Raw genomic sequence first — 141,880 nt, forward strand, 5'->3', positions numbered from 1 at the left:
TCACACACACAGAAATACACACACCATTAGATTGCTGGGGTAGTATCAGAATGCAGTATAATGCGAGGTAGAAACAAATTGGAAAGAAAACATATGGTGGAGAGGTCAGGTGGCAGACCGGTGGGTCTGGAGGACACACTGTGTGTGTGTGTGTGTGTGTGTGTGTGTGTGTGTGTGTGTGTGTGTACACAATACATTAGGCAGGGGGTTGATAATTGACCACTTCCAATTATCTTTAATAATCCCTAAGTAATCTTTGCCAGTGAATGGAAATTGGGCGGAAGCAAAATTCATTAACAGTCAGAGATTACGATAAAAGTAAAAATCAGTTTCCCCGGCCAAAATGTGCTCCTTTGTCACCAGGCAGTTCTCAGAGAATTAGTAGCCTACTAATTTTCAGAGGGGAGGGGAGAGGAGAGGAGAGGAGAGAAGAGGAAGAGAGAGGAGTGGAGGGGAGAAGAGAGCAGAGGAGAGGAGAGGAGAGAGGAGGACATTTTTATGACAGGATTTCATTATTTTAACAGTTTATAGTGAACAGTTTTTGTATGCATTCTTTTGCCAGTTGACATTTTCACAGCCTCCCTTGCTTCTAAGATCAGTTTATTGGTCTCACTCCTGGTGTTCTTGCCTTTGATAGCTATCATATGGCAGCTTCCTCTAGGTGACCTTAGTGACAGACAGCTATATCACGAAAGGAGGGAGCTGGGGAAAACAGCAAGCTTTATTTCTTCACACAATTTGTTGTTTTCATTTATTTAAAATGTGAGAGAGAAAGAAAGGGGGGGGACAGGGAGGTAGAGAGGTGAAACCAGTAGAGATTAGTGACCAGGACTGGTCTGTTCTTAGTGAAGAACAAGTGAAGTGTTAGTTAGTAAAAATACCTAGAATGAATTTTAATAATGCATAATATGGAGATACAGTAACAGGACAAAGAAGCATTAATTGGAGAGAGAGAGATAGACAGAGATAAAGGGGTGAGGACATCTAATGCTTAAGATAACTTGGTCCCTATGGGCTAGGGATGGTCATAAATCTGCCCTCATATCCCACCAGTGACCTCCGCCTCTCTCTCTTTCTCTCCACTCGTCCTCTCTCTCTCTCTCTCTCTCTCTCTGACTGTCTCCTAAAGGTTTAGTGTAATTATGCTTTTTATGAGTCAGCCTGACAGCACTGAGTTCATGGGGTCAGCCTACAGTTCTTACTCACATCGCTAGACAGGGGTTCAATGTCCACACACACACACACACACACACACACACACACACACACACACACACACACACACACTCACCTGCTTGCCATCCCCCTTGCTCTCCCTGCGTTGATTTAGTAAGTCCCGCACCTGTCCACTCAGGCGATGCCCAGAGGGCAGGCCGGTCGTCCCCAGACAACTCGGGTCATCTGTCCCCGCTCCGCTCGCCGATAGAGAATCATAAGAGTTTCTGTTTCATTTTATGATTTTATTAATGCCTCCTGTATTATTTATACGCCCAAGGCTGCCGGACACAGTTATCAGCAGAGCCCTGGTGCATCTGACAAGGGGCCCTGCGGATACAGAGAGGTCCGTCCAAGGCAGGGAGAGAGGGTGATGTACGAGGGCCGAGGAGTCGGCCAGGCACAGCGGGGCCTTGGGGTTGGTGGGTGATGGGAGGGGTGAGGGGCGAGGGAGGGGGACAGTTGTGTTTTGTGGCCTCGGCCTCAGCCCCTGGTCTCTGTCTCGGCACTGGCACAAGTCCTGGCAGCGACCCAGCTTCCCCTGAGGTGACAGAAAGGCATTGCGCCTGCAGCGAGTGAATGGGCGAGAGGGCTGGCGTGGCACGTGTGTGGTGGTGGTGGCGGGGGAGTCCAGGAGGTGATGATGGCTTTTGGGAGCTCCCGAAAAACACAACAAAAAATATACAGTGGACACAGGGACTGAGAATCATGGCATGTGAGAGTGTACAGCAGTGGCTGTGGATCCCACCAAAGCAGTACACAAGATACTGCCTGCGTGTCACTAAAATAGTATAACCACATGGTCATATAAATTGAAACAAACAACCCTACAAACACAGACAAGCACAAAACTAGTCCCCTGCACACTGACAAAGCATAAAATGATCGGGTTGGGGTTGCCATTAATGTGAATAATCCATCAGTTAATGTAATGTTCTGTATCCTCGTATCTGAATCCATCTGAGCAGGATATCTAATATATGATCAGTTTGCAATGATGCCATCCTGGAATGAAGTGTAGACATGGACGTTTTAAGTCACAGATCGACAAAACTGTGTGTGTGTGTGTGTGTGTGTGTGTGTGTGTGTGTGTGTGTGTGTGTATGTGTGTGTGTGTGTGTGTGTGTGTGTGTGTGTGTGTGTGGTGATGTGCTTTGTAGTACACACTATGCGTGAAAGGCTCTCAAGTTTATTTTTGGCCATGGTGCTTTCTCTAATGCCAAAATCAAAACTTCATGTATTTCATTTGTTGTGTAAATGTGGATATCACGTATTCATGATAGCAGATGTGGTGAAAAAAGGAAGGAATTCTTTTCATTTAGTGATAAACAAGACCTCTCTTCTCTGCCTCCTCCACCTCTTCATCTTTTCTCTGCTGTTCTTGGACTGTTTTTCTCTCTCTCTCTCTCTCTGCTCTCTCACTCCCTCGCTCTGCTCCTTTCTGCGGCTCTGTTTTCTACTCTCTCCCACTCGCTTTCGTTCGCTCCTCATCTTTTTCCCCCGCTCTGCACCTTCCTGGAAAGAGCGCCTCTCCCACACTCCCTCTCCCTTAGTCGCGCTCTCTCTCTCCCTTCTTTCTCTCTCTCTCCATCTTTCTCTCTCTCCATCTCTCTCACTCACTAATTGCCACAGTGCTCCTTGATAGAAATCAATGTCCTGTGTTTGAGCCAGAGTAGAGCAAGGTGAAGTAAAGGAGTGGACATTCACACTCACACCACACACACAACATACACACACACACACACACACACACACACACACACACACACACACACACACAATGTGCATGCACAACTACACACACATCCCACACATGTACACACCTGAACTCACTCTCTCTCTCTCTCTCTCTCTCTCTCTCTCTCTCTCTCTCTCTCCACACACACACACACACACACACACACACACACACACACACACACCACACAACACACACACACACTCACACACACACACACACACACACACACACACACACACACAAATACACATCAGCACTTTTTCTCCTGCCCATTGAGGATTAGCGGGGTGTTTACATGCGGCTCGGTGTGCACAGGGGTTCCCATAGTCCTCCCCGCCTCCGCAGTGAGACTCCACGGACATTCCTTGCAACTCAATTACACACTCACACACACAGATGTGTGTGGCAAATCCACACACACACACACACACACACACACACGCATATAGCCTATACACACACACACACACACAAAAGAAACACACACACATTGCATCATCTCTTTGTCCTCTATACCTGAATCACAAAACAGGCTGAGTATCTCCATACCTGGGCTCTATACACACATCAAACACAGCCTCCCACACAGCATCTGAGTCTGATCTGGGGTCAGTTTTTACCCATTTGGTGCCTAATTAACCGGTGGGTGATTTGGAAGGGAACCACTGACACCAGATGAGCTCTCTGGATCCTGATGTGCCTGGGCAGCTCTGATTGGGGTTCTGAATCCATTAGCCGCTGTGTCCTTAGCTCAGACTTGGCACAAGCTGGCGTCCGCATGTTGCCCACATCCTCTTACTGACCTTGGATGACTGGTGCTAGGCTGACTAGTGCTAAACTCAGTGTGTGTATACACTCTGTGAGTGTTTGTAAAGAGTTGTGAGTGTGTGTAAGAGTTGTGAGTGTGTGTGTGTGTGTGTGTGTGCAGAGTGCAAGAGGCAACTTGGTTCAAGTGTCCTCCAGCTCGCTGCATCGGCGCACGCCAGCCAAAATGAATACGCAATTAGAAGATGAGCTTCCCTTTTTGCACTGGTGCTGGAGCGACTCCAGGTCCTCACCAGCTGTGCTCCTCTTGTTTACAAGCCGCCACCTGCTGCTGGCGAGTCCTGGCCCTGGGCCCTGCACTCAAAAGAGCAGCCCTCTGCCTTGCCTGAGAGGAGAGGCCTGGCCTCGGGTGTGCACTCCCAGGCATGGTGAAGCCGCACAGCATGCCCCCCTCCAACCACCACCAATACCCCCACAACCAGCAAACACCAATGCCACAAGTGATAGGCAAGGCCTGCAGCTCTAGAAACATCTCATAGTTCTCCAGCCCTACCGAAACAGTCGCCTCTTGGCTGCAGTTGATAAGCGGAGTCATGTTTGAAGCATTGCCAGTCGTGGTGTCAAGCTGTTTTGTTTTTTGTGTGTGTTGATTTGTGTCCCTTTCGTTACTAACACATTCTCCGTTTTCTTGTGTGTCTCTTCTCTCATGCAGGAAACTTTAAAGGATTGTGTAAACAGATAGATCATTTTCCAGAGGACACAGACCACGAAGCAGATCCCTCAGAGTACTTCTTACGTGAGTGTCTCATTTTTCTTTATGACACTAGTGTGGAAACAGCACCTCTATGTTCACACACACACACACACACACACACACACACACACACACACACACACACACACACACACACACACACACACACACACACACACACACACACACACACACACACACAGAAAAACACCACTGATTACTACACAAGCACAAAGCAGTTCTGAGCATGTGACACTTAACATAACAATTCACAAAGTTAAATCTGCCAGCTAGACAACGCATTTCAACACTATCATGTGTTAGGCTACTACTTGGCTTTCAGGTCATGAGGACACCCCCCCCCCCCCCACCCCCACACACACACACACACACAAATACACACACATGCATACGCAGCGAGACAACCCAGAAAGCTGACCTACAGTAACCCTGCCATGCTAACATGCTGCAAACTAACAGGTGCCAAAGAAGTTGCTTCTAAATAATTCCTCCACTGCCCCAGAAAAACACAGAAGGTTACACAATGTGATTTGCAGACAGACCTATACATCTCGACAAAAAAAAACATCATCAAACATCATCCACATACACACACACACACCAATATAAGAACGGGCCTCCATTTTTAAACTCCATCCTCCAGCCGATCCCACCTCTCCACTCCACCAGTTCGCATCTCTCTCAGGCCGTTCATCACTGCCAGTGTCAGGTTTGTTCTCTCCTGGCATTAGTGCTCAGGCTAAAAGGTCTGTGTGTGTCTGTATATGTGTATGTGTGTGTGTGTGTGTGTGTGTGTGTGGTGTGTGTGTGTGTGTGTGTGTGTGTGTGTTTGTGTGTGTGTGTGCGCGCGTGTGTCTAAGACCTGTCTGTGGGATTGCTCAGTCTGCGCTGGTTTGGCCAAGGTAAGGCCCCCCCCCCCCCCCCAAGTCAGCACCAACACAGATACACACACGGGCACTTTTCCTCGTATACACACAGTATTGATTTCTGCCCTTTTTTTCGCAAGCCAAAGCACACTTGGAAAACTATTGTCCAAACAAGCTGTGCCAGGACAAAACTGCCCATCAAACAACAAACCTGTATCACTGTTACATTAAGCTGCTAACCTAAAGCAAAGCAGAGAGGCATTTTTTTTACTCTTTTTCAATTTTATTTGGTAACACTTTACTTGAAGGTATCTACATAAGAATGACATAACACATAACACATCATGACACATGAACCTTAACCCTAACCTCTAACCCTAACCCTAACTTGTCACAACAAAAACGGAATGACACTCAATGACAGAAGCGTTATGTCATAAATGTTTATGACTTGTTTATAATTGTTTATGACACGTTCATTGACGGTGTCATGTCACTCTTATGTAGATACCGTCAAGTAAAGTGTAACCATTTTTTTTTACATAAAAAAGGAAGTGTCGGTTCTTCTTCATCTAACTGTAGACAAAAAAACAATAACGTGTCCATTTTTCCCCTAACTAAACCCCTCAAACCAATTGTTTTCACATCTGACAGCTTGTCTTTACCACCACTTTTTACCACACAGATATTAAGGACTGATCATCATCAGTTCCTACGTATGGAAAAGAAGTCTGGACGCTCACTATGACTTCATGATGAGGAAACGCGATTACAGTCAGCTCTCCACACAGTCAGTATTAATCCATTAGCCTACATAGCTACTCAGGGGGGCTCCAGAACACTGGGGCTACAGTCAGATGACATCTCCGTCATCCAGTCCAGACGTGGCGCCGCAGCTGATTCATGAGGCTCATATCAGGGGAATGAGATCGCTGCTAGCGCTACATGCTACTCTAGCACTGGACGGGATGGCAGTTGGGTATATAGAGTGTGGTAACTTTACACAGCAATGGCACCTCAATACAGAACGATGACAGAGGCTTGAGCTAAGGGAAGAGAGGTCTCATGCCACTGGAGGTGAAAGGTCAAATCTGTCTGCATGAATATCTAGACCAGACATTGGTGTGTGTGTATTTGTTTGTCTGTAGGTGGGATTTTGAGTGAGAGCTTGAGATCCGCCTTTTTGTGATTGGCCATGAGGCCTACTGCGCCCCCAGTGGCTCGTGAATTAGGACACTCACATCCATAAATATTTCAGCCTCCTTCCTATATAGGTCAGGTTCTCTCTCTTTCTGTCTCTCTCTGTCTGTCTCTCTCTTTCTTCTCCTGCCTGTCTGCGGCTCCATGATATGTGTACTTCCATACTTTTTCGTGGGTCGGGGCGAACATCGAGCGGCAATGGCGTAGAATGTGTGTGTGTGTGTGTGTGTGTGTGAGTGTGTGTGTGTGTGTGGCCGGCAAGGATGCCAGGGGCTCAACGGCATGCCTGGAGTGAGAGAGAAAGCGGTGGTGGTGGCTATCATCTCCGTCACAGCCTTCGACGGCGTCTCAGAGCTCACAGAGTTCACAGTCGCTCAAGAAGCAGGTTGTGAGGCAAAGTGTAGAATGAGAAACAGAGAGAGAGAGGGAGAGAGATAAGAGAGAGACAGAGAAGAGAGAGAGAGAGAGAAAGAGAGAGAGAGAGAGAGAGAGAGAGGGAGAGAGAGAAGAGAGAGACAGAGACAGAGAGAGAGAGAGAACGAAAGCCTCCCAAACTGAGGGGGCATTATGTAAGACCATATGACCAGATCTGCCACAACGAAGCCGGAAGTGATCTTACTCTGGGAAAGCTCAACCACGGCATCAGCAGGCATCATGAGATAGCGCGTGCACACACACACATACACACACACACACACACACACACACACACACACACACACACACACACACACACACACCAAAAATAAATGACTACAGGTACTGTATCTCTTCTCAAAATACATCAGCTAAAATGACAGCATCACCACTGGCTATGAGAAAAGAAAAGACAGCTTTGTGTGATGCTCTGTAGATCTATGCTTTCATACAGACAAACACACTCTCTCATTTGTATAAGAACACAAGCACCCCCCCTCCTCTCTTTCTCTCTCTCTCTCTCTCTCTCTCTCTCTCTCTCTCACACACACACACACACACACACACACACACACACACACACACACACACACACACAAGCACGCACAAGTACCGCGAGCGAGGCGAGCAGGCTGTGCTTTTGATACGGCGCTTTGGCGAGTGTGCAGGCTTCGCAGCTGAGGCAGCCAGTTCACACATCCACACACACACACACACACACACACACAAACACACACACAGTTATATAAGCGCCGAGAGCCGGAGTGGAGCGCAGCACTGAGAAGCACCACTGGGTTTTTAGATCATGCCGTGTCAAAACTGCAATCTTCCAGCGGGCTCGTAGGGCTGAGTAGGGCAGAGTGGGGGAGAGAGAGGGGGGGGAGAGAGAGAGAGAGAGAGAGAGATAGAGGGAGAGAAATGGGGAAGAGAAAAGACAATGAGATGGATAGAGAGCGAAAGAGATGGTGAGAAAAATTAGATGAGAGGAGGAATGAGATGAGAGGAGGAGGGGATAAGAAGAGGAAGAGCAGAAGAAAGGAGAGAGAAAAGAGAGAAAGGTAAAGGGAAGAAGTGTGTGTGTGTGTGTGTGTGTGTGTGTGTGTGTGTGTGTGTGTGTGTGTGTGTGTGTGTGTGTGTGTGTGTGTGTGTGTACGCATACATGTGACTGTCATTGTGAGTGTGTATATGACATTGACAGTGTGGGCTTTGTGAGTGGGTCATGGCTGGAGGTCTGCTAAGGGTCAGAGACTGAAGAGGCACTGGCTAATAAAGACACTCACTCTGGCCTAAACTAAACCCCCCCCCCCCCCCCCCCCCCCCACACACACACACACACACATACATACACACACTCTGGCCACTCTGGCTGAGACTGGAGACCCCCCCCCCCCCCCCACACACACACACACACATAACATACACACACTCTGGCCACTCTGGCTGAGACTGGAGACCCCCCCCCCCCCCCACACACACACACACACACACACTCTGGCCTAAACTGGCTGAGACTGGATACCCCCCACACAGACACACACACACACACAAAGAGACATGGGTCAAAAAAATCAATAGGACTGGGGCAGGCCTCTCTTAATGGACTATGCTGAATGATGGCGGGAGCATTCTAGTCATATTGTTGTGTCTGTGTCTGTGTGTGTGTGTGTGTGTGTGTGTGTGTGTGTGTGTGTGTGTGAGAGAGAGAGAGAGAGAGAGAAGAGATGCAGAGAGAAAGCAAGAGAGAAAGATAGAACAAGATAAATATGGGTGATGAAGACCCTACTTGTAGAAACCCCATTGTGCAATACCCATGAGGAGTCCCTCTTTCCTTCTCTCTCTCTCTCTCTCTCTCTCTCTCTCTCTCTCTTTCCCTCTTTCTCTCTCTCTCTTTCTTTCCCAGCTGCACATGGGGGAGGGGCTAGGCATCCAGTCATCCTGTCAGGCAGCCCGAGGCCTGGGCCAGGGAACACCATCATGTGACGAGGCCATGGCCGCGTCACCTGACCCAGGGTTCCTCTGGTCCGCTGGACCACTGGTTATAATGCACTCGCTGGTACTCACACAGGCGTGAGGACAAGCCTGCGCCGGTGGGAAACACTGCTACTGCACATCAGATCCAGCTGATGGAACACACACACACACACACACACACACACACACACACACACATGAATGTACACAAACAGTATATCTAGCCTATACTGTACTTATACTTAAATATACTTAATATACTTATACTGATGGAAAAGTCAGTATAAGTATATTACTTGTACTTGTAGCCAGAGACAGATCTTTGAGAGGCTGCATGACAGATTCTCATTTAATTTCATTCACTTAGCTGATTATCCTTCCGGTACCCTTATCCGGTACCCTTACCTTCTGGTAAACTTATATTTTACTGAGAATATACCTTAAGTATGCTATCATGAACATGACAAATTGGGCTAGAAATTAATATGTATCAGTAGTGTGCGGCAGTAGCTCAGGAGGTAGAGGAGTTGTCCAGGAACCGCAAGGCTGCAGGTACGAGCTCAACTCCTCTTGACAAAACACTTAACCCCAAAAAGTGCTCCCGATGTGCCAGTTGGCGCCCTGCATGGCAGCATACGCCATTGGTGTGTAATATAAATGCAGTGTATAAATAAGCAATATAAATTGTTTATTGGTAACAGTAGATCTGTTCACTTGTAGTGCACCTAAAAGTTTACTACTTTATACATGAACTAAAAGGTGTGCTAAAAGTATTTAACTAGTATCTTCACTAGTTTACTTTCAGTATAGTTACTCAGTACTTATGAGTTTACTCTTATAAACTGAATGTGGGCCAATTTAGTCCAAAGAAGTATGGAAATTATACTTTAACTGTTTAATTATAGTTTACTTGATAAAATTAATTATTTTTTGGTAAGGATGGTTTACACTACTGTAGAAAATGTGCCTTGTCCATCACCTTTCAACACACTAGGTACCTCTACCTCCTCGGCTATGCAATGACTGGGCAGGAGAGTGAGTGTGTGTATATGAATCGGCATGCAACTGCCAACTGTGCCAACTCAACTGTGGGACTGTGCCGTCGTGCCCATGCCGACCACGTGTGCATGTTTTGGCTGCGGCGGGCCCCTGGCACACAGACTGTCTGGATGGTCAGGACCGCACCAACACTAGAGGGGAGGCAAACAATTGTAACCCTATACGCGCTCTGTCCATCTGAGGGACTAAGTGGTGGTGATGGTGGTGGTGATGGTTTGGTGGTGGGGGTGGAGGTGGTTAATTGTTGCTCTGATGTCATCAGGCCCCTACCTCCCCCCACTCTGCTGCCGTCCTATTGGAGTATTAGGGACAGACTTTTACCTCCAACGTTTGGGTATTTGACACACATTCAGCTGAGCTTCCTGCTCATCCTCACCACCACCAGCACCACCGTTGCCTGTCACCAAATTCAGTCAGTGGGTGAAATCAATACAATGCTGTAAGATCTCACTGAATATTATACAGTGCTCTGTTTAAAAACAAACAGTTAGGAATTTTGGTTTACAACTAGCCAACTAGCCAGGTAAAATATGAACTCCACAGCAACACCAACGATAGCACAGTTGGTAATGATGAATGCTGCACGGCCTGGGTGGCTTGTGGCTCAAATGTCATATACCATCAATAATGAAAGAATGAATTTGGAGATTATACCAAAACTAGATGTCAGGAAAAAATACTTTGAAAAGCTGTTAATTGTATCATAGTGTTTCTTGAAATCGCATTACAGGCACATTTTGGCAAAACAAAAAACACTAATCAAAACAACATAGCAACTCATTTAAACCAAGCTTACAGCAGAGTATTGTCTCTTACCAACTGAAACCTGCAGAAGGTGATGATGGCGCTGTTTAATAATCTCATTCTCTGCAGCCAGAGCACATTTTATGTTTATTAAGTCGTTTGCATGCGTAGTGACCTACCTTATAGGGATGCTATGAGAACTTCATATGGCTACCCAGTAATATAAAGCCATATGTAAAATTTCTGATTTAAATTTCAGGTATGTTAGCTTAAACTAAACAAAGATAATGCAAAATGTCACATATCTGACAGTAAATTGATCTAAAAAGAGATGTGTGCTTTTACTGTAATTGATTTAGACAAATAACTGTATTGTATATGTGATATGCGACAAGTGTAAATGTGTGTGTGTGAGTGTGTGTGTGTGTGTGTATGTGTGTGTATGTGTGTGTGTGTGTGCAGAGGCAGAGAGAGAATCGGAACAATATGAAATAGGTTTATATTATGGCTATGATGGTAAAAAGGAGAATCATAAATGATCAGACAAGTGCTCTCTTTGAGCAAGCACTTTCACTAAAGTCAAGTCAACTGTCAGACTCTGAAGACTTATTTGATCACTTTAATGCAAAAATGGCAAACATTATGGATGACATTGCTCCATTACAATTCAAGAAAGTTAAGGACAAACAGAAAGCACCATGGAGGCAAAATCCAGCAGTTAAACTTCTAAAAAGAGAGTGTAGGAAGACTGAAAGAAAATGGCGTAAATACAAACTTCAGATCCACTATGAAATCCATAAAGAGATGCTCCGCACATATAACTCTGAAATATGCAAAGCAAGACAGTCTTTCTTTTCTAACATTATCAATAGAAGTTCAAATAACACTCGTATTCTATTTTCAACTGTTGATAAGTTAACAAATCCCCCCTCACAATTAGCGCCTGAACTTCTCTCAACTAATAAATGCAATGAGTTTTCATCTTTTTTTAAAGGTAAAATTGACAAAATCAGACTCAACATATCTGCTCAATTACAAATTCAACAACCTGAACTTCCAGCAACAAACAGAGGGAAACTAAACTTGATGTCAGAGTTCAGCTTGATAGACTACGAAACACTTGAAAAAACGGTACAGAATCTCAGCCCTTCCACATGTGTCTTAGACACTCTGCCTACCAATTTCTTCAAAACTGTTTTTCACCTCATAGCGGCGGATGTCCTTCAAATTGTAAATGTATCATTGCTGTCTGGCACTTTTCCTAAGTCACTGAAAACAGCTGTTGTAAAGCCACTTCTCAAGAAGAATAACCTGGATGCCTCCATGCTAAACAATTACAGGCCCATATCCAATCTACCTTTTATTGGCAAAATTATTGAAAAAGTAGTCTTTAATCAATTAACCACCTTCCTAACATCAAATGGGTATTTTGATTACTTTCAGTCTGGTTTTCGGGCAAATCACAGCACTGAAACAGCTCTCATTAAAGTTTCCAATGACATACGCCTCAACACAGATTCAGGTAAAACATCAGTCCTAGTGCTACTGGACCTTAGTGCAGCATTTGACACTGTTGATCACAATATTTTACTACACAGACTAGAACACTGGGTTGGATTTACAGGCATAGTTATCAGCTGGCTAAAATCATATCTACAAGAAAGGAGCTTCTTTGTTGCCATCGGAAACTATACCTCAACACCAACGTCCTTGACCTGTGGTGTTCCCCAGGGGTCGATCTTGGGGCCACTATTATTCAACCTCTATATGCTCCCACTTGGACAAATCATTCAAAATAATTTGATTTCATATCATAGCTATGCAGATGACACACAAATTTACTTAGCTCTATCACCAAACAACTATGGTCCTCTTGAATCTATGTGTCAGTGTATAGAACAAATCAACACCTGGATGTCTCAAAATGTTCTTCAGCTGAACAAAGAAAAAACTGAAGTAATTATATTTGGTAAAAATGAGGAAAGACTTAGGGTTGCCACTCTCTTTGACACAAAAGGGTTGAAGGCAAAGGATACTGTTAAAAACCTTGGTGTATTAATTGACAGTGATCTAAATTTCAACAGCCACATGAAAGCGATAACTAAATCAGCTTTTTACCACCTCAAAAATATTGTCAAACTCAGAGGGCTGATGTCAAAACATGACTTAGAAAAACTCATTCATGCATTTATCTCCAGCAGGGTTGATTACTGCAATGGACTGTTCACAGGCCTTCCTAAAAAGACTATTAAACAGCTTCAGGTGATACAAAATGCAGCAGCTAGGACTCTAACAAAAACTAAAAGAACTGACCACATTACTCCAATTCTTAAGTCCTTGCACTGGCTTCCAGTAAGTCACAGAATTGACTTTAAAGCACTATTGCTTGTTTATAAATCAGTAAATGGAGCAGGACCTAAATACTTGTCAGACATGCTTCAGCAGTACACACCTTCTCGTCCTCTCAGGTCCCAGGTGAAAAACCTGCTAGTAAAACCTACAGTTAGAACTAAACATGGTGAAGCAGCTTTTAGCTGCTATGCGGCTCAGCTGTGGAACCAACTTTCGGATGACATTAAAAAGGCCCCAACTGTAGCCAGTTTTAAATCTAGACTTAAGACCAAACTGTTCTCAGACGCTTTCTGCTAACTGTGCCGAGTTACAAATTCTGAATCTGCCTCGATAATTATTCTACTTTGACTTTTATTACTTTTTTTACTACTTTTGCCTTTGTTTTTGCTTACTAGTTATTCTTTATTTTTAAATGATTTTACCTTGTGTTTTATGTTTTCTTTTTATTATGATCTTTACCTTTTAACTATTCTTTGACTATATTGCCCTTCTATGCTTTTATTTGTTATTATCGTTTGGTTTTGTTTATGTAAAGCACATTGAATGACCTCTGTGTATGAAATGTGCTATATAAATAAACTTGACTTGACTTGACTTGACTTATATTCACAATACATTTGTGCCAATAACACATTATTTGATTTGAGAGAGAGTAAGAAGTGAATTGTGTGCTTGTGTAGAGATGAAGAGATACAGTGTGTGTTATTGTGTATGTGTGTGTATGTGAGAGAGAGAAAAAAAGAGAAAGAGAGAGATTAATTGTATAAGGGAGTAAGAGATAGGTAAAGAGTATGTGTGTGTGTGTGTGTGTGTGTGTGTGTTTTTGTGTGTGTGTGTGTGTGTGTGTTTGTGTGTGTGTGTGTGTGTGTGTGTGTGTGTGTGTGTGTGTGTGTGTGTGTGTGTGTGTTTGTGTTTGTGTGTGTGTTTGTGTTTGTGTGTGTGTGTGTGTGTGTGTTTGTGTTTGTGTGTGTGTGTGTGTTTGTGTGTGTGTGTGTGTGTGTGTGTGTGTGTGTGTGTGTGTTTGTGTTTGTGTGTGTGTGTGTGTGTGTGTGCGTTTGTGTGTGTGTGCGTGCAGGTAGAGCAGTGTTTTGGGGAGCAGAGCAGCAGCATGGCGGCGAGGCAGGCCGGATTAATAAGCGTTTGTAGTATTTAATCAATGCGGCCGCAAGCAGAGGCACCTGATTAGCATGACCCTGTCCTGCGCATCAGCACATTCAAGGTTGTGGGAGGCTGATTACTGACGAATGCTAATTTCCTTTCACATCGCTGTCAATGACGGGGGTGGGGGGAGCGATAAGGGCCCCATCTCATCTTTATTCATATTTCGTGTGTGTGTGTGTGTGTGTGTGTGTGTGTGTGTGTGTGTGTGTGTGTGTGTGTGTGTGGTACGAAGCACATATGTTTATTGCATATATTTGTATAGCTTTACACCATGTGCATTTAATAGGTGTTAGAGCTGCAATCTATACATCATCGTTTGCAGTCAACTAATGTATTTGCTATGAAGAGAATACACGCAGTGTATTTTTGAGAGGTCAGTATGAGATAGCCTTTTATGTCTGTTGGTTACAAGATGGATGTGTCAGTCCATGTGTATAGTACTACTATTGGTTTGTTGACTGCCAAGTTTGAATTTGCATTTTGCATTTTTGTAGTGTTTAGCAGTGATTTGATGTTCCTGGTGACGCTACAGGTTTGGAACACTATGCTTGCACACTGTATAGTCAGTGAATCCATAGCTGTTGGAGGCTGCAGAGTTTGATAGTGAGCATTGCAACCACACATAGATAAGCATGTGTCTGCTGCTATTGGGGTTGCTGGTCAAGCAAGCATGGCGTCGCGCTAGCTGAAAGGGTTGCAGTCCGGTAAGTACCTGCGAACCGGTGCACTGCGGCTGCAATGTTGAGCTGTGTTTGGTGTGGGGGGGGGGGGGGGATAATAGGAGTCAAGAAGAGCCCCCTCTGGAGGGTCAGCGAGTTCACCTGCACCTGCCTGTCTCCCTGCCAAGGCAACCTCTACAGCAGAGGGATTTATCAATGCCCTCCCTCCTCCTTCGTTCTTCTCACACTTTCTCTTCTCACGCTTTCTTTTTCACACACTCTTGTACACACACTCGCTCTCTGTCCCTCTCACACACACACTTTTTTGGTCAAGGACAGTAATAGGGAAAAGAGGACTCTAGAGAGTTGGTAGAAAGGTCATTTGTGAGATAATGTGTATGTATGTGTGTGTGTGTGTGTGTCTGTTCGTCCATGTCTATGTGTGTTCATCTACGTCTGTGTGTGTGTGTGTGTGTGTGTGTACGTGTGTGTACGTATTCAAACGCGGGAGCCTACCGCAGGGCAGGAAAATCATGGTAACCTTAGAAAGATACCACAAGGGGTGTGTCGCATGCTGGCCAACCTCCAGCCTTGTAAAAAAAACCACCATCAAATCGGCGACCTCTTCACTAATCAGGCATCTCCGTACAGCCCGGGGGTGACCCCCACGCACCCCCATTCCTCTTGGCTCCGCCAGGGGGGAGAGGGGTGAGTACCTCCGGCCATCCCCGGCGTTTAGCGTGAGCGCGAGGTCAGTGCTTTAATTTGGGGGGGTCATCGCTCTGTGGCGCTCTGAAGGCGAGATTGACAGCTCGTGATCGCCCAGACTTCATCCCGGACGGACGGCAGGGGGGCCAAGTGCGGGGCTGCGGGCCTCATTTATGCCACGCTGGCCAAACGGGGGGAGGGCTCCTGACGTGGAGGAGGGTTTCAAACAGCAGTTCAGTTCAGTGGAATTAGAAGTTTTTGATAGAAGCAAATGTTGGTTTGTCCGTTGTATGGTAGGTATCTATCTATGAGAATTGTGTGGTAGGAGCAGGCTTCACTCAGTTTTTTATTAATTTTTGAGTGCTTGGCCAAACGTAGTACCAAAGTAATACCAAAGAAGAAAAGGCCGCACTTTGCATACAACCGTGTTTATTGCAATTATGTGCAATAAACACGGTTGTATGCAAAGCACTCGTTTATTGCAATTATGTGCAATAAACACGGTTGTATGCAAAGTGCGGCCTTTTCTTCATAGGTATATATCTATTTATCTATCTATCTTTCTATCTATCTATCTATCTATCTATCTGTCTGTCTATCTATCTATCTATCTATCTATCTATCTGTCTGTCTGTCTGTCTGTCTGTCTGTCCATCTATAAACCAAACATGGTACAGTTACAGTACAGTGTATGTCTTTTTGTCTGCACCATCAGTGGCCACCATGGACTTCATTACGTTGCGCCACACGACACGAGCCAGTCTTTTAGTCGGCCTGTTCAGTGAGCATAAATGATCAGTGTCCCTGTCCCAGACGTTTGTGCCCTCCATCGCTGTCCATACAAACACTGGGGGTGAAACTGGACAGTGGCCTCGCCTCTCTGGTGCCTGGTGCTTGGCTCTGAGGAGGTCTGGGTGAAGTGCATCAGTTGAGCACTGTACACCAACCCCCATCCACAACCTGCAAAAATACTCTCTTCCATTGCTTTGGAACCCAGCCAGCAAACAGTATGCTTCTGATAGATAGATAAATAAATAAATAAAAGCACACACATGCCTTCTCCCTGAATCCCAGCCAACTGGCAGAGCTCTCTTTAGGTGCTATCTCTGAATCTCATACATACATTAAGACAGCATAGTGCTTTGGCTACACTGCAGAAGTGGGTAGTATGTAGCTTTAAGTGCAAAACGCATAGGGGTCCTTCAGGGTGTCTCTCACTCTCTCACTCTCTCACTCTCTCTTTCTCTCTCTCTCTCTCTGTCTCTCTCTCTCTCCTGTGAGGAGGAGGCTAGTGCGGAGTGCCGGGGGGAGACTTGGCACGCTCTTCCCCGGTTGGAGCTGTGCTTCTGCTGGGAGGTCGTTGTGAAGGTCACCGCGCCATGGTGACCGAGCGTACAGCGTTTTAGCACATATGAATGCACACCGCACATCCTTGCGTCTACGCGCACCCACACCACTGATGAAGTGTGTGCGCTACAAACATCCAACTGATTTATGGTGTGTGTGTGTGTGTGTGTGTGTGTGTGTGTGTGTGTGTGTGTGTGTGTGTGTGTGTGTGTGTGTGTGGTTGGGGGCGGGAGTTGTGGCTCAAAAGGGTTTCATTGTGTTTTTTATAAGGAAATGTAAAGAACTAATTTCACGCCAGGCCTAATAAAGTTTATAACTACTTAGACCGTAGATATATCAGCTGTAATAACGCCATCAACATGGCTCAGGCAGAGCTGCTGCAACAGAGAAACTGTGCATGCTGAAAGTAGCATATTTCAGATGGGCTGTGGTTTACACACACCAGCACAAGTATGCAAGTCTAGCACTTCAAAAGTGATATACCGGTAGGTATTTTGAGCAACACAAAATACACCCAGAGGGGCACTTGAAGAAATCACAAGGAATATAAAAACAAAAACGAAAAAACTCAACAACAGCTGCAGCAGCGTGCAGGTTCTCAAAGGCCTGGATGGCCCTGACCTCTCTCTCTCCATCTCTCTCTCTCTCTGTCTCTCTTTCTCTCTCTCTCTGTCCGTCCTTGGAGAGAGGAGCTCAGACCGGCAGCACGCTGTCCCTGGGGAGACCTCCGGGAACATCGCTGTCACCTTGAGCCTTTGCGGTTCAGAGCCCTCTGTGCAAGTCCACAGTCGATACCTCCGTCCGCTTTTTATATCTCTCCCTCTCTCGCTTTTCCTTCGGTGAGAGGGCATGGTGGGAGAACTGAAGAGGGTGGGTGACTGGCTGGTGCTGGGTGGGTGGGGGTTGGTGAGAGAGAGGGAAGGTAATGGCTCTCTCACAGGTAATACTGTGTGACTGGCAGTGTGAAGGACCCCAGCCTCCTGTGGGCAGAGGGTTTAGAGAGGAGGGGAGAGGGCAGGGACAGAGGCAGGGTCATCAACCAGTGCGTGCCTAAATATTTAATCATGGCTCAACACCTGCAACTTAACACCCTGCAGATGGGGGCGAAGAGAAAAGAGAGACCGCGATGGAAAGAGAGGCGGAGAGAGGGATGGAGAAAGGGGATGAGTGGAGAAAGGAGAGTGGGTATTTCATTTCTCCCAAATCTAAAATTGCACCTGATTGACACAGGAGCAGATAGGAAAACAAGTGGAACAAAGATGAGACGTATAGAAAGAAAGAAAGAAAGAAAGAAAGAAAGAAAGAAAGAAAGAAAGTAAGAAAGAGTGAGAGGTAGAAACGGGGAAAGCTGTGCAATGTGCGGTATGGTTTAGGGTAGAAATCATTAGAGACAGACCTGCTCACAGGAAGGTCAAAGAGAAGAAAACAATGAAAATAACATTCATAAATATGACCAGGCCCTGTCATCTAATAGCCCTAATTTGTGTGGCTAGGTGACCGCCCGAGTCACATGCTCTCTCACCTCCTTTCATGATGGCATGTGTTGCGCTCTACGCTACATGAACTCCTCCACCACTTAGAGACTATATATGTAGGCTATATTTATCTTCGAGTGCTCAGTCGCTATGCCAAGGTCACGAGGGAACAAGTGGTAATGAGATGTATGGTTTTCACGGTGCCGGGTCGTAAGTCCCTTTTGATGAAGTATCTGCCACATGACAAGGGAGAGAGAAAGTGTGAATCCAGCGTGGCTGGACGATGCGGTTTCCAGCTTAATTGTGAAGGCAGCCTGCGTTGATTAAGCAACGATTTTTCTCTCCACGCGTGCTTGCCTGCAAAGACACCGCAAGGGCAGCCTGGGAAACGCAGCGTGGCGGTAAGCAAAAGCGGGCATCCTCCGCAGACAAAGCAGCCGAAGCCAAGATTTTAGCCCAGATAGCAGACAGCTATGGACAAGGCCCGGCTTTGGGCCGGATGAGATCCATCCAGGACTCAGCCTTGGTCAAGGATGTCATTATTTATTTCAGATCTGTAGAACCATCCAAGCCTCCAACGGAGCACCTTGGCAAGCAGAGAGCCGCATTATCAGTGAGCGGAACCGGGAAAGGCTGGACGCATTGGGCTGACCTTTTTTTTTTTTGCTGCGGTCCCGTCCCGTTCGGAGCTCGCCCAATCTGCACTGCTGTCCTGTGCTTACAGTCGGTGCCTGTGTGTGATACCACGCAGAGGGGCTTCGGAGTTCACGCAGCACCGCAAGCTCTGCTTCATCAGCAGCAGCAGCACTTCAGAGATGGAGAGAGAGAGAGAGGGGGGGGTGGAGAAACAAAAAGAGATGGGCAAAGACAGGGAGAGATAGGTTGAAAGACAGAAATGGGTAGAGAGAGAGAGGGCGAGATGGGTAGAGCAAGAGAGAGATGGGTGTAGAGAGAGAGAAAAAGAGAGAGAAGGGTAGAAAGAGAGAGAGAGAGAAGTGGGTGGGGGTAGTGCGGGTGGCTGAGGTGGGGGCTGCTGAGTCCGCAGTATGATGGAGATGAGGTGAAAGTAGTGAAAATTTAAGCAGCAGCCTGATGAGAGTCTGAGTTTGCATGTTAAACAGATAGTGAGGAGCCAGAGAAAGTGAGAGAGCACAAGAAGGCATGCATGCATGAGAGAGGGAGAGATTAGATGAGTGAGGAAATGGAGGGGTGAAGAGAGAGGTACAGAGAGGAAAAGTGCACCTGTGGACCAGTCAGGAAAGGAAGGACAAGGTAACGGAGGACAAGGACAGTCACCTAAAGCAGCAGTGAAAAAATGTGCCATGTTTTGAGATAAGGTTTTTAAAGGAATCTAGTTTTGGTATCCATTTTGATGGCATGTGGTCATGTAAAGGACTGTTAAACATACCCTTCAATCCCTCCATCCATATGCCGTAGGTAGTTCATCCATCCGAGCCAGAACACCCTGCAAGAATGTAAGAAAGATTTCACAGCACAGCATTGCCAACTGCATTGCCAAAAGACATGTATGAGCATGCAAGCAAGCTTCATGTCAGTGCCAATTGGCAAGTTAGTGGTGTTTAAGGTTTAGACAGTGCGCTAGTTATAGAAACTCTCTGCTGGTGCAGACTTCAGATAAAATTAGTTCTGTATCTCGCTCAAATCAGATGCATAGCAACTCCAGGATATTGAGTTAACCCTCTGGAGTCAAGGGGCAGATTCAGGCAATTGCGTGACTGTGATGCTGCTCTTTTCTTTACAAATGTTCTATTTTAAATAGCAGTTCCAAACATACAGAAAGGAAAAGGTTTCATGTGAATGAGGGAGTAACATGATAGCTGGAGGTACACTGACTGTTTTGTGGAATGTGGATTCCTTGAACTGAAAGATATAAAGATGGGTCTGTCTTCTTCAGATATAATACATGAATCATGGAATATTTAAACAATAACTCATTAAAATGCCCCTCTTCAAAACATTTCAGCTCTTATACGTTGTGTAAAAAGGTGTAAAAGGCATATGTGACCCAGTATGAGTAGCGTTTGTGGAAGGAAGGCCTCACTGGAGCAGTCTCACACAAAGAGCACACACAAACACAACACACATAGAGAGAGAGAGAGAGAGAGAGAGAGAGAGAGAGAGAGCGACACACACACACACACACACACACACACACACACACACACACACACACACACACACACACATATCACACACACACAAGCACACAGAGATTACATGGTGTTGCTGAAGACATTTGCACTGCTGACAAAGTGTTGATTGTGCTGTGCTGTGAGCGAGGGGAGCAGATGCTAAAACCACTGCGTGTAATTGCTTGTCTTTCCCTCCTCCCTTCATCTTTCTCTCTCTCTCTCTCTCTCTCTCTTTCTCTCTGTCTCTCTGTCCTCCCATCCTCAGGTGCGGTGCGAGCGTCCAGCATCTTCCCCATCCTCAGTGTCATCCTGCTCTTCATGGGTGGGCTTTGCATAGCCGCCAGTGAGTTCTACAAGTCCCGCCACAACATCATCCTCAGTGCCGGAATCCTCTTCGTATCCGCAGGTGAGAACACACCACAAGAGAGAGAGCGAAAGACAGAAAGAGAGGATGGGGGACTGAGTGAAAAAGAAAAGGAGAGAGAATATTGGAGAGGTATAGTGGTTATTGGATATAATCATACAGGTAACATGCTGAAGTGGCATATTTTGAATAGGTCATGTGTTAGCCATAACATGTCTATGAATGCTATTGGATGCACAGCACTGAGGTATTCCAATAGTAAAACATTAACACAAGCCAGGAGTCTGACTACAGTAGAATCAGTGTACAGTACTGAGGCAGGATGACAGCTTGACACCCCTCAGAAAGACGCTCACTACAGAACTCTCTGTTCTTTTTTTCCCTCTTTTTTCCCATTTCTTTTCTTCTGATCCTGTTGCTAGGCTAAGAGAAACCCATTGGGGATTAAACTCTAAAAATATGTTGTCCCTGACACACTTTCCCAATGATCCATCATCATGGCTTTACACTGTCACACACGACTTCTCAGTAGCGCCTTTTGGCTTGGGGGGGAGGGCCAATTCTGGACCAGATATGGGCCTAATCTCCACCAGGTCCGGGCCAGGTCTGTCCTGCTCCACCCGCTCGAGCGTCCGTCTGCTGTCTGAAAAAAGAATGGTGTGGATTTCAGTCCGGGAGGACAGAGAAACGTTTAGCTAACTCATTCCCTTCTCCGTATCACCTCCTGTCCTTGACTTAAACGTCCAAATCCTCCAAAGACACTTTGTTGCTTAAGCTGAAAAGTGTTTAGTGTGTTATTTGGTGCAAATGAATCATCATGAGTGGCAAAGCAATTTGAGAGAAGGACCTCGCAGCGGACATAAGTTTAAAAACTTAAATTTTATGTCCCAATGGCCTTGCAATGCCACTACTTACAGTAAAGAGAGTTTCCACACTATGTAATGCCAATGTAAGGAAACCTACATACAGTACTGATACATTAAATTGGAGAAAATGTTTAAAAAATAGGTCTCTCATTGCAATACATTGATGTCCTTGTTCTCTACTCTCTATCTCCTTTTCACTGTTAACCCCACCAGGTCTCAGCAACATCATAGGCATCATCGTTTACATATCAGCCAACGCGGGGGACCCCTCTAAAAGCGATAGCAAGAAGAACAGCTACTCGTACGGCTGGAGCTTCTACTTCGGCGCGCTCTCCTTCATCATGGCCGAGATGGTGGGCGTGCTGGCCGTGCACATGTTTATCGACCGGCACCGGGAGCTGCGTGTCGGGGCGCGTGCCGCCGACTACCTCCAGGGCTCGGCCATCACCCGCATCCCCAGCTACCGCTACCGCTACCGGCGCCGCTCGCGCTCCTCCTCCCGCTCCACGGACCCGTCGCACTCGCGCGACACCTCACCCGTGGGCCTCAAGGGCTTCGGGGCGCTGCCCTCCACCGAGATCTCCATGTACACGCTGAGCCGAAGCGGCGGCGGCGGGGGCGGAGGGGGAGGCGGAGGCGACACCCTCAAGGCCTCGCACGGGACACCCACGGCCACCTACAACTCGGAGAGGGACCACAACTTCCTGCAGGTCCACAACTGCATCCAGAAGGACCTGAAAGACTCGGCCAACGCCGCCAACCGACGCACCACGCCAGTATGAAGGGGGGGAGGGGGGTAGCCTGGCCGACCCTGACCATCGGGGGAAGAGATGATGGACACAGAGAGAGGGGGGGGGGGGAGGAGGAGAGAGAGGGGGAGTAGATATGCCCAGAAATCTGATTTATGTTCAATAGATATTTTTTGAAAGGTCATAACATGTATGCATGATTTTCCCCCATTTGCCACAGATGAAGACATTTTGTCTGGGTTGTGATACGAGAATCAGAATGTTGGGTGCTTTGGGTGAGGGGAGGGGGTGGGGAGAGTGGGAGGGATGTCATTCTGGGAGGTGGGGGCATGGTGAAGGTGGTGTGTCTTAACAGGGAGGTGATAGCTTGCGAAAAATTCTACCATTTTTGTTTTCTTTTGTCTCCTTTTAAAAATCCCAATTTGGTCAACACAGATGTATATCGATGGGGTGACAAGCTATTCCTCCCTCCCGCCTAAACACTGGCCTCTTTTAATTCATTGACATATTTATTAGTTTATTTATTATTTGCATAAAAAAACTGTGAACCAGTGCAGTAGGGAATTCGGTAATGAATAGCCCAACCTGCATACTCTTACAAAGGTACTATATATAGTATATATATATGTATTAATTTTATAAATAAATTAAGTTAATAATCAAGACTTTCCTGAAGCAAAAAAATCTACAAAAAATACAAAAACAAAAACAAAAGAATCTACAAAAGGAACAACAATTTCAATTTAAGTGCTGTGGGTGATATTTTACGAGAAAAAAAGACTCATTTTCATGAACTATGGCAAGAGGAAAAGAAGGAAGCTTCACAGAGACTTCAACACAGAGATGTTCAAGCCAGGAGGACCGGAGACCACCATCCTTAATAGGAATATATGGAGAAAAAGAGACCAGAGAACAAAAACAAAAAAAATCTATTCTTTTAAAAAGAACCTTCTCGTCTTTTTCTGTCCCTGTTCGCTTTCTTTTTTTGTTGTTTTTTTGGTTGTCATGGGAGCGCAAACGCAAACGTTGAACCCCTTCACTGACACGCTGAAACAGGGGTCGGAGATCACGCGGAAAGACTCCAGAAACGACTGCCAAAAAAAAAGAAAAAGGAAGGAGAAGAGGGGGAGGAAAAGAGGAGGATGCAGAACACAAAATAAATCCTTACAAAAAATCTGAAAAAAAAACAGCAAGCAACAGATAAAGTACGAGTTATTACAAGAAACGAAGCTAAGTGACTCACAATTACAGAAATTAAATGCATGCTATAAAATTACAGCAAATCTGCTCTTGACAAACTTATGTTTGAAAGGATAATGATAACTATAGGGGAAAAAATGATGTTGCAAAAGTTTAAAATATTAATGTTTTTGTGATCTTTCTCTTGTTCTTGTTTTTCTTTTTTATCACTATTATTTTGAGCTTTTGGTGATGAACCGAACAATCAACAATGAGAACAACTGCTTTTTTATTTTGATTTGTTTCATTGTACATGTATGTATGTGTTTTTTTTATTCACACAGCCTTAGTCATTTCTTTATCTCTTTTGATTTCTCATATGTTGTTTAAGATGAAATGAAATCTAAAGGTGCCAAAACAGTATGATCCTAAACTTGGATGCATCAAGTCCCAATGAAATAAAATACCAACCCTAGGGGGGGAAAACATTGTTTCTATTTACATGTCTGTATTTATCTGTCTTTCATATACATACTAATTTAGTGTAATTCATTATGAAATTACAGATACAGATTACAGACCTAGGGAATGCCTAATTTACTCCCAATTACATGGACACATTTACACAAAGTCAGTCAGAACTGCGACATCTGAGTAAGAATGATATGTTATAATTTACACAAGACAAACACACACACATTTGGCTGAGACCTTTACTATAAAGGCAGTCAAAGGCATTAAGAATACTCAGATCCACTCATTACCACACTAAAAGCTCCATCATGGCTTGTGACCAAATGTAACACATTTTAAACTTATATGCAGCTCCCCCTAGTTGCTGTTTTCAATGTAATATTAGGCCCAACTATTGACCTCTTCACAAGAGGTATTCTGATTAGTGTCTTTTAAAGAGATGTTTAAAGTTGGCAAAAATAAATGAATATATATGACACTGTAGCATCTCTGAGCACAACATAGCCAAACATAGAGGAGTAGAGACCATGGACCTGAAGGCAGGGGGGGGGAGGGGGACCATGAAGTAATTCACTGAATTTGACAAAAAGTGTAACCTACTGTATTAAAATTACAGGCTGTTCCTTTAAAGGACAAATCCGGTCTAACAACATTAGACAGTAGTGTGAACGGCATCCGGTAATCAACCTCCACCGACTTCTCCTAGCAAGATGGCGCCGACCAGAAGAAGAATTTAGGTAATGACATGACTGCAGAAACAGTCCTTTTTATACCCTTTCTGTACACTTCCAAAAGTGAACATTTAAATGACTTTGGTCTGTCTGCATGGATCCTCTCCACATTATCACACATGTGTAATGATATTTTGAGCCTTGTCAGTGAGTTAAATTAGCCATATACTTTGACATAGGAAACTCGCTCCCAAGGCTATTGATATATGCTATTCCGGTCTTACTCAAAACCCAAAACTACTCTGATTTACATCGTTTTGGTCCTCAACGAACGTTATCACCCAAGAATAGTTGCATTTGACAGTATTTTATGGTGGCAAATAATAAATTAAAAATCAATGAGAATGTCAGGAATTTGTGAGGTAAGTCGAAAATAGTGGCAATCATAAATTGACAAAAGATGACAAATTGTATTATAGCACTCCACACTTCACCCCTGTGTGTGTGTGTGTGTGTGTGTGTGTGTTTCCATAACTTTCTCACACTTTCCTCCCCTGCCTTTTCCTCACAATAAACAGAATACGCCCACCTCGCTTGTAACAGGTCCCAGGAACTCCTTGCACAGCTCTAGAGCCCCCATTACAGCTCATCCTACCCCCGTTACTCCGGCATTGTGTGTCCTCCCCTCCCCTGCAGGTGCTCCCTGCATCTGGGTGGCCTGCATCCTCCACAAGGCAGCCAGGCAGGCAAGGTGGAGGATAAATAAATAAAGCCACTGAACGTGACATGTTCCTGAAAAAGCAGAACACGGCTTTGCAATAAAAACCACAGGCCACCCCCATCCACCCCCAACGCCATCACACACACACACACACACACACACACACACACACACACACACACAAACATCCTAGCCCGCTGTTGCAGCTTGCATGAAACACAACACCCAACATCCTCCTACATTGCAGACCTGAGAGCAGCGTTTTCACAGACACATGCACCTGTTAGAGAGGCCTTCGTGGAGATAAAAGTGTAAGCATTCCTGTGTGTGTGTGTGTGTGTGTGTGTGTGTATGTGTGTGTGTGTGGCTGTGCTGCGGAACGCACTTGGAACAGAATTATACATGTTAAAATCGAGACGGAAAAAGATGGCGGAGGTTGGGGGCGGGAGTGGGGGGGTCTTTTCAGACTGGTGCCGAGCGAGGCGAGGCGAGTGAGAGAACGGGTGCAGGTTTTTAAAAAAAAATGAGCTTGTTGGAGCCTAGGAGTGCCTCCATTCCTCTGGAAAATGATGCGAGCGAGTAGCTCTTAAGCCTCTACATCCACCTCCTCACCACCCCACCACCAACACTGCCGCTCTCTCTCCCTCTCCCCTACCCAGCTGTTGGATTCCTGGTATCTGCGTGAGCACGCTCAAGCTCCAGCGCCCAACTCAGGAGTGGAGGAGTGCCGCACGAGGCGAGCGGATCGCTTCCCAGCCGCTTTGATGTTCCACAAACGAGGTCAGGGGAAGGAAATGGAGGCTTCGAGGAAAAACACAATCCCTCACTCCACTGCCTCAATGAAGGTCTGTCAGTTAGTCAGTCTGTCTGTCTGACACTTACAGTCAAGTCCTTTCCAGAGTTAGATGTGGACGTGGAACGGCGGTATTGGGGGTGTGGTGGGATGGGGGGAACGTTCTTCGTGAAGCGCCTCTCTCTTGGAGCGAAGCGGCCGGCGTGTGCCGTCTTCCTGCAGAACCCAAGAAGCAGCCATTTTAGCTGAGCGTTCCACCCCAACCCCCTTTTGCCTGAGCCGTCTTAAGATGCTGGGGGTGGGAGGAGGGGGAGGCAGAGTGGGGGCCATGAACAGGTGGGGAGGGGCGGGGGGTGGCGGTGCACTGCAACACTGCAGGCTTGCTGGTGTCTCCTCGCTGGAGCACTCTACTCTTGCTGGGCTCTCTTGTCCTTCTCTTCTCTCTCCTCACTCCCCTGTTCCCCTCCCTCCATCTTCCTCCATCTTGTGGAGCTGACATGTTTGTCCTTAATTTGCCTCTCCCTTTCACAATCTCTCATTCTCTCTCTCCCTCCCAGTGAATCACCCACTTGCATTCTCTCCTCCTCCCTTCCCCCATTTCCCTCTATTTTTCTCTCTCTCTCCCCCTTTCTCACTGTTATTTTCTCCCTCTTTCTCTCATCCCCTCATCCCATTCCCCTCTAGACTTATTCTTTATTGTGTTCCTGCCATCACCCTGCTTACTCACTCCCATTTATCCTCCCTCTCTCACTCTCTCTCTGTCTCTCGCAAACACACACACACACACACACACACACACACACACACACACACACACACACACACACACACACACACACACACAAATCTCTCAACACACATTTCACTCCGTCCTCTTCCTCTCAGGTCATCACTCCCCCCTCCCTCCCTCATGCATCTAGCTCTTCTCTCTCTTTCACCTCTTCTCTTTTTCTCCCTCTGTCTTTTTCACACACACACACACACACACACACACACACACACACACACACACACACACACACACACACACACACACACACAGACACAGACACACACACACACAAAATCCCCCTCTTTTCTTCCCTCATCGTGTAATGAGATCAAGTGAAACATTTGAATATCTAAATCAAGCCCACGGGAAAGAGCTACATTAGCAGGAAGTGCCGGTGCCATCCACACTGATTTACACTCCCTGTCGCGGGGAGAGAGACTTCTGTTGTGCGCCTGGCCTCACAATAGGATGGATGTGCCTGTGTCGGTGTCCGTGCGTCCATTCTATTTTTGGGTGGGGACTCTGGTCAAGGTTTCTCACTATGATGCCCCCCCTGTCTCTGTGTGTACGTGTGTGTGAGGAGGAGGCTTTCGTTTTGACAGGCTTGGACTTATCGGACTATCGCACGTTGAGAATGCAGCGAGCTCACCTCGGCCTTCACCTCCCCCAATTGTGCATCTCCTTCACTCACAGTCCAGACAGCGGTGGCATCTGTTCAATCTAATTAGCGCTCAGACAGGGCCTTCTGCTCATCACACAGCCAAGCTAACAAGATACATGTGTGTGCGTGTGTATACTTACAAACACACACACACATACTCACACACACATAGTCACACACACACACACACACATATGTACTCAAAGACAGATGTCCCTATATGGTTCAAACGTTTAAATCTATATCAATAGAATTTGTTCTCAAAAGCAAAATACATGACTGGTGTGCATAGTGAACTGGGGCTGGCTGGTTGGCAACAGGGCTGAAGTGTGAGCCTGAGACTGGGGAGCTGGTTTCTAGCTGGCTGCACTGAGCTGCTGGTAGCGTTGGTGTGGTGATGTCAGTGCGGGTTAGCGAGTTAGCATTGTCTGCGGTGCAGAGTTAAGACCTACATTCATCTCTGAGGAAGGCTCAGTCTCCTCACTGTGGCTGCAGGCAAAATAAATGAGTCTCTGTGTGTTTGTGTGTGTGTGAGTATACTTGTGTTTTATATTCTTGTCTCTCTCCTGTTTCCCTTATTCTCTCTCTCTCTTTCTCTCTCTCTCTATCACTCTCTCTTCTCTCCTCTCCCTTTTCCTTTTTGAACTTACTTTCCCTTTATTCTCTGTCCGTTTCTCCCCTCTTCTCCTCCGTTTTCCCCCTCCATCTCCTCCCTCTTCTTGTCGTCCTGTGTGTCAATAGCAGTGTGAGGGATGAGTGCTCACTCTCTCTCCCTCTCTCTATCTCTCTCTCTCCCCCCCTCTCTCTCTTTTCTTTCCTGGTGTGGTGATCAAAGTGCCTGGCGTGTCTCTCTGCAGTGCTGTGTGATCAGAGGGTTGGGGCTGAGGGAGGGGGCTGAGGGAGGGGGGTGTGCGGGGCAGCAGAGCCGAGCAGAAAGAGAGGAGAGGAGAAGAGAAGAGAAGAGAGAAGAGGAGCGGAGCAGAGGCCCGAGGCACATACTGTCCCCTTCTGGCTGGGAATAATAAAGGCACAATTCCCAGCTGCTACCTCTTGTGTCTGTGGCCCTCGCCAGGGTTGCGTAACTCCTTGATCCTTGCTGCCGATGAAGATGACCCCTTTGGGCACAGTGGGCACTGGAGGGGGTATGGGGTGGGTTGGGGCAGTTGAGATGGTCAAGCCAAATCAAATGTGTTCCTGGGATGTTCCTGTGTGGTGCAGAGCGGTTTGGCTCTGGAGCTCTGAAGTCGGAGTCAAGGTGGGTAATCTGACCTGCATTGAGGTGTTCAATCTTTTAAAAAGATTGTGTGTAATACACAATATGGTTTTCACTGTGTGTGTGTGTGTGTGTGTGTGTGCACGTGTGCATACAGTGAGCTTGTGTTTTTTACTGACCTGCCAACAGCTGCAGAGCCTTAACGTGTTACAGTATTTTGGGTCAAGGAGAGTTTGAGGCAACGGTCCGCATCACACCTTGGCACGAAACAAACTGCCCCTATTAATGAGCTAGAAGAGGAAGAGGTAACTGAGGCTGTGCAGTTTAGTCATTTATAGATTCACAGAATAATGCTATTAAAGAATGTTCAAATAGGCATACACAGCAAGAGATTAAAAAGCACTAAGCTCTTGTGTATGGTTTCATTAAACAAGTCTTCAGTAAAAAAAAAAAAATGTGCTGAAATGCACAATGTCTTCTCTGACAGTGACTTTATCATTTTGAATTTGTCCGAGCGGAGCTTTCTGCCGAAAAAATGGATGAATGCATCGGTTCCAATTTGCGAATGATTTAATGTTTCACTGCTGCATGGTTAACATGGCCTCTAGCTGCTTAATCTGGAGTCACACTGCAAAGGGGGAGGAAAAAAAGATCAAATGCAGCGCTCCGGCACTCCCCCTAGTGGCCATGTTGGGAAGCGCGCAGAGAATCCAGGGCTCTTGACTGGAGGAACGCGGTGTCCGTGGGAACAGGACCAGAATACTGATGCTCTGGTGCAGCAGCGGGGCTGTAGCTGCAGCCTGCCACACCACGACACAAGGCCCCTCTCAATGAAGCCAGCCAGCTTAGGGGGGTAGAAAAAAACAACAAAAAAAACACAAACCCACACAAAGACATTTCATGGCGATCTCTGCCTTACGGACAATGATGTCATGAATATTGTCTATGTGGTGTCTTTGTGTGGATTGAATGTCCTGGCACAGTTTGATATGCATCATTCTCTTTAAAGCTGAACAGTAATGCTATCACAGTGTCTCTGAGACGATGGGTGTTCATAGAGCTTGTATGTTTTCGCATTGAGTGTTCTCACAAAAATTCAAAATGTCTTATAATTCACGTCTCACCACCACCGTTCTCACCTTGGTAGTTCTTTTCTAGTATAAAGCAATGGTATCTTTCTCTAGATCCCACACACAAAGCAGCAGGTTTTCTCTACTGCTTCCGTCAAACAGAATGGGCCTGGAGTACACTTACTCACTCGCTCCCGTCCAGCAGCCATCAGCAGCAGCAGCAGGGCATTGTCGTCGCCACAGTGTGGCTTCACCAGTGGTCTGCAGATGCTGAAGTGACCATCACAGCTGTCCTCTGCTGAAATGGAGCCAGGTGCCAAGAGCAGAGAGGAGCTAGAGGCTACCAGCTGTTTCAAAACACTCATACACACTTACACACACAGAGAGCGAAGGAGAGAGAGACAGAGAGAGAGAGAGAGAAACAGGCAGGGGACTAAGCAATACTTGACGAGAGGACTAGCGCATATAGGAGCCATTAGGGTAGTCCTGCTGTCCTGGGGATTGGTTTGTGGAATGATAGAATTGGTCCAGCTGGTTACTGGTTAAGATGACTGCCTGTCTGTCACAGGGCCCTCAGCTACATCACTCTGCATCTAAGCTGCTCATACTCCCTAAGATATGGCTTTACTTATGCCTTGTGTAAACATCCTCCAGTCAGGGTGAGTGCAATACAACACACAGAGTACATGCAGCATGGGTGATGTACGCAGCATCATGAACACCTAGGCTACATCTCACCTGAGTAAGAGAGATTGCCTTAACTCCTTTTTATCACGGACTTGCTCTTAACACAATTTAACCTGTCAGAAGGAAACAGAAGAAAATCAACTTTCTAAATCTGGAAAGGAAAAAAAAGGAAAGAACAACTTTTGGTGCAAGGATAAAAGTAGCCCAGCAAGATGAATAAATAATTGACATTCTCAAAAAAAAAAAAAAAAATCAGGAAACATCAACGGTCCAAGGACTAGGATCATCAGAAAATAGGGACGACCTTGATGAATCCTTATGAATTTTACAGCCACCACAACGGGGGGGTTGGGGGGAACAGCGGCTCTGTTCTTGCCAAGTGAGCAGAATACTTCCAGTGCCTGCTGAGTGGCACAGTGCAGCGGGGGTGGGGGTTGAGGCCTAAACGGCCTGTGAAGCTGTTCCAGGGCTCTTCTCATTACTGGCCCAAACGGCGCGGGAGGCAGTTTTGCTGTGAGTCGGTGTGGACAAAAAGGGCTTAATTAGGTGGGTTCCCAGTGGATGCAGCTCTAAACACCAGCCTCCTTTTCTCACCATCGCTGTCTCCCAACACACACATATACACACACACACACACACACACAACTTAATCGTTACTCAGTTTGCCCAGTAATGATTGTGTGAGTGTGATGCTTTGAGAAGAGTTCAACATTCTCAGCATTAATGGATTTGTCATCTCTACAAGGATACAGAGGAGTATTTTTGCTTCGACTATCCAGGCATGTATTGAGAATGTGAAGAGTAACTGGGCAAATGCAGCACCTACCTAAATTCAGGTGCCACAACTATAAACATGAATCTAGTTAAACAGTGAGCCTGCGTCGCAGCAAAAGTAACAGCACAGGCAATAACTATTGTTATTGAAGAAACTCGTATCCTTGCAAGGGCAATGCCCTTTGGGTGCGAGCAAGCAAAGACGAGGAGAGGGAAGCAGCTGTGTGATCAGTGGCCATCTGGACATGGCAGCAAAAGTCGGCAAGCCAGGCCTGAGAAATGGACAGGCTATGAGGGAGGGAGGTTTGGAGAACTGGAAAGTGCCATCATGTCAAGAGATCCAGAGACCACGGAACAAACCAATTGTTTGCATTGAATCAATTCAGACAACAGCTGTAGCACACATTAAGGCTCAGATGTTAAATTAATTAGCTTCATACATTTTACTAATTCTTTTTGGCTAGACCAACAGGAAATAAGAGATTGAAAACCAGTGGTCCAGATACCCAGAAAAGAGATCTAAATGCATATCAAGATGGAGGTCCGAAAACAGAGGAGGACACCCAGCAGTGCCCCATTCTTATGCATTAGAGCCCAAGTTCAACAGTTAGGGGCACTTGCCAAGTCACATTGCAATGTTGACAAAAATATACTGCTCAAAGCACAAGTAAAACTTTTGAGGCGAGTGTTTTATTTTGCAAGAACAGTCACATTCTGTGAATGTAGTTTGAGAATGGAGAAAAGGGTGGAAGGTTTCAAAAAATCTGTTTTAACAATTGTGGAAAACTAAGTGTTCCCTGAATTTTTTTTAGCTATATCTATATGGAAAAATCATTACAGAAACTACAAACTGCTAATTTCTTTGACAATTCAGTATTAAATTCTCATAACCAGAAAAATGTAATCATGTAAATAAAGTGGTCCTGAAGTTTGTCAACTAGCACTGCTAGAAGTCACCAAAACTCCCTGTAATGGTACATCTCAGAATACACACCATGGAGTTGTGTTCTTACTGGGGATATCAACATTTGGAAAATAACCATTACGACAAAAAGTGTGCGACTAAAAAGGACCATCTGCTACAGGAAAAAGCAAACTAGGTGTTGAGGAAAATAAAAGCACAAGACAAGCATGTTTGAGTCTTTTCCTTTTATTGAACAGCTGCAGAACAGGGTGCACGTAACTACAGCCAGCCAACTCCCGAATCTCAAGCAGTCTCCTCCTTGGCAAGGCGGTCCTTCTTGAGTGGTCCCTGCAGAACAAAGAAACCCCGTTGAGTCACAGGCATTCCATGGCTACACAAATAGACGCCATGTTTGCAGGAAGAACATGTTCCCAGAGAGTGAACAGGGAGACAGCACAAACAGGTACCGCTCCCCTGCCTCACTGGAAGGATTTATTTGGCACTGGAATGGAACCCAAACTTCAGACTGGGTACTGAGGCAGGTTACGAACAGTGCAGGGGGCCTATGCCCCAACAGGATACATTAAGTAAACTTAAGACAAACGGCACTAGTTTACATAGCCTGCAATTTCTAGGTCACACCCAGTAACTGAAGGTCCAGGCACAGCCTACTCCTCTCATTGGCTAACACAAACACCTGCCACGAGAAAGCTAGAGTAGCCTGGGCTTAAAGATGCAAAATACTTTCTAAAAGCCTCCAAGATAACAAAAGTACACTTGTTTACCATAAAAGCCTTCTTTTCCTCAGCTGTCTGGAAGCGACCGTGTCCAAACTTGGAAGTGGTGTCGATGAACTTAAGGTCGATCTTCTCCAAAGCACGACGGCTGGACTGCACAAGCAGAGACTGGACAAGAGAAACGGGAGAAATTCAGTCAAAGGCATCTCGGCACCATAGCAGTTACACTCCCTCAGTCTGAAGAGCCTCTGTCCACCACTCACCTTGCGCAGAGTCAGCACCCTCTTCTTGATCCCAATACAGCAGCCCTTAAGCATCAGGAAGTCATTGGTCACCTCACCATAGCTGACAAAGCCACCCTGCAGACAAATGTGGGGATTAGTTCAGAAACAAGGTCAAAATGCACTTGCATGCAAAGACTACAAACTGCTGTGCAAGTAACATTTTAGGTGCTAGTTTCATACAACTGGACAGTGATTATATATTCAAATAAACATTGACACCTTTTTAACTGAAGCATATCTAATGCTAATTTGACTGGTAAGGTCTACCACCTCCATGCATGCCAGAGGAGATTGTGTTCAGAAGGAAGGCAGCATGGAATTATTCCTCATTAGGTTCAGGCGCCATGCCTGGCGCTGTATTCCGTGATCTCGTCACTGAACACCCTTCCCACAAATTACACTTTCTGGACTTAGTTACGCAATCAATTGTAAAACTACATCATGCAGACAATAAACCAAAACACCTACATTATCTATAAAAACCACCAACTATAAAAACCTTAAGTTACTGTGGTCATTCATGTGCACTAATAACTTCACGCACCATGGGGGTAATGCTCTTGTTGGAAATGTCGTAATCTGTGGAGGCATTGTTCTTCACCACTTTGCCATCCTTGGTGTGGTAGCCCTGGCCGATCTTGTAGATCTGTAGGGAATAAAGACCATAAGCTCCACCAACCGAGCACAGATATACCAAAACCTTACTTTACAAAAAAAGGCAGCATATAGCTTACCTTCTTGTTGATTTCGGTACGGTGGTGGTAGCCCTTCTGACCGGCGCGGGCCACAGAGAAGGCCACACGGGCAGGATGCCAGGCTCCGATACAGGCCACTTTACGCAGACCACGATGGGTCTTACGGGGCAGCTTCTTTGTGTGCCAACGGCTTGTCACACCTGTTAGAAAAAGAAAAGAAAGAAAAACACTGCTGATTAGCGCGCACACACACACTTGCCATCTCCAGCAGTGAAGCAATGGGAGGGAAAAAAAAAAATTGGGACACGTACCCTTGTAACCATGACCCTTTGTGACTCCGATGACATCGATCATCTCGTCTTGACTGAAGACGTTGGTGATGGGGATGGCCTGCTCCAGTTTCTCACGGGCCCAGTCCACCTTGTCGCCGATGGACCCGCCGTTCAGCTGGATTTCCATCAGGTGGGACTTCTTCTGCCTGAGGGGCAGCAGACGCATCTGGAAGTGGAGGGACACTTTTAAAATCTTTTCACTGCACATGTAAGATCAGAAAACAAAGGGCCCACTACTACTAATTACTACTTTTACTAATACATCGACACATGCTTCCACTAATCTAATGGTGCTGCTCTGGTAAGGAAAGCAATCAATCCATGCAGGTGGAGTGGATGTGTTCTCAGAAGGAAGGCAGCGGAATAAATCGTCATTAGAATCAGGCGCCATGCCTGACGCTGTATTCCGTGATCTCGTCACTGAACACACTTAATCAACAAGTTTCTCAGGCCAAGATGCAAGGCCAAACAAGTAACTCTAATTAGACACTAAAGACTGAGCAGAGTTTAAAAAACAAAACTTGCCTGTGTGTGGGCCATGATACGGATGACCTGGCAGTACTTCTTCATGGAGGCAAAGTCCTTCTCCAGCTGCTTCTTGCCCTCCTCATCCTGCCACTTCTTGCAGTACTTGGTGAAGGCCTTCTTCTTGGACTTGTACCTGTGGCGGCGCGAGTTGCAGGGGAGGACAGGGAGGGGCACACAGAAAAAGGTTGGCACACACCCTTCATAAACCCACAGCGGGGCCAGCGGAAGTAAGTGTGGCCAGAGCTGGGCGCCCATCCTCGGGTTCAGCGAGTGGGGCAGCCACAGCTCTAGAGATCATTTCGGCTCATGGCACGGTTTCTAAGGAGCCCTTTCCACCGGCCAGAGGAGCCTGGAGCTCATCGGGGCACGGGGCACCCGAGCGGAGCTGCACCAGGGGTCACCAACATGTTAGACTGGCAGTAAGAAACACCAGAGCGCTTCAAACTAGACAGCAACATCACGCTCCATACAACATCACATTACTACATAAAGCATAACTGTTAAAACTATTGCACAATCTTACCAGTTCTTGTAGAAGCGGCGCTTGCACTCATCACTGACGTGCTCAGCGAAGACAGTCTTGAAGGCCCTCAGGCCACGAGGAGTCATGACGTATCCCACAACTCCAACCACCATCATGGGGGGTGTCTCCACAATAGTCACAGCCTCAACCACCTCCTTCTTGTTGACCTCTAGAGAACAATGTTGGAAAAGTACATGGCATGAGATAGATATAGATATAGATATAGATATAGATATAGATATATATATATATATAGATATATATATATATATATATATATATATATATATATATATATAAAATAAATAAATAAATAAATAAATAAAAAACAAACAAACAAAAAAACAAACTCAAAAGCATTTTCATATCTAGTGAATTCAGACCCAAGGCTCACAAAAACAATTCACATGATGCTCAAAAAGGATAGACATGCCCAGTTCATGTCTGGAGATGAATAAACTGCGCTCAGAACTCGACATTCAACAAGGGCTGAGGCCCAAATCAGTCCGCCCGTCGAGAGGCTCATCACAGGCAGATAAGAGCAGTGAAAAAAACAATTGTATTTCATGTGTGTACCATAATCAAATACATGCACTCACTTGAGCCAGGTCTGTCGACTTCACGCACGATGTGAGTCATGCCAGCCTTGTAGCCAAGAAAAGCTGTGAGGTGGACTGGCTTGCTGGGGTCATCCTTGGGGAAGCTCTTCACCTTTCCACGGTGGCGCCTGGCCCTCTTGCGTGGGAGGAAGCCCAGGGATCCGTGGCGTGGAGCCGAAAACTTACGGTGAGACTGAAATTAACACCATAGTGTTAGTCCATTTGTACCCTAGTACCATATCTACTACGCATAGCGTTAGCTAAACTGTCACGTGGTACCGTAAAGGCAAACTACCTAGGAAGACTGTCACAATCCTGCGAATACGCAGTGTTTAAGAAAACCACAAACTGTTGTACAACAACCAAATGGATTAAGTTTTGCAACCGCAGTCTATATTGCAGTTGTCTCCAGCAATACCGATTAAAGGAGAATTCCGGTGTGATATTGACCTAAAGTGTATTGAAACATGATACCGAGTGTGAATGTATGTCTCATAGCCCATCTGACTTGTCCCCTGCACTCCAAAATCTGGCGCTAGTTAGCCAATGCTACCAACAACTTTTTCAGTAGTGGTGCTTCGGCATCGGGCTAGCCATGCAAATAAATCACTGTTTTACACCCATTTACGAGGCTCAATGTATCTCCACACTTCATTGGTAGACTTCCTAGGGCCCTGACATTTAAAACGAGACATTGAGAACTTTGAAAAAGCACTGGTAGTTTACTTACAAGACGATTTATACAGACAGTATCTTCACGAAGTTTAACGTTTGCAGCCATCTTGAATTTAGTCACGATAAGTCGAGCAAGGAGTAAGAATTAACAGGTATGATAAGGGATCAGATTCCAAAAATAATTCAGTGGAAATGCATGGATTCCAGTTTCTTCCAGTAGCAGCAACTGGAATCCATGCATTTCCACTGAATTATTTTTGGAATCTGATCCCTTATCATAGCTGTTCATTCTTAGTCATTGCTCGACTTATCGTGACTAAATTCAAGATGGCTGCAAACGCTAAACTTCGTGAAGATACTGTCTGTATAAATCGTCTTGTAAGTAAACTACCAGTGCTTTTTCAAAGTTCTCAATGTCTCGTTTTAAATGTCAGGGCCCTCGGAAGTCTACCAATGAAGTGTGGAGATACATTGAGCCTCGTAAATGGGTGTAAAACAGTGATTTATTTGCATGGCTAGCCCGATGCCGAAGCACCACTATTGAAAAAGATGTTGGTAGCATCGGCTAACTAGCGCCAGATTTTGGAGTGCAGGGGACAAGCCGAGATGGGCTATGAGACATACGTTCACACTCGGTATCATGTTTTGATACACTTTAGGTCAATATCACACCGGAATTCTCCTTTAAGCGTAACGTTAGTTTTACATTAGCTAGCGTTAGCTAGTAGGCCGCTTTTGCAGCCCGGCAACATTTAAACTGATTTTAACAGATGGACGCATTAGATTCCAGAGTTATTCGTTAACATCACCCCAGTCCTCCATTCGGGAACGGTCCTGAATTTAACTTAATTCAACGGCTGTTCATAAAAACCCAGAGACAATATCCTGGCGGCCATTTTCCAATTTCAATGACATCTAGTCATGCTTTGTAAAGTTGTAATTCAGCATGTTTCTTGAAAACTAATTCCCCAAAAGTATAGCTCATTTACTTCTTCACACTTAACAATCTAGACATGACTCGTACAAAGAAGGATGCCTCTGATTGAGACTGGATGATAAAGTCCAACACTTAGACAAATGCATGTGGAGACTCACCATCTTGTCTCCGATCCGATTGAAAGAGAATGAGGAAGAGCGGCGCTTGGAATTTATACAAAAACGCAACACATACGTCATGCGACGTCGGTAGCACATACGCTCCTCCCACTAAACAGCGAGAGACTGCAAAGGCCTGACATCCACCCTGTCGTTTGCAAACCTGTGATATAGAAGAATGCCATGTGGTGGGTGAAGAGTTTAATTTTTGTGTTGTGTTAAAACCAAAGATCTTAGAGCGTATGGTTCTATAATCTTTGGTGCAAACTATCCACAGGTGTAAAAGTGAGAAGGTTGTTTTTTTGTAATCCATAATAACTCTCACTTGGATATACTTGACAAGTGGCAATGTAGAGATTCATTATTATTATTATTATTATTATAGTGAACTGAAATAGGATAAGCCTTCATCCTTTCTCCAATTCCAACCTCTATCTTAAGTATAAGTCATGCAATTATTCATAATATGAAATAGGACTCAGTCATCATCACATCATTTATTTAAGTATGCTTAACAATTTTAAGAGTGTCCTGAAACATACAGAACTGTTTACATCACACCACACATTCAACTAGCATCAGAAAACAAGTGACAAATAGTACTCTACTAGTCTACCAGCCCTAAAACTGTCTGTCATATCACATATTGGACAGCAATCACTGATCAAACATCTTTCTGAAAACATCTGCACCACCAAACTGTGGTTTGGTGAACTTCTGAAATGTATTTTTTAGGGGTGAATACAGAACTCTAACTGTAAGGAGATGTTTGTTTCAGAAAAACAGACAAGAGAACTAAATCTGAAAACAAAAATAAAACACATGTATAGAAGCAGATAATTTGGGCCTTCTTTTCACATTGAAGGGAAAATAGTTTATAAACAGAACATTTTCATAACACTCATTAGAGTGTCATTGCAGTACAAAACTATAATAAGATGGCAAACCATTGCCTTGGAAATGTATCACAATTTGAACACAATGAGCCCATGCTGATATTTTGTGCGAAAGAACACTTGGTACATTAATCACATTTTGTCCTCAGTGGCTTCTATTTGGTGCTCAGGCCATCAATATACATTCTGGGGAAAACTGTGCAAGACCTGCACATCAACTCCAGAGTCAAAAGCCCTCCCGAGGTATGTATGAAAACATCCAGCAGGGGGTGCTGTCTATTCACAGACAACAGAGCCGTGGAACTTGCAGTGCTCCACACATGCATTGTTGAGAAATGGAGGCTCATTCAACAGGCATGGGTAAGTCATCATAGGAAGTTAGCACAGATAATGCACATGCCATATTCAGGAGCTGCGCTCTGCAGCATGCATTGACTTAATTCCAGTTCATAAGGCATCAAAAAGACTTCTGCAAAGACTTCTTGCAGACTTGCAAAGTCTGCCTATAAGGCAGGGATCCTCTGACCAAAGACTAAGGAATTGTTGAACCAGTCATTTTCTTTCATGTGTGTTTTGTAACGTTGCCGTGTATCTCAGTAGCTCAGAAGGCTTTAGCCGAACAGCACCACAGCAAACCACTCAGCAGTGTCACATATTTTGGCCAAGGCAACATTCCCCCAGAGATGTGTGAAGCAAGGTTTCCATGGCAACAAGTCAAGTACAAGTACCCCCCCCCCCCCAGAGAACCTGGGGGTCATTGGGGTCAAGAGCTCGTGGGTCTTAGGGTGGTCCACCACACCTCCGATTTTCACCGCTTAGATTCCCTGCTGTTCACAGGCCAGATTGTGCTTCTGGAAGAAGGCCTTGCCAAACTCATACGTGCTGATCATAACAGCACAGGCTGGGGCTACTTTGATGACCCGAGGAAGGAAGCCTGCAAGAACGACAACAAAGATAGACTCAGATCAGACTGATAATAAGAAGAGGTGAGGTGGTGACCGTATGCAAAAGTAAGAATCTAGCCAAATCAAAAGTTTTTTTTTAAATATATCTAAACAGGGCCCGTCTTACCAGCGAATAATCCCTTATACCCTGACTCTGCACAGATAGTCTTCATGAGGTGCCATGTCGACGAGGGATTCTTCATGGAGGCTGAAGGATAGATGTGAGAGGATGAAACAGGATAGCTGACAGACCAAACACAGCCTCGTCCCTAAAAGCTCTGAACCGTTATCGTTTAACTGTTATTGTATCATCGTCATAATCACAACCATAACTGTAATGATGATCATATTCATTATCATTATGATGATGACTTATGGTTTCATATCTCAAAGCTGTGCACCAATTATTTTCCCTTCATTATGCACCTCATATTTTTCATGCGCTAGCAGCATGCATCATTTATTATGAAAGGCCCTTCACCAAAGCCATCCCAGCACTTCACCTGCCCGTGTCTCCATCTCCCCAAGCTCTATCTGCCTGCGGGTCTTCACCACGTCAAAGGGCAGGGTCATCACTGCGGCAACCTGAAACACAGACAGACACACACACACACACACACACACACACAACAAACAAACCAGAGAGGAAAGGTCGAATAATTCTAATCCCACACATTTGTATCTCACTTTTATATATATATATACAGCGGGGAAAATAAATATTGAACACGTCAACATTTTTTTCAGTATACTTCCAATGAGGCTATTTGCATGAAATTTTCACCAGATATTACTATTAACTTAGATAATCCACCCATATAAAAAAAATCCAAACATTAAAGTCCATAGGTCTTATTTTAGGAGTTATGTGTAATAAAGTGGAATGACACAGGAAAAAAGTATTGAATACGCCTGCTGAAATTTCTTAAATACTTTGTGGAAAAGCCTTTATTCGTAATGACAGCTTCAAGGCATTTCCTGTATGACGAAACTAATCAGTCACAGTATTCGTGTGTGATTTTGGCCCATTCTTTTAAAGATTCCAGGGGTCCCTCTTGTTAATCCTGATCTTTAGTTAACTTCCAAAACTGTTCAATTGGATTGAAGTCAGGGCCTTGATTTCCTTTTTATGAAACCAATTGAGAGTTTCCTTTGCTGAATGGTTTGGATCATTGTCCTGCTGGAAGGTCTAGCCATGTCTCATCCTCATCATCCTGGTGGATGTAAAGATGACAACAAAATGACTCCATTCATCATTCCTTCAACTGTATGAAGTCTGCCAGTACCATGAGATGAAAAACAGCCCACACCATGATGCCACCACCTCCAAACCTCATTGTTGGTATGGTATTTCTAGGGTGATGCAGTGCCATTTCTCCTCCAAATATGGTGTGTAGAATGACATCTGAAAAGTTACATTTTGCTCTCACCAGACCAGAATACATTCTCTTAGTATTTCATAGGATTGTCCAAATGTTGTGTAGCAAACTTTCAACGAGGTTTGACATGTTTTTCTTCATCAATAGAGTCATGCGGGATGAGCGTGCATAGAGGCCATGGCGGTGGAGTGCATTACCTATGATTTTCTCTGTAATAATTGTACCTGCTGCCTCCAAGTCTTTTTGGAGCTTTCTCTGAGTGGTCCTTGGATCTTGGGCTACTCTTCTGACTATCCTTCTGACTTCCTGGTCAGAAATCTTGCAAGGAGATCCTGTGCATGGCCAGTTGATGATGCAGTGATGTTCCTTCCACTTGCAGATAATGGCTCCAATACTGCTTGCTGGATGATTCAGAAGTTTTGAAGTGCATCTGTAACCAGTTCCATTGATGTGTTTTGCAACAATAAGGTTGCAAAGGTTTTGGGAGGGCTCTTTGATTTTACCCATCATGAAATGTTTCTTGTGTGACACCTTGGTAACAAAAAACCTTTTTATAACCCACCAGTATGTACTAACCCAGTTTATATCAATTTGCACAGATAGGAGGGATAATTTCTCTAAATACTTATAGATTCCAGTTTGTTCCTTGCCATTCCTTGCCTTTGTGTACTGCTTTTTCTTAGCGTGTTCAATACTTTTTCCCTGTGCCATTTCACTTTTTTACTCATAACTCTACTTTTAGACATTAATGTTTGGATTTTTATATATGTGTGGATTACCTAAGTTAATACTAATGTCCGGTGAAAATTTCATGCGAATAGCCTCACTGGAAGTATACTTACTGGAAAAAATGTTGACGTGTTCAATACTTATTTTCCCCGCTGTATATAGTATCTCACACATTTGACCCCATTTCCATTCATTCAGCTGGGGCACTACAGTATGTGCAACCTAAAAACAACCCATTTGAAACCTTGTGTTGGACAAAGGGCAGCTATTCATCTTTACTGGAGGTGTACCACTATGGGCCTTGACATTTCATTTCCTTGCCCTATGTCCCAGCCCTGAGAGGAGATAAGAAGCTTTGAACACTGAGAAAAACAAAGCAGTACATTCAAGGGATGTGCCAGTCGGCCTCTCTTATCTAAATATGCCACCACGTCAGAGGCCTTAAGAGACAGTTACTGTAAAAGCAACGCTACTAGCAGGAGTACATCACATTGGAAGGAGCTTTGGAGGCATTTAACTTCCTTCCTGGCAGCACCAACCTCTGAAGGAAGATTTGAGTTATTAATTCGAGGATGTGATTTATCAGGAAACACACGCAAGCAATTGACTACAGTGAAAGCAACTATATCCAAAGTTTTTTTTTAAACCAGAACAAGAAATTGGCAGTTGTTTGTCCAATTCAGATAGGAAAATGCTCTTTCAACCTTTGAATGCAAAAGCAGATGTACAATAAATCTGGTAAACCTAAATATAGCAAATCTACAGGGCTATATGGTGAAAAAAAGTGCCACTAGAGTAATAGTTAAGTATTATTGGGTTATTGGGTATTATTGGGTTTTTCTTTATCAAACATGTGAGTAATTTCTTTTACAAGGCAATGATGCAACATTTTATGACAACCAAAGACTCAGCAATCCTAAAGAATTAAAATGACCTGAATAATTAATAAGCGCTTGTGTTTTCTTTGCAAAAAAAAAAAGAATGTTAAAGGAGCCGACAGCCATCAGTAAGGAATACCACTCACACCACTGATAGCCTTTTTCCACCGACAGAGAACCGGTTCTGTTCCCGTTCGCGAACCAACATTTGAACCGTTTGGAGCATTTGGACCAAACAAAAAACGTTTCGGAACGTTGCACCTTGGTTCGGAGCTTGAACCAGAAAATAAAATTTTCCTGTGAACCGGAGTGGGTGTGTCATTCTACCGTTCAGAGGTTGGAAGGTTCAGAGTTTTCCGTCCATATCAACTGTTGCCATGAGTAAACAAAACTAGTCAACTAGCACTACACTGCAAACGTTAACAAGCATTTTAGACAGGTAATACACTGTTCATATCATTCTCCCCTTTATGCATCTCATTAACTTTTGTTTTGCATGCAACACCCATTGTTGATGACGCACCCTCCATTTGGTTTCAAAACTGGTGGAAATGTGGGCTGGTTCACTAGATAACACCAAGGTTCAAAGAATTCTCAACGGAACCGGTTCAAGAATGCGTTCTCTGTCGGTCAAAAAACACCCTGAGTGTGTGAACTGATTAAGGGTGTACTCACAGCTCCTGAGATGGCCCCGGAAGTAAAGCTGATAGCAAAGGTTGAGTGAGGAGCTCTGCAGTCGGCAGAGAGATGGGCTTTCACCAGCTCATAGTTGAACCAGTACAGCGCTGAGTAACACAGAGACAGAGGATGACACAGATAAGCAAGAACATTGCTTCTCACAAGCAGGGTTTCCGTTCAACTTGTTCGCATCATTTAAACGCTTTCATGAAACATCAGCAAAGGGAAATGTAAGTCTGTGTATGTGGCCATCCGTGGTGTTATGTCTGTATAAAAATAGACATTCTCCTAATCAGCGGAGGAGCGAAGAACAGCTGTGGGACCCAAATGTAAGGTTGTCAGGGCAACGTTTATTATGATAAAGCTGCAACAAAGGTGCTGGTCTTGCTTTGCATGAAGGGTCATTCAAGGACTAAATAGGAGTTGTACTTAGGATTACTGTGATTAGGATTAGTTAGGTTTCAGTTTTTTTCAAGTGTAATAACCTCACAGTCAGAGCATTTGGTGTGAGTCAGTGCATGTTTCCATCCACTGTGTTTTGATAATGAAAAATGGACTCTACTAAACAAGGCAGCAGTTTTAAACAGCTGTGAGGTCAAATCATTAGGTTGTCAGGGCATCTTTATCAGAAATAAATACAAAATAATTACATTGAAACAAACATACATGTATGTAGATAGACCCATTTCCATTATCTTAAGTCACAGGACACCCTATGTGAATTTGGAGTTACTCCACCCTCCTCTTGCTGAATCGATCTCTTTTTAAGGTTTTCACTCAGAATTTCCTATTTGAATGTTCAAAATGTGCAGAAATAAGTTGAATGTAAACCAGCTACTGGTATTACAACTTTAATAATGGTTCCCAAACAGGCATAATGGAGGTACCGCATACTGCATGAAGGGGCACAGAGCAGGACAGCCTCTCTCAGTATTTCCATAATTAAGATAAATAAAGAAAGATAAAAAGAAGAGACAAAAGAAAAGAGCAGAACACCAAGGAATTTGCCATGTCTGAGTGAACTTCATTAACAGTTGTAAGTGCTCCATTAATGCTTATATAGTTTGTCAGGGTGGGTAAATTCTTTGCGTTTGTTCTATGTGAGATGTGCTTTGGCTCCACGTCCTTCAGATCCCTGAGGAAAACCTAAAAGTATGCTAAATGTCGTACGTAAGCTCACCTGAGAAAGGCACGTCCCTGAGGACAGTTGGTCCCCAGCCTCTCCAGAGAGACAGCCAGCCGTCCTGGGCCACCGCCGAGCGGATACAGACATGCAGCTCCCCGTAGGTCAGCCGACGGGACTGCATCTTGGTGCGGATCAGCTCCAGTGGACTGATCACAGTCACTGCACCCACTGAAGGACACAGAAAAAGAGATAGATGGTTTCTAATGAACCTTGTTTTTAATACTGATAGTAGCAATACATTTTACATTTCAGAACTAAATTCAAAACCACATTCTAAAAAAGAACACAGCTGTTTTTTTAGTGCTGTTAGATAGTTTGTCTGTCAGAAGGATTTCATAAAAACCCGCACTTGGATGAGGAGTGTAGCCTGGGCAGAGAAAGAAGCAATTATATGTTGGTGCTGATCTGAACCTATTCCACTTTCTGTAACATTTGAAATAGGGCCTTGGCAGTCTGCACTCTCTAAATATCCTTGTAGTTCAGTATATTCTGCTTTATTAATACCCTTCAATAAAATTCAAAATGTAATTTCAAAGATTAAATTAAAGAATAAATACATAGAAACAAACTTCGATAAAATAACACCCCCCTCCCCCCCTTCCAATTTGTCTCCTGGAATTTGTCAAGGATTTTGGTTGCTCGATTTGCAAGGTCTGTCAGTTGACCTTTCTGCCTCTTCCTTCCCCCCTCTCATGTCCTTCCTGTTATCTGTGCACAAATGTGCTTTTATTGTAATCAAAAGAAAGATAGCATGAACTTCACAAGCCATTACAAGGGTCTCTATACTTGAGTTAAAATGAATGTGTTCGTGCCATCAACACATTCCCTTATCCACTATGCACTGCAGTCCAGCCTGGTTGCTTTTCTTACCCACAAATTGAGTGTGAATGTGTGCGCATGTGCATGCGTGCGTGTGAAACAGAGAGTTCTGTGTGTGTGTTTGGGCATGTGTTTGTGTATATGACACTTACATCTGGCTAAGCCTCCTGCTATGAGGGGGACATGGTTGCCTTGGTAACCCATGCCGTAGCGCAAGAAGTCCCTCAGTTGGTCATAGCAGGTGAAGTATATGATGGTGGCGGGAACAGCCATCACTCTGTGGACAAACAGGAGGGGAACAGGCATCAGTGTTTTTTTAAGTAACTCTTTACACACCAAATACCTGAAGGACTGAGCCTGTCAGTGTAGACATTAACTATTATTGATCTCTTTGAAAAGGCTCAACTCGTCTGGTCTATGGGAAAAATGGGATAGAATACTCCTGCTTTAACCATGTTGCACAATGTGAGGGTGATGTAATAACCCCCCTTTCTTGCCACACTTTACTCACAGTGTAGGCGGAAGGCCACTCCAGAGAGACCTGACTCCTTCGTGCCGTGTGATCTTCACAAAGGCATCCTATGACAGCACAAAAAAGTGTGTTATACGCTGCCTGAGACAAGCATGGATGCATACACTAGTATACCCGATACATTTGATATATATTGGTTGTTATTTTATGACTTTAAAAAATGGCTCTGTGTGTGCCCATGTTGGTGTATGTGTGTGAGTGTGTGTGTGTGTGTGTGTGAGAGAGAGAGAGAGAGACTTACCAGTGTTCCACTGAAGTGGGTTGGGGTTTTGTACCAGCTGGAACAGCCAGTGCCATTCTGACAGACGTAAATGTGGTCCATGAGTCCATTACAATACAGGAAGCACCTCCCTGTAAAAACACACAGTCTGGTGTCATACCACTGTCTTGCTATCTTCCTTTAACCTAGGTGATCATCTATGTGTGTGTTTCTCATGGATGTGAAAAAATAACCAGAAATACAGAAACCAGGACAGTCTATCTATCTGAATGATTCCGTTCAAATGAACTTCTGATCCACTAGCAACCACCCACTGGCCTAAAGACAACTTACTTATTTTTTCCATTTTCTTTCAGTTTACTACACAGCATACAACTGCATACACTGCTAAAATCATACAAGAGTTTCTACATTAGAAAAAAAGTAAAGACTGTGACCTGGCCAATTATGTCACCTGAATAAATCTGAAGTATTTTAAAGAGAAAGGTAGAGCAACCCAATCCCTCCAATAAAAGACAAACAGCTAAACAATAATATGTAAGGAAGGTCAAAACATCTTGCCAGATTTGTGCAACACGTTTATCCTCTTTACATACTCTATATGAAGATAATGAATAAATTATAGTGTTCTCCGATATTTGAAACTAGTTCTGAGAAACTGCAAAACATGATGCCCAACTACACATATTTGCTCAAACATGCGAGTGGTTGCCTACAAAAGGTTCATTGGCACCAGGGCAGAGTAGCTGGTCTGAGGCAGAGAGATAAGATCAGCTATAAATAGCAAAGGCCACGGCAATGACCGTGTAAACACCCATCACAGCCAGACAAACCAAATCCAACCGACTCTGGCAAAAACAATCACTTTCGGGGTTATTTTTGGCCTCTGCTAAGATAAATGTGACTTGAGTAAACAGCTCTCTTACCTAAGATTGCTTTTGCAGACTTTCCAACAGAGTTGGATATAAATATAAAATGGAAAGAACAATTATCATCCAGAGAAGAAAAAAATCAGAAAGAAAAATAATATTCTCAAAACTCTCAGATTAATGGGGGAATTAACAGAAGTGGAAGGTCGTGCACAAAAGTGTACTTTTGTTTGACCAGTTCAGAGTTTCTGAGTGGATAAGCATATATTACAATTTTGAACAGCTAAAGTAGATAATGTTAATGCATACAAGGTTAAGGCAGAACGGCTTCTTCTGTGTTTATACCAAGTTGTTCTTTCCCTGACTAGTAAGCTGGTTAGTTGAGCTATAGCAGCCAAGCATGTGTGTATATGTTTCCAATGTATTTAATTAGTGTGTGTGTGTGTGTGTGTGTGTGTGTGTGTGGGTGGGTGTATGGTTCAGAGCATACTCACATTTTGAGGGTCTGATAATCTTAGTCCATGAAACCGTTTCAGATGCCAAGGCTAGAAACACAAAACAAATGGAAGCAAGCAGGCATCAACAGATACGAAAGAGCAGACAGAACAAAAGCAGAAGAGCACTAGAACAGCATGAAGCATCCAAGCGGTTAGTTAAAGCATGCTTGTTTGTCCTGCACCAGAAAATCTGTCTCACAATGTCCTACTTCAAAATGTCTCCCTCCTCTTCTGTGTTAGACTGCATTTTCAAACCAGTACAATGAGGATGTGATGGGAACAGTGGTGGGTCGCCATTCTTACCTTGGTGGAAAGGAGTCTGTTGGGCTTGTAGCCTGATCTTGACAACGTCCAGGGGAGTTACTGAGCAGGTAAAAATAGCGTGTTAAACTTACAAAGACACTAATGATACATCGTAAAGGGTTCAGACATTAGTGGTGGCACACCAGTGAAGGGGGATGATTAGGCCATAGGACTGAGGAAAGCTGCTCACCAAAGAGGGATGTCAAGAGGGCCCCTGTGCCTGACGCCAGCATCTGCTGCACAGGGGTGATCCCTGCTGAGGGACTAGCAACTGGCCGCTCCCCCATCACGGCAACCTGAGGGACAGAGACAACAAGAAATGAAAAGGCTTTTTAAGCATTTAGCTGACACTTTAATCCATAGTGATTTACAGATACCAATTGCAGGGTCCAGTCTCCCTAGAGCAACCTGGGGTTAAGTGCCTTTCTCAAGGGCACAATGGTGGCAGCTTGGGCACAAACCCATTGCTTTTGTGGCTATGCAAGCTAAGTTCCTTAACCACTACATTACCACCACCTTGATTAATTAAATGTTCACAGTCTCATGTCTAGATAAATCACAATGTGTCTCCTAGTTAAAGGGATCCTATGCAGTTGGCAATTTCTTCGTTGTTTTCTCCCTTTTTGCTCGCAGTTTTCTCTACAGAGCTCCCCCTACACTCCTCGCTCGGTCAGTCTGCCGTTTCCTATTTCTCCGTTCCTCCGACAACGGTTTACTCACTCTCTGCTTAATTTCGTCAGCTCTGCCATGACGAATGTCTGAGAAACTCCATCGCTACCTTGTTCTATCCGGTGCCTGACTTTTCCTCTCACAGACGCTAGAGGAAAGCGAGACAACCCCCATTCAACATGGAAAAATAAACATTTCAATTACTCTGAAGCTGTTAAGTAAATTAAAGGTTGTATCAGCGATTTCAGGCCCAAAAAAGGTCCAAACATAAATGATCACAATTATCTAATCTTTCCTAACGATCCGCTAGCTGTCTGCCCCATAAGCAGGCCGTCAAAAAAACGTGTCTCTTTAGGCAGCCTAGGCTCTGAGATCTGTACACGAAAACAATTGCTACCAACAAGGGTTGGCAACCACTCAAAGGCAAAATAAAGTTTTTCAACCAATAACCCAACGAGATGCCCGTTTAGGAGAGTTTTTATTTAATTACAGTGCATGAAAATGCACTGTTCTGTTATCCGAAGTCTTCTTGTTCTTCTTCTTCTTCTTCTTCTTCTTCTTCTTCTCACCAAATTTCTGCGTCTAATTCAGCTTTAACCGTTTAACGTAGAAACTTGAAAAGGACACTTGGGGAATGTATTTTTTGTAAACTTTATACTTTTTGAGATATTAATAAAAAACAAGCTTATTTTTCCCCATAGACTTAACATTGGGCTGATGACATCACAATGGGCTAATTAACTTGATTTGCACCTGTATCAACTGCTTTTTGTTCAACTAGGCCAACTCTCTCTGTGTCTCTCCATTCTACAAGGATATAAGATAGATAGATAGATAGATAGATACTTTATTGATCCCCAGGGGAAATTCAAGAGTAATAATAAGGCACATTCCATCCAACTTTCTATCCATTCATCCTCTTCAAACCATTCACTCATCCACCCATTACACTATCCACCAACATCCATTAAACAATCTGCCTATCAACATCCCTTCAACTTTCTGTCTATCAACATCCATTACACTATTTAAATTCAACTTTTAAACTATATACTCTGTCTCAGGCTTTAAGCATACAATCTGGCTCTCTTAAGACTACAGATTCTGTTCAACTATTTCCTCTGCCCACAACTGTTTCAAAATAAATGTCCTCACTACAATAATTCACTATTAAATAATTTAACTATTTAAACTACTCAACTATTTAACTGTTCAGACATTTCAACTGTCAGTTGTTATCAACTATGACTCCTGCCAACTGTTTCCAAATAAAAGTTTGTTTTGCATTTTATGTTAATATACAGTATGTTTATATTTTCATGCACTGGTAATTTCCTCGAAATTACATTTTCTAGTTGGAGTAGCGAGCTAGCTCTCTGTCGAGCTAGCTCTCTGTTCCCCGCTATCGCTGATACAACCTTTAAGCTAAAACAATGGCATAGGCCCCTTCAAAACAGGAAGTAATATAGATTTTAAAAAACCTGTTACTCATCTTTCCTTGACGCCATAAAACAAAGTCACAAATGCACACGTAACCACTAGAACTGGAAAAATGTGCTGCTTTTGTTCTATTGTTCGTTGAGGCAAAGACATTTACACTAGTTTTCCATTATAGTATACCATATGAATCTCTAGATCCTTTTGCCCCACAAAACAGAAATATTTGTTTTTTCATACCACCAGATCAGGAGTTGCCTCTATGTCCCAATCAAATAATTCATGAACATCCCCTTTTGCGAAAAAGACAGCCATATCCCTTCAGAGCTGCATTTTTTGAGGAATTCTTTGCCGTTCATATGTATGATTGCATTAATTTGGACATGATCAAATTGTATTGCAACTACATTGTACTGCAGTTTACTGCAGTATTCTGGACATGAACCTGTATTGTACTTTAGAAAGAAAACTGTCCCACAACTGTAGTCATTTTTTTTTTAAGAGACACACTACTTTCACAGGCAATACTGTGAAGACTGAAATAAATATCAAGAGAGGGGGTTGCCTTGGTTGGTGGGATAAAGACTGCACTATGACTCTGATAGCTTATCTACTCAGTGCAACTTAGTAGGAGGGGGTAAGTCTGTCCGTGGCCCAGGCCTACAGTTTCTAAGCAAGTGAAGGCTGCAGTCACAAGCCCTTTTTGGATAATTTGTAACAGATTAACATGCCTCAGAATTCTCAAACAACACAACTAGGCCATGAAGGTTATCACTGACATGAGCATGTGTGGCGGTGCACCCATAATTTGTCTATCTTAGTCAATCTAGAACAGCTGCCAAATACAGGCATCTACATAGATAATCATTATGGGTATGCATAATGTAAACGATATCTTGGGGTTCTTCTTCCTTTACAAGTCGTTATACTTTCTTTTATTTACTTCAGTATGCTACTTGTCGCACAGGAACCATGTAAAACTGTGAGTTGACATTAATTAAACAGTGAGTACAGTTTGTGAACACCTATGCATAAGATGTCAACTACATTTTTGAAATGTATTTGAAAGTATACGCCTGTACGTTTGCAGATTCAAACGCGTAAGTTTAGTTTGTATTTCATGTTTATATTTCAGCTGGCGTTCAATGGTTCTGACATGCGATGCTAGTCATCTCTTTCCCTGGTAACAGTCTGTAAAGCCTGCACAAACAGGCGCACGCATGTTACGTTTCCCTCCCCGTGACTGCGGGGAGCTGCAATGGTGGCTGATTTTTGGTGCAGCCAAGTCGTGGGCACCGAATTGTATGCCACCCAATTCCAATTGTCACGTTATATAACTTGAAGAGTACTGTTAAAAAGTATGTACATTGTCCATTTCTGATGAAATTACGTGACATACAGGTCGATAGCATTAGTGGCGATGCCTTAATTCGTTGCCTATGGTAACGACCTGACTGACAGACCCGATTCTACGTCTACGGAGTCAGAACTGATTTGGGAATGTTTCTAAACACCTGGTAACGTTAAACCAGTTAACGTTAAATGACGTGTTTTACTGACACGTTAACATAAGCTTAAAGTTACCTCTTAAAATATGTGTTAGCCATGTACTACACGACTAACGTTATCTGCCTAACTAGGTAACAACGCCTTCAAGGTTAATGAAATGTTGTGCATGAGTAACGTTAGATTGTTAAAGTCTGTAGTAGCACTACAGACCTCTGGATCAGCGTATAGAAACAGAGAGGGTTAAAGCGGAGCTAGTAATCAAGGATCTTTGATAGAAAGGTCTGAGACATTAGCTGCTATGTTAGCAGCTAGCTGGAAATGTGCATGTCAATTAGCATATACCTTTAGCTGCTCGTACGTTACAAGCCTGCATACATTATCGTTTCAGGAAAAAGTCGTCAAAATAAGGTAGTCACAAAACAACTATGAACTGTTGACTTACTTTCTAGGTTATGAAAGTGAGGCTGTTATGCTTTACGTGCTATCCACTAGCCTACCTTAGCTAATAAACTAAGTTAATGTTGTCAAAATAGATCTAGCTGCTAACTGTTTTTTTTCTTCATTTCCCTCAACAGAACAGTATTTTCTCCATTAGCTGCTACACAAAATGTAGTGAACGTATAACCACGTACCTTCAAATCTTCTTGAAGGCTGATTCTGAAGTATTAAACTTCACCATGCTGATGGTTCATGTTTGGTGGCTGGTTTCTCTAGGAGCTGTCCGTCCATGCCCTTCGTGTAACATGATTTGATCAGTGTGAATCTATTTTTTTACAGTCTATGGTGTGAATGAACTTGTGAGGTTGCGCAGTAATGCATAACATCGCATACTCTACCAAGTCAAGCTGTACCGCCCCCTACTGCAGAGAAGCATCCATGGCAGCAGTAGATGCTGAGGGTTGTTGGTGACTGCTGTTCTTACATCACACTTAAAGCTACCCACAGACCTACTTAGTGTGATGACTAATGATGGCTTTTTCTTTACTGAAATTCAAAGCATGTAAACTCAATTCATAGAATGAATCCTGGGCTGGAAGTCTTTCATTCTCCTTCAAAGTCGTCTAAAATACATACATTAATGTATAAATGAATGCATGATTTTAAGTGCCACGATTAAAAAACAAAAAACATTATTTGGAAGTCATACAGGGCAATTGTATGAAAGTACATTAAATGCCATTCATATCCTAAACAATTTTTATAGTTCTGACAGAACATCTGTGCCAGGGAGGAATTTCACCATCAATTTGAGTGATAACAGAGCACAATGGTCTCTCGCACTTTTTATTTACAGAGTGAACCAGAGGACCAAGGTGGTGTGCAAATAGGGAAATCATGCAAATAAAACTCAACATATAAGTATCATACAGTGTAGGATGACATTCATGTCGTGCCTTATCCAGGTCCAAAGAGATTTGACAGTTGAAGTCTAAGCAAGGGGTTGCATTTCACCATCAACTGATTTTAACATGAACAGCACGCTCTCATTTTAGTCCAGTCATTTTATGAAAAAAGGTTGAACAAATTGCACTATTAGCTCCGTTTTGGTATTTATACAAATTAGCTATACATAATTACATTATGCCCTGTTTGCCCATGTTAACAAACAATTTCAAAACACTTGTAATGCATTGTTTGTCTTGATGTAAGTAATCAACTCAGTAATTTTCATGGCGATATGAAGGTTATTTTTTTCCCCCTATTTGTGTGAGAAAAAATACTGTATAGGCGCATGAATAGGGTATATTTAGTTCTTTTTCTAAACTTAACCCCTATTGGGATTCTTCGGGGCTTTTTTCCCCTTACTCAGGACATATTAAGGATACAAAATCAGTTAAGTTTTCTTCTGTTGCAATTTGTTCAGTGTCGACCCCTATTTTTGCTTAAAATGACGACTATTTTGTACTGGCTGGTAGAAATTTGTAGGATGACGTAGGTCTTCTATATGCTTGTCCTAAGAACGATGACTTGTTTACCTAGGTACATCCAACTCTGTAAGAAAACTTAACCAAGTAGCCCCTAGTACTGTAAGTGCTTGAATCAATCAACTTGAAGCTTAGCACAACCAGCATAGACGTATGTGCAAATTTGGTAGAAGCGCCACCTTGCAGTAAAATAAACATGGCAAGCTAATCTTGGATCAAGAGGTGGAGGTAGGTGCTACAGTAGGCAGCTACAGGCTACACTTTGGGGAAATGAACATGGGGCTCAGCACATGCCTGCCCCCCCCCAACCAGCAGTACCTATAACTATTTGAGCTCCTACTTTGGGGTAGGGTATTTTCCCTGTGCATAGGAACCATGGCTGATTTGCATGTCAAGGCAGCAGAAGCACCATTTTTACTTTGGTTCGGAGCTTGAACCAGAAAATAGTGTTTTTTTCCTGCGAACCGGAATGGGTGTCACTTTACTGTTCAGAGGGGACAAGGCTAAAAGCGTGAGTTTTCCATTCATATCAACTGTTGCCATGAGTAAACAAAAGTAGTCAACTTGCATTACACTGCAGACGTTGACTAGCATTTTAAACAGATAATTTCTGCCGTTTTTACAGGGCAACTGTTCATATAATTTCCCCGTTTATGCATCTCATTAACTTTTGTTTTGCATGCAACACCCATTGTTGATGACTAATCCATGGTTCGGTTCTAAACTGGTGAAATGTGGGCTGGTTCACTAGATAGCGCAAAGGTTCAAAGAATTCTGAACAGAAGGGTTCAAGAACGGTTTGTCGGTCGAAAAACACCTTGCTGTGAAGTCATCTCAGTCCCTAGTGTGTGCCTTACGTGAAAATAAGTAAGTATATATATATATATATATATATATATATATAAATATAAGCAGCCTCAGATAAGTAGCATGTTAACAACTTCAAGAGCGCATCTTAGACCCATATAAAATATAAGGATAAGCCTTACCGTAAATGCTCAACAATATGTCTGTAACAAAACACCAGTCATCAAATGTATTTTTTACATATTTATTTGAGAAACGATTGAGAGCCTAGAATCTGAGCTTCTGGAAGAACCATTTGTTCTTGCCGGTCTTGTATCTGCAAAGAGAAAGACATTGGCCTTAGCATACACCTTTATGAATGGGCATGAGTCACACAAATCCTAAACCCATTATGGTGTCCCTATAGGCCATCCTAATAAAAAAAATCTGACATAATAAAAACGCAATGGCATATTCCTAGGCTAGGATGTGTTCAAATACACAATTAACATTAACAGTAACCAAGACAATAGGTGGCAGGTGGCATTGTTTCCTGATCATTTTCTGCTTTGGGTCAACCTACATCCCCTGATCTGTTTGACAGATTTCATAGATAAGGAGTTCACTGTACAAGACAAAGGGTTAGTAGTATTTGAGTCACTGTCTCCAAACTGGGGTGTGACACCTTATGAAGCGTCAAGCAAGTTGAAAAGGTTACCTACGTCAGCCGCAATACATCCGTATAAGAATGCAGACTACATGAATGGGTTAATGCAAGCTGTAAGGCTACTGAGCATACACTTCAATGCGTATCATTTTTAGTGATTCTGCTGTGAAATGTGTTCCAGCCAACAAATCACAGTTAAAGATATTTCGGCCTATTTAACATAAGACATGCAGAGGTCTGTAGGGTCACCCGGCCTATACCAACTTGCCACTGCAATACTCAAAACACACGTTGTAACATGACACAAATGAATGGCCAGATCTGCTGTGTTTTCAACTACTTAAACCTGTCCAGGTCTGACTACTTGCACAGTACACCAAAAAACAAAAAAAACTACCGCATTATTGCCAAGGGGACACGCTCCACATGTTCTAAATGTAGCATTTCCAATCACAGTGTTGACGCCGACAAAGCTCATCCTGTCACAAATACAACACTACCAATTTTGCTACTACCTTCATCCTAAAGTTTGAGCCCAGGGAATTGGCCTATATGGGTTCTTGTTATATATTACTGGCCATTCATATGCATGCGTGTCTTACCATTTTAGAGTATCTACACATTGTGGTCTTAGGTACCACCTCTGAACCACACCGACTTGGCTCAGACCGCTTAATTTAAATATACACCGCATTTATTCACATCATTAATGCCAAAAAACAATAATTTCTGGGTGAAACGAGTAAAGCAGACTCACCTCTCCTCAAACTTGACCTTAGCCTCGCGCCTGGCTTTGCGCTTCAGAGCAGGGTCCCTGAAGACGTCCTTGTTGACAACGGTTTTGTCCAGGGGAATGTCAACAGAGTACCTGAACAGGGCACAAGAGGTGTAAAGGGGTTTATATGGAGTAGGATATCTAAGCAAGGGAATACAGCATCAATTTTTCACGGTTTAAGGTGTGAACACAATTGCCCATTTGTCAGAGAACCCCATACCTGGTTGGCATAAGGTGGTTGTAGTTGAACACCTTGACGAAAGCCTTGATTTTAGATCTCTTGGCAATCTTCTTCTTGCCCATGGTTGTGGTCACCTTGCGAGGGTAGCGGTCAATGCCAGAGACCAGAGCATGACTGTATGGACGGTCAGCTGTACCATCATCAATGTTCTGTCGAGGAAGAGGGAACATGATATAAAATCAGCACCCCGGAAACTCCAAATGCAGTCAACAATGCATAAGGGCATTCAAACACAAACCCTTATTAATAGACTTGAGACAACTTACCTTGACAATGACTGCTTTGCGTCCTGCGTAGCGTCCAGCCAGGACCATCACCACCTTCCCAGGTTTCATGAACTTGCCCATTGCTATTTGAATATCCCAAAGAGATGATTGTTTAGATACATTTCAGAGTGTTGATACATGTTCAGAGTTCCCCAATCTAGATTTAAACCTGTATAGCCATACCTTCTTATCCACAATGACTGGAGAATAGACAATAACAGACGGTCACATAAAAACGTTTGATGACCTTCTACTAAGCTCCTTAACATTGGAACATTATGCATAGGATCTCATGCAAAGACAATGTATACACGAGACACATTTTCATTTGCCCCTGTTCCGACATCGGGCTAAATCAAGCTGACTGGACATACGATGCTAACGCTAACCAGAGCTGAACTTGTTTGGCAATAGAACACACTAGAGGGAACAACAAACAACATTCATAGAACTGCATGGACTCAAACGTTGTAGCTTATAGATAGTGGTGGATCGGTTAACATGATTTAAAGAAAAGACCACTTCCACAACAAGCCTGCCATGTTCAAATACTGAGACGTGATATCGAACAGCCCTCGGAAACATCTCCATCATCTAAGACTCTTAAGCATAAACTAACAAAAGTTACAAACATATATATCAATGAACATGTCTTTAATACAAACGGGCCACTGAAAACAAGAAAAAGACGACTAAATTTAAAGATGGATAAAGATTTTTCCTTCGGAAACATTACTTACTGATGGTGTACTATGGCCGACGTTAACGGGAAAGGAAGTTGCTCGCGTTTGCGTGACCTTTCACACCAGAGAAATCCTCAACACGAGAAAAGTTTATGTCGCCACCTAATGTTTTGGAGTGGTAATGACAATGTTCAATTTTTACTTTTACCGCCAATCATATTATGGAAAAAATCGATAAAATTGGCGAGGGGGGTCAATCTTGTTCTGGCCTGTTGTAAAAATATCTACAGGGTGTCCCTTGTTAATGACAGGCAAATCAATTGAAAAGCAAATTGATGTAGGCCCTAAGTCTCGTCATTAAAGTATTAGTTTAATAGTGTACTGTACTACTGTAGACTGTAGGCTAAATTGAGAAATGTCCTGCAGTTTGGAAAAAAAAACAAATGCTAAATGAATGAGGGGCTACAATGCTATTACATTTTTCCATGAAAGATTATATATTATTTTTTTCCAGTAGCATACTTATTCTTTTAATTTTCAGGTGTTTTCAATGATTGGAAAATGTTTCTGGAATTCCAGGTCTTCCAGGATTTGTGGGAACCAAGGTTACTGACCGCCCCCCGTACATCTATGAAACAGTGCCCATGAGGTAGGGCCTACATTGCTTTCAAATAATTCATTCAGATCAGACATCAGCCACGTTCCTGGTGGGTTTATTTGGTCTCTCTTACATGGGTAAAAATAAGATTTTACACTGAAGTGTAACAGCAGATCATGTGCACAATGTGTATAAGAGGAGTGCTATTAAACACTAAATTCATTAAGAACACAAATGAGAAATAATTAACAATATAATCACATAGTCACTACAGATCTTGCTCTGAGATAAGTGTGTAACTGAATTACTGTCAGGTAAACATATATTTAAGTTTCCCAAAATAACTTCTAAAGTGATTCGCTGATTGATAGAAATAAATAAATAATACAAAACAAACATGCAGGACAAACACATAATTTCAGGAACCTACACAAATGACTTGAACAAATACAGTAAATGAATATCATTAAAGGGTTAACTATAGATATGACTAATTTGCTACATAGATAAATCAAATATACCTGATTAGATTGGGAATAAATAATTTGGTACATTCAGAACTTCAGGATATGTGTGCATCCACTTTGACAACCATATTTTGCATGTGTAAAGATTACAGAACATATCACTCTTCATTAAACAAAAGAGAACAATGTCACCTTGAAACGTTCCACAAAGCATTCCCCTTTGATAAAATGGAAGCTTAAGCATAGATTATACAAATATAGTTTTATCTTTTCATATGAACTAAAATGGCCTCTTTCTTTAAAAGGTCATAAGCAGCAGATTGACACTTGAGGGAGGATTCAAGCAGGCCTTTTGATCACTAAAAGCCACTGAGGTTTCAAAATGGTTTCCTCAACTTTGGTTGAGGATATGACATCAACTGCTTACAAAAATGAAGAAATCCAGCAATTTCAAATTGACATATATTAACAACATGATGTAAGTAATTGGAAATAGTTGAAAATAATGGTGTAGCGTTTGCAGCAGGTCTTTTCCTCCTTTTTTTCTACATTCAGGGGACAAAGGACTGAGCACTAGGAAACATGTTGACTTGGTCCCTTACTGTCTGGCAACTAATAATACCTGCAGTTTGATCTCCACAGGGACAATTTGACGAGACAGTAAAATGCCATGTCTTGGGTGACAGCTGCCATCACTTGCCGCGTGAACAATGACTTTTAACATCTGATACAACGTCATTTAATGTTTCTGTGTGGACAGTCCTGGTTTATCAGGATGTTTCCTCTGCTCTTTTCTTTCTAATAGGCACTCAAACAGCATTCTTGAGTAGTCGCCCTGGTGAGACCACTCATAGACTAAAGCTGACAGAAATCCTGTATAAATACAAGAAACACATAAGATTAACAATGTAACAGTGTCAAGAGACTAACCTTGAGAGTATTTTGCGTTATCTACTGTATGAAGACCACACACTGTATAGTTGATAGCTGACTGATATGGAATCTCCATGAGGAGAAGGATAAAAATTGGCAATCACATTCAAATCATTGTCAATGGCATGCAGCAAAAAGTTTCAACACCCCAAAACTGCATAATAAAGCCTCATCTGATAATGATCTTGATATGCTCTCCATTAATAGTAGCAGTTTATCGGACATAAAGTACTACACACATGAATTCATGATGGACATCACTGACAACTTATTCAAGCATCTTAGTGTTGGTAACTTCGATTTGTCTGGACTGCTCTGCAGGGCACTCATGCAGATATCACTGCAAAAACAGAGAAGTAACAACTTTCCAGCATTTTAAGGATGTTTGATTTTTCTGCAGGTAACATTAGATAACACAAGCTTTATCATAACAAATGTCCCTGCTAGGGAATAGCAATGCAGCATATTTATGACTCCCACTTCTCTCGTTAGTTTGAATGGACCAACAGTGAAGGCCTATCGCCTGTGGTCTCCATATAGGCCTCTCTTCTTCACCTCTGCCTTCACTCATTCTTTTCTTCATCATTTCTTCAGTTGGAATAACACAGGAGCACACTGGTGGAAAGGACAGCAAGGCAAACGGAGAACTACAAGGAGACAGCGATAGAGATAAAGAGGGAGAGACAGAGAGAAAGAGTGAAGAGAGAGTGGGAGAGAAGGACAAGAAAGCTGAAAGAGGCTCCGTCGTCTCCCCTATATCTCCTCCAACTTCAGAAGGCGTCCTTGATGTTCTTGAGCTGCCTCACGGCCAGATCGACGGGCAGGCTGAACTTGAGGTGGCTGAGGCGGCCGAGGATGCGCAGGGCGCCCTCGAAGCCGGTCTGGGCCATGTAGCTCCATGGCTGGTAGTGTGGCCCCACCAGCGCGCCCGACTTGCAGAGCAGGTTGAGCCAGGAGACCAGACGGCGCTCGTTGAGCGCCACGCACACCAGCGCCTTGAACTCGGAGTCGGCGCCACGCTTGTAGCGGCTGTGTTCGTGCAGCACCGAGTGCACGGCCCACAGCAGCGACTGCTTGGGCGTCACCGTCACCGGACCCCCGCCGCCCGCCCCGGCACCTCCTCCGCCGCCCACGGGCAGGCTGAAGGACTGCGAGAGCTGGCGCGCCGGCGACTCCACAAACGCTGGGCCGTCCTTGGAGTGGTAGTACTTGACGAAGAGCTCCCACGGGTGCATGTTCTTGGCCTGACCGGGTCCGTAGGGGAGCAAGCAGGCGATGGGCGCCAGCACCAGGCTCATGCCCTGCGAGGGCGCATATAGGCCGTGGGCCAGCAGGTCACGTAGGGCCATGGCCAGGTCCTTGCGCACGGCAGTGGTCAGCTCGTCACGCGGCCCGCCGGGCGACAGGCACACTGTGTAGCTGACCATGTGCTGCTCCTCTTGGGAGACCGACTGGCGGCCGGCCGCCTGGATGCGCACACTCTCCACGGCCGCCTCCAGACGCTGCAGCAGGGGGCCGTAGTCAGGGTGGCTGGCCTCACTGCCCTGCGACCACAGGGTCTGGGGCACGTGGCCCGCTGCGCAGCCAAACTGGCTCACGGCAAAGATCTGCAGGACGGCCAAGGCACGCTGGATCAGCTGCAGGCCAGTTTCACGCATCCTCTGGGCCTGCTCGGGGTCCACTGCACACAGCAAACAACAAAATACATATGTTTGTTTTTTTTGGAATACCGGAATACACTCAACTATATCATGAATTTATAACAGGTTAAATAGCTAGAATGCATTGTATACATAAAAAGCAATATTACATTATATTGCATTAAACTGCTTAATAGATGCATTAAATATTACATTAACTAACATTAAATGGGGAATGGCTTTAATTCAGCATGGCTAGTATAAGGCATTGTGACTAGTACACACCCCAAACAACTCACCTTTCTTTCTCCCCCCTGGGCCTCTGGAGTTGGGTTGGGACGTCCCAGCCTGCTGGCTGTGCTGACCATCAGAGAGTAAAGGATTTCCCACCTCATCTATGCACACATGGAAGACCAAAATGTGTGGCTAAACACCATGTCACTTAATATGAAGTGGCTTAATACAATGCAACAATGCCAAATGAGAGTTTCACAAAAAAAAAACACCAAACAGAACTGGATTCACGAGGAATCAATATAAAGATGGCAATATTGAGACAAGTGGGACCACAGATTGTAACAGTGAAAAATGAATTGGCAACACCATGCCCTCTCAGATAGCAGCTAACGTACCTTGGATGAAGTTGATGAACATCTCCAGATCTCGGATCTGGGTCTTGAGCTGGTCCACCAGCTGCTCTTTGACCCGGGCCGGGTTGACGATCTGGGCGATGGCAGCGTCTACTCTCTGCCTCAGCTCCTCTGGACTCAGCTGCCCAATGTCCTCATTGAGATTCACGTCCAGTTTTTTAATCAGCTCATCAATGATCACCTGCAGAGAATACACGTCATGAAGACACTGTTGAGATCACGTCCTCAAAAGCCAGGTACATGCTTGTACATGCATGATGTTTTTCACTAAAAAACAAAATGATTGAAAATATACAGCTGATGTTTTTTTTTTATAAAAGTAAGAAACAGTGAGGAAAAACCTGTGAATCAACAAATTAATCCTCATCCTCCTTACACAGTCACTACCAACATTTCAGAGGCAATGGATGCAAAGAACAGAACCACTTACCCTTTGCTTCTCCATCACCACAGACTGAGGCAGGGAATCATAGCTGCCTTCCTGGTAGGCAAAGCGCTCCAGGTCGTCCAGTTGGGTCTTCAGTTGCACTATCAGTTCCTTCTGCTTCTCTCTCTGGGCCTCTAAGCGCTCTCTCTTCTCCCGCTCACTCTGTGATCAAAGGAGCACATGAACACAAAAAACATTAGTTAATTAGATAGAATTAAACAGCTAATCAGACAAGAATCTGAGGAATGCAAAACAACTTGCTGAAGTCGAATATTTGTTTGATAGAAACCGTATAATGTATTCACAGGAAAGAGGATTTGTTTTAGGCTACAATGGCCTGATAGAGAGAGAGAGAGAGAGAGAGAGTGCAAGACAGAGGTGAAGACAGATCTTAGAGAAAATACTCACGAGTTCCTCCTGCACAGATGGCATGTACAGAGCACAGAAGGAAAAAGGAAACAATTTTACAGCAAATTCCCAGAAAAGAGATTTTTTTTATGAGTGCATGGGTGGAGACAAGAAAAACAATGGCAAATGTTGTACCCTTCTGCAATCAGTTTACACTACTGATGCTCCACACAGTTTGATTATTAAAATCATAACGTAGCCTATCAGCATTCAGGAGTGTGTATGTGGAATACCTGAATAACCGAAAGACATCAGGATAATGTAATCTGTCAGAGCTGAGAACACAGTGCGTGCATGAGCGAGCGGGGAGGCTTTTGATTGCTTCCCTGTTTATCTCTCTCCCTCTAACATAACTTTGCGTGCCTCTTTGATGTTATGCTGTTTATCCAGGGCCGGAACCGCCGTAACATTTAATCGAAGCAAATAGTGTATCATGTAAGCATGCATACTAAGCTACTCTCAATCGGCCTATTCCATCTTTGCATCCCTAAGTATTTGACTGAGTAGCCTACGCTAATGGAGAAAATAAATATCAGGACTCACTGTGTTCTAAATAATGTTTTTGGACATCTATTAGAAGGAAGAATTCATAGGCAACATGTAGGCGTACATCCAGATACATGACAGCTGTCGTTTGATAGTATGGGCTAGCTTACTCACTCACCGAGTTCTCCAGCAGTTGCGCATCCTTCGCCCGACAGCCAACAACATGCGGACAGCCTTTGAAAGCGAACTCCTCGAGATCCATGAGCATTCTCTCCTTCTCATCGCTCTGTGCATGAACGATCTGTTTCAGTCGAAACTGCACCTGTGCAAAATGTGATGTTAGGGCGAGAAGCGATGAATTCGACAGTTCTCGCTCCTCTTCCAGTTTCCGCAGCCTGGCAGCCATCTCAGCTTCGCTGGCCGACAGCGAGCCTAACCTTTTGGGCTCCAGCAAGTCCCGTTTCCCTCGTTCATCCTCCGGGTTGGCCACAGCTCCAACCGGAGCCCATCGTTCTCCATGACCAACCACGGCAGCTTCGCTGTCCGATGTTGACAGCTCCTCTGACATTTGTCTCACAGCTGGACAGCGTCGCCGTCTCGAGATTTAGTTAAAAACCGGACCAGCAGTAGGCTAACCCGTACTTTCAGCTTGTGCCCTTAACTAGGGCAATATTTTGATTCCGTTTGAATAATCTAAACCTGTAGTAGCAGGTGCAACGCCATCTTGAATCCAGCTTTGTGCGTCAATACTTTTAGATGAGCTACGTCAACACAACAGTAGATTTACTCAATCTGTAAGTATGTTTCGTGGGACATGGCAGGTCTTTCCCCAATGGTCTTTCCCTTAATCCAGTTGGCATACAGCTCAGTGTTTTCCTAAACCAGGATGTCACGTAGAGCGTGATGACGCCAGCATTTCACATTTCCTTGGATACGCCAGGACCAACATTGTCTATGCCAACAAAACAGGCAAAGTAGGCTACAGAATGTTTGATAAGTTTAGGTAGGTTATGGTTATGGTTATGGATTTGGCAGACGCCTTTGTCCAAAGCGACACACAAATACAAAACAACATAATATTTAAAATTGAACAGGGAACAGAATGTTGGTCAAATATAATAAGGAGAATAGTAGGCCTAATAATAAACAACAATAGCATCTATATGGCTCTCTCTATGAAAGGCTAGGCAATCAAGGACATGGGTAGATAGATGGAGGGGAAATCAAAAATAATAAATAAAAAGTTCTATGGAGATGTGCAAAAGTTGGAGAAAGTCAGATATGTGTGTGTGTGTGTGTGTGTGTGTGTGTGTTTTGACGTGTGATGAAATAAGGAAATAAAAGGTCTGTAGCATAGGGAGAGGGATGTAAAAGTGCTAAAAGTCATGTAGGTGTGTGTGTGTGGGGGAGGGGGGGGGGGGGGGGGGGGGGGGGGGGGGATCATGAGTGCTGAGGAGTGAATGAGTGCAAATTCAGTAGTGTGAATTCAGAGTTGGGAAATGTTTGAGAGTGCTGAGGAGTGAATGTGTGCAAAGTATAGTGTGAGTTCAGAGTTCGGATGGCCTGGGGATATGGCTATATGCACCATATTGCTAGCATAAAGTTATTATTATATACACCATTTGAAAGCTTTGACTCTTGGGAATCCAAAAATGACAACTTTTTTTTGTATGTACAATCTGTATAGTGCTTTACATTCTCAGCTTCATCTTATTATGTCTCAATTAAATTTGATCCAAAATGTCCCCCCTCCCCTCCTCCGCTTTTGGTGCTACCCTGACCTCTGGCTGCAGCACAATAAGTAGATGCAACATATTGGGTAGGCTACTGAAATATTCACAACAATCCATAGAAATTGAATCTTCATGTTGTATTATCCAATATTAGTTGCACAGATGTATGTATAACGTAAATGCAAAACTGCAAATGCAAAATGACTTTTTTGTAATTATTCCATATTTTGTGTAGTCAGTCTATAGGCCTATCAGAACACCTGACATACAATCTAAATAGTCCACAAGATACCTTTCATTTGAAACCAGAATTATGCTTCTACACAAAGGGGTTCATGTGCAGTAAGCATTTGATTGTCAGTAGCCTATGCATTTTCGATAACCAAAAGTCCTATGGGGGTTTCCATAGGCATTTTACAAAACACATGAGCATACCTTGGCAAATAATGGTCTAAAGCACTCATATTTTCATTCTATATTGATCTACTTTTGCACACAGCTTCACAAGACCTGGTGCTAGGGCTCAGTTGTGTTTCTAAGTGATATCAAGTGACCTAAATGTGGTCAGTTCAGAGACAAGGGCGCGGGAAGGGGGGTGCTGCAGCAGCACCCCCTGCTGGCAGGAGATAGATTTTTGACGATCAGAAAAGTAATTTTCCTTAGCTATACTGAAATAGGCTAATGATGTCAAGCGCGCTTCTGTGGGTGCAGTGGAGTCGGAGTGCTGTCGCGGAACATTGGAATTTGTGGCTGCCCAGGACGTAGATAGATAGATATATAGATATAGGCTACTTTATTGATCCCTAAAACTTCTTTCTCCCGCACACCGCACTAAAATGATGTATTTAGCAGTCAAAATCCGAAACATGTCCAGGAGGGGAGAAATCGTCGGACATCCATTATTTTTGTTATTCAGCACCCCTGGTCAAAAATAGGTTCCCGCGCGCCTGTTCAGAGATGCTTGTAATCCGGCAGAAATAACAAAAAAACTATATTCCTCTGTAACTCTGTGTCAGTACATCACACAGTTATGTTGACTGTTTCCTACAAAAACTACAGGTTCTCAGCTTTCTATAGGCTATATATGATCTCTCTTTTTAGTCTTGGGGAGGCCAGTTAGGAGACTATCACAATAATCTACAGGATATGAAAGCATGAATAAGCTTTTATAAATCCTGTCTAGAAACAAAATCTCTGATCTTAGCTACAGTATGTTCATGAGATGCCAGAATGCTGATTTAGTCATGCTTTTGATGTGATCATTCATAGCCAGGTCCCCATCTAAGATGACTCCCAAGTTGTTTTACTTGAGTCCTAGTTGTAAGTGCTTTAGATTCTAAGTAAGCACCTATTTGTTTTCTATCCTCTTTGTTACCAAATAAAATAATCTCAGTTTTGCTCTGATTAAGTTGTGAAAAATTCTGCTGCATCCAGGTATTCACTTTTTCAAGGCAAAGACATAAGGACTCAATAGGACTCGATTTGTTTGGTGACAATGCAAGGTAGACCTATGTGTCATCTGCATAGCTATGATATAAAACTTGAATTTCCCCTTGGGGATCAATACATCTATCTATCTATCTATCTATCTATCTATATGCAATCTTGTACTCTTGAAATTTCACCAAGGGGAAGCATGTACAAGTTAAATAAGAGTGGCCCAAGTATGGCATAGTATGTTTCTCAGATATAGGTACCAATAGAAACAAAATACTCTCTGTGATCTAAATAAGACTTAAACCATCTAAGGACAGTATCAGAAAGCCCTACAGAGCATTTTAGTCGATTTTGCCTCTTTACGATCCCGCTCTGATAGCCGCAAAGTGACACACCCCATCTCCCTAGAGGGCGTAGGCCTACTCATAGGCCTACCTTCGCAGCCAGTGACTGTAGGATAGAATCTTTTGAGGGTGGAAGCCGCCTTTATTTGCACATTGGCATTATCAAGGCTTTCCATTCATGCCACTGCATGTCCCACCCAATTTGTCAGTGACCAATGAAGGGTATAGGCCTAAGCTGCCACAAATGACGTTTGTAGTCGGTCTGTTTGTTTAATTTGGCAAAGAGAGGCCTCACACGCATAGAACTTTGTTAATGGTGCAGAATCACCAATCTAGGGTTGCCAATGTTGGGTGTTTTTTGATTGGAGTGAGATTTTCTCATATTCATGCACACAGCGAAATTATTTCCTAACCCTAACCCAAAATGTCTGTCCCCTTACTCTTTTGCTAGGTAATCCCTGAATTATGTAAAAAAAAAAAAAACTCCTACATTGAGACCTGGTCTAGTCCTACATCTGTGAAAAACTCCAACATTGAGACCTGGTGTAGTCCTGCAAGTGTCCACGTGGTGCGTGATGAGAATTGTGTCATCAACGGCATGTGGGGTTGTCGTGTGCCTCCCAGCAATTGTGACATGAATCAATGTTGCATGTCTTTGACGCGCGCAAATGTCCAGGGAAGAGTATACCACTTACTTAACCCCAGAAAGTAAAACTACAACCATACATTAGCTGATTTAGGCCTGGCTGAGTTGTGCAAATTAGGATCGGCTGGTTTAGTGAATGGTTGGAACAAATGTGGGACTAGGCTAAGGAAGAGATTCATGTTCAGATTATTTGGGATGCCTTCATTCATATCCTGTCCTTTCCAACATTTTAAAGATCCTGTACAACACAATTAGAGATTTTTTTGGGAACACTTTGTATAGCTTAGAAAACTTGTGAAAGACAATTTGTTCTTTGCAATTGATTAGCACATATTTTGTGCATATAGGCTAAGTTACAGGTGTTTTCACCAATTAGCTCAGATATCTAATCCGGCTGAAGTATCAGTTGGTTTAGAGAATGGTTAGAACAAATATGTGGGCCCACCACAAGATCTCATTCCAAAAAATCCGGCCCGCTACCTACAGTAATATGACTTTGACACCCCATGGTTCAGAGAATGGTTAGAACAAATATGTGGTCCCACCACAAGATCTCATTCCAAAAAATCCGGCCCGCTACCTACAGTAATATGAGTTTGACACCCCATGGTTTAGAGAATGGTTAGAACAAATATGTGGGAGGACAGCTGAGCACCTATTGCTCTTGGGCTGTGACTTCTGCAGTCAGCAGAACTGCCCACAGCAGTGAGTATAGAGGTCATTTTTCCACAATCTTGAAACCTAATTTAATATACTTGCCAATGCTTTTATTCATTCCGATTTGATTGGGTGGTTAATGACACCTTTTTCCGGGGTGGACAAATTCAGAACGCATATTTTACGCTTTAGCATTTTATTTTGGCTATATTTTTTACTTTTCTGTTGTTTTGCATTGCACCAAAAAAGAATCTTAAAACATTGCTGGAAAGTTTTTGAATGGCAAACCATACTATAACCATGATTTGAGTTCTTAAGACAGTTCACAATGTTTAGTCAGCATTCAACCACAAATGTTTTAAAATGGCTTTATTTGAGATCCTTCTTACATCATGAGCAATGTATTTTAAAACAAATTGTACATCTTAAAATGTATTTATTTATTACCCGAGTGATAAGCAGTGCAGGTTATTTATAACATCTTGGAGTAACTGAGTCAAGAACTGACAGGAATGGTCTTCAGTCAGCTTGTTAATAACACCTGTTCACAACCACTATGAATTGATTGCAGGCAAAATGTTACCCCGTGGGAGATGTAACCTAACCATGCTTTCAGTCTAAAAGAAATGATGAGTTAACTCTGACTTATTATTTTGATTAAGTGCAAGATTATGGATATCCTCTGGACATGAGAAATCACTGTGACCTCAGGGTTCATTCAAACACGTACTCCCCACTGGCCAAATCATTAAAATGGATATAAGGTATAAATGAACTGTATGTGTGTGTAATGTATGGAGCCATGTCATAACTTTCAATAGACAAGTGCTCTTTTCTTCTTTGAGAAGAACACCTGCCAGTTATCTTTGTAGAACCTGGTGGCCTGAATACAAGTACCTCCCTCGCCACAGGTGTATCCTGCTGGACAACAATGCTTCTTGTCAGCACAACAGGTGGCCTGTGAGGACAGCACAGGAGAGAGAGAGAGAGCGAGAGAAAGAGAGAGTGATGTTATCATTGATGCATTTTGTACACTAGTATTTAAAGTCTTTTCTAATAGAGATCAACATTAATTGATATACATTGAGACATTAACTTAGACAGATGAGTTGTGCCACCAAGGTAAATCTGTAAAATTATTGTATTTATTTTACACTGATTACCCACTCCTGATTGGTAGTGTTTCATAGAATGAAAACAGTTGCCATGTTTCATAGAGAAATATGACTTAAAAAGACAACTTGGAGCTTTAGATTTTTTTTAAAGTGATAATTAGGGAAGGTTGCTTTCAGACTGAGCAGAAATCGACAAAAGCAATCACGCACCTTTTGAGCCGGGCAGCAGCCCCAGCCTCCTTCGGCCATGCAGCACGTCTCCTGAATTGGGCAAGAGACCTGGTCATCACAATGGATCCCCAGATCGTCCTCGTGCAAGGTGTCAGGCGTCTCTGGTTCCTGTTCCACGAGCCTGATCAGGGGAAGCATCTGAGCCTGAAACAAGACGGACTTCTGGCAGGACCCAGCCTCCAGGTTGCAGGTGTAGCCCCGTGGGCAGCAGTGGGCCTGGTCTGAGCAGCACACAGCCTGGGAGAGTGTGTGTGGGGGGGGGGAGGTGAGGGTGAATATTACAGAGCACTGCTCTTCAACACATCATGAACTTTCACAAACCGGGTCAGCTGATTCACCACGCCGAGCAATTCACTTTCACTAAACTCATTCTGATAAGAAAAGTAGCCTACAATAAATGACTGCTCTTACACTCTGGCCATTCATCTCGCTATCTTATCAAATAGTGTAGTAGTAGAGTATGCTACAGAACATCATTTTCTCCATGTTTAGTACGACTATCTCCTTTGCAAATTGTGTCGGCTGTACAAAACAGAATTTCAGCCCATGAAGTTCATTACCATATGCTACAAATTGAAGAGTAGATGAGTACAGTAGCATCCTCAAACATGAGACTGTATGGACTTGTAGAATATTCAAACATGAGACTGTATGGACTTGTAGCATACTCAAACATGAGACTGTATGGACACGTCACCTGTCTGTTCCCAGGCTCTAGCTTTGCATTTTATGCTCCATCTACTGGAGTGTTATCTCATGGAGCTGCAGTGTGTCCTGATGACCGGACTGCCACACACACACACACACACACACACACACACACACACACACACACACACACACACACACACACACACACCCTTACCTCAATCAGTGGGCAGCATCCCCATTTCCCATTGGAGAGCTGGCAGCAGCTGGAGCCAGAGGGGCAGCTGCTGTCGGAGTCACAGGTCACCGTGGTGATGGCTTCACTGGGCGTGGCAGGGCCCTGTGCGGGCAGCTTGTTGTACCAGGGGATGACGGTGTCTCCCCTGGTGCACGTGGTCGTGTCCGTGTTACACTTGTAGCCCGCTGGGCAGCAGTGCTCCCCGTCCTCACAGCATAAGGCCTGAGGAGAGGAGAGAGGGGGTGAAAAAAAGAGGGGAAAAGTCCAAAAAGAGGTCGGATATGTTATCTGGTGGGGCCATTTGGGGTTATTTGAGTTTGAGTCATTTTTGGCTAGATTTGTTCATTGTATCCTGGGTGACTATGTATGTATATTTTGCATATGTGTGTGTATGTGTGTGTTACCCAGGCTCACATTAGGAAATGGACAGCAGCCCCATTTGTTCTCCTTTTTCATGAAGCAGCAGGTGGTGTGATCAGGACAGGAGGTTGTGGAGTCACACTTCACTCCTAAAGGTGCCTCCTTTACCTCAGAGGGCACAGTAGTAGCTGGCAGCTTCGTCAGCATGGATACAGCCCCGGTGGCACTGAGGCAGGATCCTCCCGCGGTGTCACAGGTCGTCCCCTTCGGACAGCAGTGAATGTGGTCATCGCAGCAGACCGCCTAGAAAACATAACATAATAAGAACATGTCAGACATAAAATACTACCAGACGTTGGTTTCACAAAGAAAGACAAAGGAGAGACCTCTTGAGTTGGATGCAAAACGTAAGCCCCCGTATATGTGCAGGAGTTGGATAAAGGGCAATTAGGCATTAAAAGGGTGAATGTAACAAGACCCTGGTAAAGCATTCCAAGACAAGTTGCTTGGGAAGATGGACTTGATGTCAAACATGGCGTTTGATTTGAGATCATTACCTCAGGCAGGGGGCAACAGGCCCACTGTCCCTGTTCATTCTTGCAGCAGGTGGTCCCGTCTGGACAGCTAGCAGTGGAGTCACATGTTACATCATTTTCTTTAGGGGGCAGTGCCAAGGCTGGCAGCTTTGTCAGCATGGATACAGCCCCGGTGGCACTGAGGCAGGATCCTCCCGCGGTGTCACAGGTCGTCCCCTTCGGACAGCAGTGAATGTGGTCATCGCAGCAGACAGCCTAGAAAACATAACATAATAAGAACATGTCAGACATAAAATACTACCAGACGTTGGTTTCACAAAGAAAGACAAAGGAGAGACCTCTTGAGTTGGATGCAAAACTTAAGCCCCCGTATATGTGCAGGAGTTGGATAAAGGGCAATTAGGCATTAAAAGGGTGAATGTAACAAGACCCTGGTAAAGCATTCCAAGACAAGTTGCTTGGGAAGATGGACTTGATGTCAAACATGGCGTTTGATTTGAGATCATTACCTCAGGCAGGGGGCAACAGGCCCACTGTCCCTGTTCATTCTTGCAGCAGGTGGTCCCGTCTGGACAGCTAGCAGTGGAGTCACATGTTACATCATTTTCTTTAGGGGGCAGTGCCAAGGCTGGCAGCTTCGTCAGCATGGATACAGCCCCGGTGGCACTGAGGCAGGATCCTCCCGCGGTGTCACAGGTCGTCCCCTTCGGACAGCAGTGAATGTGGTCATCGCAGCAGACAGCCTAGAACATATATATAAGATGTAAGACGTATAAGCCAATATACTGCCAGACAATGGTTTCACAAATGAGGACAAAGAGACCTCCTGAGTTGCGTGCACAACTCATGTCCTCATTATGCAGGAGTTGGATAAAGGGCATACAGGCACAGAATCGGCATGAGAAGTGTGCACACAACAAGACCCCTGTAAAGCATGTAAACACTGTTTTCAGACATGCCCTCCGCACTATATGCGAATCTTTGTTAAACGGATGTCCGACCCTTCGGGTGATTCAGATATGATGCTTACATGCGGACATTATGTGTGAACGACACTGTCGCACATGAACAGAATCTCCACGAGGTGGAACACGCACATGAACAGAATCTGCATGTTTTTCGTTTCGTTCAGACATGAGCTCATTTACATAATGTCCGTCCGAAATACTAGGAGGGGTGTAGTGTAAGAGCCGCCTATGTTCGGAGTTCTAAATGTTGGGATAGGTTGTTCAAATATACAGCCCAACCGCTTGATATGCGAGAACATGCAGACTTACACCTATGTCTGAAAGCAGCTAAAGATAGTTAACAATGGACTTGATGTCAGACATGGCGTTTGTTCCGGCTGCCATAAGACTACCCAACGGACCTGTTTGAAGTGCATTATTATTTATTACTACTAATGATAGTAGCTTGTTTTGTGACTCTCTTTATTTGTATTAACTGTTGTCATCAGGGTTTTTATGAGTGTATTGCAGTGAGAATGCTAGAATGCTTGTTGGTAGACAACACACTGCTGCTGGACATCTTAATTTCCCCTGCGGGGATGAATAAAAGAGTCTATCTATCTATCTATCTATCTATCTGATTTGAGGTCATTACCTCAGGCAGGGGGCAACAGGCCCACTGTCCCTGTTCATTCTTGCAGCAGGTGGTCCCGTCTGGACAGCTAGCAGTGGAGTCACATGTTACATCATTTTCTTTAGGGGGCAGTGCCAAGGCTGGCAGCTTCGTCAGCATGGATACAGCCCCGGTGGCACTGAGGCAGGATCCTTCCGCGGTGTCACAGGTCGTCCCCTCTGGACAGCAGTGAATGTGGTCATCGCAGCAGACAGCCTAGAACATACATAAGATGTAAGACGTATAAGCCAATATACTGCCAGACAATGGTTTCACAAATGAGGACAAAGAGACCTCCTGAGTTGCGTGCACAACTCATGTCCTCATTATGCAGGAGTTGGATAAAGAGGGCATACAGGCACAGAATCGGCATTAGAAGTGTGCACACAACAAGACCCCTGTAAAGCATGTAAACACTGTTTTCAGACATGTCCTCCGCACTATATGCGAATCTTTGTTAAACGGATGTCCGACCCTTCGGGTGATTCAGATATGATGCTTACATGCGGACATTATGTGTGAACGACACTGTCGCACATGAACAGAATCTCCACGAGGTGGAACACGCACATGAACAGAATCTGCATGTTTTTCCGCTTCATTCAGACATGAGCTCATTTACATAATGTCCGTCCAAAATACTAGGAGGGGTGTAGTGTAAGAGCCGCCTATGTTCGGAGTTGTAAATATCAGGATAGGTTGTTCAAATATACAGCCCAACCGCTTGATATGCGAGAACATACAGACTTACACCTATGTCTGAAAGCAGCTAAAGATAGTTAACAATGGACTTGATGTCAGACATGGCGTTTGTTCCGGCAGCCATAAGACTACCCAACGGTCCTGTTTGAAGTGCATTATTATTTATTACTACTAATGATAGTAGTTTGTTTTGTGACTCTCTTTATTTGTATTAACTGTTGTCATCAGGGTTTTTATGAGTGTATTGCAGTGAGAATGCTTGTTGGTAGACAACACACTGCTGCTGGACATCTTAATTTCCCCTGCGGGGATGAATAAAAGAGTCTATCTATCTATCTATCTATCTATCTATCTATCTGATTTGAAGTCATTACCTCAGGCAGGGGGCAACAGGCCCACTGTCCCTGTTCATTCTTGCAGCAGGTGGTCCCGTCTGGACAGCTAGCAGTGGAGTCACATGTTACATCATTTTCTTTAGGGGGCAGTGCCACGGCTGGCAGCTTCGTCAGCATGGATACAGCCCCGGTGGCACTGAGGCAGGATCCTCCCGCGGTGTCACAGGTCGTCCCCTCTGGACAGCAGTGAATGTGGTCATCGCAGCAGACAGCCTTAAAAATATATCACACATAATAATCATACAATAACATATAAGATATGTATAACATATAATTTATAATTCATAACCAGACACACAAAGGAAGACAAATAGACCCCCAGAGCAGCATGTTGCATCAGTGGCAAAGCAAGGCCTCAAACATATAAAGATAGTGGCTTTCAGTTCTAGGCAGTTTCAGTTCTAGGCACACTACCTTCGGAAGAGGACAGCAGGCCCAGTCACCTGCTGTAGTCTTACAACAAGTGTTGCCATCTTCACAGGCCACTTTGTCATCACAGGGAACTTCTCTAGCTGTAGGGAAGACAAAGAGAGTGTCTGAGATGCATATAGTAGCATAAGGGTCACTCTAGAGTCAGCACAAAGTTAGTCACGTTCAGTGGTCCCCAATCCATTGAAATGGCTTGGACTTAAAGGAAAATTCCGTTATTTAGTACTTTGAGTCCCTTTTCTGGTTTGTTTTGGATGAACTAGAGTGGTGGACACCGAAATTTTGACGATCGGTCCTGTCTCGACTTTTCTGACTCGTTTTGAATCCCCTTTGACTAGTCAGAGTGGCTGCCTACAGGCATGCTCAAACATGTCCTAAAACAACCCTTAACGTTCGTTTTCAAAACTGTGCAACTCACGGAGTGGTTAGTGGTGTTCGTTGATTATTAAAATCAAATATATTGGCGCAATGTATGATTTCCAGCCGTCTTATTTGCTATTGTGGAACTATTTTTTCAGACACCTCACAACCGCGTATAAACTTCCGCTCAATATTTGAGCCTGAAGCATAGACGGTGGCGCAGTAATATCAACGTGCAATGAGTCTTCCAACAGAAATCAATGGGATTTTACAAAATGGCAAATAAAACACGACAGGAACTGTATTTCGCTACGCTACTTTACATTACATTACATTTAGCAGACACTTCTTGACCATGTTTTGGAACATCAACGAACACCACTAACCACTCGGTGTGTTGCACAGTTTTGAAAACGGACGTTAAGGGTTGTTTTAGGACATGTTTGAGCATACCTGTAGGCAGCCAGTCTGACTAGTCAAAGGCAATTCAAAACGAGTCAGAAAAGTCGAGACAGGACCAATCATCAAAATTTCGGTGTCCACCACTCTAGTTCATCCAAAACAAACCAGAAAAGGGACTCAAAGTGCTAAATACCAGAATTTCCCTTTAACCATCCTCTTCAACAGCACCTCTGTTTGAGTGTGCGTGTGTAGTGAAATTCGTACCCATTGCAGCCTCTGGCTGGCTTGATGTCTCTGGAGTGACTGCTTGGGTTGTGGGTAGTCAGTAAAAACAGATAAGACAGACCCAGTTAGCATATCAGCCGTGAATGGCGGAGGTGATAACATCATTAAGAGTAGTGTGGTGGGGAGCGAGTGTACCATCATGGTCCTCCCAGTCAGCTCTCAAGCGGGCAGGAAATTTGGCCCACATTGGCATATGCTGATTGGTGGAGGATATGCATTTAGAGTTCTTGACATCACAGGTGCTGTCCTTGGGACAACAGTGTTCATCATCATCACAGTAAACCGCCTGAAGGATAAGAGAAGCTTGTCAAACCTAACTGCTAATACAGAATAGAAACGAACACCTAGCATTTCTGTAAAGGAATCTCTCTGTTTCTGTTTCTTTTCATTTCATGCTGTTCTTTCAAACAACATTATAAACAAAACATGCTTCTCAGTTCTCTAACTTCTTGGACTTTATCTGTCCTCTCCATATGACGGTGTTACATACCCAAATCTTACAGTAAATGAAATTAAATTACAGTACAGTACATACCCGGGGGAAGGGGCAACATCCCCAGAGTCCATCCGAGGACTGGCTACAGGAAGTCCCCTGTGGGCACTCAGACTTGCCATCCCCGCATATCACAGCCACCACAGGCTCTGTGGACGCAAACACACAGCCATGTCAAGAACCGTTCAACCCACAAATCAACAGCTCCAGGGACAGAGTTGTTGTGACTTTGCAGGGATGGCATACCAGACCAAATGTACTGCACAGTGAGGCCTGACTGAGCTTGTCCTGAAAGTAATGTTAAACAAGCTGTCCTTATTCATCTGTGGTTTATGCTGCTAAGACATGTCACACTTTCTAACTTTTCATCTGGTCTTGAGTGGGAATGTGAGACAAGTAGGGGTGTGACTTTCGAAACCGACGTATCGAATCAGTGTCGAGGCTTCGAAACGTGGTTCAAAACAGCCATGTCATGTGACCACTGCTTTGAAACATCGTTCAAAATCCCCATGTCATGTGACCAAAGTTAAGTGAACCTTTGGTGCATTTCACCGGTGTCGGCAGGCGTGCACGCGCGTAACAGTGTAGCTTTCTCTTAAGCAATAACCATGATGGTGTAGTGGTTAGTGAGGGTGGTTTTTGCACGGTGGCCCAGGCTGCTCAAATGTGGTTCGATCCCCGTTTGATTTGTAAGGTATTGTTTCAGATCGTATCTGTTTATGTTTTCTTACTTCACCATTAACCACACCGTTTCAACTAAACTCTCAGAATGGTCAAAAATCGAGAGTTTTTATAAGAAGAAAGTTATTTAGAGAACACATAGTGGCAGCAATAAGATTCTCTTTATTGTGAGTTGTGGTCTCCCATCCAGTATTGACCAAGGGCATGCTGCCTAGCTTTTGGCAAAGACTGAACACAGGTAACACAGCGAGCCACGAGTTTTAAAGACTTCATCTCCAATACGAAGCATTTGACAGATTTGTTTCACCCTAAACAGCTCTGAGGTGTCGGAATTGTTTCAAAGCTTCGGAACAATTCGGCACAATTGCTTCGAACGTTTCAGTGTTTCATAAAGCCTCGCTTTGCCCATCCCTAGAGACAAGCTAGCCAGAACTCTAGTAAATGTCCAGCTCTTGATCAAGGTAGATAATCTGAGGGCTGTGCATATAAAACCTGTGCGTATAACACAAGGTGCTTCCCTTTAAAGGAATACGCCACCCCTAGGTGAAATTTGGTCACTCCCCGCAGTCCCTAGAGTTGGATGAGTAAACCAAAGCGTTTTATAGCCGACCCAGCCATTGTCCTAATCTAGAAACGGCCCGGTTAGTTTTATTTTAGCGTAGTCGCTGTAATCCGGCGATATCAGATAGCACATGTAGAAGATAAAGTGGTCAGACAAACAGGTTCTCCGAGTTCCCCAACACTATCTTTTTCACTTCCTCTATTGTCTTTTTTATTTTAGATAGTTCCGTGGGTGATAGGCTTCCTCTATAGAGTGGATTCCGCTATTGGTCACCCTGCCACTTTGCTTTTTTGTGCTAGCAAAGTTGAGATTTTCACAGTTACTGCAAACACCTGGTTTTGCAATCAAACATGGAAACATTCCAGATAAGGGCCCTTCCCAGGTATTAAAACATACTTCCTTGGTATCGTGCTTGTTTACACACCTAGCCAAATCAAGTCTGCTTTGTTTTGGATGAAATAAAAAAAAAACATTTGAGGTTGACATGATTACTCTCAACATTCTACCTGATATTAAGAAAGGATGTACTCTGTACATAAACTCTCTTCTCTTTCACTGGTTAACAATCAGTGGTAGAAAAAATAATACTGTGATTCACTTCCTTTTCTCACATGCGGATCGAAACTGGCAGCTTTGAAGCAGCTGAAAAGGTCAAACAAGTCAAAAATTCATCGGGTCTGACCTTGTGGTTGAACGCAGGATTTTCCATCAGAACTACACTCAAGACCCTCAGGACAACAGTGTTTTCCATCTGCACACACAATGCCCTGCAGACAGACAAACAAACAAACAAATGACTGTCAATCAATCTGTCTTGTCATGGATGATCACTGTTTTTTTCACATCAAGAATGTCTTTATGATCAATGGCTCTTCGTAACTGTGTGTAGGAGTGTACACTGTGTTTCTGTCACAGTGGTTCTAAATCACTGGTTACATCTGTCTGTTATTCCTCATCCCAGGTCAGTTTTCGAGGCAATTATTCTAGTGAATTTGTGTCTACTCACCCCATTTATAAATAGCAGTGACAAGGTTACAAGTTAACTACGACTACTTGTAGATATTTGTTCACTTCTTGTTTGTTTACTCTGCACACATTGGCATTACAGTGAGATTTTGAGACAATAATTCAAGAATGCAGCCTGTCCTTCATGCATATATACAGTAGAAACCATGTGTTACCAATAGTTCTATGGTTGGGCAGTGGCCACAGGTGAGGGGGTACCTGTGTTATGGGACAGCATCCAAAGGTGATGGGCAGCTTAACACAGGAGAACTCTGCGGGACAGAAACTCTTGTCTGGACACACCACAGCATCCTTTATTTCAGGAGAGGCAGAGATCACCCGCAGAGACTGAGAGGGTTGAGAAGAACCACTGTCAATCAAACACGCATCATTATGAGACTTAATTCCCATAGTTTTTTTGTTTTTGTCTGTGTTGTAGTTTCATATCAGACAAGCATTCTTTGACTTTGACAGCTTTGAAAGCATTTGATCTCTGCTGTCCCTCTTCTTCTGCCATGTTCATAAATAGTAAAAAAAAAAAAAAAGATTGGCCCCAAATACTAATATTCTATTATTTATAATATATATATATATATATATATATATATATATATATATATATATATATATATATAAAACCAAAATGGTATGAACACAATTCAGATAAACCTTGTTAATTCTCAGATGACAAAATGAATGTACGATATGCAGAGGTGAATCTTTGAGTTGAACACACACCTCACACCCACACACACACACACACTTCATCATGCTCTGTAACAGTTTCATTCATCATTATGATATGATTATTTTGTACTTTTAAGAGGCTGGACTGTCGGCTTGCAATCCTCGCTGTCCTTGGTAGTGAGATGGTATCGTTGACACATCTTGGGTGCTCCTCCTCCATAAGGCAGATAGTGTGTTCAGGGCAGCAGAATAAGTGATCATCACAGCACTCACCCTGTGCACACACACACACACACACACACACAGAATATAATACAATAATTTGGTTATCAAGGGAAGATCACATTCGTCCTAAGTTCACCCATTGTGTAAATGAGTAGTAATAAAGGGGATATCTAGAACTGAGTTATTGCAATGAAGCCACACAGTGTGTGGGTAGAGTGTTTTTGTTAGAGAGCTTATCAGCAAGGTGCATATTCAAATTCTTATTTGAACATTCAGCTGACTTTGAAGGGGATGAATATTAAGAGGAACAACTAAAGAAGCTTCTTGCTGATTGAGCTTTGTGCACATGTTTCAAAGCCGTAAATGAAATGTTTTCAAATCTTGAAACAGCGCTTGAGAACTTGCCATGGCATCATAAGCACTAGTCTGTGTTATATTAGCTATGGTATTTTAATAACTTGATTAAAATAAATAAATTAATAATTCTAACTTTAAATAAAAGTGTTTAGCAAGGCTAACTCACTTGGTGATGAGGACAACAGCTGTACTCTCCGGTGGGACCTTGGCAGCAAGTGTGTTCATTCTCACACACATCTCTGTCAGGGCACACAGAGTCACTAGAGACCAGCAGGGCCTGTATGGCTAGCAAGACCACAGCCTCCTTGAACATCTGGGAACAAAGGGATGAAACAAGAAAAAGGGAAGTAAATCGAGTCCCCCCATGATTTGCTGATTTTTACACATGAGACACTTTCCCATCTTTCTCTCACTTCTGCTTACAGTAATGCTGGTATGGTCTAGGCAGGAGCCTCTCTTTTTTGAAGAGGATGTTCCCCAATGGCTATTTGAGACGCCTAAAATTGAAGCATCATTGGGCTGTGTTATATATGATATTTAAATATTAAGAAAATTCTGACTGACCAAATCATTTCCACCTTTAATCCAATACTGTGCCAACTTTCACTTTCCACAACTTCCCTGTTTGCCTGTAGCCTTTCAAAGATTGTAGCCTACCAAAGTCCCCCCGTTCTCTTTAACCAGACCTGTTATAAACCGAACATTTCTCTTGTCTGGTTTTGACTGCGACTTGATCGACGTGAAACATTTTCTTTTTCGCCCAATTTAAAATATGTCAGACTCAAGCATCTTAGTTATTCTGCCTGTCAATTTCGGCATAAAAGCCTGGTGAAAAAAAGTCCTAGTTTCCTAGGTACAGTTTTCTTTAATCAATTTCCTACATTTCCTAGGTAGGCTACACTTTATAGAGTCAGACATTTTCATTACGGTGTAAGTATAATACCAAACTGTTGACTGTCAATTAATTGAAATAGACTTAAAAATGAGTGCCATTGTTGCAAATTATGTTGATTTAAAGTAGTTTAGCTTCTTCACAAGAAATTGAGGTTACATTAATAGCACCTAACATATTTCAAAAGTGCAAGCTTACCTTCACTGTATAGCAGCGTACGGAACACTCCCAACGTGTGCAACCACTCTTGATTTAATTTCAATTTTTGTCATTAAACGCGCCCACTGATCATGGCGAGCAGCGAGGAGCGCTTCCTGAGCCTATCCAATAGGCTCGGACGAATGTCAATCCGCAGGTGGGTTGGTCATGTATGTTTATCAGCGTGGGTTTTGCACGCATAGGCTACGGTCTACTACATGGAAAGCCCCTCAACCTGTCATGATAAATTAAAAATGCAAGGCTTACAGCAAACGCTGAGTTAGGTAGGCTACAGTTTTTCAGACGCCCAGATACCTATGTCGTGTGAATGCAGGTATTAAAAAACAAAACAAAAACAGTTTTAATATCGACTATCTACACAATTGATATAACGAAACAGTTCTAAGAAACCAGTTGGAATAGCTTCACATTTCTACTGAAAACAGATGGCTGCCTGAGTGGCAAAGGAAACCATGGCAGAGAAATGAAACTGAAACGAAGATCTCTCGTTCAGTAGGCATACGGAGCTTTAGGCTACAGTCTATGGTGCGGATCTGCGTTGATTCACGTAAGTGTAGAAGACTTTGGATATCGTTGAAAATGAACATAGGATAATCATCTACATTCTATATTATGTCAATAAGAATATTTTAGTAGCCTACAGCAGTTGGATTCACAATGGAGTTGAACTGTTAACCAGTTTGTAAACGATTTCTTAGCGGAATGTTATCGAACAGACAAAGTGAAAGTAGCCTAACGTAAGGATAACATCAGAAAATTGTCATTACTTACCTTTAATAATTTAACGAACTACTTAAAAATAGCCATCTGACAAACAAATAACAGAAGGCTAGCCTTTTATGCTGCAGATGTTCCACTGATTGCCAAAGTAGGTTATAGGCTTACAGGCCTACAGATCAAACCAGGAGATTGGCCTAGTCTTTGTAGGTTAAATGAAGAAACGTAATACATAAACTAATATGTCATTGCTTTTCACAGGACCCTAAATAAACCTACAATGATGTCCTCTGATGAGGTAAGAGGCAACTGACACCCCAGTGCTTATCATAAAAACACTGACTTTCTTGACAGACAGACAGACTGACTGACTGTTGTTTTTCAGGATTACTCACTGGTCTCAGATCCTGAACTGCAAAGAATCCAGTTTGAAATAAATAAATGCAAAGTAAGCCAGTTTATGTTTGTTTATTCATAGATTAAATGTGGCTGTATGCTTGCAGAAATCACAGCTGTCCTTATTTTTTGTCCTCTTCTCAGATGCAATATGAAGGTATCATCAGTGATCAAAAAGTGCTTATTGAGGCCTGTGAAACCAACTTGCACTTCACCAAACAGTTTGACCAGCGCGCTGTTACCATGAGGGCAGCCCTGCAGGCTGAGGAGAAGAGGCAAGAAGATGTCTTGGAAATGGAGAAAGTGAGTTTACATATTTGGGTTTTATGGTTGTCTATTTTGTGCCGTATAGTTGCATATTATTTTACAACCTGTTCAGGCATTAGGATGGGCACACAACCTGCAGCCCTTCCTCACTTGTTATTTAATCTGAAAATGTGTCAGTCATGGTAAATGCCTGGACACTGCTGATTTGTCCCTCTGAAATGATACATCAGTGTTGTGCTGCCACAGAAGAGAGCAGAGACGAGCTTCTGAAAGATGCTGTATAAAAATGAGTCCGATGTTATTAATATGAATGCTATCTGTCTGTGCTGCAGAGGAAAATCACTGACCTCATGGAAGAGCAGAGCAGGCTCAAGTCAGAGATTCAGAGCGTGCAGCAGGACATCCAGAAAATGGAGGAAACCAACTACAGCCTGAGACAGCAATCAGATGTGAGTTTGGCACATGCCACTCATAGTGGCGTACTATGATGGGGAAAAGGTGTGTGTGTGTCTGTGGTTCTAGGTGTGTGTATGTGTGTGTGTGTGTGTGTCTGTGTGTGTGTGTCTGTGTGTGTGTCATTGCATTCTGGGGTGATTGTTTTACTTTCAGTAACGCAAGTTCAAGACAGAGGGCCTGTGTGCGTTCATTGTGGTTCTGTCAGAATTCTTTCTGAAGGCCCTGTTGTTATTGTTGTTGTTATAGTTGTTGCATGTTTCACGGCGATATTCCAGATGTGGGTATACTATGAAAAAAGATGTTGAGCCTAAAATGTGGCAAGCAGATGCAAAGGGTTCATGGCTATTGCCTTGTTGCTTACCATTTTGTATGTGGCTTAAAGCGAACAATTGACCAAGGTGTACACAACAACGTTCAAATTCAACAAAGCTCAACAACGTTCAAATTTTCTAAAAGGTTCGTCTGGGGTCACCCAGGCTATATATTTTGGCCAGTGACTTGGAAAGGACTATACAACCCTAACAACAAAAACAGTGATTTTTTATAGCCATATAGCTATTTCTATATAGGCAGAAATATAGGCCAACTAGGTTCACAGAGTCAGTTGCTGTGATAATTGATTCAAGATTTGAGTTAAGTGTCTTATCGGAACGGAAATCCCTAATGTCAAGGTGAACAAACTCAGATATTTGACAAAACCCTCTTTCTGGAACAATCCCCAGGTGTCTACTGCAGTGCCTGAGAGAAAAGTGGTTTTCAAGGGCCAGACATCTGGCGGGGGGGATTCCTCAGGGTTTGACATAATTGCCAGAATTTTGTACCCCATGGAAGGTGGCACTGCACTGATCACTTTTGAGGATGAGACAGGTAAGCGTCAACAACCCATTTTTATTGAAGTATTATTTAAGTAGATCAATGTACAGTCAATGACCTGAAATGAAGCAAAGGCAAGAGGTAAACAGCCAAAACAACTGTAGATTACCAAAACTGAAAAGGCCTTTTTCAGAGTTATAAGAAGGTTTTTTGAAGGGATCATGGGTAAATTAATCCTTTAAAGTGCATGCAAACAACATGTACAGGTATCTCAACATTTCTTAATGACTTAAACCCAGAATGCATGATGAACTTAAGGTGTGATAAGTAGTTACTTAAGAATTTATGTATTTAAGTATGAGGAAGGCTAGGGTCTACCAAATGTAACTTAAAACATTTGCTGTCATGACTAGTGCCATTTCTAGTTTGAATATTCGTCTCTCCCATCTTTCCACTCTAGTGGCTCAACATATCCTAAAAATGAGGGACCATGAGGTTCAGCTGGATGGTAACATCACTCTCAATGTGCAGGCCTTACCTGTACATCTCTTGGTGCCCAGCTATGTAGAGGTACTGTTAATACCTTGATGTCATAGCACTGATATGGTGCTGTTGCAATAACAATTTATCTTCATGTTAATGTGTAAGCCAGTTTTGGGTAGTTTGTTTAATACTCAAACTTGAGCTAGTGTAAATTATTATCATGTCATTTTTAGTGTAAGAATGGCATGGTATTCATTTTTAAATGTAAGTGGATGTGCAAGTAAGTGTACTTGTTCACCATCTCTCAGCTGGATACTCAGGTATGTCCTCAACGTGTTCTGGTGTCCAACCTGCCCAAAATGGAGTCCGAGGATCGTCTGCTGGACAAACTGGAGATCTATTTCTCTAAGAGGAAGAATGGGGGTGGGGAGGTGGAGGAGACAGACATGCTGCATGACTCTGGCAATGTGGTCGTCACCTTCGTAGAGAACAATAGTATGTACAATTCAATCCCTGTACACACACACACACACACACAAACACAGAATGACTCTAGGGAGAGACCTGCTTAACTACATGTGATTTATTTCTGACTGTTAGTTATCCAGCAACAAGCTCTCGGGATCAAGTGTACTTCCTCTTTATTTTGAGTAATTTCCTCTCCCCTATTGTGCCCTCTAGTGGACATTCTTTGTCATACAACATTCAGCCACTCATGAAATCTCTTCTCACAGTTGCCAAAGGCCTGACTGATAAGCAGGACCACGAGGTGAAAATTGATGGAGAAAAAAATCACAAGATTAAAGTCACTCCATTCCTCAATGGAAAAATTGCAGACCTTCAGGTATGTGGAGCTAAGTGCTTGTCTTTCTATTATAAGGGCTTCTAAAAATGTTTCCACCAGATTATTCTAATCTAACTTTTTAATGTAAAGTCACTCTAGCAAGTTCCCAACATGTCAAAACCCAGAGGTGTTTAATTGGGGGCCTAGCAGCGAAGCTGCGAAGGCACCCATTGAGTTACTAGCTTTTTCTATTATTACACTTCCGCCATTGGAGTCTATGGCAGCCCATAGACTGCATGGCTAAAAAGTGCTGAAATTTGGCAGAAAGTTTTGGGACACTCCACTGACCACTCACACTCATTTACGGATCTCTAAACCCAGCCGTCTAGCGCCACCAACGGGTCAAATTTGGCCGAAAACAGAACCGCTGGGTCTAAAGTTATGAAATTCGGCGCACTGATTCAGAACCGTCCCATGATCACTCTCGCCAATTTACAGAACTCTATGCCCAACACTCTAGCGCCACCAATGGGTCGAACCTGGATTGCATTCACGCACGTGACCATTGAACGGTGGGTCCGATTTTCACAAATCAGGCACTGTTGTAATCCCTGGACCGACCTGAGTTCCATGACTCCTATTACGTTACTTTCCGCCATATTGGACCTCCCCCATATTGGATTTAGTCCAAACTCTACTAAAAGTTCCAGCGTTCACAAATTTCATCCGATTTTCACGGAACTTGGCGGAGATGATCTTCTGCCCGAGCCGCACAAACGATACTTGTCAGATTTTTCAATTTCATTTTTGTTTGCCCGTGACAGCCAATCAATTATGGCGATGAACCCGCCAAACAGGAAGTGGACTAACATCTCTGTGACGCTTTGAGTTAACATAATAAAACTCGATACCATTTGTCAGGACTAGGGTTGCAAAGGGGCGGAAAAATTCCGGTAAATTTCCGGAAACTTACCGGAAACTTTCCATGGGAAGTTAAGCTGGGGAATTTTGGAAATATTCCAAATTGGAAACTTTCATGGAATTAAAGGAAATTATGGGAATTAATGGGAATTTACGGGAATTAACTGGGAGTTTTTTTGTAATTCCTACTGTTTCATATACAGACATTAACATTTTGTTTCGTAATAAGCAATATGATTTGTTTGTTCGTATTTTCGTTTAGCTTAGCATACAAAGATAGCTAACATGCTAGCGGGAATCCCATTCTCTGCCTATGGTTTACTAGCGTGCTAAGCTAGCGACACTGAAACCACTGAACTGCCCAAGATACACCACGCCACTCAACAACAAAATCCAATTGGTTGGAACATTGACTGACAATTTCTTCAGTTAGAATCCCAGAAAATGGTAAAACAAATAATGACACAACATACCAACCCAACCTTATAGATTATGTAAATGATATATAAATTGTCAAGCTTAATCAGACAGATTAATCGTCCCATTACAGTTTATGCAAAATGACGTACACCCATTTGAATGAGGACAAAAGTGACGACAAGCCCATAACTGGGCAACTCTGTTTGCAAACTTCCCCCAGTTTCACACCAGTTATTCCCACATGAGATGACATTTTCACTGGGAATTTATTTTCCCCATGCACATGAATGCATCATAGGTTTCCTTTATGTCTAGTAGCCTATGCTGATTGCTGTGTGCATGGGATTGACGCCTCTGCAGGGTAGAAATTTGACTGAAATTGCATTAAATCAGGTTGTTTTAACTAATATTATGATGGGGTTTTGTCCACTACATTTAAGTTCCCTGTTATAGACTAACTTGCCATATTAAAAATTCCCAGTTTATTCCCATTAATTCCCGTTTATTCCCGTTAATTTCCGTATATTCCTGTTAATTCCCATGGAAAGTTTCCAACTTTGAAAATTCCCGGAATTTTGCAACCCTAGTCAGGACACTGTCCCAATCACTCACAGCAATTTTTATGCATATACATTGAACACTCTAGCGCCACTACCAGTTCAACGCTGGACATGTGTTCATGCGCGTGATCCTTGACTCTTTTGTCTGATTTTCACAATTGAGGTAGCGTGTGAATCCTTGGACCATCCCGAGTTCATCGACCCCTATTCCATCACTTTCCGCCATATTGGACCTCCGCCATATTGGATTTAGTCCAAACTCTACGAAAAGTTTCAGTGGTTACAAATTTCATCTGATTTTCACAGAACTTGGCGGAGATGATCTCCAGACCGAGCCGCACAAACGATACTTGTCAGATTTTTAAATTTCAAGTTTATTGGCCCATGACAGCCAATCAAATATGGCGATGAAGCTGCAAAACAGGAAGTGGGCCAACATCTCGGCTATGCTTTAATGTATGAAGTCCAAACTTGGTATAGGGACTTGTTATCTGAATGTGAGGACGCACTAGGAAATTGGCATCATTTGGCCTCTATAGGGGGCGCTGCAATTCACCCCTTGCAGACACATGACGGCTCCATGCTGGATGGCAAAAAGATGGGAGACGGACGGCAAATTACATTATGTCATAAAGATTATGATGAACTGAACACCATTACTATAACATCTTTGTAGTTCAATGTATTGCTGTTTGGGGTCTGATAGTCAAAGAAGATGCCAGTGGTGTTGTTAGATGAAATGGGTCATGATCGCAAATGTAAAGTTATTAAAACTGGTGGTAACAGCAAGGGGAGATAACGTTACGTTAGGCTACTGTAATTAACATTATGGTAAATGAACACCCATAAGTATTTCTGGACTAAAATATTGCAAAGCGATTTGGTTAGTTTATTTGTCTTGCTTTTATCAGTTGTAACATAGTCAAAACTTTAAGAATGTCATATCAGAACATGAAATAATAACTAGCTGCCACACTTAGAAGCTAGCTATTCTAGCTAACGTTTATCGTAGCTCATAGTGCTAGGGCTAATGTAACTCATCAGTTTGTACATTGCCCAGCGAATAAACTTACTTCTTACATGTCTTAACCCTTTAGGCGCCAGAGGTTTTTTTCCGAAACGATCAATTTTGACATCTTCATTTCAAAAGGCTATATCTTAAAAGTGATAAGAGATAGAGACTTTCTGTAAATTAGAGAAATATTAAGGATGACCCAAAGTGTATGTAGAGATTAAATGTTTATATCTAATTTGCATATTATGACGTCATATGGTGGCGGCCATCTTGGATTATAGAATTTTCATGAAAAGTTGCATGTTTGAATGATAAATGCACCACTTCTTTCCCCCCAAAATGTCCCTCACCTTCTGAATGCTATATTGCACAATACTGAATGCTCAGGTAAATAGTAAGTAGTGAACAAACTGTGTAAATCATTACTAATAAATGGCAGAAACAAACCAAATGCATGTAGCAGTAGACTGGCCTTTTGCTGTAGAGATTTTCCATTTACTACATACAGTAGGCACTCTGATTCCATGTATGGGGCACATATATATTATTCAGATGACACACAAACACAAGTAGACAAGACCTGTTTAGTTCAAAAGCTCATTTGCCACGGCAAGGCACAGATCAGGAGTGAGATGACGAGACAAGACAAGAGACAATGTTAGTATTTTTTTTCTTTTTGTTGATGTTTTTTTGTTTTTTTTCTTAGCTGACAAAGACACACACATCACAAGGACATGAACACACAAAAAGGAACACATAGTGTACTGTATGTCCTAAATGATCAGGGAAGTAGATAGCAAATCAACAGTGTAAATCATTACTAAATGGCTGACTTTTTTTTTTTTATGTAGCAGGCCTTTTGCTGTAGAGATAATGACTCCCTATCCCTATCCATACAGGGCCGGCATTCCCATCATCTTGTGATAGACTATGCATGACCTAATGTGTGTGTGTGTGTGTGGGAGAGGGAGAGAGCGTGTCACCACCTCCACCATGCGAGCAGCATGGCCAGATCTGCCTCGCGCGCGCCGAGTGGAGAGAATTTGCGCAGCTCGGACTAGGCCTACTGTCATTCTCATTGCGACTCCCCACACTGCCACTACGTTCCCCCCTAACTGTCCTATGAGCACTTCGACCTCGTCTAACATACCCAGTGGCATTAGACAAAGGCTCCACCACGTTACTGTCGCCGCGATTGTGGAGAGGCACACGTTCAGAAGACAGAAGCTAGCGCTATGGATATTAGGCTACCTCCAGCCTCGTTCGCCACACCACTAACACCCTGCTAACTTCCCGATGAACACTCCGAACCTGTGAAACATTATTCCCACCAGTGACATTGGGCAAACGATTCAACGTTTGTGCTTGGTGTAAGCTAAACTATGGAGTAAACTCTCACTTTGTCCAGCTGCATCATTGCAAGGCAGGGACGCATCTGAAGCCTCACTAAACGAATCACCGTCATTTTCTGAAGGCAGATATTCCCCTTCAGAATCAGGGTCCGCGAATAGAAGACCCAACACTTCATTTCAGGTAAACTTTTTTGATGCCATTAGACGATAATCTAATGCAAATACTCGCTGACGTTGACAATATCGCTCTGACAAAGTGGCTCACACGCACACTAGCTCCGGTATTTCATACACTGATTCAACGCGCTGTAGCTAGAAAGTTTTGTTTAAAGCGTGTCCTTTTTTCGACTCGGGGATGACGTATGACATGTCTGCCATCTAGTGGAGTGGAAGTCGAACGAAATATGACACCCTATTTGACTAAATCGGCCGTTTTATTCAGTACCGCATCTTGTCGACTATAGTCGCCTGTGGCGCCTAGAGGGTTAAGTTAAAGAATTGAAAGAAATAGGAAATTTAAAAAAAACTTGAACGGTATTATCTGTTTACATTCAGATCTTGCCAAAGACTTTGCCTAAGTGCTATCTGCCGTCCTGTTCGGAGTCTATGGTTGCTATAGCAACCGCTGCTGTGCTTCATACACTGAGGAGATAAGCATGCAATTGTGGTTGAAATACTCCCGAAACACAAAGAAAACAAACCAAAATATATCTATGCAAGAACATGGGATGTTGTTGTATTCCAAACAATAAGCCAACAGTCGTGGAAGGGCATTACTACGGTTAAATCTCACTATAATCTCCTAGCTGTGCGATATGTCCCATTACAACCCATTGATTTGATTCGTGTTCTTGCCGTCCACTAGGCTATTTTGCTGTGGCGCGAACAAAACGTGACGTCACTTGCAAGGGGTGAATACAGGAAGTGAGCTTGTATCTCAGCAACGCTTTGATGTACTAAGTCCAAACTTGGTATAAGGGCATGTTACCTGATTATGATGACACCCTAGGAAATTGGCATCATTTGGCCTCTATAGGGGGCACTGCAATACAGGAAGTGAACTTGTATCTCAGCAACGCTTTGATGAAGTCCAAACTTGGTACAGGGACTTGGTATCTGATTGTGATGATGCAATAGGAAATTGGCATCATTTGGCCTCTAGGGGTGCTGTAATAGACAAATTCAGCTCACATCTCAGCAAGTCTTTGGTGTATGAAGTCCAGGGACATAGTAGCTGATTCTGAGAACGCACAAGGACATTGGTGTAATTTGTGCCTCAAGGGGCACTATCACAAAGTAAATGAGCTTATTTCTCAGCCATTCTTTATCCAATTGCAATCAAACTTGCTGTGAGTGCTTGCTCATGCCATGGCAACTCCATTCCTGGTAAAGCGCACTGCTTGGCCCCCACATTGCTGCTTGCAGCTATATTTGAATATGTGGTTGTTGGATGGTGTGTAGGATGATGAAATAATGAAATAAGGGAAAAAATACAACAGTGTCTATTTGCATCCTGGTAGTGCAGGTATGAAGAGAGCAATAGGAGCCTATATTGTATAAGTATATATACTCTTTTGATCCCGTGAGGGAAATTTGGTCTCTGCATTTATCCCAATCCGTGAATTAGTGAAACACACTCAGCACACAGTGAACACACAGTGAGGTGAAGCACACACTAATCCCGGCGCAGTGAGCTGCCTGCTACAACAGCGGCGCTCGGGGAGCAGTGAGGGGTTAGGTGCCTTGCTCAAGGGCATTTCAGCCGTTCCTACTGGTCGGGGGTTCGAACCGGCAACCTTCCGGTTACAAGTCTGAAGCGCTAACCAGTAGGCCACGACTGCCCATTGACAGCCATGATTTAGTGTGCATGCAGACAAAACACATGGTGGACATTCATTTTCTTCTCAGTAGAAGGTGCAATTTGTGCAAGTTTTGGCATTAACATATGTTTTGATGACATTCATTCAGTGAATGTATACAATCTTTAGTTTGTTAGCTCTACAACAAAATCAAAGGTAAGATAAGGACAGTTGAGTCAGTGCTTGATGCAGAAAACTTCACACCTGATTAACAAGTATATGGTGGTGCAGTGGTTAGAGGAGATTATTTGAAAGTCTTGGTTGATGCATGTTTTTTATTCGCTTTAACGGAAACCTTTGCTAAATATCTTAGCATTACCAAGCAATTAGAAAGGCACATACCTTTATTGAACTTCAGTAGGGAAAATTCTGTTTGACACTTTGGCACAAAGAAACGTAGTTAACATCGTACAAAGAATGGAGATATGTGTATGCGCAATATCTGTGTGTGTAAGCTAAGCAAGCTGCGAAAGCACATTTGTAGGTCCCAGCTGTGAAGCACATCAAACTACAAAACAGCCTAGGCCCACAACACCCAAGTGTGAATAGCTACAGGATCAGAGTTAATGTGAGTCCATGGCGGTCGCTGTGATGCCTATTAGTGGCAGAGACTCTGGCTGGCCTCATGGTATCACCCCCTCATCTTTGTCCTTAATGCAGCAGATGAAGACTTTAATGCTGTTTCTTAAATATACATATAGTATCTGCAAGCCTAGGATTTGGGTGTAAATACAATTGTTTGCTAAAGACACCTGGGTGCTTTTTCTCTGCTATGCCATGGATAATACAATTCATAGTGAAACATATGTAGCCTTTACAACTGATGGCTGAACACATCTGTCCTGAGTTTTCCTCTGATTGTGTGTCTCCACACCTCAGACTCGTGAGACTGTGTGCCAACGCAGCGTGCTGCTCACAGGCATCTCAGCCATCATGGACCAAGACAGCCTGCAGGACCTGCTTGAGATCCACTTCCAGAAGACCAGCAATGGTGGCGGAGAGGTGGACAACATCATCTACAACCCTCTGGGTCAGCACACACTGGCTGTGTTTGAGGAGGACTCTTCCACTGAGGCCCAGAGCCAGTGAAATGTCCACACTTCACAGTCTAAGCACTCTCATCTAATGTTTATCAAGGGCTATACTCCATATGGGATGAATTATCAGATGAGAGGAACCCTCGTTGGAGGAACCCTCAATTACCTCATAATTGATAATGATAATGCTGGGTTGTATCTTGGACATTAGTTATTTCTGTCATTGTATGAAGTCTTTCATGTCTCATAATGGCTTACTCTGTAATATTAGTAAATGGGTCTCAGTGGTTATTATTCAGTTTTACACTTAATATTTTTCAGTGATAATGATTATGTGATGTTAAGCTTCTCTTGTACAATAACCAGAATGAACTAGATGTACCGCATAGCGGTACAAAATATGACCGCCGCTCAGTCCTGTAAATCCGTTCCGCGAAAATAAATCACACTTCAATTTGTCTCCATATTTTACTCCATCCCACACTTTTGTGTATGCTTGTTTGGCATGCCTGAGTGTGTGTGTGCGGCTGCACAGAAAGTAGCCTACTGGTGCTGAAAAGGTGAATAGATTGTAGAATAGCCAAAGAAGATGTAGCATTGTTATAAAACCTTTAAAATCTCTAAACAATCACAAGTAGGGCAGTTCATCACAGTTCATCCATTGCAACTGGATTGATGAAAGGTCACTTACACCTGTAGGCTACATTGTATTTGGGAAAAGCAAAAGGTATCAGCATAATGTTATTTATTTATTTATTTATTTATTTTATGTATTTATAAACAAAAACATCTCTGTCAGTTCCATGCCGTTTTCAACAGCTATCAAAAACAAAGGTCATTTTTGGATGGATGGATTTTTTGTGAATGTTTCTTCTTCTACATAAGATTTGTGTCATCTTTAGTTCATGTCAGAGGTGGGACCAAGTCACTGTTTGGCAAGTCACAAGTAAGTCCCAAGTCTTAGCACTCAAGTCCAAGTCAAGTCCCAAGTAAATACAGAGAAGGGCAAGTCGAGTCCGAGTCCAAGTCCAAGTCTCATCAAAGCCAAGTCGAGTCCAAGTCCAAGTCCCAATCTTTTTCAAGTCCTGAACAAGTCATCAGGTACTCTTCACTTAATAATGGCATTATTAGACTATCGATCATAATTTTAACACTTCCATCTAATCCACAGATTTTTTTTTTTATAAATACAGATTAAAATATGTTCAATGTTTCTGTCTTGAAATCTTTTACGATATATGCATGCGCATACAATATACACATGTGCATACCTGAGTAATCTGTACAAAACGGATAGCTACATGACAAATAAAAATATTGTTTTTCCAAATTTCGGAGCCCACTGTAAGGATGAGTAATAATTTGACTGATGGCATTTCACTGCGCTAGGCCACAGATTTGCCTGCAAACAATTTATTAGGCTGTCTGCCAGTGGCGACTCATAAGGGAAGCCAAGGTCAACACTTTTATATTATTTAAAAGATAATAATGACACAGTAATTTTGTTTTAAAGTATTCATTTCTTAAGAAATACTACACATGTGATGCTGTTTATCTCATTTGTAAATGGTTCACTGTCACTTTAAGCCCATTGTGTGTCACTGTCCACACATTCTCATAATGATCTTTTTTACCAGCTCCATTCCTATGGCTAGTCCACAAACTCAAACATTGTTTGTGCCACATGAATAGGACAATATTAACAATGATAAGCATTATATTAAGTTGGCACAAACAGCTTTCATTCCTTTGGAAATAGATGCATGTATGACATGATGCTTGCTTGACATTTTCTGTTTGCAATTAAATGTGAATTATGAGCCTGGTAGCCAGTAGCCACCTAGCTAGCTGAGTGGAATGCGTTTCAATCGGCATATCAATGTGCTTCATGTAAACAAATTATTGAATAGGCCTACTTCAAGACTCACCATTTCCATTAAACAAAGGCAAAGACAACTCTTCATATTCTTGTCCACTTTCCAAATCACAGTGAGTGCAGCCTATGTCATAGTGACCTGGATCTCATAGTTTAGAACAGTAGTGAGAACCGGATAAATCCGCAATTTCCCCTAATCTCGTATTTGTTGCCTTCATGATTTCCTTTTATACGTTTCTTATATTTAAAAGAAAATATCAAATCATCATCAACAATGACAAGCCAGCTGGAACCTGCCACTCGTTTTCTCTCCCTCTCGTGCGTGCTTAGATGGGGTTCTCAATTAAATGGAGTAGGCTAGCATAAGTTCAAGTTGGATCTTAATGGAGAGGACTCGAAAAGTATCATCTTTATGTAACATGCTGTTGGTGCATTTTGACATTGTAAACGTTCTCTAACAAGAGTGCAAATGCAGTTTGCAGTAAAGCTACTAGTTATTAGCTAAATGTTGGTCGTTTCTCTGTCTCTTGGTGCCCTACACACAGTGCGTAACGCATGTGGGGGTAGCGGCAGCACTGAACTGTGCTCTGGACTGGCCGCTTGTCTCCGCTATTTTTTTTTTTTTTTTAGTCGCGGGGAAAGCATCTCTGGGGTGACTGGTCCACGATCAGGAAATTTAGTTTTTGACTCGAGACATGTCAAGTCGTCACAAGTCAAAGAGGCAAAGTCCGAGTCAAGTCTCGAGTGAATAGTATTCAAGTCCAAGTCGAGTCGCAAGTCATGCCGAATTTTATCAAGTCAAGTCTGAAGTCATTAAAATCATGACTCGAGTCTGACTCGAGTCCAAGTCATGTGACTCGAGTCCACATGTCTGGTTCATGTAATAGCCTACTTTATTGTCAATGCACAAATTAAGTAACAGTAGCCTAGTCTGAAACGAAATGCTGTTTTACATCTAACCAGTGGTGCACTGACATGTCCAAATGGGCCTTGATGAAATGCGTCGCTAGACTGTTCATACACATTTTAACGGGCCAAAGTTGAAGAGCTTTTGTCCGTTATTGTTCGTGCAAATATAGGCTGATTCATGTTCCCTTGCATTGTTTAACTGAGGTCCATGGCTAGTCTGGCTTTCATCAGACCAAGCTCAATCTTTTAAGAAATCAAAAAATAAATAGCGGGCAGATCAGGCTGGGTTCACCCAGCCTAGTCCATAGGCACCCGATATTGTTTAATTTTCCGATTGAGATATACACGCTCTGGCTATTCTAAATGCAAAAATGCATCAGGGAGTTATGACAAAACGGTAACTAACAAACTAGATCCTAATAGAAAGCTGTTAGCTTCCCTAAGCTACAGGTAGGATTATAAGGTAGGCCTATTTACAACATAAATTGTCAATAGGCTATGCTGGCGACACAAATAAAATCTCCTTTGGAAACCAATGGCTTACGCCTTACAGTATCAAGCGGACTTAAACGGTCATATCGTGGCGAAAAGTTGTAATAACATTCACGCAGCTCCATGAGTCAAGGAAAGCGCGAATGAAGTAGCCACTTCTAAATGGCACCCACTACACAGTAGCTTAAGGTGTGTTGCTAAAGCAGCCATAATGAAATGAAGGTGTCATTGTTTGGATACTTCACACACACGTGCTTTTTAATTTCACAGACTACAACTACCAAACTGTAATCAAAGCACATCGATTCCCCTCTCACACCCTGCACGCACTTAAAACAAAATACAGGCGTCTCAGTCTCACGCATGTATAGGCAAAACTGTATCAGACCGGTGTAACGTTGGTAAATCTTCCATTGCACAGAATGCTTTTGTAGCACGTGCAATAAATGACAGTCGAAAGATACAAACAGTGCTGCTATACATTTGCTTGGTATAACCGCATTTATAGTTTTCTACAAATGCAATCAATCAAATGCCTCCATCACTCAACCAACGCTAACGGTAACATTACCTAGGTCCTTATTGATATTACAAGATTAACGTACCTGCAGTAAAAACCAAGCATGTCCGATAAACATCCTCAGATTTATTTCGGCTTCAAGAAGAAATGGGAATTACACTTCATGTGAACATCGTCCTATCCTTATTAGATGTTCGCTGCGGTAAATTGTAGGAACAGTCCTTGTAGGAAGCGTCCATTGTTTTTTCCAACCCACTTTTAACTTCCAACAAAATTACGTCTCACTGCAACGATGCGCCATCTAGTGGACAAACGACTACTTCTCGCCAATACTGAAAATGCAGCCATGATGATGATGAATATTTATTTTGGCTTTCTTTTAATCCTACTGAATTTGTAATTATGTATCGGCCGTTCTAATACAGATAGTATGTGGGTGCCTGTGTGTGTGCATGTGTATATGTGTGCACCGCCATTTAAAGGCCAATGAGTGTACAGTCACTAAATGTACACATAACCTAATTTTTTTAGACCCCCCATGGATGAAATTCTACGAAACTACGAAAGGTGGTGGTCCAGTTTTCTGTGAATATCTCGAGAACCGTAGGGCCTAGGAGGTCCACCTTTTTTATGTATGTTGGTCTTAAGGGGGCATGTCAACCCATCCCATTACCACTTATTTCATGTATAGCGCCACCTAGTTAAAAATTAAAAAGCAAAAAATTAGGTGTTTTCATCACAATATCTCTGGCTGACAAGGTCAAAACTGCACGAAATTAAACGTGTAGGATCATTATGACACCCTCCGAATGCATGCCAAGTTTTGTGTACTTTCGTTCATGGGGGGCCTTACAATAAAATCATTTATGTGTACATTTAGTGACGTACACCAACAAGGATTCCCGGGACACTGAAAGACCAGGGTACACAAAACTTGGTGGGCATGTACCCCCACATGGATAGCATGGAACTGTCATTTTTCGTTTTGATCTGTAGCCCCCCCGCTGGACTGGACCCCCCGAAAGGAGGGTAGGGCAGACACAGTTCTCTGTGAATATCTTGAGAACTGTAGGGCCTAGGATGACCAATTTTTTCCGTATGTTTGCCTCCAGGGGTCATGTTAACCCATTCCATGTGCACACATGTGCATAATCAGATACACACGCACACACATACATTTACAGTAATCATACGTATGACACATACTCACACAGTAGACATATGTACGCATGCATGCACATGCACAAACACACATACGCAGGCAAACACATAAGCACGCACATACACACACACACACCCACACACATAAACATAAACTTGTACACGCACACATGCACACAATTCAAGAATTTTTCCCGTCATCTACTTCCTGAATTTTTGGTCATTGATACCCGGGACACTGAACCACCGGGGTACATGAAATTTGGTGGGTATGTAGCCCCACTAGACTTTTACGGAAAAATTTCATTTCGTCCCCGGGGACCACCACCCTCACCCCGCCCACAAGCCGTGCCCTCCCCTCCCGGGCTGGGCCCCCCGAACCGCAAAAAAAACAGTTTTTCCTAAATAACTACCTGAACCGTGGCACTGAGGATGAAGAATCTTTTATGGTATGTTGGTCTCAAGGGCCCACATCAACCTGGCTCATAATCACTCATTTGTGATTTGCAACCCCCCCCCCCCCCGGTAAAAAATGAAAATGCAAAAATGCAATATTATTCTGCTTTAATCGCCCCTATCTTCAGTTAAGATGTTCAGAACTGCACCAAATTTTATGTGTATAATTGACCTGGCATTCTCTGGGGGTATGCCAAGTTTCGTAGAATTTCATCCATGGAGGGGTCTAAAAAAATTAGGTTAAGTGTACATTTAGTGACTGTACACTCATTGGCCTGTAAATGGCGGTGCACACATATACACATGCACACACACAGGCACCCACATACTATCGGTATTAGAACGGCCGATACATAATTACAAATTCAGTAGGATTGAAAGAAAGCCAAAATAAATATTCATCATCATCATCATGGCTGCATTTTCAGTATTGGCGAGAAGTAGTCGTTTGTCCACTAGATGGCGCATCGTTGCAGTGAGACGTAATTTTGTTGGAAGTTAAAAGTGGGTTGGAAAAACAATGGACGCTTCCTACAAGGACTGTAATTTACCGCAGCGAACATCTAATAAGGATAGGACGATGTTCACATGAAGTGTAATTCCCATTTCTTCTTGAAGCCGAAATAAATCTGAGGATGTTTATCGGACATGCTTGGTTTTTACTGCAGGTACGTTAATCTTGTAATATCAATAAGGACCTAGGTAATGTTACCGTTAGCGTTGGTTGAGTGATGGAGGCCCATTTGATTGATTGCATTTGTAGAAAACTATAAATGCGGTTATACCAAGCAAATTGATAGCAGCACTGTTTGTATCTTTCGACTGTCATTTATTGCACGTGCTACAAAATCATTCTGTGCAATGGAAGATTTACCAACGTTACACCGGTCTGATACAGTTTTGCCTATACATGCGTGAGACTGAGACGCCTGTTTATTTTGTTTTAAGTGCGTGCAGGGTGTGAGAGGGGAATCGAAGTGCTTTGATTCCAGCTTGGTAGTTGTAGTCTGTGAAATTAAAAAGCACGTGTGTGTGAAGTATCCAAACAATGACACCTTCATTTCATTATGGCTGCTTTAGCAACACACCTTAAGCTACTGTGTAGTACGCCTGTTTGAGTCGTGATTCACTCGGATCTTTCACCCGTATCTTTAAATTAACCCATGAGTCGCGAGTCTCTAGTATCATTAACTCGGATCAGTTGAGTCCTACTACAATTCAATCTAAAACGATAAACAGCGCCACACACAAACCTCTTGCAACATTTAGCTAGCCTACTAGCCATCATAGCTGCCAAAAATGTAACAATTTCGTAAGTAGGATAACCACAACTCCACAAATCAACTCAAGCGACTGAGTGAGCAGGCAGTCTGAGATAACTGGTTAACTTCCCGCAGAGCCGGGTTAGTCGGATCAGCCGGCCGGTTAGGCTACATTGAGTACGAGTCGGATACGGCTACGTTGTCATGAGTGGCTGTAGACGAGCGAGTAGCTCCTCCTCAAAGTGAAAAGCAATTCCACAACAAAAGCCATTCTTCACCTCTTAAATAACATTCAATGTTCTGCATGTAGCCTAGGCATACTTTAGATTTGGTGTATAGATGTAGCATATTAAAATGCAATTAGGTCGCGCAGACAGTCCGAAACATTGCACGCTCTTAATGGAGCTGCTTTGTAAACCCGGGTTAGTCGGATCGCTGGGCCGGGCGGTTACGTTATGAGTGCGAGTCAGCCGAATCAGCCGGCTACGTTGTCATGAGTGGATCAGTAGACGAGCGAGTAACTCCTCGTCAAGGTGAAAAGCAAATCCACAACAAAAGCCATTCTTTCACTTCTGAAATAGCATACAATGTTCTACACGTAGGCATAGCCTACTTTAAAATGCAATTAGGTCGCGAAGACAGTCCGAAACATTGCAAGCTCTGTATGGAGCTGCTCAGGCTAGCCGGGTCAGTTGGATCAGCAGGGCGGGCCGGTTACGTTGTTATGAGTGCGAGTCAGCCGAATCAGCCGGCTACGTTGTCATGAGTGGATCTTTAGAGGAGCGAGTAACTCCTCGTCAAGGTTAAAAGAAAATCCACAACAAAAGCCATTCTTTCACTTCTGAAATAACATACAATGTTCTACACGTAGGCATAGCCTACTTTAAAATGCAATTAGGTCGCGAAGACAGTCCGAAACATTGCAAGCTCTGTATGGAGCTGCTCAGGCTAGCCGGGTCAGTTGGATCAGCAGGACGGGCCGGTTACGTTGTTATGAGTGCGAGTCAGCCGAATCAGCCGGCTACGTTGTCATGAGTGGATCTGTAGACGAGCGAGTAACTCCTCGTCAAGGTGAAAAGCAAATCCACAACAAAAGCCATTCTTTCACTTCTGAAATAGCATACAATGTTCTACACGTAGGCATAGCCTACTTTAAAATGCAATTAGGTCGCGAAGACAGTCCGAAACATTGCAAGCTCTGTATGGAGCTGCTCAGGCTAGCCGGGTCAGTTGGATCAGCAGGGCGGGCCGGTTACGTTGTTATGAGTGCGAGTCAGCCGAATCAGCCGGCTACGTTGTCATGAGTGGATCTTTAGAGGAGCGAGTAACTCCTCGTCAAGGTTAAAAGAAAATCAACAACAAAAGCCATGCGTTCACTTCTGAAATAACATATATTCTGCACGCATAGCCTACTTTGAAATGCAATTAGGTCGCGAAGACAGTTGCAATGTCCGAAACATTGCAAGCTCTGTATGGAGTTGCTTGAGTAGGCTAGCCTACCTGGGTCATTTGGATCAGCCGCGGGCGGACTAGGTTAAGACAATAAATAAACAGTCTGGCTCAAACTGCTTTCTTTCCCGTGAGTGGGTGGAGATTTTGATGCTATTATATTAGGCTATTTTATATTATATTATATTATATCATATTATATTATATATGATATTATATTAGGCTACCTAACATGATATATATATATATATATATATATATATATGTATAGCTATGATTAATAGGCTAATAATATTAGTTGCCTAGTAGGCCTATTAGCTGCCTATAATACTTATTAGAATAGATTCCTAGTAGCCTACTATTAGTATATAGTAGTGGTAATAAACATTGTAGCAGAGTAGCATTAGACCTAGGCAAATTTTCTATTGTTAACAAAACAACAACAAATAATTAATTATTATAATATAGGCTACCCTCCCTGTCAATAAGATCAAAGTTTCTGAACATGAGCACCAAAAAGATGAACAATGTGTGGATGCACTTTGACCAGGAGACCAAAACTCTTAGGCTAAATGCAAGTACTGCAAAAACCTGGTTTCAAATCATGGAGGATCCACATCCAACATGAGAAGGCAGTTTACGAAATGAAGCACCCCACTGCACTGCTTGAACGTAGGACTGAATTTCTTTGCGATTTAGCAATACTGACTCAAGTGACTCAAGTGACTCGTTCAACCCGGATCAGTTTAGTGAGTGACTCAGAATAACCCGGATCCTTAAAAGGAATCGAGTTTGACAGGCCTACTGTGTAGTGGGTGCCATTTAGAAGTGGCTACTTCATTCGCGCTTTCCTTGACTCATGGAGCTGCGTGAATGTTATTACAACTTTTCGCCACGATATGGCAGTTTAAGTCCGCTTGATACTGTAAGGCGTAAGCCATTGGTTTCGAAAGGAGATTTTATTTGTGTCGCCAGCATAGCCTATTGACAATTTATGTTGTAAATAGGCCTACCTTATAATCCTACCTGTAGCTTAGGGAAGCTAACAGCTTTCTATTAGGATCTAGTTTGTTAGTTACCGTTTTGTCATAACTCCCTGATGCATTTTTGCATTTAGAATAGCCAGAGCGTGTATATCTCAATCGGAAAATTAAACAATATCGGGTACCTATGGACTAGGCTGGGTGAACCCAGCCTGATCTGCCCGCTATTTATTTTTTGATTTCTTAAAAAATTGAGCTTGGTCTGATGAAAGCCAGACTAGCCATGGACCAATGCAAGGGAACATGAATCAGCCTATATTTGCACGAACAATAACGGACAAAAGCTCTTCAACTTTGGCCCGTTAAAATGTGTATGAACAGTCTAGTGAAGCATTTCATCAAGGCCCATTTGGACATGTCAGTTATTTGCACCACTGGTTAGATGTAACACAGCATTTCGTTTCAGACTACTGTTACTTAATTTGTGCATTAACAATAACGTTTCAGACTACTGTTACTTAATTTGTGCATTGACAATAAAGTAGGCTATTACATGAACTAAAGATGACACAAATCTTATGTAGAAGAAACATTCACAAAAAATCCATCCATCCAAAAATGACCTTTGTTTTTGATAGCTGTTGAAAACGGCATGGAACTGACAGATATGTTTTTGTTTATAAAAAAATAACATTATGCTGATACCTCTTGCATTTCCCAAATGCAATGTAGCCTACAGGTGTAAGTGACCTTTCATCAATCCAGTTGCAATGGATGAACTGTGATGAACTACCCTACTTGTGATTGTTTAGAGATTTTAAAGGTTTTATAACAATGCTACTTCTTCTTTGGCTATTCTACAATCTATTCACCTTTTCAGCACCAGTAGGCTACTTTCTGTGCAGCCGCACACACACACTCAGGCATGCCAAACAAGCATACACAAAAGTTTCAAGAGTGGGGGATGGAGTAAAATATGGAGACAAATTGAAGTGTGATTTATTTTCGCGGGACAGGACAGGACTGAGCGGCGGTCATATTTTGTACCGCTATGCGGTACATCTAGTTTAAGAAGACTTTGACTTATTTTAAGGAGTCTTATCAAGACAAATTTACTTAACGCACTGGCAGACAAATTTGCTTGTTTTTAGGACAAATTTGCTTAACGCACTGGCAGAAAAATTTGCTTGTTTTCAGGATGAGATGTCTTAAAATAAGTCAAACTTTTCTTAAACTAAGTCAAATGATTTCACGAGAAAGCGCTAGGTAAGTCTCTTCATACTGAAAACAAAACAAACTAGTTATTTTTATCTTGATATAAGACTAATAATCTTGGTTAGATTTTATTAGATAAGCAGTTTTTTGCAGTGTATAAACTGAAAAATGCCTCAAGATTTTGCTTTACTTTGAATCACTGCACTAATATCTAGTTGCATTACCATTATTTCTGAGAATTGCGTCGCATCTGTGTTGCATGGAGTCGACCAACTACTGGCACCTGTGAAAAGGTATTCCAGCCCAGGACGATTGAACTACATTCCACAATTCCTCTGCATTTCTGGGTTTTGCCTCATAAACAGCATTTTTGATGTCACTCTAGAAGTTTTCTATAGGATTGAGGTCAGGGGATCAGGCTGGCCACTCCATAACGTCAATGTTGTTAGTCTGGAACCAAGACTTTGCGCGCTTACTGGTGTGTTTTGGGTCATTGTCTTGTTGAACCACCCATTTCAAAAGGTATTTCCTCTTCAGCATTAGACAACATGACCTCTTCAAATATATTGAAACTGATCCATGATCTCTGGTGTGCGATAAACAGGTCCAACACCACAGTATGAGAAACATCCCCATAACATGAATTGTGCACCACCATGCTTTTCTGTCTTCAGTGTACTGTGGCTTGAATTCGGTGCATGTGGGTCGTTGGACAAACTGTCTGCGGCCCCCATGCACTGAATTCCAACCACAGTACACAAACTTGATCAAATTTGGTCATGTTTTGATTTGAAATTGAATGTGCAGTGTTCCCAATGCATTGATACGATGAAAATAACAGCTATTCTAAGGAATTTGAGCTTTATTCAATTTTTTTAAAAACACACTGCTATTATTCTGCACATAACTGTACATCTCAAGAATATATACATTTTCTTTTAACTAGAGATCCTTGTTAGGAAACAATTGCTACTTGGCCAGTAGGTAGCGCTTTTTGCCAAAGCACAGCTCTGTTGGCTACTGTAAGCTATATTTCCATACCTAAAACCCAGTTTAAAGCCAACATTCATCATCCAGTCAGTCATGGACTAAAGAGACAGCACCACCTTCAGCCTCCTAGTGAGAAAAAACTGCATGCCAGCAATTACAGTAGGCCTACACTAATGCAATATAAACTTGGCAGAAAAATTGAGCTTAATTTGCCAATAGGAGACACATTTATTTATTGTAAAAATAGTTTAAAAACAAAAGTTAAGAACAACACCTCAATAAAACAAATAGTACAGTACAAACACTCAAAAGACTCAGCAGCAAAGCCCTCATTGGAGATGCATACGCTCCTAAAAAAGCCTACAGACTGCGTCCTATTCCATCAGGCACTTCGAAAGGCAAGGAAAGAGAAGGATGGAGTGTTGTTGGAAAACAATAGCACAGAAAAGTAAGGAATAAACCGGAATAAACACAGAAAAATGAGGGCCTATTACATGTTGGGTAGCCACATCAAACCACACATACAAAGATACAGGAGTTCCAAACTTAAGCACATTTAAAGAGAAAAACAAACTGCAATAAGTTAAAATCCAAGAAAATATTTGCCATCATTCTACAAGAGTACTAACAAATATGCACTGTACTGTCGACACAAAAAAAGTTCACATAACATGACACGTAACCTAGTGCAGTAGTGTTCCTGACGGCGCATCTAAAAGTGGTCTTTCTCCACACTGTACTATGCAGCTTCCATACCATTCCAAGTTCTTTATTTGTGCGTGCAGGTTCGTCTTGACCTCTACATTTTAATCTCAAGCTGGTTTGACAACAACTTGTCATGGTAGTAACTCAGAGACAAACACTAAAAAGCATGCAAACACACTTGCACTCATACAGACACTCTCTCATTCTCTCAGATTTGACCAAACAGTCTATGCTTCTTATAGGGGGGAAAAGAACCACCAGAGTGAGCATGAATACAGCATGATATAACAGTTGTTTACCTGGCCCATAAAAAAGCTATGTCAACATAGCATCATAGAAAATAGCAGAATCCCAATGACAACACTTGAGTTAGTCTGTACATTTCATGTAACCAAAAGATCTACTACATTACGTCTACATTAAAAAAAAACAATGTTTTTTTCCTGTGTGAAGCAGTAACATGTAGTTCCTACAGTACCTATTTCCTTGTTTCCACAACATTTTACAATTATATTCCTTGTTTATTCCTTTGAGGACTCATGAGTAACAGAATCTAAATAAAAGTAATGAATGTGGGCCAGTCTTATGTGCGTTTATGGAGTTAGCTTTGCTTCTTCTGGTAAAGTGTGCTATTCGCTGGCTATGGGGGGGATAGTTGTGCTCTGCGAAGATAGTGGATGGTTTGGGGGGGGGGTATTCAGTCAATTGTAAATTTTCTAATCAAACTGAGGCCCATTCACTGCAGTGCATACCTTTTTCATCTAGCGGTTGCTTTGTGATAAGAGTAAAATTCATATGCATCAGTACCCAAGTCCCTTTAAAAGTCTACATTAAAAAAAGATACACAGTAATAAAAAAAAATAAAAAAAACAGGCTTCAACCTGTGACCTGTGGGCATCTGAGAACACCTGTCCGTCATCCAACCAATCAGAAATAGTGCGTGAGTGGGTGGAAAGGGAAGTGGGCTGGAGCACAAATTCTTTGCCTTTGCCTATGGAAGAATGGTCATAGTCGTGACTGGCACGTGCAGGGGCCAATCAAACGACCAGAGGTGCCCACTTGCTCTGTGTACGTCCATACTGAGTGCATGAGCGTGAGAAAGGGAGGAAGGATAAAATTAGGCATCAGACAAGCAGAACACTTGAAAGCTTATCCATGTACTACCAACCAAGTGGCATACAGTACAATGACAAACAAACAAAAAGTACAGCGAAATGTAATCACATCACCCATAAACAACTTAAGCTATTTGACAGAATAATATCTACACTGCTCTCCACATTTATTGGGACCCCTGTTAAAGTTGAGTAAAAGGAGGTATATATAAATACAATTTTGGCTATTTATTTTAGTCTCACAATGAAAACAAGGAAAAATATAGCTGCAAGCAGCAATGTGGGGGCCTAGCAGTGCGCTAGCAGGAATGGCGCTGCCATGGCATGAGCAAACACTCACAGCAAGTTTGATGGCAACTGGAGAAAGAACGGCTGAGAAACGGCTCATTTACTTTGTTACAGTGCCCCTAGAGGCCAAATTACAGCAATGTCCTTGTGCATTCTTACAATCAGCTACCATGTCCCTCTACCAAGTAGGGCTGGGCGATATGACGATATAAGTATTTCATATCGGTCGATATCGATATATTTTTTTTTTTTTATCTATTTCAGATAAGGACCAGAAGGGGAAAAAAGTTGAATTTAAACACTTTTATTTTAAACAACCTTCCTCTGATTTTAATCACTTCAGTTATCAATCAAAGCAAACAGGGAAAAGAAATAGCAACACAATCACGAAAAACACTCAAATAAATGTAAGTCTGAATGAAAAGCAGCACTGGTTGAAACTGGTTAGACTGTTCAGTTTCCCCACGTGTGTTTAAGTTTCAAATTAATACTTTTTCTCCTTGGGACAGGCCCGTTTGAGTCTTGGAAAATACTTTTCCATTTGCATCGGGATTGAAATGATTAGAACTTAGCAGTCAATTTGAATGCAACAGTTTTGAACAAATTCGTGCAGCGTGCTAATGATGCTAACCGGATTTAATAGCAATTTAGCCAGTCATCTTGCATGTTTGTGAATGTTTGGATTACATGTGCATGAGGAGGGATGCGCCTGTTGAGAGGGAGAGAGAGAGAGAGAGAGAGCATGGGGCAAGGACTCATTGAGAGTCTGTGTTGAGGTAGGCCTACTTCTATCGCCTACTCTGGTAGAGTTGCACATAGCTACAATGCAAGAAATATTTAGCCCATTTATTTATGGACAACGTAAGGCGGGAGGTGTGTGTTTTAATTATCGAATGTTCTATCGAATGTATTTTTTATTGATATCGATTATATGTCTATTGCGATACATATCGCTATCGTTTTATCGCCCAGCCCTACTACCAAGTTTGGACTTCATACACCAAACCATTGCTTAGATGTGAGCTCACTTTCTTTATTACAGCACCCCTAGAGGCCAAATGAGACCACTTCTCTTGCATGTCCTCACAATCAGCTACTATGTCCCTGTATCAAGTTTGGACTTCATACATCAAAGCATTGCTGAGATACAAGGTCACTTTCTGTATTGCAGCGCCCCTTATAGAGGCCAAATGATTCCAATTTCCTAGTGTCATCACAATCAGTTAACAAGTCCCCTTGCCAAGTTTGGACTTCATATATCAAAGCCTTGCTGAGATAAGAACTCACTTCCTGTTTGGTGGCTTCGTCGCCATATTTGATTGGCTGTCACGGGCAGATAAACTTGAAATTTAAAAATCTGACAAGTATCGTTTGTGTAGCTTGGTCTGAAGATCATCTCCGCCAAGTTCTGCAAAAATCGGTTGAAATTTGTAACCGCTGAAACTTTTCGTAGAGTTTGTACTAAATCCAAGATGGCGGAGGTCCAATAAGACGGAAAGTGACGGGATAGGGGTCGATGAACTCAGGATGGTCCAAGGATTCAGACGCTACCTCAATTGTGAAAATCAGACAAAAGAGTCAAGGATCACGCGCATGAACGCATGTCCAACATTGAACTGGTGGTGGCGCTAGAGCGTTCAATGTATATGCATAAAAATTGCTGTGAGTGATTGGGACAGTGTCCTGACTAATGGTATTGAGTTTTGTTATGTTAACTCAAAGCGTCACTGAGAGGTTAGTCCACTTCCTGTTTGGCAGCAAATTTTGACCCGTTAGTGGCGCTAGACAGCTGGGTTTAGAGATCCGTAAATGAGCGTGAGTGGTCATTGGAGTGTCCCGAAACTCTCTGCCAAATTTCAGCACTTTTTAGCCAGGCATTCTATGGGCTGCCATAGACTTCAATGTCAGACGTACAGTATAATAATAGGAAAAGCTAAGAGGGAAGCTTGTGACTAAAGCAATGTTAGTGGATGAGACTTATTGCAGCACTGCGCAGATCAGGCTAAATCTCACAATACAAACATGTAGCACATTTATCCAGATTTGGACCCACTGATTAGATGCTCCCGGAGCACAAAGCGTGCTGACAGTCCTTATTATAACCTCTCTGTACACTTTTAAAGTGTACAGTACTTTGATTTGTCTGCATGGACCCTCTCCACACACTACAATCAAAGTGTAAGGCTACTTTGAGCCTTCTCGTGGTTTGAAAATAGTGATTTGTTTTTCACACGGCTTCATGCCCGCTGCTATAAGCTATAAGCCATTTCGGGGCTAATGCAAACAATGGTCTAGCTCAAAACTCCTCCGATTAACGTAATTAAATAAATTATATTATAATCCATGAATAGATCCTAGGTTATGCATACACAGAACCATCCCTTAAAGGGTAGTGGCTATGCTACTATGCTTTAAGAGAAGCTGTGTAATTAAGTGGCATCAGATCATTTTTATGAGTATATCAGTACAGTCAGTGCCAGTGAACAATGCCGTATTGGTGCATCCCAACTCTTTACTAAACTCTGCCAGGAGTGCCAATAAATGTGGAGGTTGCAGTACGTTTAAAGTAGGCTAGTAAGGCTAGAGTAACTTTCTGCACCAGTAAATAGGGCGGGGTAGGCTGAGACACTGCTCTTACCTGGATGTCAGTGAGCTCTTTGTGGAATCTCTTTGCCAAGTCTGGGCCATTCTTCATGGTAGGAATCTCGTAAGTCTATGGGAGAGGGAAAGCAAGGGGGAAACATTACATTGACAATATATAACTGACAAATAAACCAACACCCTTCACACATGCACACACACACACACACACTTACCTTTCCTCTGTAGAGCAGGCTTCCTACAGGGCAAACGACACAGGCGGTGCCAGCGCCAAACACCTCCAGGATCCGTCCAGCATCCAGACCGTCAATGAGGTCTTTCATTGTAACTTTGCGTTCGGTCACTTTAAACTCTCCCTGCGGACAATCAAGGGCACAATAGAAACCACTGATTAGTTCATACATGGTGTAAAATACAAAACATTTATTCCTCCACTCCCTCGAAAGCTTTTGTTGCTTGTACGTTTGACCTGTTGTGTCTTTGCCAGCCTTCAGCTGGAATATTCAGGAAACCCCTGGAAATCCCTGCCGCTTCCTCCCCTACATTCATAATCAAGGCTGTTGGTGACCTGAAATGAGCCATTTCCAGCTTCAAGCAGATTCCTTGTCTTTCTCTGTCCATCTCCTAGATCATGTCCCATGTCCTTTTCTTGTGGACTCCCCATCATTCTCATTTGTTTAATCCTCTCATGGCCCCCCCCCCCCCCCCCCCATCCCCCTGACTTACCCACTCTCGGGCAAGGTCCAGCAGAGACTGCCTAGTGACTCCTGGAAGAATGATGCCGTCCAGAGGGGGAGTAAGTAACTCCTTTTCTGTGAAGAACCAGTGGCATGAGTATGGAATTGTCAAACAATGAACTTCCCTGTTCTCGTTCATCTCATATTAGAGTGATGATTCAATTATTCATTAGATCTCTACCACAAAAACAGCTAACTAACTTAAAATTACTTTGAATATAAGCCTTGAAATATTTCCTTTGAAAATACATTGCATAAAATGGTACCACTGAAATCTAATGAAGGTATGGTTCAAATGTGGGTCATGAATAGTAATGCTAACAAGCTGGCAGTTAGGCCACAAGCATTTCTACACATTGCTGAAAGCAAGTGAACTTGCACTTCATCCAAGATTATCCAGATTTAACCAAAAGGGGGAGACCGAGAGCAAAGGAAAGCAGAGACACAGGATGACCTCAATCACACAAACACGCTCACACACCTCCTGACTCTGTGGTCCAGTAGATGAAGAGATTCATGGTGCCGACCTCCGTGATCTCCTCATCATCCCCGTACAGCCACAAGACCTGCTGACAGCCCTGCTGAATGGCCACGTTCTGAACGGCTATCGTGGGGCCATAGTTACTGAGGAGAGAGACAGAGAGAGTGTCAGCCGAAAAAAAGAAAAACTGACAAGAGCACTTCTGATGCTGAGGGCACATAGCTCCAGTTAAATTTCACACCTATACAGACTTTAACATGATGTCAACATTTGCCTTTGATAAAGAGGGGGCAGCCATGGCCTACTGGTTAGGGCTTCGGGCTTGTAACCGGAGGGTTACCGGTTCGAACCTCGACCAGTAGGAACGGCTGAAGTACCCTTGAGCAAGGCACCTAATCCCGCACTACTCCCCGAGCACTGCTGTTGTGCAGGCAGCTCACTGCATCAGGATAAGTGTGTGCTTCACCTCACTGTGTGTTCACTAATTCACGGATTGGGTTAAATGCAGGGATCAAAAAAAAAAAAAAAAAAAAAAATTATGTATATATATATATATATATTTTTTTTTTTTTTTTTTGATCCCTGCATTTAATATATATATATATATATATATATATATATATATATATATATATATATATATATATATATATATATATATATACACATATACACACACACACACAGTCACACTTATATTTACAGTAGGTCTGTAAATGTTTAGTTGAAACATTTTATTTTCTTTGTTTCATCTATAATCAATCTATTCTAATCCAGTATAATTCCATTCTGTATATCTAATTGCAGGTTTCCATATCAACAATCACTTGTTTTGTTTGTTTCTATTTAAAAGTTATTATTCTTTATTTGTTTACTATTAAAAGAATGCGCGAGACGCAATGCAGCAAGAGCAATAGGCACAGTTATTCATTCATTAAGACGACAAAGGAGCGGACACACAATTAAAGTTCTGCCTTTGTGTAAAATATAAGATAAGTCTACAGCCTACCAGCAACAAGGCCTGGTAGTATATAGATTTCAAGTACAGAGGCTCAAACCCCTCTTTCTAGAACAGCAGACGAGTTCTCAAGGCGTGAACAAAACCCAATAAAACGCCCGTATCCAAGAATCTGGTGTTTTGGAAAGAGCTACAGTGCCAAAAAGAGCATATGAAGGACACACAGACAGAGAGAGAGAATGAAAGAGACAAAGAGAGTGGGAGGAAGAAATAGTGTGCAACCAGGAGCATATGAATGTGTGCAATACAGATAGATAGATAGATAGATAGATAGATAGATAGAGATAGATAGATAGATAGATATAGACAGAAAGATACACACACAGACAAATAGGCAGACAGACAGACAGACAAAGAGGGATATGGGACTAACTCTTCCAACAAAGGAAGTCGGAAACAAAAAACACACTGGCCTATCAATACTCTGCACAGAGCGGCCACTGGTGCGACCTGCCAAATGACCGGTCACACCACACAGGGGAAGCCACTAGGACAGTGACAGAGCTCTTGGGCCACATCCTGGTAGCTGGTCAAGGCCCCATTCAGCTTAAGCGTTAGCCCGTGACTCACAGTACACAGCCAAAAAAAAAAGAGAGACTTAATTGCCTTCTTTGTATTTTTGGTCACTCCACTGACTTGCACAACCTTTCCGGCAAGATGGAATGTTAAGCAAGCCAGGAACCAACTTCATACTTTCCACTACGAAAACATTCCAGGGGCCTCCCTGTAGACCGACACAGGGCTTCATTGACTTTAGAGGACTGGACTAGCTTTGTCAAGTCCCCTACCAGTCCCCCACTGACATTTTTTTATGCAGCATTACTGGCTTACATTTCATTTCCCCACTTCGGCCGAGTCCAGCCGTGACAAATTAAGTGAATTCACTTGACTTTCCTGCAGCACTGTACTCGCTTAGCGCAAGGCGAACATATTCAATCACGAGAGCCAAACCGTGCCAGTGTGAGGTGCTGACCCAAACCGGCACCAAAGAAACGGGTCTAATCCAAGCTGTGGCAACAGGACGAGAGCATGCCAAGCTATAGCAAGGTGAAGGGACTGACCCCAAGTTGTAGCAAGATGAGGAGAGAGGGCCAAGACGTGGCAACGTGGAGGGTAACGCCAGCTGCCTCAGGCAGTAGAGGAATCAATTTTAGCTAGGGCTGTAACGATACAAACCAAATCGTGTGGTTGGTGTATCACGATTTTTGACCCACGGTTCAATACAAACCGAGATACAAACCTCGATTTTTTTGCAATAGCCTACCTTGTAACACCAGAGAATTATAATATAATATAACATATCTGTATATATCAATATATCCTGATATCTGTAAATGTATCCTGATATAAAGAGAGAATACTGAATTTATTTCCCCATGTGTGTTTAAGTTTCAAGGTAATACTTGTTCTCCTTGGGACAGGCACTTTTGGGAAACATTTATATTGGGATGCTCAGTCAACTTGAATGCAAGAGTTTCAAACAAATATGTGTAGCATACTAATGATGCTAAGCGGAGCATACATTTAATAGTAATTTAGCTAGTCGTCTTTATTTATGCGTCTTTGCTTTCACGATTGTGAATGTTTTATTTGGATTGTGCAGGCTGAGTCGCGCGTGTCCATTGAGAGCGAGAGAGCGGGGCAAGGAGAGGGGGTTTATTTCTATACTGTTTGGTAAAGTTGCAAGCATAGTCTACAATGAAAGTAACGAGAGGTACGAAATTTTGATTTATTTATGTATTTTTGGACAACGTAGGCTACCGGTAAGTAAAGCGGGACATGTGTGTTGCTTATAAGCTGCAAAGCGCTGTGTGAAACACTAGAAAGGGTGTGTCGCGGTTCTGCCTTTTCACACCGCGACACAGGTTTGTGGATATGAGTATTGCGATTTCGGTTTCAAATTGCATATCGTTACAGCCCTAATTTTAGCACATCACATGACGATGAAGTGAAGTAGGTACAATGAAGAATGAATGCTCAGTGTTCTTAGGTTGTTTTTCTGGAGTTTGACTTCCTGGAGCAAAAACAACACCTCAATCATTCTATTCATCGTCAAATCTGTGATGGTGACAAGTCATTGGAGGAAGTGCTTGCCAAGTGAAAACTGAACTCTACAGAAAAGAAGAAAATTCTGAACCTAATGTAATAGTGTACTGTTTAGTTTTAGTCATAGCTAATGGCTTTGCATGGGCCTTTTAAGTGTCTGTCCTTCCTTACTCACACTCCCATTTTGTAGGCCTTCATTTCACTTTCCTGCAGCACTGTACTCGCTTGGCGCAAGGCGAACATATTCAATCACGAGAGCCAAACCGTGCCAGTGTGAGGTGCTGACCCAAACCGGCACCGAAGAAACGGGTCTAATCCAAGCTGTGGCAACAGGACGAGAGCATGCCAAGGTATAGCAACGTGAAGGGACTGACCCCAAGTTGTAGCAAGGTGAGGAGAGAGGGCCAAGACGTAGCAACGTGAGAGGGCTATGCCAGGCTGTGCCAAGGGGTAATGACTCAGCACAGCTTGCCTCAGGCAGTAGAGGAATCAATTTTACCACATCACATTACAAGGAAGTAAAGTAGGTACAATGAGGAATAAAGGCCCAGTGTTCTTAGGTTGTTTTCTGGAATTTGACTTCCTGGAGCAAACACCTCAATCATTCTATTCATAGTCAACTCTGTGATGGTGACAAGTCATTGGAGGGAGTGCTTGCCAAGTGAAAACTGAACTCGACAGAAAAGAAGAAAATTCTGAACCTAATGTAATAGCACTGTACTTGTTTTAGTCATAGCTAATGGCTTTGCATGGGTCTTAAGTGTCTGCGTCTGTACTTCCTTACTCACCCTCCCATTTTGTAGGCCCCCACTCCACCCCTGCAGGCCCGGACGTAGGCCGGGTCGGCCAGCAGAGAGACGGGGTTGAAGGCTCCTGTGGTGAAGTAGGGCCCAACGGGGCCGATGATGACGAAGATGAGCGCATGGCCAGCTCGCGACACACCCAGCGAAGGCTGAGAGAGAGAGAGAGAGAGAGAGAGAGAGAGAGAGAGAGAGAGAGAGAGAGAGAGAGAGAGAGATATTTGGAGTAAGTTCAGTGCGAAGAGGAAGGTTGGGTTAGAAATACATTCCAGATACAAGGAGAGGACAAGCTAACAACAACAAGCTTTGTGACTGGCTTTGCAAGTGGTATTGAATGTCAAAGAGAAATGCAAATGCAGTGTTCACTCTTACAAGTGTAAATTAGCCTGTAGTTGACTGGCATGGACCACACTGGCCAGAGGCAAGAGGGAGATTTACTATTGTTTGCTTTTGTTCAGCAGCAGAACGATTGGCACCACTAGCATTTCGCTAGCGACAAAGGTTCAACTTTCAGAACGTAATGTGAGGCCCATCAATGTCAGTTTGATGTATCCTTGCAATGCTTCAGACATTCTCACTAATCAAAGCAGTCAATATCTTTATTATAGGGGTAGGATGCTTCTTTTCTTTGTACAGAAATTAGTATTTAACATCACTAAGCAACAAGACAGAACTCCATTTTAAATGATCGAATTATTATGGTCCAAGCGATGCGTTGCGATTTTTCCTGCCTTGGTATTTAGAGTGTGATCCTTGGCTGCAATACCTACCTCAATCCCAATGAATGTGGGCCTGATGTACAGACTGGCATCTGTGGAGTAGGGCACCCACTCCTGATCCACCTCCACCAGTTTCCTAATACACTCCAGCAACTCCGCTTTATCAAAGAGCTAAACAAGGACAGAAAGGAAATTTAAATGAAATAAATAAAGTGAACTTATATTTATAAAGGCAGAGGGTGCCAAGACAGATATTATAAAGGTAGAGGGTGACTGAGTATTGAGATGAGTGTGTGAGAGTGTTAAGACAGTTGTCCAAAATCACTGAGGAATGCAAGACAGTTGAGGGAGCAGGTGTTTGTGTGTGTGTCTATATGGGTGTGTCGCGTCGCATTTAACTCACCGGTAGGCAGCACCTGTCTGCACTGCGGTGCATGCGATCCATATTGTGCATGGGCCTGAACAGACGGATGTGGTTGTCCACTCCACGGAATGCCTTCATGCCCTCAAACAGCTGTGGGAGACGGAGAGAGACACAGACACACACACAGACACTTTGTTACACATCAAACAGCCTAAGTGTTTAACTTTTCTTAGTTCATGTAGTCAAGAGCAAGGCTTTGAACCGGTCAACGGAACGAAAACCAGAAACTTTTGATGTTTTGTTAGGAACAGAAACGAAACCAGAAACGTTAAATTTCTTTATGTTCTGAAACAGAATCATTTATCTAAAATAATGGTAACCGGTTAATACCGTTATTTTTTTTCGTTCTGACAAGATTTCTGTGCAATATGACTTAAAGGAGAATTCCGGTGTGATATTGACCTAAAGTGTATTGAAACATGATACCGAGTGTGAACGTATGTCTCATAGCCCATCTCGGCTTGTCCCCTGCACTCCAAAATCTGGCGCTAGTTAGCCAATGCTACCAACAGCTTTTTCAATAGTGGTGCTTCGGCATCGGGCTAGCCATGCAAATAAATCACTGTTTTACACCCATTTACGAGGCTCAACGTATCTCCACACTTCATTGGTAGACTTCCGAGGGCCCTGACATTTAAAACGAGACATTGAGAACAAAAATAATTCAGTGGAAATGCATGGATTCCAGTTGCTGCTACTGGAAGAAACTGGAATCCATGCATTTCCACTGAATTATTTTTGGAATCTGATCCCTTATCATACCTGTTCATTCTTACTAGTTGCTCGACTTATCGTGACTAAATTCAAGATGGCTGCAAACGCTAAACTTCGTGAAGATACTGTCTGTATAAATCGTCTTGTAAGTAAACTACCAGTGCTTTTTCAAAGTTCTCAATGTCTCGTTTTAAATGTCAGGGCCCTCGGAATTCTACCAATGAAGTGTGGAGATACATTGAGCCTCGTAAATGGGTGTAAAACAGTGATTTATTTGCATGGCTAGCCCGATGCCGAAGCAAGCTGTTGGTAGCATCGGCTAACTAGCGCCAGATTTTGGAGTGCAGGGGACAAGCCGAGATGGGCGATGAGACATACGTTCACACTCGGTATCATGTTTCAATACACTTTAGGTCAATATCACACCGGAATTCTCCTTTAAGAAATTTTAATACTGAAAAAAATGTAGGCATGTCAGAATTACAGTTATGCCGCTTACATAATGTAGCCTATAGTGCTTTTTTAATGTTTGATGACAGGATAGAGACTTAAGGAAAATTATGTAGACTAACATGGACAACGGATGTCAAAAACCACACAGAATATTCAGCCATTTAGTCGGGTCATTTTTCCATGAGACAACTGGTAGTTTTGTAGGGGTACTCAATACAGCTGGAATCAACTTACTATAGACTACTAAGGCTTTTGTCATTTTATCTAGCTCATCAGGGCCCAAATTCACAAAGCATTTTATCTTACCACTAGGAGTACCAGTACTCCTAAATCGCAGTAAAAGATTTTAGCTAGGGGGTTCTATTCACAAAGCCTTTCAGACCTACTCTTAGAAAGGAAAAATGACAACTCCTAAAATAAGAGTGAGTCTTCATTGCTATGGATGACGTCATTATTCATGAACGAGCTTGAGTGAAGTGACCACCTTGATTGGCTGAAGATTGTAACGCGGAAATGACTCCAAACACCTCCCCTACGATGATGAGTGACAGGTGACAGGTCTGAGAATGCGTACAGTACACAAGTAGTGCAATGGACGGAAGATGATGAATAAATAGCCTAAATGAATAAAGAGTAAGGCAAAACAAATAGCCTAGTAGCCCTAATGAAACATATGGATTGATTTTCAACACTTTTCAAATAATTTGATTCACAATGAAACGTTACATTTAGTTTACATGTTGACAATGATGCAACGTTATTGCATCCCTTAGTTATGCCTACAATGCATCCCTTAATTAGCTTTTTATTTTACCGAGTACAGCCCATAGACTGCACTTCATGTCAAGAGGAAATGACGAATCACTTGTTAAAATCAAGAACAGAGCCCATCAGGTGCTGTACTGTATGTGTAAAACCTGTTTCCGCGTCAACGCTGGTCCAGGAGGTGTCAGAGGCTGGGCCTGCCCTATTCTCACCTCTATGGAGTAGTGCAAAGCAGAGGCTGCTGGATGGAGGGAGAGGTTTTGGAAGGGCTTGATTTGCGGCACCTGCCACCCGTCCTTCTCTGTCCAGTAGATGGTCAGCATGTGGTCGGAGAACTGCTTGCCAAACAGCAGCTTTGAGGGGTCGGGTTTGGGCTTCAGCGAGGGGTTCCTCTCGATGGTGAGGTCGGAGGCCTATTAGTGGCCAGCCGAGCCGAGGACAAACACAGGCACGAAGGGAGGGAGGGAGCGAGCGAGAGAGGAAGAGAGAAAGAGAAGCAGAAGTGTGCCAACAAACAAAAACATTTCTGTCGATTATTATTGATTTCACATACATTCGGGGAAAAAAAATTAAATCAATGTCATGCCAGTTTAGTGCTTTAATTAGATGAAAGTGAATTATATCCAATCTGGTAGATGGGGAGAGCAGAGAGCCAAGAGGAAGAAAAGTCTGGGAACAATTCAGGAGAAGAACACAACATAAACATAACAAAGACAGAAGGGAAAGTAATATGTGGGTCACAAGGACATATCATAACTGTCTGTACTGTAGAAATTACACGTCTAGTCATGTACCAGTATCATAAACCAGTCAGATCAACATTCCGCTTTTTCACTAGCTTCAGGAATAGAGCAAAGACTAGTGGGAATAAGGAATACAGGCCCATCACTCAACACACAAACATAAAAAGTAGTTTTTAAATAACCTAAATAACTTACCTTGAAAGAGGAGCTGGCAAACCGCAAGGACCCCAAGCAAAAGGGGAGGGGCTGAATGAAGCGTCCATGGAGTGCCTAGGCAACAAGGAACACATCAGACCGAAAGAGTACGGAGTGCATATTTACAGCCCCGGCTTGGCCAAATGTCCCACCTTGCATTTTTGGGGGTTCTGTATTGGCCTCCACCGTGTTTCATGAAAATTGGCCGGGTAGTTTGTGGTATTCTTGCTGACAGAAATTTAAACATTATAGAAATATGATTTTTACAGGTAGCATTTTCTTAGGAAGTGAATACCACATTCCTGTGAATTATGCCCTTAAGCTTCCAGTGAGAGCAAGGATCTGTTCAAAGGCAGACACTTGGTTGGAGCCTATGCATTCTGATAAGGTGAAATGTTGCATGCAAGCATACGTTACAGACCTACACAGACATAACTGCTAGGCGAGCGTGACAGCATGAGGCAATACCTGCGCTTTGTCAGAATGTCTATCGGGCAGCTGAGCTCGTGTCTGGTGCTTTAAATAGAAAATGCTAACTGTACACTGTCTTCACAAACTGGCCACATCCACTTGGCAAGGTGAACCGTGTCTCGTTATCTGGAAAAGTGGTCCGGCGTATTTTTGATTTTCCGATATTGGCACGCTACAAATAAGTGATCCAACTGAGATCTTAACAGAACATATATTTTTTTTATTTCATATTTTTGATTAGGTTAATAATCCATTATGCCGCCGTTCTTAGTAGCAACCAAAGCCATTTCCTGGTGCCGATTGCCTCGGGCGAATTATTTGAGTGCAAAGCTACAAATTCTTACTACAACTTTGCAATATTTTCAACATAATTCACGTCTTACTGGTCGAATACTGCTGTTAATATCGCGTATCTATGTTCTACGTATGTACCAATGAACTTTTTTCTTAGTACATGTATTGCCAACTTTACTGGCAAGTTAAGTAAGAACAGTTTTGCTTGTTCAGCTAACTGGCTAATGTTAAGAAAGGTTAGGCCGCAGAAAAGCTTACAAAAGCAATTATAAAAGCTAATATTTACAGGTCATCTTCCCTGACTCAGGCAAATTCAACTGCGCTGTAAATTATTGACATAGACGCTAATTACAGAGATAAACAGTGCTCTTTGGACTCACCTTCCTCAGTGCTGCCATTGCCGCTAAGTAATGAATGGAAAAAGTGTCCGAGTGGAAACAAGTTCTATTACATGACACACTTCAAGTTCCGGATTGGATGGCGAGAGTGACGACATTCGCTCTTTTTGTAAACACTATGGGAGAGGATAAATTGATCCTGTTCATCCTAGTTTAGCTTAATTTTCACGTCTGATTAAATAAATAAATATAATAACCCCCTTCATACCCCTGTACTCAAATTTGTATTTATTTTCCTATGTTTGATAATCCTGATGTAACCCTCAATGATATTTTGAGGGAAATGGCTATACAATGGAGGACTTGACATAGGCTAGGCTTAATTTATAGTATTCGTTAAATGAACTCTCTTTGACCAAGGCTTGATTCTCGATTGTTAGCGTTATTTAAACACAAGCACTAATAATGAAACAGGTCATAACGGGTTAAAAAGAAACCCTTGTGGTAGGCGTGACCATTGTCCAAAATGTGATTGGATGAGCGGGGAGTCTGGGTTAAGGCCAAACAAACGGAGGTTAAACAAGTTCATAAAAAAATAATACACCTCACTCCTATTGGATGCAGGGTGGGGAGTTGTTGCTATATGATTTTTTGATTGGTTGATAGAAAAAAAAATATTAAAAATATATATATTGCCACGACTTTATAAGTCACTCTGAACAATATAGCCTACCATTTTAAAATAAATTGGCCTACTTTCTGTTTGACTGTAGTAGTAGACATATCGTTTATGATAGTAGCCTAGGATAAATGTAATTAATATAATAAATATATTAATATTAATTAAGAGTAAGGAATTTCAGCCCCACACTCATTTCATTTAGGTCTGGCTTCCACAGGGTTAAATTTGTGCCTAGTACCTTGGAGAGCATCCACACTGACATCTGGATACAATAACTCTGTCAGGCATCTGGCAGTTCACTTGAGGACAAAAGCTTACTCTTTATGAGGTAGAGCGTCACAGGAATCTGTGAATATTGTTTTGTAAATGCTGTGACCATTACTGAGCAAACACCAGTGGTGGCATCTATGCTTAAGGTAAGATAAAAATGTCATAGTGATGTAACTTACCCAGATGACTATGCAAGCAAGTCTGGTGTGGCTCTGAATGACCACAAACCCAGGAACCAATCACAACTGCTTAAATCCGCCATTGAGCGGGCTTTATATGACAGACAGAAAAGTATGGTCAGAGATGGTTGATAAAGTACTAAACTATAACTATAGAATCTTTGGGATGGTTCATGGCGGTATGATATATTACTGCAGAAAGGGAGGAAGTACCACCCCTATTCATTTCAATGGCTGATGCTAGGCTAGCTACTTCAGCCAAAAATATACTTTATTGGCAGCTGGAAGTGATTCCCAGGACCAATTGGCATCTGAACTGAGATATGAGAATTGGTCTAACTAGGCTAACAGCGATGCAGAGAAGATGCAGAGAAAATGCTAACTTGCTGCATCTTACAAACATTTCAAATTCTCATGACGAAATGAACATCCAGGGAACACAGCAGACCTGTGCCTTTTTTATTAATATAATTAATACAACAGACTATGAGTGCATAGTGCATAATTCCAACTAGAATTAAATGTAACAAGTATTAAAACAAGATTTAAAAATTGATAGTAGACAACATTAAAAGGAATTAATTGTTAGATATTAATTGTGTACAATATAAGCTGTAATGATCATCAGTTAACCATTTCCCTCCCATTCTACATCCAGACAAGAATAGAATCACAGTGGAATCATGACATGGCAATCACAGTGTGCTTAAGCAGGCATACGGGCTGTGTCATCACTTACACTTCTTATTCCCTGAGTGTAAATAAAACTAAATAAAACAGTCAACATGTCAGTAAAGACCATATTAACTGTGACCTGAAGCAGAGGCTGCAGGTTTTGGGTGAAGAGCTGTATATAGCCACTTATGGGTGGGCCAGCTGACTCTTGAAGCCATAGTTAAGCTCAGCCCCCCCACTGAGAGGCAAGTCGATCCCCGTGCAGAAAGTAGCATCTGCAGCCAAGAACAGGGCAGCCAGTCCACTCTCAGCCTCTGTCCCCATCCGACCCAAGAGCTGTTAGTGATTACAAGGCAACACAAAAATGAATAAGGCCAAAAATCCATGGAAACAGTGGGACTCCTGAGGATATAAAGCTATTATTATCAAGGTCAAAACCATGTCGTTTGGTCATTTCTATGTCTGGCAACAATCATGTCTGTGAAACCAGGGAGAGTTTAAATGATAGATCTTTTACTTCATTTGTTAACGGTGACATCGTCACTAAGGTAATGCCAATTGTTTTCAGTGTTTCAGGGGCAAGGAAAATGTTTTCCTGTTGTGGATGGCTATTTAGTTTGATTCTTGTCTTACCTGTGCATTCTCTCCTTCTTTAATAGTACGCGCTGCATCCTCTGTCTTGGCAGCAAGCTCCCCCCACAAAGGAGTCATCACGTTACCAGGAGAGATGCTATAGAAAAAATAAACAAATGTCAAGGAAGAATAATGGGGAGAGCAGGCGAAGAGATAATGAGTTAGTAAATAGAAACATAGAGAGAAAGAGATCGAGAGAGAGAGAGAGAGAGAGAGAAAGAGAGAGAGAGAGAGACAGAGAAAGATAGATAGAAAGAGAAAGAAAGAAAGAAAGAAAGAAAGAAAGAAAGAGAGAGAGAAAGACTGGCCAATGTTGCGGTTTTAGGACTACTTATTTTGCAACTTTTATAAACGGATCAAAATTACCGTACAGTAAGTAAATAAGTTGATATTTGTATGTGTGCTGTGGTCTGCACATTGGGGAGGGAGACAAATGATGGAAAGAGGGAGACAAAGAGGGAGACAAACACAAGGACTGGCCAAAGACAAGTCTTGGGTGCTCCTTGTTGGTGCCCCCCACCCAATCCCAATCCTCCCCCACCTTTTTTATGCAGCCCTTGCCACTTAATATACTAAACCCCTCTTCTACTGCACTCTTTACCCCCCCCCCCCCCCCCCCCAATTAATGCACAAATAGGCTGACACCAGACATAATTTCACTGCATTTCTTACTTCCAGTAACTATATGCATGTGACAATAAACTTCCTTGTATCCTTGTAACAGATGGATGTTATATTTACCAGTTGACTCGGACATGGTAGCGGCTCTCATCAACAGCCATGGCTTTAGTCATGGCTAAGACTGCCCCCTGGTGAATGAGTTAAGTCAGGTCACACTAAAGCTACAGAAGGTCAGGAATTTCTGGAAGCAACATATATAAGTATAAGTATATACTATATACTTATATAAGACTGCCCCCTGGTGGATGAGATAAGTCAGGTCACACAAAAGCTACAGGTCAGGAATGTCTGGTCCTATACACTACAGATGAACTCACCTTGGTGGCTACATAAGGTACCGCATGCTTCTGTCCAATGGAGGCCACTAGGCTCGCCACGTTTATGATGTTGCCTTGCCTTTGTCGTAGGAAGGGCAGAGCATACTGCAGAGCAAAGTGTTACTATTGCTGCCAAATAGCATGGTCTCACACAAGCCCAGACACGACCATTTTTGAAGCTTTACCGAAACACTTCAAGTATTCAGACCAATCTAGCAACATTCAACAAGGTTAACCCAAATGGGGAAACTGTTTTACTGTCATTTATTGTACCAATGCGTTGTCCTTTCCATATCAAGGTAATTACATAAATTATAGTTATCAAGTTTTCATGTTTCATATGGACAACTAGACTGGAAGCATTACAGGATGACAACTCTGATAAATGTTAAAATTAACTGCTTCATGACAATTTAGCTATCCCCATCCAACAAGCAACCAAGGTTTTACTTCCCAAAAACTAGCTCACTAGCACACTCACAACACTAGCTTTTTGTCTGTTAAGTACTTGTTAAATGCATCCTCTACACTGAGGTATAATTCATGCTCAATGTATAGTTTTCTCAGAGTAGAAATAGAAGAAATAGTTATACCAATATGGAGAGTGTGGGTTGATTGTTTACCTTGGAAGCCAGGAAGTAACCAATGAGATTTAAGTTGAGAAGGTCTCTGAACTCATCTGCTGTGGTGTCATCTGTGGGCTTGTGTGGAGGGTCTGGGGAAGACAAAAAGAGATTAGAGTAAGAGATGGAGAGAAATGAGAGGACAGTAACTAGACATACATAGCAATGGGTACAATTAGGATGTTAGGTGGTTAGAACTAATAGGCTTATCAAGTATGTCTGTTTGTGCTCAGTTTCTGCTTTGAGAGCATAAACAAGGAAACCATCTTATATAGGAAATGAATAACTTGGACCCAAGGCTTCAGATGGAACCTTAAAATACTTAATACTTAAAATAGTTAAACCAGCATAATGTCCGAGGTACAATAATGTTGAGGAAGAATCCATAAAATGATAGATGTGGCATTATTTAATGTGTAAACTAGTATAAAGAGGAGGTTCCTGTTTGATGTGTGCACAGTAACCAGTTCGCCAAGTCAAACACTAGATGGAGACAGCAACTAACAGGAAGCTACTCACGCCATCCTGCATTGTTCACCAAACAGTCTATCTGCCCAAAGTGTTTAACAGTTTCTGCAATCAAATGCTGCAAGAGAAGAGTTTGAGAAATCAGTAGCAAAAAAAGAAAGCTATCAGTGCATGGGACCTGAAATAATCAAATTGTCCTCTGATCAAAAGTAGCCTACGGTACGTTGTGTCACGTGCTACTATTTACTGACCAAAGAAATAGTATGTTACTTATTGCCAACAAAACCGGTTTAGTTGGTTTGCACTAATAAAAATCACTGAAAAGCTTTGTGTGCTCCGTCCTGCTCCTTTGTCCTAGATAGACCTTGGGTCTCCTCATTGACTCAGTTCATTGGTCACCACAATATGATGACAAAATAGAGGTCTAGTCAGATTAACTTTGTTTAAATTTAGACAATCTTTTACACTACACTGAGGAAACATTTTATGATAGAGCACCTTAATGTCATCCTCCTTTGACATATCACAGGATACAAATAGGCAAGTTCCAGGTCCTTTCTTGATTAATTCAGCCTCCAGGGCCTTTCCTTCACTGCCAGCTGGAGAAAGAAAACAGTAATTATTTCCTTGATTAGGCCTATTAGAATAAGCCCAGCATACTGCAAAACAACTCATTTCCAGTTTGAGTATGATCTAATTTTTTATTTTAGTTTTTGGCATGAATCCCTCAAGACATAGGGCTTGAACTCTCTGGATTTGTAATAAGCAATTTCTGTGATAAATTGATTAAACCAGACTTTCTAATGAGGAGACACAGCACTCCATAGAAATGCATGGGGCTAGATAACGCCAATATGGCCGTTGTCTACACATATCCCACCCCTTCCTCGGCAAAACGTCGACATGTGAATACATTGAGCCAATCATATGGTGTGTTGTGAAGACATCGTGCCAATCATGTGTTGTGATCTCGCCGCTGGAGCAAGATTGGTGTCGTGAAGCCTTGCGCACGCGCAGTTCGACCCAAAGACTGTGCCCGATGAGTGCCCATAAAACGTTGGTATATGGCCGCCGAGTGGAGGGACTTGCCTAAAAGGACTTTGATTAAACCTACAAATCATCCTCAGGAAGGAAGAGGCCAAAAAACTGACATGGAAGTAGGGTGTTGCAAGAGAGAAAGAGCAGGATATGACGAGTCAATTATTTGTACTTGTTTGCTCATGAGTGGGTATAGTTAAGGAGTAGCCTATATCATCAAACAACACTCTAATACAAATGCAGAGAAATGAAAATGACCATGACAATGATGGCCCCCATGAGGTCTCATTCCAACAAATCCGGCCGAGTGCCTGATATGAGTTTGACACCCCTGGTCTAAAAGTATGTTAATTTGTGCTGAATGACACATACCCTCCTCCTTGGCACAGAAAACAACCTTGGCTCCGTTTTCCACTGAAGAGGCATACAGTAAAGGGTTGTATTTAATGGCAGTTTTAACAAAATTCAGAGTCCGTTGTCTTGAACAGTGGGAAAGGCAGTCATACCGAAAACTTTAACAATCCCTCTTCCAATCCCTCTTGAGCCTCCTGTAACGATGGCAACTTTGTCACAATAACGCAGAGCAGTGGTGGCCATCCTCGCAATATTATGCTACACTTTCGTTACCTAAGAACACAGTAAAAGTCCGTAGCAAGATCCTTTCCAAGCTCAAAATACGGTCTATAGCGTGTGACCCCTGATTATCTCGGAGTATAACGGCAATTGCCTATCGTTCGATGTCCTGGGATGACAACACTGCTTTTCATTTTTGAATCACCTGATTTTGGCACTTGTGCACGAGCTCGAAGTTCCCTATAGTCATGAGATTGGCCACAAACCGCACCACAGGGTGTTGTGGGGAATGTAGTTGATTTTAATTGAAAAATATGGTCCATGCGTGTAGCCTGGTGTTTCCCGCAGATAAACCACATGGATATTCAGGATTCTGGACTGGTCAACAAATGTGGGTGAACTTCAGACGTCTTGACGATTGGTTACTGTAGTAGGCCCTACTTTCGTTTTCAATAAAGTCTCATTACGTCATGAGCATCGATGGCCGCGCGATGGTAGCCTATCTCTGGCAAAAAATATGGAATCACTGGGTTAACAAAAATAAAAACAAAACAAAAATTGTAGCCTAGTAATTTCAGGCAAGTTATTTTTCAGATCATGTGGAGGGAATAATATGGAATCACTCAATCTTGAGGAAAAAAATATGGAATCACAAATGTAGATATTCTTGATGAATCAGATTCCAACTTTGTCGAATGGCAGTTGACAGATCAGCTTTGCAGGATGGAGCCTTGTCATGCACTATTTTCTTCAGTTTCCACCATCAATTTCCAGATTCAGACTTTATAGGCTACTGCCCATGCTATTGACTTGATATGTCATTTTTTAAGAATGGTTTTAACACTCTTTGCTCTATCTATGGCAAGATAAAACATCATCCTGGAAAATGAAATTATCACCAACATGTCTTCCAATTAATGGAATGACAAAAGTGTCCACATTTCAACGTATACTTGTGTATTTACTGCAGACGTAATGAATGTCATCTCATCTGGTAATTTACATGCAACCCCATATCATCAGTGACTGTGGAAATTTTCTTGTTTTCTTCAAGCAGTCATCTTTGTATTTTTCATTGGAATGGCACCAAACAAAAGTTTCAGCATAATCTCCTTGCCCTATGCAAATTTGTGATTCATCTCTGAATATCACCCTCATCCAATTATCCACAATCCATAATTGCTTTAGCCCACTGTAACAGAATGGAAATGAAAAATATAAAAATGACTGAAGAAAACAAGACAGTTTGACTCTTTTGTCATCCATCAGCCGACAGGATTTTGGTAATAAGGAAGTAATTTTCCTGGATGATAATGTATCTTGCCATAGAGCAAAGAATGTTAAAACCTTTCTTCAGGAAAGATATGTCAATGACAAGGCAGCAAACAGTCTGGATCTCAATCCCATTAAAAATGTATGGTGCATGCAAATTGAAGAAAAGACACCATCCTGTAAAGCTGATCTGTTAAGTTACAGTTAACAGTAATATGTCAAAGTTGAAACCTAATTGACGAAGAATACTGTTCTACATGAAGTCTATGCCTCAGAGAATTCAAGCGGTAAGAAAAGCCAGAGGAGGAGCAACAAAGTACTGATTATGATGTTTTAGATTTGTGATAATTTATATATTACTCATATTTATATATATATATGTATCATATTTTTTCCCCTCAGGTGGAGTGAATTCCTCAGGATTTTTTTCCTCAGGATTGAGTCATTTGAGTTTTCTTGCAGCTATGTTTAACAAAGCCAGAATGTTCATCTGTTACAGAAAAATATTTTTGAGGCACATCTGTGATTTGTCTTTTTTTCCCTAAAAAATAAAACAGCTGAATGAACATCCTCCAAGAGTGGTGATTCCATAATTTTTGCAAGGGGTTGTATATATTTTACATTTTCTCTAGTCGGCCTATATAACTTGTGTAACTGGAGGCTAAAAATAAAAATGTTCCCTTTCTCAACCACTAAAAAAAAACTATTTGGTCTTAAGTCTCATGCATAATTTGTAATACAGTATAGCTTAATAACAGTCTAGACTGGCCTAAAAATGGTCTGAACATTTTAAGTTACAGTTAACAATGATATTTGTCAACTGGATTTGGACCCCGGGAGGGCCTCATTGAGAGATTTTGTTTCGAGAAAATGTGCGCTTGTTTTAAGCTCAATTGTAGGCTACCCTCATTATCTCATATACTAATTTTGGTATAAATTGTTTGCTCATTTTGCTAAATTGTGCACTAATTTTAGTAAATTGTGTGCTTGTTTAACAAAATTGAGTAAAACGAGTGCACGATTTAGCAAAATGAGCACACAATTTAGGAAAATGAGCTCACAGTTCAGTAACACAAGTGCACATTCTTTCGACATATAAAAAAAATTGCAGTGACACCTCCTGGGTTCCTGAAGGAAAACATGTTATATGCAACTCCAACAAGACACACACGCACACCTGCCAAAGTATGGCAGGTGTGAGCATTATTTCAACAACGTGTGTGCGAGTGTAAGTGTGTGTAGGTCTGTTGGTCTTGTTGTGAGCAGAGGCAGTGACATTTGAGTGGGGGGCAACGAAGAAGGTTGTGAGGAGGCTTGAGGGGGTGCTGATGGGGTCAGGATTGAATTTCGACATGACAGCATTCTCACAGGGACTGTGTGAGCATGAGAGCGAGAGAGAGGAGAGACTGAAGACAGTGACCCACAAACAAGTTTAACTATCCTAACTGGACCGCCCCAGGCTGTAAGATCAACACACCCCTGAATCCCCATGGAGGAGTAGGAGAGGCTTAGAAAAAAGCCACAGAGAGATCCTAAAGTGGGGTAGTAGTGAGAAAGAGAGGCAGAGAGGGAAAAAAGATTGGAGAGAGACAGAGAGAGAGGCGCAGGAGGAGCAGAAGGCCCCCCCATGGACAGTAAGGGGAAGACAGAGACAGTGACACACACAGAGTGACAGACTGACTGACTCAAACCCAGACTGTGTAAGGTGGGTGCAGATGCCACATGGTGTTGTGCAGGGAGTCAAGGCGTAGCAACTGTCCCGGCTGTGATTAGTCTGAATCTGGCAAGGGTGAGTTAGACAAAATAAACTGACACACACACGCACACACACACACACACACATAAAGAGACATGCACGCACACATGCACACCCAGCCAGCCAGACATTCTCTCTCTCACATAGACACACAAACATAAGCACACAAGAACGCACACACGCAGGCACACACACACACACACACACACACACACACACATACACACACACACACACACACACACACACACACACACATGCACTTGTCTACTTACAACCCTTACTCTCCTGTGCTGGTGTAAGCTTGCTCTACTACTAATATTAATAACTTGTTTGATTAGTTTAACTTGGCATGATGGATTGTGAGTGAGATTGATACTTTAAATATTGTTTATTGTGATGATGAGGTACTGAATATAAAAAAGTTAAATATTTTAAACTTCTAATTTGTAACCACTGTGATATGGAGTCAGCAGTTTTGAGTTATAGCCTGTACTTGGTTCTAATAGCGGGAAAGGGTGCTGACTGACATTAATTTTGGAATGTCAAATCTTTTTAAGAATTAAGACTACATTAATGTTAACATTAAAAACAATTACATTTTACATTTACAATTAAATTACATTTAAAAATGGGCTGCTATGTAAATTTTAGATTGAGATCTAATGTAACAATATGGTTCAAATTCAGTTGTGCTCATTTTTATAAGTTTTTCTGATTACTAATATATTTTGTTTATGACCAGAGACTTGAATAATATTGTAACTGTATTGCATTTGACCTTGACCTTGATAATTATACATCCACTAATATATTGTGTTTTGTACATTGAAATAACTTTTCTTTGACAGGACAGTATAGTCAATTTTTTCTTGTTTTTTTTTATACACCTTTTGCACTTCTGCACTTATTTGTTGGTAATTTATTTAGTATTTTTCAGTCAACTCCTGTTTCAAACTCTTTCAGACTGAGACCAGCATAGCGAGTCACTACTTGGACAATGGACAATCATAACCAAGACGGCGATGAAGGGGGGACAGGAGAGGATGGCAAGAAGCTCTTCATCAGCATGGACGAGAGTGATAAGAAAAGCAAGGAGCAGCGCAACAAGGCCGAGAAGGGCGAGAAGGAAGAGCAGCTGAGCCTGTCCGATAAAGAGAAGGAGGGCAAACGCGAGAGCCGGCGCTCAGGCTCGCTGTGGCGCGGAGGCTGGGCGCTGACCGAGCGCCTGGCCATCAACGTGTCGGGCATGCGCTACGAGACGCAGCTGCGCACGCTGGCGCAGTTCCCCGACTCTCTCCTGGGCGACCCGCGCCGACGCCTGCGTTACTTCGACCCGCTGCGGAATGAGCTCTTCCTGGACCGCAGCCGCGTCTGTTTCGACGCCATCCTCTACTTCTACCAGTCAGGCGGCCGCCTCCGTCGGCCTGCCAACGTGCCCCTGGACGTCTTTATGGAGGAGCTGCGCTTCTACGAGCTGGGCGAGGAGATCGTGACACGCTTCAAGGAGGACGAGGGCTTCCCCAAGGAGGTGCCGCGCCCGCTGCCCGACAACGAGGTCCAGCGCAAGCTGTGGATGCTCTTTGAGCACCCGGAGTCGTCGAGCGGTGCTCGCATCATCGCCATCATCAGCGTCATGGTCATCGTGGTGTCCATCCTCATCTTCTGCCTGGAGACACTGCCTGACTTCAGACAGGAGAAGGAACGGAGAGAGGTGAGACGCTGGGAAGTGAGAGTGTGTGTGTGTCTTTGTAGGTGGTGGTGGTGGTGGTGGGGGGGCCTGCAAAGAAGTTCTGCAGAGAAGAGAGGTGAAAGGGTGCATTGTTCATCCAAGAGTAAGACAGCAGCCAAGAGGATATAGGTGAGGAAAGGTAAGATATCAAGGGGAATCAGACAGGAGTGAACAATGAGGGAGGAACACATGGGACAAGTGCCAAAGGGTGACCAAGAATAAGTTTGATGTGACAGCAGAAGCAATGAAGCACTTAACTGCACATTATCAATAGCTGATGACAGTTGGTGAATGTGAATTACAAGATGTGGCACATTAACACTGAGTGAACAAACAAACACAAGGGCTATAGTGATCACACACATATACACACACACACACACACACACAAAGACACACACAGAAAATCTCTCACACACACATACTTCTCCTCCCTAAGTGTGAGCCATAGGGGGCTAATCATGTCACATCACATGGTGAGGAGGACAGACAAACATAGAGGTCAGGGGGCCAGGCCTGGGTTCAAAGTGCATGCGCTGCTGGGAACCTGAAGAGAGTGAATGGAAAAAAATGACAAGAAAGAGACAGAGATGGAGAAGGGTAGAGGGAAAGTGAGAGACAGGTTAATGCTGAGATTATTTTAGCCATGTCGTTAAATCTGATACACATAGATTGAGGGAAGGAATGGCAGGGAAAGGAGAGGAGGGTGAGAAGGTGGATCAGTTGGGGGCCAAGAAAGAAAAACACCGGGGTAAATGGAGTCCCGCTGGGGTAAAAAAGGGGGGAAACAGTCGGAAAAGGGAGAGAACAAGATGATGTTGAGAGAAGGCAGGGTGAAGAGTGAGCACGTGGAAGAGAGGCGGGAGAGAGAGGGGGCGCAAGACAGGGAGGTGGGTAGCATTCAGACATGTTAAATTTGTTTCTTAATCTCGGTCCAACTGCACTGGCTTCTGATGATCTCGGCGTCTTGCCAAGGAAGCAGCAGTCGGGACGGTGGGCGATGATACGGGAGTGTGACTCTGTGTGTGTAAGTGAGAGAGGGAGTGAGAGAGAGAGTGAGAGAGAGAGAGAGAGAGAGAGAGGGACAGAGAAAAAGAGTGAAAGAGAGAGGGGGGCAGGCATGAAGTATGGAGCAGGGGCATGATCTTAAGTTACACCTTCGAGATCTAAGGCAGACTATATATAGAGGAAGGACAACCCTAGGAGCACATCAACACATAAACGGCAGCCTGTATTAATAAACACACTGACTCACGGGCTGAAAGAGGCATGGAAAGAGTCTTTGAGACCACCTATTTGATGACTGGCACAAAATGATATTAACCTCTCATGCTGACAAGATGTCTCTGGATTTTTGCGAGTACGCATGCATGACACCATAGAACATACACCACGTTCCAAGGTACAGACAGTAAATATAATCACAGTGCATACACTTTCGTGAATGTGCACACACTAATATACACAAGCTCATATTTATGCACACTAAATACATATTCACAAATTTGACATATTTTTGAGAAATTTTGTGAATTATACAGTATGAGGTCAATGTACAAATGCTGACTTAAACATGGTTTGTTATTAGACATAGCCCTCTTTTATGGGGTGATAAAGAGAAAGAAGCTGCAGGTCACAGTTTGTGAACCTCACCAATGTGACAGAACCCCCTGACCTGTAAGTGGGTGAGGAAATTCCTCTCAAAATTGCTTCTGCCAGTTATTGCTTCTCAAAGCTTTTTAGGCTCTTAGACTCACACAATACCATAATTCACACACACTAATCATTTGTACTATTAGATGTGTTATGTTTCCTTATCCTTAATATAGTATATAAATGCACCCACATATCATAGGCACATAGATATTCTCAAAGAGCGGAACAATTTCTCAGTCATCATATCTTTTAATGGAACACGCCATTAAGGACTTATGTGTAGTCTCTGGCAAGAAATAGAAGGGAGGGATGTCCTCCATCTCATGTATAAAAACGCACACTAGTCAGAGGGCAGTTAAGGGTAGAAGGGCTTTCCCATGCCCCCCTCAGACAACCTTCACATACTGCCACACTTATCATAATATTTATAACTAATAATCTGAGGTGTATGATATTCAGGCAGAGGTGCAGAGCATATATGTTTTGTACCATACATTAAACAAATACATACATATTCCACATGCGTCATCGCAGTGCACCTTTACCCAGCATGATGCAAACTTCTGGGTACTCAGATTATTACCCAATAGGCTGTTGTGACAACCGATTGACTTCAAGTCATCCCTTGCTGCTTTAGAGGGGTGCCTAACACTGCCTTACGGTATAAATGAAGTGTTAAATTCCAGCAGCTCGAAGGCGTGTGCTGTTCCACAAACTTACGCCAAGCTTGTGGTGTTTTTCTTCCAAGAGTGTAAAAATAGACTAACACATTGATTTCAAAATACAGTGAAGAGATAAGTTAGTGAGTAGTAAGACAGACAGATAAATGGATAGAGAGAGAGAGAGAGGAGAGGGAGTGTAAAACAGAGCAGGAGAGAGATATGATAGTATAGGATACATGTTGTGAAAGTCGCAGCCGCCCAGTAGTGAGTGATGTGTTCATGACACATGCTCAGTGCTGGAGAAGACACACAGTCTTGCACTTTTTTTACCCACTCCATTCTTTTATTTTCACTTTTCCTTTTGATTTGTCTGGTGCCATTCGGCACTCTTAAACTTTCTCTGCCTTGTTTCTGCCCCTGCATGTAATTACACCCATTTCTTTAATTGTGAACTTATCGTGGAGTCAAATCACTCTCTCACTAACTCTGTTAGAAAGGCTGTTAGTCTAGATTAATTGTCTTACAAGACTAAATGTTATGACTTTAAAAACAAACAGAAGTGCTGTGTGCTCATGACTCCCTATCGTCACACAGTATTCCCCTATTGTGTTTCTTCTCTTCTTTACCTAGCAACACAGAACGATACCCCACCCTCACATCCCCAACACCACCATCACGGTGCCTTCAGACAGCACGCCCTTTGACGACCCTTTCTTCGTGGTGGAGACACTATGTATCTGCTGGTTCTCCTTTGAGCTCATCATGCGCTTTATCTGTTCGCCCAGCAAGATGAGCTTCTTCAAGGACGTGATGAATGTCATCGACTTCTTCGCCATCATTCCCTACTTTGTGACGCTGGGCACTGAGCTGGTGAGCACCAAGGGCCAGCCTCCCACCATGTCCCTGGCCATCATCCGTGTCATCCGTCTGGTGAGGGTCTTCCGAATCTTCAAGCTCTCACGCCACTCTAAGGGCCTGCAGATCCTGGGCCAGACGCTGAAGGCCAGCCTGCGCGAGCTGGCATTGCTCATCTTCTTCCTCTTCATCGGCGTCATCCTCTTCTCCAGTGCCGTCTACTTCGCCGAGGTGGACAGCCCGGACACCTCCTTCACCAGCATCCCTGAGGCCTTCTGGTGGGCCGTGGTCTCCATGACGACGGTGGGCTACGGTGACATGTACCCGATTACGGTCGGCGGCAAGCTGGTGGGATCCATGTGTGCCATCGCCGGTGTGCTCACCATCTCGCTGCCCGTGCCCGTCATCGTTTCCAACTTCAGCTACTTCTACCACCGCGAGATGGAGTGCGAGGACACCAACGAGTACACGCACGTCAGCACCTCCCTCTGGGAGGACGAGGAGCACGACCAGGAGGAGGAGTACATGGACAGGGAGGGCATGGAGGGGGAGAGTGACTATGCACCCCTGGAGGGGGGCGGTGGCACGGGGAACAGGGGCATCTGCGGGCCTCTTAACGGAACACTCCTGGCGGGACTGTGCGCCGGGCAGCGTGAAGACTTCCTGGGAGGCAATGTGTACCTTCGTGAGCCACTGGTAACACAGGTGTGAGGTGGGACGACAAAGTAGGAGAGGTGAAAAGAGATAGAAATGAAAAGGTGGTAACTTTGGGGCGAACACAGACTTGTATATTCTATCTCAGACATGACAGAAGAAAGTAGAAGAGAGGCAAAGAATGGACTTTGTCACTAATACTACTTACACAATGACTGATTTAGAAATACCATTTTACGCACATCAAATAGGGGTGTGTATAGAATAATGTTTTATATTACTGAAAACATTTAACAGGCTCCACAGATCAACATCACACATTAAAAGTCATATACAAAAGTTAAAGCATAGAATATTTATATATTGTCTACTATTTGTACTTTAAATGTTATGTAATTATATATGAATTATATATATATTATATGAATTTGAGGAAAAGTTAGAGAAATTAAATAAAATTGCGGATGAATTGCAATTCTGTTCAAATTGAGAAGTTTGAGTGTTAGAACAGGATAAGCTAACACTAATATCACCGCTGCAGTGTAATAACAAATAAATATAAAAATAAACATGTAAATAAAATATTTATCTTGAAATACATTGTCTCAAGCGTGAGGGAACAGCTTCCCCCATGGTGTTAACTGACTTTTTATAGCTGTCTCACTGGCATGCCACAGAGGTCAATGTTGCACATGTATATGATCCGTATCTGTAGACACTTGTTTGTTGTCAAAACAACCATCATCATAAGGGGGGCAGTGGTAACCAACTAACCAATAAGTCTTAAGTGCGTAAGTCCCCACTGGTGAATGATTCTTACAGAGATATTACATTATGTGTTCTACTGCCAGCCAATGACAATTTTAATGTACTGTTTTAAATTAGTGTATTTAGTGTGATTCTGTAAATGTACTAGAATGAGAACAATTGCATAAACTAAATATTTGTATTGAATGGCTCAGTGAGCTTGTGTGAATCAAATGTGTGTTTGTGTGTGTGTGTGTGTGAGAGAGTGTGTGTCTGTGTGTGTATGTGTGTGCAGTATGATGTGTGGACTGTCAATGAGCAGATAGTTGTGTGGACACTATGTTCTATATTATGTAAATGTATTTAATAAAGATTACCTTTAACATCTTCACCAATGTATGGGCTACATGATTTCTTCAAACAGACCTCCAACCTGCTACAAAAAACCATTAGGTTTATTGTTCATCAAACATTAAGTGAAGTGTTCAATGTTTTAGAAAGGCACTTGCTCAATACCCACTCATATTACGCAACCGTCCGTGTGTGTAAAAAAACATTATTAGGCTACTTAAAGCTAGGGTTACAATGGAATGTCTATCTGACATTTGTTAACCCTTCTAATAAAATATTGCTGGCTGCTAGACTTAGCTGTCCTATGCTGGGTAAACCTATTCTGCTTCTAATTTAAATTGGCAAAGCAAGCTTTTGCTGAGACTGTTTCAACAAGAACATAGGCTACTTGTCTATATGCATTTTATAACTTGCATGCATTTTCAAGGGACTATATGTAGTTTGTTTGTTTGTTTTAAAACATTCAAACATGACCTAGAAATAGGAATATAATGTGAAGAAACTGTTTTTGACATAATGTCAAGGACACCTATTCTATGTGTTGCACCTCTTGCCCAGGTACCCACAAGATAGCAAGATAGCATTACCCCTCACTCAGTTTTGATCCCCACATTAAATCCCTCACTAAGAGTGTGTTCTTCCCCCCTCAGAACATTGCCTGCCTTCACCCCTTTCTTTCTACCGATGTACCAACCCTGGTCCACTCCTTCATTATGTCTTTATATAGAAATACTGTAGTCAATGAGCTCCGCCATCTTGGATTATTTTTCAGCGTTAAGTTTCAAATTAAGTTTCACGCGCCCTTCACTTGGATTGGCAGGTGCCATGCCACATCACTCAGCATTTGCATAAAATACAGACTTCTCATCCGTTTTGGCCCCGCCTAGCTGGCAGCATAATAGGGGGGTTTACATGGACACTTCCAATTAGCCTGGCCTTGGCTTGTCTACGTACTTCCGGTCGATTTCTTTTCAAAGTCAAAGTCAAAGTCAGCTTTATTGTCAATTTCTTCACATGTTCCAGACATACAAAGAGATCGAAATTACGTTTCTCACTATCCCACGGTGAAGACAAGACATATTTTACCAATTTAGGTCCACAGACAAACATAACATTCAAGTAAACAAAAAAGTAAGTAAATAAGTAAATAAGAGGGCACATATAATAATGAAAAAAATAAGAGCAGCAAAATGTGGTTGAAATTGTGCATAGACAGTTCAATAAAAATACTAGTGCAAATTCAGGCCAATAAAAGGCTTGGGTAGTTCTGTTTGACCTAAGTAAGAAGAAAGTGGCATAGTGGTGCAAGTTATGTAAGAGCAGCAGAAGTGTTGTGTTTTCAGGACAACAACACCAGTTGTAAAGTGTACAAGTGTGCAAGTGTGCAAGTGTGCAAGTGGAGTAGTGCAGGCGGCCATTTTGGGTCCAATGTCCAGGATGTTATGTAGCTGAGGGTGGAGGGGGGAGAGGAGGGAGAGAGTTCAGCATCCTTACGGCTTGGTGTATGAAGCTGTTGGTGAGTCTGGTAGTGCGGGAGCGCAGGCTTCTGTACCTCTTCCCAGAGGGCAGTAGATCAAACAGATTGTGAGCGGGGTGACTTGCATCACTCACAATTTTGGTCGCCTTGCGGGTGAGGTGGGTGGTGTAAATGTCCTTCAGGGAGGGGAGTGAAGCACCAATAATCCTTCCAGCTGTGTTCACTATGCGCTGCAGGGCTTTCCTGTTGTATTCAGTGCAGCTTCCGCCCCACACAGCGATACAGCTGGAGAGGATGCTCTCGATGGTGCCTCGGTAGAATGTGGTCATGATGGCTGGTGGAGCACTTGCTCGCCTGAGTTTCCGCAGGAAGTACAGGCGGCGCTGAGCTCTCTTCGCCAGTGATGCAGTGTTGGTGGTCCAGGAGAGGTCTTCACTGATGTGCACCCCCAGGAATTTGGTGCTGCTCGCTCTCTCCACCACAGCACCGTCGATGGTCAGTGGCAGGTGTTGGGTGTGACCTCTCCGGAAGTCAACAACAATCTCTTTGGTCTTGCTGACGTTCAGCAGGAGGTTGTTGTCCCTGCACCACGTGGTCAGATGGTCGACCTCCAACCTGTATTGAGTCTCGTCGCCCTTGGTGATGAGACCCACCAGAGTTGTGTCGTCAGCAAATTTCACTATGTGATTGTTGCTGTAGGTTGCAGTGCAGTCATGCGTCAGCAGGGTGAAGAGCAGCGGACTGAGCACGCAGCCTTGGGGGGCCCCTGTGCTCAGTGTGATGCTGCTTGAGGTATTGTTGCCAACACGTACTACTTGGGGCCTCTGACAGAGGAAGTCCAGTAGCCAGTTGCAGAGGTAGGTACTGAGTCCCAGTTTGTCAAGTTTGCAGATGAGTTGTTGTGGTATTATGGTGTTGAATGCAGAACAGAATGATTCCCTACAGTACTCCGTCTGGAATAGGTTGATTCACGCTCGTTTACTTCGGCAGTTGGGCAGCCGACCAACCAGCGAACAGTGGGCGTCCCTGAGAGCGATTACGTACCCAGGCATGGTGTTTCAATTACTACGTCCCCGCCCCTGAAGCAGATCGCTTGGAATACATCAACGTAGGGAGCGAAAATGACTTATACTTATGAAATCTTTGAGCAAATGTAAATAATAGTTTAGCCTATTAACAGGAGTGTCATGAACGAAGTCACAGTGGAGTAGGATGTTATATCGTCAGCTAAACTTTAGTCATAGATTTTGTCACTAAAGGCTACGAATGTACCCGAGTCAAACTGTAGTTTAGTAGGCTACATGGTCGGGTCAAAATCGCTATTTTTCAAACACTAAGAAGGCTCGACATAACTTGAAACTTTGATCGGAGCATCATCAGTGTCTCTACATATGAACTCGAGCATTAAGAACATTGTTCGTGTACACATAGTTTACTAAAAAGAAAGATTTTGGACAACTCACTCCTTGCAAGATGGCAAGATGGCAGCGAGTAGAAAAAAAACAAGCGAGTTGTTCAAAACCTCTCTTTTAGTAAACTCTGTGTACACCAACAATGTTCTCAATGCTCGAGTTCATGTGTAGAGACACTGATGATACTTCGATCAAAGTTTCATGTTGTGTCGAGCCTTCATAGTAGGCCTATTTGAAAAATAGCGATTTTGACGCGATTGTATCAAAAAAGTAGTAGCCCTATAGGAATTCCATTCAAAAGGTCATTTCACCCGAAAACGACAACGCATACAAGCTTAAAAGTGGCGCTTTGGACGTACTTATGCATTTATATGAAAGTTTGACTTGGGTACATTCACAAAACACTATATGATGCATTTTGGCGAGAGTTACGCAGATGAAACGTGTGATTGTTTGCTGATAAGATGCACCCGTGTATGACGAAACGCCGGTTGTTAGTGATTGGTTCAAAGCGGTTCAAAGGAATTCCAATGATTTTAAACCTCAAAACTGTGCCCTCCCACCCGGAAATAAACGAACGCCTATGGATCTAGGCCAGACCATAGACAGTAAAAGAAATGGACGAACAGACTCCGTCGTTTTCAATGGGAGGGCACCGAGTCAAATAGAACGATTTTTTAGTTGGTCCCCCCAGTACTGCGCAGACTCCCACTTAACTTCGTGACTTTAGCCATCGAACTGAATCTTGTAACTCATATGATAGATACACAGAAATTCTTCTCACACTTCCTTCGCCTTCAAAGTCATCAAAGTTAAACATTTATTTATGTATTGTTATTAATATCATCCTCACCAAGTCGTGTTAATGTTGAAGCTACCACACATGATCATCTTCAAAAACAGTCATGCTAAAACAAAACAAAAAAGTTATAGCCTTGAAGCTGATCTTCTTTCCACTTCTCTGACCTACGGTCAATCCATCGAAAACCTCTGAAATGATTAGTGCCGTTTTTTAAAAAATTAGGTTTACTTTTTTTTATTATTATTAGGTTGCCTCTGTAATGCTTTACCTTAACATACGGTCGTGTATGCTAGGTTTTGCTTATGAGTTACCGTCATAGACAGTAAGGTGGACACTACGGCGCGAAAGAGAGATTACGTCAAAGCTAGCTTCCCTCCAACCGAACAAGCTAACCATTCCTCTTACGGGTAACCAACGTTACGGACGAGGTAGTCGAGTCTGTTTTGCCTTTGTAGTGTTTATGTAGATTACACAGAAGCTACAATATCGGCGCAGGATATATGTTATATGAAGTTATGGTATTTAAAAAAAATCCTAGAATGAATGGGCTTCTATGGGAGTTAGCAGAGAGGTGGTCCCTCCAGCCTACGTCGATTCTTCTACTTCCGGGAATTCGCCTGCCCCCTTGGGCCAGACCAGAGAATGTCTAATAGGAAGAGAATTGGCACTGTCTGGTTACTTCCGGTTTCTGGACTGGTTGCAGTTCCTCCTCAGATTCCACTTGAGGGCGCTCGCAGGCGAGTGCAGAATGCATGGAGGTCTATGGAGCTTTACCCCTCAATATCCACTTTTCTCTGGACATAATTTTTTGAGTAGTAATTTGAATGTTGCATTCGCTAGGAGAGGCAAAGAAAATACGCACTGTTGATTGTTATATTTTTTGAAGTCACGTAAGTCTTCTAAGCCTTTCAAATATGTCAATGACATCATTCATTAGCACAATGCTAGCGTGATATGGGCAACAACGACCCAACCTGTAAGAAATGAAAAGGACATAAGTACTCGTTCATTCAACTTCAGATCTAAAATCTATATTGAACCTGCATAAACTACAATAAAATCTACGATTCTTCTACGACAAGCAGGTGAAAGAGATACATTTAGCCGTCTAGCTCCATAGACCCCCATTCAACCTGCACTCGCCTGCGATCACCCCCAGTGGAATTCTAATGGAACTGCAACCAATGTCAATACAATGAGGCTTAATAGGAAGTGCCAAGGCTCTCCGTAGACGGGCTCTGGCCAGACTCTCTGCGAAGTTAGAGAGTCTGGTTTCCAGGCTAACTTCCAATGTGATTAGAATTGGAATAATGCCTAAATTATAATCGGAATGAAATGGGTGGTGTATTCCGTTTTCGATTGAACAGCCATGGAGTATGTCACACAAAGTGTGGGTTTTGAACACCAGCATAAATTAATTACCACTGTTGGAGAAATGGAAGAGCCAGAATAAAATCCCTTTTCACAAATGTATTACTTGTACAAAGAAAGATTAAAATGCCCAGCAAAAACCTATAATAAAAAAAAAGGACACTAGTTATTTCCCTCGTAATAATAAATAGCCTACTCCCAAATAGACAGATAACCCACGGAGCCACTACCAGAAGTTTAGTCAGCTTTGTCCATAAAAAGAATGCAAGAGCAGCAGCAGTTCAAAGGGCTCAAGGTCGCACGAGAGTCAATATAGTCCGGATCTGCAACAATCGCTAGCCTATCTATGGTCTTTGAACCAGCAGGAGCGCGCAAACCAGGGAGAGAGAGTCCATCCAACGCCAGCCCAGCAGCCCAACTGAGCGTCAGACGAAGCTGGTCGTTGATAGGCAACCGCTTCCACAAGCCGACTTCAATTCCCCAGGAGGTGATCCACTGGTGTGCGTTGAGCCGGCTCTGCAGCAGCGTGCGTCTCTGGCAGGGGGGCTTCCACTACGGCAGAAAACAGCCCTTGATCAGTGGCATACCAACAGCAGACACACGCGCAAGCAATAGTGTTAAGGCAAGCAAGGGTTTGTACTCAACTTGGGTTGGTGCGTTAATTGACTCCGCCAACCACTTCGGTCCAGAACTTCTCGATTCGGCCAGCCGCCTCTATTTCGCTGTCGTTGCTCGAGTCGGTCCTTCCACCCGCACCTTGCTGCCGTGCTGCCTCAACTGCCGGTCTTCGCCCCCTTCGCCGCACCTGCACTCCTATTTGTTAATTCAGTCAAATCCGTTGTTTCAGCGCCCCGTCGCTCATTAGAGGGGAGAGTCAGCTGGCGATAATAATCAGCTGATGGTGGAAATCAGCTGGCTGCACGCAATTGTAGACCCACAACTTAAAAAGTTCAGTGTCCCATTAATTATAATAGTCACAGCAAACAATGCACAGCAAATCATATGAAGAACACAGAAAACACAGCAAAGGAATATCCACTGCAAACAAAAGCACACCATATAAATAAGATGAAAACACAGCACACAATTGGGGTCAACAGTCACATAAAACACAGCTGAGGGGAGCTTGCTTTTGACATATACGGTCCATCGGGTTGCCTGCTGTAGCTCCTCAAGTAAAAGAAGAGCAACTTCTATTTTGATCAAAGATTCTAGAGCCCTTGTGAATCCCTGATCGGAATTGAACATGCCCCATGTAAACAGATTACACAAAGTTTCAATCGGAACAGTTTAATCAGAATGGCAAAAAAACTGTCCATGTAAACGGGACTGTTCTGTTTTTGCTAAAATGTGTGCTCCTTTTAGTAAATTGTACCCTCACCAACTCAGATTGTGTGCTCCTCATAGCAAATCACGTGTATTAACATGCTTTTTTTTTGCTAAATTATGGATTTCCATCTGGAGAGGCTGCCAGACGAAGAAATCAAAAGAGAAAAGGTGGTGGGAGAGACAAAGAGAGAGGAAGACCGACTGAAAGAGTTATTTGCAGCGATTGAAAGGGAGAAAGAAAGACTAAGAGTTGGTCATGGCTATTGAGAAAGAGAAAAGATTGACAGAAGAAGAAATAAAGAGAGAGAAGGCATTAAGTGAGAAAAGGAGAGAAGAAGGTCTGCTTAGAGAGTTAGCCCTGAGAAAGAGAAAAACAGACTGAAGGAAGAAGAACTGACAACAAAAAACCTTCAGGCCAAGAGACAGAGACAGGAAGCTCATTTAAGAGAGCTAGCCAAAGCTATTGAGAGAGAAAAAGAGGAAAAAAGTGTTGGGAGAGACAAAGAGAGAGGAATGACTGAAAGAGTTGCTCACAGCCATTGAAAGGGAGAAAGGAAGACTAACAGAGGAAGAGATGAGGAGAAAAATGGTGGAGATGGAGAGAAAGAAAGAAGAGGATCGACTAACAGAGTTGATCATGTCTATTGAGAAAGAAAAAACAAGATTGACAGAAGAAGAAATAAAGAGAGAAGGCATTAGATGAATAACCTGGGTCAAAAGTGATGTCGGATGAGTTAAAATGTTGAATATCTTTACAATAAATTGATTTCATCATCCAGTACTTCATGAATTCCTCAATTAACTTGTTTTTGAACATCACATATCTCTATTTTATTCACTCTATTTTCATTATCTATTAATTATATATTTCATTATCTTTCATTCTCTATTCTAATTTTAATTTTAATGTTCAACACAATGCAGGTTGGCTATAGGACCGCCACTGAACAGATATCAGTGGGTGTGTTTTTTCTAGTTGCACTTCCTCTAAGCATTTTTTGAGTTTATATAATATATTATATGAGCTAACATTCCTATCATCAGATCATATGTGAACCAAATTTTAATGAGGATGTGCTTAATAAAGCGTAACATCAATAAATAAAGTTGTGGTGAAATCAGCTGGTTGGAACCTTAGTGCCACCGAGCTGAAGTGCAGCCACAATGGTTCACTAGCAGTCAGCATGTCTAATGGCTGGGTCTGCTGAAGACACAATTCAACTGGACATAGCGAGGCAGAGGGGAGGCTGTAAGGCGCTCAAGAGTCCCTGTGGCCGGGCCTCACTTACACTTCATTCAAATTTGATTTGAGAACTGCACCAAAGTGATTGAGAGAAAGGGCTGTATTTTGGGTCACCAGCGCATGGCGTAATACTCGTTATTCACCCGCGCAAAGTTGAATTCGGTATTTTGCACGTTTTTTTTAAGCATTGCGCCCAGGGGTGTGGCAATTAACAACCTAGGGAGGGGCCTAGCGCGTTGTCTAAAAATCGCTATCATACACCACCTAAACCTGGTCAGAAGGCGAGTTGTTCATATGCTATTTTAAGAGCGCATGTCACCAGTCATATTGGCAGGTGCACGCACCATCCTTCTATCATTCATGAACGCACACCAGCGCAGGTCCATGCAAAGCATTACAAATTGCACGATTACAATGGGAAACATAATTAGAACAAAGATATTACGAAATACTGTACATCTCATAGTGAGTAGTTATTCACCATCATTTGCAAATTGGTAATGACAGTTAAAAGTGATTAGGGGAGAGGCGAGAGACACGTATGGAGCACAGCTGAAGACGCACTGTCACGAGATATAAGCAACTCCTCTGCAGGATAAATGTTGTTTTATTCAGTCATTTGAGCAATATTAGGGTAAGTGTTGCTTTTTCCAGCCTATGTTTTCGGTGGTAACCCATTGTCAGTCAATAGTGAAAGTAACTGCATATAACTGTCTTGTCGTTGACTGACTCCTTGGTGAAGATAGTTTCACTTTGCCAATGAGTGTATAGAGCTACCCTAGGTTACTCTATACAACCACAGGTGGCAGTGTGGTGACTCTATATAAAACATATTGATGTGAATGGGGCATTTTGCCCATGTTCAGGGTGGAAAATAAAAAAGAAAAGATTTGCATAAGACAAGTCAAATTGGTGTTTTCAAAAAGAAGGGATCATGGAAAATAAAAAAAAACATATTTAAAAAATCTTTGTATATTCCCACAAGGTGTTTGGGTGCTCTGAAAATGATAACCAAAATTATTTTTCAGACTTGTGAGGTCTGCTGTTCAGACCCTGAAGGGATTTGTTTTCTGTTCATTGCTTTTTGTGAGAGTTTTTCTACTTATCTCAGTAAGGAAAATAAATCAAGAGCCTATGTTGAGTACAAATATGTCTTCTGAAGGCTTAAACAGAGCCCAGCCAAAAACTCCAATAAAATTTGTATCAACTTTGAGGGACAGCTATGACCATGCAGGATTATCCAGACCAAACGTGACGATTTTGCTACATACTATTCCTATTTATGTACCAGCATGCAAAATTTGAGCCTCCTACATGGTTTAGTTCTTGCGCTGTGGGCTTTTGAACTTTGACAAAAAAAGAGGCCGAACAAAATCAACACCCCCCTCCCCC

At 42.9% G+C, this 141,880-nt stretch overlaps 10 protein-coding genes and 3 non-coding genes across 22 annotated transcripts in view; 3 read left to right on the plus strand and 10 right to left on the minus strand.

Annotated features, from left to right (window-relative positions):
• Window positions 1-22,638, plus strand: part of cacng2a (calcium channel, voltage-dependent, gamma subunit 2a) — a 55,334-nt gene extending 32,696 nt beyond the window's left edge. The window contains exons 2-4 of the mRNA XM_042084802.1: window positions 4,434-4,517; window positions 20,874-21,014; window positions 22,052-22,638. Coding sequence (XP_041940736.1) covers window positions 4,434-4,517; window positions 20,874-21,014; window positions 22,052-22,620 — 794 coding nt within the window. The 3' untranslated portion in view covers window positions 22,621-22,638. The remainder of the gene's footprint in view (window positions 1-4,433; window positions 4,518-20,873; window positions 21,015-22,051) is intronic.
• A 10,098-nt stretch (window positions 22,639-32,736) lies between these two features.
• On the minus strand, window positions 32,737-38,101 carry rpl3 (ribosomal protein L3). Its single transcript, XM_042084799.1, has 10 exons — window positions 37,975-38,101; window positions 36,205-36,397; window positions 35,606-35,774; window positions 35,080-35,215; window positions 34,534-34,720; window positions 34,262-34,422; window positions 34,072-34,173; window positions 33,507-33,602; window positions 33,292-33,411; window positions 32,737-32,854 (listed from the first exon to the last, which is right to left on the minus strand). The coding sequence occupies exons 1-10, from the start codon at window positions 38,071-38,073 to the stop codon at window positions 32,810-32,812; spliced, it is 1,308 nt and encodes a 435-aa protein (XP_041940733.1). The 5' UTR covers window positions 38,074-38,101; the 3' UTR covers window positions 32,737-32,809.
• On the minus strand, window positions 32,930-33,064 carry LOC121706352. Its single transcript, XR_006031025.1, has one exon. It is a non-coding gene; the product is annotated as a small nucleolar RNA SNORA54 (small nucleolar RNA).
• On the minus strand, window positions 33,818-33,911 carry LOC121706353. The gene has a single exon (XR_006031026.1). It is a non-coding gene; the product is annotated as a small nucleolar RNA U83B (small nucleolar RNA).
• On the minus strand, window positions 34,892-34,983 carry LOC121706354. Its single transcript, XR_006031027.1, has one exon. It is a non-coding gene; the product is annotated as a small nucleolar RNA U83B (small nucleolar RNA).
• Window positions 38,102-38,456: 355 nt separating the features above from the next.
• On the minus strand, window positions 38,457-52,306 carry slc25a39 (solute carrier family 25 member 39). Of its 2 annotated transcripts, XM_042084800.1 has the most exons (12): window positions 52,152-52,306; window positions 48,095-48,200; window positions 47,905-47,964; window positions 47,599-47,649; window positions 46,257-46,366; window positions 45,995-46,062; window positions 45,636-45,760; window positions 44,659-44,832; window positions 43,476-43,585; window positions 40,318-40,399; window positions 39,942-40,022; window positions 38,457-39,804 (listed from the first exon to the last, which is right to left on the minus strand). In XM_042084800.1, exons 2-12 carry the CDS (start codon window positions 48,189-48,191, stop codon window positions 39,686-39,688), a joined length of 1,077 nt encoding a protein of 358 aa, XP_041940734.1. In that variant the 5' UTR covers window positions 48,192-48,200; window positions 52,152-52,306; the 3' UTR covers window positions 38,457-39,685. The 2 variants fall into 2 exon arrangements, with proteins under 2 accessions (XP_041940734.1, XP_041940735.1); XM_042084801.1 differs by lacking the exon at window positions 47,599-47,649.
• Window positions 52,307-54,481: 2,175 nt separating this feature from the next.
• Window positions 54,482-57,040, minus strand: rpl27 (ribosomal protein L27). The gene is made up of 5 exons (XM_042084803.1): window positions 56,920-57,040; window positions 56,180-56,262; window positions 55,893-56,062; window positions 55,655-55,765; window positions 54,482-54,567 (listed from the first exon to the last, which is right to left on the minus strand). The coding sequence occupies exons 2-5, from the start codon at window positions 56,258-56,260 to the stop codon at window positions 54,519-54,521; spliced, it is 411 nt and encodes a 136-aa protein (XP_041940737.1). The 5' UTR covers window positions 56,261-56,262; window positions 56,920-57,040; the 3' UTR covers window positions 54,482-54,518.
• Window positions 57,041-57,559: 519 nt separating this feature from the next.
• Window positions 57,560-63,336, minus strand: rundc1 (RUN domain containing 1). Of its 3 annotated transcripts, XR_006030969.1 has the most exons (7): window positions 62,650-63,336; window positions 61,986-61,994; window positions 61,581-61,739; window positions 61,133-61,331; window positions 60,800-60,895; window positions 59,100-60,541; window positions 57,560-58,800 (listed from the first exon to the last, which is right to left on the minus strand). XR_006030969.1 is itself a non-coding variant. In XM_042087582.1 (6 exons), exons 1-6 carry the CDS (start codon window positions 63,037-63,039, stop codon window positions 59,631-59,633), a joined length of 1,764 nt encoding a protein of 587 aa, XP_041943516.1. In that variant the 5' UTR covers window positions 63,040-63,336; the 3' UTR covers window positions 57,560-59,630. The 3 variants fall into 3 exon arrangements, 2 of the variants coding, with proteins under 2 accessions (XP_041943516.1, XP_041943517.1); XM_042087582.1 differs by having other exon boundaries at window positions 57,560-60,541; XM_042087583.1 differs by lacking the exon at window positions 61,986-61,994 and having other exon boundaries at window positions 57,560-60,541; window positions 62,650-63,333.
• Window positions 63,337-67,642: 4,306 nt separating this feature from the next.
• grna (granulin a) lies at window positions 67,643-79,848 on the minus strand. 5 transcript variants are annotated; one of them, XM_042087578.1, is made up of 17 exons: window positions 79,710-79,848; window positions 78,786-78,932; window positions 78,168-78,311; window positions 77,570-77,698; window positions 77,028-77,112; window positions 75,145-75,251; window positions 74,745-74,895; window positions 74,589-74,627; window positions 73,548-73,645; window positions 73,113-73,346; window positions 72,019-72,252; window positions 70,926-71,159; window positions 70,438-70,671; window positions 69,935-70,183; window positions 69,500-69,742; window positions 68,614-68,871; window positions 67,643-68,246 (listed from the first exon to the last, which is right to left on the minus strand). In XM_042087578.1, exons 2-17 carry the CDS (start codon window positions 78,930-78,932, stop codon window positions 68,103-68,105), a joined length of 2,730 nt encoding a protein of 909 aa, XP_041943512.1. In that variant the 5' UTR covers window positions 79,710-79,848; the 3' UTR covers window positions 67,643-68,102. The 5 variants fall into 5 exon arrangements, with proteins under 5 accessions (XP_041943512.1, XP_041943510.1, XP_041943511.1 ...); XM_042087576.1 differs by having other exon boundaries at window positions 74,589-74,630; XM_042087577.1 differs by lacking the exon at window positions 79,710-79,848 and adding an exon at window positions 79,043-79,064 and having other exon boundaries at window positions 74,589-74,630.
• Window positions 79,849-79,905: 57 nt separating this feature from the next.
• ifi35 (interferon-induced protein 35) lies at window positions 79,906-91,274 on the plus strand. Its single transcript, XM_042087588.1, has 10 exons — window positions 79,906-80,277; window positions 80,709-80,745; window positions 80,833-80,895; window positions 80,988-81,146; window positions 81,443-81,559; window positions 82,289-82,433; window positions 82,840-82,949; window positions 83,171-83,357; window positions 83,597-83,706; window positions 90,653-91,274. The coding sequence occupies exons 2-10, from the start codon at window positions 80,728-80,730 to the stop codon at window positions 90,860-90,862; spliced, it is 1,119 nt and encodes a 372-aa protein (XP_041943522.1). The 5' UTR covers window positions 79,906-80,277; window positions 80,709-80,727; the 3' UTR covers window positions 90,863-91,274.
• An 11,065-nt stretch (window positions 91,275-102,339) lies between these two features.
• On the minus strand, window positions 102,340-117,243 carry bcat2 (branched chain amino-acid transaminase 2, mitochondrial). Its single transcript, XM_042087587.1, has 11 exons — window positions 117,073-117,243; window positions 115,928-116,002; window positions 115,202-115,402; window positions 113,037-113,147; window positions 112,685-112,804; window positions 111,903-112,066; window positions 108,051-108,193; window positions 107,559-107,644; window positions 107,048-107,188; window positions 106,870-106,944; window positions 102,340-103,907 (listed from the first exon to the last, which is right to left on the minus strand). Exons 1-11 carry the CDS (start codon window positions 117,088-117,090, stop codon window positions 103,866-103,868), a joined length of 1,176 nt encoding a protein of 391 aa, XP_041943521.1. The 5' UTR covers window positions 117,091-117,243; the 3' UTR covers window positions 102,340-103,865.
• A 1,341-nt stretch (window positions 117,244-118,584) lies between these two features.
• On the minus strand, window positions 118,585-123,398 carry hsd17b14 (hydroxysteroid (17-beta) dehydrogenase 14). The gene is made up of 9 exons (XM_042087589.1): window positions 123,103-123,398; window positions 122,969-123,010; window positions 122,057-122,157; window positions 121,610-121,676; window positions 121,091-121,182; window positions 120,468-120,572; window positions 120,211-120,278; window positions 119,470-119,566; window positions 118,585-119,172 (listed from the first exon to the last, which is right to left on the minus strand). The coding sequence occupies exons 1-9, from the start codon at window positions 123,191-123,193 to the stop codon at window positions 119,023-119,025; spliced, it is 813 nt and encodes a 270-aa protein (XP_041943523.1). The 5' UTR covers window positions 123,194-123,398; the 3' UTR covers window positions 118,585-119,022.
• Window positions 123,399-125,879: 2,481 nt separating this feature from the next.
• On the plus strand, window positions 125,880-132,894 carry LOC121706106 (potassium voltage-gated channel subfamily A member 7). 3 transcript variants are annotated; one of them, XM_042087584.1, is made up of 3 exons: window positions 125,880-126,230; window positions 127,164-127,911; window positions 130,878-132,894. In XM_042087584.1, exons 2-3 carry the CDS (start codon window positions 127,198-127,200, stop codon window positions 131,811-131,813), a joined length of 1,650 nt encoding a protein of 549 aa, XP_041943518.1. In that variant the 5' UTR covers window positions 125,880-126,230; window positions 127,164-127,197; the 3' UTR covers window positions 131,814-132,894. The 3 variants fall into 3 exon arrangements, with proteins under 3 accessions (XP_041943518.1, XP_041943520.1, XP_041943519.1); XM_042087586.1 differs by having other exon boundaries at window positions 125,880-126,146; XM_042087585.1 differs by lacking the exon at window positions 125,880-126,230 and adding an exon at window positions 126,370-126,495.
• The last annotated feature ends 8,986 nt before the right edge of the window (window positions 132,895-141,880 follow it).

This window comes from Alosa sapidissima, chromosome 3 (genome assembly GCF_018492685.1).
Source record: "Alosa sapidissima isolate fAloSap1 chromosome 3, fAloSap1.pri, whole genome shotgun sequence".
Taxonomy (NCBI): Eukaryota; Metazoa; Chordata; class Actinopteri; order Clupeiformes; family Clupeidae; genus Alosa; species Alosa sapidissima.

Bases quoted from the DNA above. Each gene is read 5' to 3' on its own strand.
- grna (XM_042087576.1), bottom strand. From the start codon at position 78,932: ATGTTCAAGGAGGCTGTGGTCTTGCTAGCCATACAGGCCCTGCTGGTC. The intron at 73,646-74,588 runs GTACGAATTTCA...TCTTCCCTACAG, and splicing joins CCAGCCAGAGGCTGCAATGG to CTAGAGAAGTTCCCTGTGAT. The intron at 73,347-73,547 runs GTAGTGTGCCTA...TATATTTTTAAG, and splicing joins CCTGCTGTCCTCTTCCGAAG to GCTGTCTGCTGCGATGACCA.
- slc25a39 (XM_042084800.1), bottom strand. From the start codon at position 48,191: ATGGGGGAGCGGCCAGTTGCTAGTCCCTCAGCAGGGATCACCCCTGTG. The intron at 47,965-48,094 runs GTGAGCAGCTTT...TTACCTGCTCAG, and splicing joins CCTCTTGACATCCCTCTTTG to TAACTCCCCTGGACGTTGTC. The intron at 40,023-40,317 runs GTGAAGTGCTGG...TCTATCCTTCAG, and splicing joins GGAGATGGAGACACGGGCAG to CCTCCATGAAGAATCCCTCG.
- ifi35 (XM_042087588.1), top strand. The intron at 81,147-81,442 runs GTGAGTTTACAT...TCTGTGCTGCAG, and splicing joins ATGTCTTGGAAATGGAGAAA to AGGAAAATCACTGACCTCAT. The intron at 82,434-82,839 runs GTAAGCGTCAAC...TTTCCACTCTAG, and splicing joins CACTTTTGAGGATGAGACAG to TGGCTCAACATATCCTAAAA.
- rpl3 (XM_042084799.1), bottom strand. From the start codon at position 38,073: ATGTGCTACCGACGTCGCATGACGTATGTGTTGCGTTTTTGTATAAAT. The intron at 34,174-34,261 runs GTAAGCTATATG...TATTCCCTACAG, and splicing joins GTACCGAAATCAACAAGAAG to ATCTACAAGATCGGCCAGGG. The intron at 33,603-34,071 runs GTGCGTGAAGTT...ATTTGTCTGCAG, and splicing joins ACAAGAGCATTACCCCCATG to GGTGGCTTTGTCAGCTATGG.
- bcat2 (XM_042087587.1), bottom strand. The intron at 107,645-108,050 runs GTGTGTGAGCGT...GGTTCTTCACAG, and splicing joins CTGGACCACAGAGTCAGGAG to AAAAGGAGTTACTTACTCCC. The intron at 107,189-107,558 runs GTAAGTCAGGGG...GATTGTCCGCAG, and splicing joins TGGACCTTGCCCGAGAGTGG to GGAGAGTTTAAAGTGACCGA.
- LOC121706106 (XM_042087584.1), top strand. From the start codon at position 127,198: ATGGACAATCATAACCAAGACGGCGATGAAGGGGGGACAGGAGAGGAT. The intron at 127,912-130,877 runs GTGAGACGCTGG...TTCTTTACCTAG, and splicing joins AGGAGAAGGAACGGAGAGAG to CAACACAGAACGATACCCCA.
- rundc1 (XM_042087582.1), bottom strand. From the start codon at position 63,039: ATGTCAGAGGAGCTGTCAACATCGGACAGCGAAGCTGCCGTGGTTGGT. The intron at 61,332-61,580 runs GTAAGTGGTTCT...TATTCTCTGCAG, and splicing joins TGGTGATGGAGAAGCAAAGG to GTGATCATTGATGAGCTGAT. The intron at 60,896-61,132 runs GTACGTTAGCTG...ATGTGTGCATAG, and splicing joins GTTCATCAACTTCATCCAAG to ATGAGGTGGGAAATCCTTTA.
- rpl27 (XM_042084803.1), bottom strand. From the start codon at position 56,260: ATGGGCAAGTTCATGAAACCTGGGAAGGTGGTGATGGTCCTGGCTGGA. The intron at 56,063-56,179 runs GTAAGTTGTCTC...CTTCCTCGACAG, and splicing joins GCAAAGCAGTCATTGTCAAG to AACATTGATGATGGTACAGC. The intron at 54,568-55,654 runs GTGAGTCTGCTT...TTCTCTTTGCAG, and splicing joins AAGGTCAAGTTTGAGGAGAG to ATACAAGACCGGCAAGAACA.
- hsd17b14 (XM_042087589.1), bottom strand. From the start codon at position 123,193: ATGGCCACCACTGCTCTGCGTTATTGTGACAAAGTTGCCATCGTTACA. The intron at 120,279-120,467 runs GTGAGTTCATCT...CTCATTCACCAG, and splicing joins TACCTTATGTAGCCACCAAG to GGGGCAGTCTTAGCCATGAC. The intron at 119,567-120,210 runs GTAAATATAACA...TTTTTTCTATAG, and splicing joins TACCATGTCCGAGTCAACTG to CATCTCTCCTGGTAACGTGA.